At 38.0% G+C, this 144,179-nt stretch overlaps 5 protein-coding genes across 6 annotated transcripts in view; 3 read left to right on the top strand and 2 right to left on the bottom strand.

The window, feature by feature from the left end:
* Window positions 1-47,238, bottom strand: part of prkg1l (protein kinase cGMP-dependent 1, like) — a gene marked incomplete at both ends in the record, with an annotated part of 70,341 nt that extends 23,103 nt beyond the window's left edge. The window contains 10 exons of the mRNA XM_079828281.1: window positions 4,416-4,484; window positions 4,612-4,677; window positions 12,055-12,149; window positions 12,310-12,387; window positions 12,540-12,603; window positions 14,513-14,618; window positions 27,561-27,674; window positions 33,526-33,692; window positions 33,798-33,915; window positions 47,055-47,238. Coding sequence (XP_079684407.1) covers window positions 4,416-4,484; window positions 4,612-4,677; window positions 12,055-12,149; window positions 12,310-12,387; window positions 12,540-12,603; window positions 14,513-14,618; window positions 27,561-27,674; window positions 33,526-33,692; window positions 33,798-33,915; window positions 47,055-47,238 — 1,061 coding nt within the window. The remainder of the gene's footprint in view (window positions 1-4,415; window positions 4,485-4,611; window positions 4,678-12,054; window positions 12,150-12,309; window positions 12,388-12,539; window positions 12,604-14,512; window positions 14,619-27,560; window positions 27,675-33,525; window positions 33,693-33,797; window positions 33,916-47,054) is intronic.
* A 5,592-nt stretch (window positions 47,239-52,830) lies between these two features.
* Window positions 52,831-58,042, top strand: b2ml (beta-2-microglobulin, like). Its single transcript, XM_079827378.1, has 4 exons — window positions 52,831-53,258; window positions 55,401-55,673; window positions 56,971-56,994; window positions 57,204-58,042. The coding sequence occupies exons 1-3, from the start codon at window positions 53,195-53,197 to the stop codon at window positions 56,982-56,984; spliced, it is 351 nt and encodes a 116-aa protein (XP_079683504.1). The 5' UTR covers window positions 52,831-53,194; the 3' UTR covers window positions 56,985-56,994; window positions 57,204-58,042.
* A 1,812-nt stretch (window positions 58,043-59,854) lies between these two features.
* ubl4a (ubiquitin like 4A) lies at window positions 59,855-71,003 on the top strand. The gene is made up of 4 exons (XM_079827743.1): window positions 59,855-60,021; window positions 64,606-64,711; window positions 64,905-65,116; window positions 68,866-71,003. The coding sequence occupies exons 1-4, from the start codon at window positions 59,974-59,976 to the stop codon at window positions 68,971-68,973; spliced, it is 474 nt and encodes a 157-aa protein (XP_079683869.1). The 5' UTR covers window positions 59,855-59,973; the 3' UTR covers window positions 68,974-71,003.
* Window positions 71,004-72,288: 1,285 nt separating this feature from the next.
* On the bottom strand, window positions 72,289-86,885 carry rab7b (RAB7b, member RAS oncogene family). The gene is made up of 6 exons (XM_079827742.1): window positions 86,699-86,885; window positions 84,318-84,386; window positions 83,858-83,984; window positions 80,317-80,535; window positions 75,019-75,147; window positions 72,289-72,876 (listed from the first exon to the last, which is right to left on the bottom strand). The coding sequence occupies exons 2-6, from the start codon at window positions 84,368-84,370 to the stop codon at window positions 72,790-72,792; spliced, it is 615 nt and encodes a 204-aa protein (XP_079683868.1). The 5' UTR covers window positions 84,371-84,386; window positions 86,699-86,885; the 3' UTR covers window positions 72,289-72,789.
* Window positions 86,886-87,935: 1,050 nt separating this feature from the next.
* On the top strand, window positions 87,936-132,214 carry LOC307133015 (dynamin-1-like protein). Of its 2 annotated transcripts, XM_079827740.1 has the most exons (18): window positions 87,962-88,079; window positions 88,586-88,689; window positions 88,897-89,038; window positions 91,687-91,725; window positions 92,161-92,207; window positions 96,760-96,828; window positions 96,948-97,034; window positions 102,655-102,817; window positions 102,901-103,021; window positions 115,068-115,406; window positions 116,620-116,740; window positions 118,673-118,828; window positions 123,055-123,144; window positions 128,664-128,762; window positions 128,843-128,956; window positions 129,054-129,163; window positions 129,241-129,400; window positions 130,313-132,176. In XM_079827740.1, the coding sequence occupies exons 2-18, from the start codon at window positions 88,588-88,590 to the stop codon at window positions 130,367-130,369; spliced, it is 2,016 nt and encodes a 671-aa protein (XP_079683866.1). In that variant the 5' UTR covers window positions 87,962-88,079; window positions 88,586-88,587; the 3' UTR covers window positions 130,370-132,176. The 2 variants fall into 2 exon arrangements, with proteins under 2 accessions (XP_079683867.1, XP_079683866.1); XM_079827741.1 differs by lacking the exon at window positions 91,687-91,725 and having other exon boundaries at window positions 87,936-88,079; window positions 130,313-132,214.
* Window positions 132,215-144,179: the final 11,965 nt, after the last annotated feature.

Here is a 144,179-nt window from a genome sequence, read left to right as displayed (position 1 = left end):
CTAGTTTTGACATAAATGGTCACTAAATTACAACTAGCCTAGTTTTGACGTAAATGGTCACTAAGTTACAACTAGCCTAGTTTTGACATAAATGGTCACTAAGTTACAACTAGCCTAGTTTTGACGTAAATGGCCACTAAGTTACAACTAGCCTAGTTTAGACGTAAATGGTCACTAAGTTACAACTAGCCTAGTTTTTACATAAATGGTCACTAAATTACAACTAGCCTAGTTTTTACATAAATGGTCACTAAGTTACAACTAGCCTAGTTTTGACGTTAATGGACACTAAAATACAACTAGCCTAGTTTTGACGTAAATGGCCACTAAGTTACAACTAGCCTAGTTTTGACGTAAATGGTCACTAAGTTACAACTAGCCTAGTTTTGACGTAAATGGCCACTATGTTACAGCTAGCCTAGTTTTGACGTAAATGGCCACTAAGTTACAAGTAGCCTAGTTTTGACATAAATGGTCACTCAGTTACAACTAGCCCAGTTGATGTAAATGGTCACTAAGTTACAACTAGCCTAGTTTTGACATAAATGGTCGCTAAGTTACAACTAGCTTAGTTTTGACGTAAATGGTCACTAAGTTACAACTAGCCTAGTTTCGACGTAAATGGTAACTAAGTTACAACTAGCCTAGTTTTGACGTAAATGGTCACTAAGTTACAACTAGCCTAGTTTTGACGTAAATGGCCACTAAGTTACAACTAGCCTAGTTTTGACGTAAATGGTCACTAAGTTACAACTAGCCTAGTTTTTACATAAATGGTCACTAAATTACAACTAGCCTAGTTTTGACGTAAATAGTCACTAAGTTACAACTAGCCTAGTTTTGACGTAAATGGACACTAAGTTACAACTAGCCTAGTTTTAACGTAAATGGCCACTAAGTAACAACTAGCCTAGTTTTGACGTAAATGGTCACTAAGTTACAACTAGCCTAGTTTTGACGTAAATGGCCACTAAGTTACAACTAGCCTAGTTTTGACGTAAATGGTCACTAAGTAACAACTAGCCTAGTTTTGACGTAAATGGCCACTAAGTTACAACTAGCCTAGTTTTGACGTAAATGGCCACGGCCACTAAGTTACAACTAGCCTAGTTTTGACGTAAATGATCACTAAGTTACAACTAGCCTAGTTTAGACGTAAATGGGCACTAAGTTACAACTAGCCTAGTTTTGACGTAAATGGTCACTAAGTTACAACTAGCCTAGTTTTGACGTAAATGGCCACTAAGTTACAACTAGCCTAGTTTTGACGTAAATGGTCACTAAGTAACAACTAGCCTAGTTTTGAATTAAATGGCCACTAAGTTACAACTAGCCTAGTTTTGACGTAAATGGCCACGGCCACTAAGTTACAACTAGCCTAGTTTTGACGTAAATGGTCACTTAGTTACAACTAGCCTAGTTTTGAATTAAATGGCCACTAAGTTACAACTAGCCTAGTTTTGACGTAAATGGCCACGGCCACTTAGTTACAACTAGCCCAGTTTTGACGTAAATGGCCACTAAGTTACAACTAGTCTAGTTTTGAATTAAATGGCCACTAAGTCACAACTAGCCTAGTTTTGACGTAAATGGCCACTAAGTCACAACTAGCCTACACTCTAAAAAAAAAAAGGTTCTATATTGCACCAAAAATGGTTCTTGGCTCGTAATCATAGGGGAACCTTTTTTAGTGCTATATAGCACCAATTTTGGTGCTTCAGTGGTTCTTCAGTGGTTCTTCAGAGGTTCTTCAGCGGTTCTTCAGCGGTTCTTCACCGGTTCTTTGACTAAGGTGTTATATAGCACCTCTGAAGAACCGCTGAAGAACCACTGAAGCACCAAAATTGGTGCTATATAGCACTAAAAAAGGTTCCCCTATGATTACGAGCCTTTTTTTTTAGAGTGTAGTTTTGACGTAAATGGCCACTAAGTTACAACTAGCCTAGTTTTGACGTAAATGGTCACTAAGTTACAACTAGCCAAGTTTTAATGTAAATGGCCACTAAGTTACAACTAGCCTAGTTTTGACGTAAATGGTCACTAAGTTACAACTAGCCTAGTTTTGACGTAAATGGCCACTAAGTTACAACTAGCCTAGTTTTGACGTAAATGGTCACTAAGTAACAACTAGCCTAGTTTTGACGTAAATGGCCACTAAGTTACAACTAGCCTAGTTTTGACGTAAATGGCCACGGCCACTAAGTTACAACTAGCCTAGTTTTGACGTAAATGATCACTAAGTTACAACTAGCCTAGTTTAGACGTAAATGGGCACTAAGTTACAACTAGCCTAGTTTTGACGTAAATGGTCACTAAGTTACAACTAGCCTAGTTTTGACGTAAATGGCCACTAAGTTACAACTAGCCTAGTTTTGACGTAAATGGTCACTAAGTAACAACTAGCCTAGTTTTGAATTAAATGGCCACTAAGTTACAACTAGCCTAGTTTTGACGTAAATGGCCACGGCCACTAAGTTACAACTAGCCTAGTTTTGACGTAAATGGTCACTTAGTTACAACTAGCCTAGTTTTGACGTAAATGGTCACTTAGTTACAACTAGCCTAGTTTTGAATTAAATGGCCACTAAGTTACAACTAGCCTAGTTTTGACGTAAATGGCCACGGCCACTTAGTTACAACTAGCCCAGTTTTGACGTAAATGGCCACTAAGTTACAAGTAGTCTAGTTTTGAATTAAATGGCCACTAAGTCACAACTAGCCTAGTTTTGACGTAAATGGCCACTAAGTCACAACTAGCCTACACTCTAAAAAAAAAAAGGTTCTATATTGCACCAAAAATGGTTCTTGGCTCGTAATCATAGGGGAACCTTTTTTAGTGCTATATAGCACCAATTTTGGTGCTTCAGTGGTTCTTCAGTGGTTCTTCAGAGGTTCTTCAGCGGTTCTTCACCGGTTCTTTGACTAAGGTGTTATATAGCACCTCTGAAGAACCGCTGAAGAACCACTGAAGCACCAAAATTGGTGCTATATAGCACTAAAAAAGGTTCCCCTATGATTACGAGCCTTTTTTTTTAGAGTGTAGTTTTGACGTAAATGGCCACTAAGTTACAACTTATGCACTACAAAATATGTTTGTGTTGCACCATTAAACTTAGTTGAAGCCTAAATCTACGTATAAACTAAATATTTACGGAAGCCTCCGATCACGAGTAACAATAACAGATAGAATAGCAAGCAGACTGAACTGCATCAATAATATGCTCTTGTTTTACATTACAGACTTCAATTCTTTACACGTATATGATAATGCAGACATATAGGCCTACATGCGCTATGCGCTTACATTTTAATAGAGAAAACATGTGAATAGATTAACATTATATGTTCCAAAACAGCGCACCGCTTTGTGCATCTGTCCCATAGGTCCGTGTTGTGCATGTCAAATAAAATCAGTCATAATCAATAAATGCAATTTCTTATTTTTTTGTTTCAGTATTTATTTATTGATCCTTAATTTAGTTTAAAATAGCCTAGTTTACGAATGTTATTAATATATAAAAGCACTTCTGTTATTTATGATTAAGTATCGTAATAGGAACTTATTTTTCGATCATTAGTTACGTGAGGCAGAAGTAGTTAAAAATAAAGAATAAACTGAAATTCACGGCATTTCAACAACTTACTATGATAAAATGATTTCCCCTTTGCTGGCATCCTGGTGCACATCAGCTGTCCATCATGTTGAAATAGTAAGGTTTAAACAGTCTGGTTTTAAATTATTTTATGGATGTCAATGCTACTGCCGCTCTAGCGCTCCCCTGATTGCCTGTCAAAATGGCGGAGTTTAGGCTACGTGACGTCAACCTCCGGAGCTCTATATAATGGTAGTGAATGGCGACCAGTGTTGTCATGGTATCCAGGATAAGCACACACACGTGCCATTTTGACAAATCAGGCTCAATAGAAACAAACGCGACTCTCGTCTTTTCTATAAGGTATATGATAAGAAATTATACAATAATACTAAGAATGAGGTAAACCTCCTGAATGTTGTGTACCGGTTGTCATGACAACATTGCGTGAGCAGCTGCTGATGGCTCGCACGCACTCACAGGAACGTGCTCAGTATTTTGACTGAAGGTTTCTTTCTCGCAAAACCTTGTAGTATGCCTCCTGAACACTTTTACATGGGGCGCATCTCACTGTATCATTGCCTGATTTCTCAAAATGGTGCGTGTGTGTGCTTATCCTAGGTACCATGATAACACTGGTCGCCATTCACTGCCATTATATGGAGGAGCGCGTGCAGGACGTTTTTTAAAAAGATTTCTGCTTTTGAGGTCGAAAAAGATAGAAGGACATGGAGCACTGGAACAACAGCAGGGTGAGTAAAAGATGGCTTTATTTTCATTTCAGGAAGAACTGTCCCTTTAAGTCATATCGACAGGACTTACTTCGATCTGGCCTTGTTGCTAGGATTGTTTCTGGCATCGTCCAATCCTCCAGTTACTTTTTGGAAAAACCTATATAGATGGTGGAATACAGCCAAGGTCAGCTTTACAGCATATGTTTGAATTAGTTATGTTTATTCGCCCACTGTGCTGTTTCCATAGCATGAATGTCGGTTTATGTCTCACGGCTTACACTTACTCTTTATCTATGACCAGACATGTCACATCGCCTGCGGCAAGAACACTCATCGACCTCATGTCGTCTCTAAAGAGCAAAGGAACAGGTCTGAGATGTTAATGTTACATGATACCTTCTGACTTGAATTTTAATGTTAAGTGAAGCTACAAAACATTCAACATGCACATGCTTGCTTTTCACTTTAGTTAAAACAAAGCTACACAACCTACAATACATTAAATAAGTGTTCTAAAATAATACATGCTACTTTTTTGTTAATACAGGTGGTTGTTGTGAATTTGTCAGGACTACATAAACATTTGACAACAAACATATCATACTTCTTGTGTACAGTTTTTCTCAGTCACTTTAGTACATTTCTTCACTCATCCCTAAGATTTGCAATTTGTACAAACAGCACCACAAAATGGATTACATGCAAAAGCCTGTAACTTGCTCAAATCCTTAGTTCATCTCTCAAAAGTAAGTATTTATGTTAATGAACACATCAGTGCCATCAGAATAACAAGCCAATTTAAAATTTTCTAGTGACTGGTTGGCCAAATTGAATTTCTGTGAATTGACACAATTAAATTCAAATTGGCCAACTAAAAAATTTAGATTTTAAATTGGAGACCTGCAATTTTTTACAGTGTACGTAAATGTACAGTACGTGTTGATGTAGTTTTGTGTTTGTGTTACATTTATATCTCTATAAAATATATCTACTGTATAATGTCAAATGCAAGTGGACTACTGTAATATAGCATTACAGTAAGTATACAGTATTACAGTGTATAGTGAACATTATCTGATTACATACCTGATCTGTCTACAAACGTTTGAATGATTGAGGAGTCGGACACGGTTGTTCTCCCAACATTCAGCTGTACCTTTCGACCAACCTCAGTCATAAGGTCATGATTGAGATCATGCTCCACAATAGTGGCCCTTATGTCATCAGAAACATGTCTACAATATTGGCCTCTTCTACCTCTTCCTCTGTTTTACCTCTTCCACCACACATCCTTACTCCTCTTTTTATTCCTGGCTGTTGACCCTGTTTGTGTCCTTGTTGTTCTTCAGTTGTCAGAATTTGTAACACTGTGTTGTGCTCTGTCTATAAATGCTTGCCAAATGAAGCTTCACGAGTTTGTGTGCCCATATAATCTTAGTGAAAGTGGTAAACAGATTTGGCTTGCTGTCTGCTATAGAGGGGCTCGGAGAGGATATTCTACCCGAGCTCCGATTGCCCCCCTATAACAGGCAAAATTGTACAAAAGGAGGAGCAGGGGAGGAGGAAGGATGCTGCAGGAACTAAAAATGGGAAGAGGTAAGCTGCTGGTTTTATACCTTGGTATTAATTGGAAGATTAGATGGGCGTACTCCTCCCGAAATTACGTTTAATAACTTCATGAGATGACATCTGAGCTATTTTAGAGAACTGGTTGATCTGTGGAAGATCTAGTCCTTTACATTTCCCTTAGTGAAATTCAAAATTCGCCTCTTTAATTCATCAATTCAGGACACATTTACAAAAAAAGGTATAATAGAAATGTATAGAAAATATGCTTGACAGTTTATGACAACTAGTTCCACCATTTTGCATTGAATGACTTATGCAAGGAACTAATGCAGAGATGTTTTGAAGGGTAAAGGCCTGTTCACACCGGGACGATTTTCGCACGCGTTTATCGCCGACGTTTAACGCCTCGGGACTAAACAATGGGCGCCAATATGAGTGTTCACACCGACGCGCAAAACGCCAGGCGTAAAAGCGTCATTTTTAAAAAAACGCCTCGGGTTCGTTTTTTTATTTTGACGCGGCGCGTAAAAAACTGTCCAACCAATGAGATCGGCGCTTTTGTTCACGTGCCTGGAGCTGCTGAAGTGACAGTAAAACACGACTTGGTGGCGCTCAAGCACAAAACGGTCTTGCCGAGCACACATTGATACGACGAAGAAGTAGTAAGTAGACAAAGAAGAAGATGAACTGCTAATGCTGCTTGCCAGTTAGCAAAAAGTTTGTGAATGGTTTTGTCCATATACATAATATGTCTATGGTTTTAGCAAGCACGTAAATACTGGCTGCGTCCCAATTCGCCTACTTATACTACGTCCTAAAAGTATGTACTCTTTTTGTGAAGAAAAAGTACATACTTTTGAGTGTGTAGCAGAAGAGTATGCAAGCTTTGGGACATACTACTTCGTCATCTTTAACGGACTCTGTTACGTGCGTCCCGTCACCGCTTAAACTGTCAATCATCGTCACAGTTCAAATCCCCCACTTTACATTTAATTTCCTACCGTATCGGAGAGAAATGTAGTCGCTCGTTGATCTACCTTTCGTGGGTCTTTAGACTCCTCTCATGTGTTTGCAAAGTTAATGGCCAAACGTATCATTACAAAAGTTCTCAATGCTGCTGAAGGAGAAATATAATGTGGATAATATTGAATAAATATCTTTTCGTCAAGTTAAATACTGATAATTGCTCACTCAAACCACTTTATCTAATCCTCTCCACTTAACCGTCAGACTCGCGTAACTGTCATGTTTGTAGTTTTTTAAACACTTTTTATCCGCGTTTGTAGTTCTAATCGAATCCTCGTCCATCTCGCAATGGGTTGTGGGCAATATCAGCCGTTAGAGTGCGCATCGATCTGCACTTCGGATTCTGACCGGAAATAGTAAACCATCCGGGAATCTTTGGAATACTCTTTTCAACATACTAAGATTTGGGACATACTAATTCTTTTTTCGAATACTATTTAGTACGGATAGTATGCGAATTGGGACGCAGCAACTGTCTCTCTTCTCCTTCTGTGTGACAAGCGAGTGTCAGAGGCTTAAAGTGCCGCAGCACCACCTTGTGTACCGGGAGCGCATCGACTGAATGTGCACGTTCACTCGGCGCAGCGCCAGTGAAAATCGCTTGGGTGTGAACACTCAAGACGCGCCGAAAAACGGCACGAAAAACGCTGGCGATAAGCGCGCGCGATATTCGTCCCGGTGTGTACAGGCCTTAAGACTATTCAACTGGGAACCATATAATATATTTTGATGAACACGACCTCAGCAATTCATAGTTTTCACGTGACGTCACACGCTTATAGGAACGCCCACCTGGAAGGCAAAACAAGGCTTTCCTCCATTGCCCGCCAGTCATTTTTACCAGGTTTGTAGTCAGTATTAAAGGATTAGTTTACTTCAAATTCAAAATTTTCTGATATTTTACTCACCCCCATCTCATCCAAGATTTTCATGTCTTTCTTTCTTCAGTCGAAAAGAAATTAAGTTTTTTGAGGAAAACATTCCAGGATTTTTCTGCACACCAGAGCCATAGAAAAAGAGAGTTGCGACACTCTTTGATCTCGCGGAGCTCTCAATAGTTCCAAACAACTCAGCGCTGTTAATCTGTTTGAATAGGATTAAGCAGGATAGACCGCAGTTTCACTATAATTGCAGCAAGTTCTGGTAAATATTAACACAATATGTGCATCGACTTCGACTAGGCTTTACAGTAGCCAAATAGGAGAATACAATAGGAGAGATAAAAAAGAGATAATGTAAATTTTCTTTTTTGAGTGATCTGGTTATTTTATTTGGTTTCATGTGAGTGCATGATTTTACAGCGTTGAGTGATGTAGCCTATCACGGGCATTTCTGTTGAAAATAATGACCAGTCATTTGTTTAATTTACCAGGAATGAGAATCCATATCGATTAAAACAAGGTTTATGTAGCCTCAAAACGCTGACTGAATTTTAGTGCAAGTTTACGTTTTACTCAAATCTTCTCATTATCTACAAATCCAAAGTTTAGTCAGAAGTTTTTGTTTTTCATGAGACTTTGTGATTTTCCCTATAATTAGCCTATATATTGTACACTTCAGTACAAATAAAGTAAAAAAAAAAAAAATATATATATATATATTAATGTTATAATAGTGATTTGATGATCTATAAAAATTCATTAAAACAAATGAGAAAAAATGGCTAATGAGCCAATAAGTGTTCCTCTACTGCCATCTACCGGTTATAGTCGTAATTTATTTTATAATTTAAATGTTGTTAATGTCCAAATGTTATTTTATGATACTCACATAAGCATACACAACAGGTGAATATAAATTAAGGATTCTAGCATATACAGAATTTAACCCAAGAAAGAAGTTTTAAATAGTATTTAAAAAAAACAGGGAAATTCAACTCTTTTTATCCAGGCGTTATTCATGTTCATTATTCAAAGGCATTATAAGTTATTCCTTGAATTGGCTACTTCATAGAAACGCTTTCGACAGAAAGGTCTCAGGGAGACTGAAAACTGTTGAAATATGACAGATAGCATCTGGATATAGTAGCTGTTGCAGTGCTGCTCACATTATCAAACTGCAGTTAGAGTCTAACGATCTATTATAACAAATAAACATTAACAATTACGCGCTTCATAAAATACCACTTCTATTAATATTCCTGAGAGGTCAAATAATGCCATAAAATCTCAAAATATGCAGTAATTTCATCAATTTGCCAGCGAGTGTGCTTGAGATACACTGAAATTAATGGGGTTCAATGCTGGAACTATTGGTTGTTTGGAACTATTGGTCGCTCCATGACACGCTTTACTTCTGCATTCCTCAGTTCCTATGGAAGTCTATGGGATTGTCGTAACTCTGTTTTTCAACGGCTCTGCCCCACACCATTGACTTCCATGGCAACCAAAATGTTGAAGGTCCAAATCAATAAAAAAAAAAAAAAGGTAAAACAACGATGTCGGACGATATTAAAGTTGAAGATGGAGTGTTTATTGGGAAAAGGGCATTTGTATTAGTCCACACACGTTCGCTTGGGGCGGTACTTCCGCCTACGTCTAGTGTGACGTTTTCGACGTGATTGCGCAATCATTGGCGAGCCGCAGAGCAGCGCAAGATGATTAAAGATGATTTGCGCAATTTAGGTTAAAAAGTATATTATTATATATTTTTTTAATTAAACGACAGATCGTTTCGCTAGATAAGACCCTGTTCCTCGTCTGGGATCGCACAGAGCCTCTGAAGCCCTTCGAAACTGCATTGATTTGGACCTTCAACATTTTGGTTGCCATGGAAGTCAGTGGTGTAGAGAAAAATCCTGGAATGTTTTCCTCAAAAACGTAATTTCTTTTCGACTGAAGAAAGAAAGACATGAACATCTTGGATGAGAGGAGAGTAAAATATCAGGACATTTTTATTTTGAAGTGAACTAATCCTTTAATGCAGTAAGACAGTGAAATTAAAAGACCAAATTCAATATATACCTTATTGATGATGCATACTTTGTACAGGAAAGCAGATGAACACAGATTAATAGTTTCTCGTTAAGCGTTTTTTCCCCCCATCGAAACCCATTATAAACAAAACATGCGTTGCATTCACATTCTTGGCTCATCTACTCGCCTCTAGTATGCATCATCAAAAAGGTGTAAACTGAATTTGATCTTTTAATATCACTGTTTAAGTACATTACGGCACTTTAAGGGTGGATTGCACAAATAAGGATTCTTTAGCCTGGCAACGGTTCACCCTCCGTCTGCTGCTTGATCAGCTCTATAATTATAAAGGTTTTACTGCGTAATTAATCTGTTTAAAATTAAATGGTGCAACAACTCGATTTAAAATGAAACCCATATCAACAAATCCTAGATTAGTGATAAACTTTACTTGATTGAAACTTTATTGATGCTACCCACCCTAGTGTTTTTCACGTTAAATGTTTAGGAACGTCCCGTTGCTTTTAGTGATTGAAATACTGCAGCAGGGGGGTATTCCAGAAAGCAGGTTATGTGACATATCTGGGTATGTTTAAGAGTAAGTAACCAGCAGCCATATCACCCTGTAGCCAGAGACTGGTTTCCCACTGAAGCTAAGCAGGGCTGAGCCTGGTTAGTACCTGGATGGGAGACCAAATTGGGAAAACTAGGTAGCTGCTGGTAGAGGTGTTAGTGAGGCCAACAGGGGGTGCTCACCCTGTGGTCTGTGTGGGTCCTAACGCCGCAGTATAGTGATGGGGACACTATACTGTAACAAGCACCGTCCTTCGGATGAGACGTTAAACCGAGGTCCTGACTCTCTGTGGTCATTAAAAATCCCAGGATGTCCTTCGATAAAGAGTAGGGGTGTAACCCCGGCATCCTGGCCAAAAAAAATGTGCCCATTGGCCCCTGTCCATCATGGCCTCCTAATCATCCCCATATATTTATACAATTGGTATCATCCCTCAGTCTCCTCTCCACCAATCAGCTGGTGTGTGGTGGGCGTACTGGCGCAATATGGCTGCCGTTGCATCATCCAGGTGGATGCTGCACATTGGTGGTGGTTGAGGATATTACCCTCTTCTATGTAAAAGCGCTTTGAGTGAGTGCCTAGAAAAGCGCTATATAAATGTAATTAATTATTTATTACTTATTATTATTATTATTATTATTATTATTATTATTATTATTATTATTATTATTATTATTATTATTATTAAGTAAGTGGATAACCTCAACTTTCAGTTCCAAAAACGGAGGTAACTTTCAGGGTATGTAAGTAGCCATAGTAACTCACTCTCTGCTCCAGAGCAGGTTATGTTCCAGGGTTAGTTTGCTTAAGAGGTATTCAGATGTGTTATATAATTAACATAGTTAGATTAATATAACTACATTTGTTATATAGTTACAGTAGTATAACATACAATATTATAAATTCATTCTAAAGCACTAACAAGGTAATGTTTAAATGTTAATTAAATTCAAATATTTTTATTATTTATGTAATTGTCATCTAACACATGGATCTGCAGTCAATTAATTAGCATTAAACAAACAATATAATCCTAATTCTCAGTGAATAAAGATTACTTATTAAACAAAAAGATTGAAAAATTATTGCACAACCACCAAATAGGTGGCGATGTGCAGTAAGTAGGTTATGTAAATCGCCATTAAACAAAAGAAGAAGAGTAAGTAGAATGGCACGCTTTTTCTTAGCGTCTGTTTCCATGGTGAATCATGGATTCGTCGCTCTGTTGAGAATGTCTTGAGTGTTAACCGGGAACATACTCTGAGTTGTCTGAACTTACTCCCGGACTCGTTTTTGGAACCAGCATAGCTTGAGTAAGCAAGGTTTGGGTAAATCAACCGAGAGTTCAAGGTATATGTGACAGCAAGTTAACCTTGCTTTCTGGAATACCCCCCAGGTGCTGTGCATGGATCATAAGTGCCCGAAACATGCATCTTGTTGACATAATTTTGTTTTAAGACAGGCTTTGAAATTTGACAGGCTTGTGCTGCAGTTCAATGAAGTTCTATGGCGGGTTTGCCCTCAAAGGCTCCGCGACAGTCACATGATTGAAAACTATGAATTGATATTGTAGGAAACAGCAGTCAGAATGGGTACTGCAATGTAAAGAGTGATGCCCCCTGCTGGTGAGGGTTGAATCTTACCCTTGTAGAGCTCTGTCTCCAAAACAATCCCCTCTGGTGAGGGCACACACCATCATACTCTCCTCATTAGATGATTGTTTCTCTAATACTTTCACCTAAGAACAAAAGCATGAATATTGTTATATGCTATTGCATTACATTCATCTCTATATTTATAATATAACATATTTTTGACAACGGATTCCCATGTAGACATTCTAGTTTCATGTCACTTGTATCACTCCTCTATCATTCATGGATGGATGGATGTCTCACCTGGCCTTGACTCAAAATGAAGAGTTTATCTCCTGGACTCCCATTTTGAAGTATATAATCACCATCACTGAAGTGAGACTAAGAAAAAGATGTATGTGGATATAGACAAAAATAAAAGCCATGTTAAAAAAATGACAGATACTGAAAATATACTTGGAACTATTGGAACTTTGAGTTCAAGGTTTAGTCATCAGAAGTGGAATATGATAGTGATGTTCTTTCATACACACCTCCTCCAGTGCATCAGACACTTTGATGAGAACATCGTCCGCTAACACACTTAGTAGTGGGACACTAGGAGAGACAAATGAGTGTTAGGAAACCGCATGGACTGAGAAGCCAGCGGACTCTGAACATATCAAACTACAGCTGAGACTATATCAGTATAATCATATTGGGAAAAACTGAGAGAAGTGTCCATTTGGCATGGAAATTACATTTTGAGCCGCCTTACTAAATAAATGCTTTTCAGTCAACTAACAAAGTGGAGATATGCCAAAAACATACTTAATACACATAAAAGCAAAAGCAAAAATAAATGCAGATCAGTCACTTACTATTCATAAGACGAACGGGATACATAGTTTGTAATGCAAAAGGGCTTTCATCATCATTACATTTGACTAAGTAAATAGAATAAAAACTAATTCAACCTAAATGTTGCTTTTATTAAAATGAACATCACGTTTTCGCTGTTTTATGCCGTTTTGAAAAATGCCTTCAACCCTACTGTACTTTGACATTTTCCCTGAAAGATTATTTGATCCTTCTGACATATTGAAGGTTGTGACACTTCTCTGCGCAGAAGGTTCACACACACAACTCTGTTTTGGGGCAAAATATCATAGTGATCAAATATTGTTCTTGGCACAAAGCACAAGAATAATAACTGCAAATAATGTGGTGTTTTGACAGTTTTTTAGCCATGTTTCGACAACCCACAAACAATAAAGCCAAAAACATATTGAATGTAACAGGGTTCATGAAAGTCATTAGTTATTAATATACACCGATCAGGCAAAACATTATGACCGGTGAAGTGAATAACACTGATTATCTCTTCATCACGGCACCTTTTAGTGGGTGGGATATATTAGGCAGCAAGTGAACATTTTGTCCTCATAGTTGATGTGTTAGAAGCACGAAAAATGGGCAAGTGTAAGGATTTGAACGAGTTTGACAAGGGCCAAATTGTGATGGCTAGATGGGTCAGAAAATCTTCAAAACTCCAGCTCTTGTGGGGTGTTCCCGGTTTGTAGTGGTCAGTATCTATCAAAAGTGGTCCAAGGAAGGAACAGTGGTGAACACAGGGTCACGGGCGGCCAAGGCTCTGGCCTGTGTGGTCCGATCAAACAGACGAGCTACTGTAGCTTAAATTGCTCAAGAAAATAATGCTGGTTCTGATAGAAAGGTGTCAGAATACACAGTGCATCGCAGTGTGTTTCGTATGGGGCGGCATAGCCGCAGACCAGTCAGGGTGCTCATGCTGACCCCTGTCCACCACCGAAAGCGCCAACAGTGGGCACATGAGCATCAGAACTGAACCACGGAGCAATGGAAGAAGGTGGTCTTGTCTGATGAGTCACGTTTCCTTTACAGCGCAAAATGGTGATTTTACTATAAGGGGACCCCGCGGTGTATGTAGATAGAAATGGCTCATTCTACAGTAATACAAACATAACGGTTCATTATGTAAGGTCTTTATACACCACTGAAAACATAGTTATGTATATTATATTGAATTTCTGTCAAGAGATCCTCATAAATTCTACACACCGCACCTTTAGATCCAAACAGCAACTTTTTTTGGCCTGGCAGTGTATTATGCATCAAAATTTTCTGTGATGGAGTGAAAGTATGTGGTGCTTTGGGATTATAAATAGTAAATAGCAACTGGATCTTTGCAAGGATATGACCAAATATTTAGGATTAACGGTGAGTACAAGAATCAGCCTATGAAAACCTCCCTGTGGATCACTGAATATTGTGGGAACACATCCCCTCTTTTTTGGTCCCCCCCATGTGAATGACCCTAATTCAACAGTAAACTTTTTCACCTAAAATAGGAAAAAAAATGAGGCATAAATATACATACATAAAACTATATTTCCTTATAAAAGTCTACTCAATAAGACAAAAGTGTAACATCATGTAATCATGTTAATCATGTAACCTATATGAAAATGTGTATCGTGGCATTAACCTGCGCAGGAACTGCAGAGACTGAGTGATAGAGATGAGGCTGCTTCTCTGCATGACCCTCTGAAACACTTGACCCTCCATCACCCACAGCCTGCTGTTCACAAGAGCTGCAGAGAAAAAACACAGAGAAAACACAGATTCACACTGAATCTCAAGCATTCTGTGAACTGATGGGTCTTTGTTTTGGTGAAGGACGGGGATCAAAGGAGAGAGTGAGGCAGTTTGCCTTCGGTGGATAGACATTTAAAGATAGAAAAAAAAATTGATATGGATGGTATGAACTGTATTAGAAAAACAAGTTTGAGATCCTGGCATAAAGACCACACCAGCATGGATTGGTGCTGATCAAGCCATTCTGTTGTGTTGTGTTTTCATGTTGGCTGCAACCTGGTCTCATTGGTAAAACGTATCTGTGGCAACATTTTTGCAAAACACAAAATGCGTAGTCTACCAGTACGTACATACAGTATATTGCCAAAAGTTTTGGGTCGCCTGCCTTTACATCCACATGAACTTTAATGACATCCCATTTTTAATCTGTAGGGTTTAATATGGAGTTGGCCCACCCTTTGCAGCTATAACAGCTTCAACTCTTCTGTGAAGGCTTTCCACAAGGTCTAGGAGTGTGTTTATGGGAATTTTTGACCATTCTTCTAGAAGCGCATTCGTGAGGTCAGGCACTGATGTTGGACGAGAAGGCCTGGCTCGCAGTCTCCGCTCTAATTCATCCTAAAGGTGTTCTATCGGGTTGAAGTCAGGACTCTGTGCAGGCCAGTCAATTCCTCCACACTAAACTTGTGTCTTTATGGACCTTGCTTTATGCACTGGTGCGCAGTCATGTTGGAACAGGAAGGGGCCATCCCCAAACTGTTTCCACAAAATGTATTGGTATCCTGAAGCATTAAGAGTTCCTTTCACTGGAACTAAGGGGCCAAGCCTAATCCCTGAAAAACAACCCCCACACCATAATCCCCCCTCCACCAAACTTTACACTTGGCACAAAGCAGTCAGACAAGTACCGTTCTCCTGGCAACCGCCAAACCCAGACTCGTCCATCGGATTGCCATACAGAGAAGCGTGATTCATCACTCATCTCCACTGCTCTAGAGTCCAGTGGCGGCGTGCTTTACACCACTGCATCCCACGCTTTGCATTGCACTGGGTGATGTAAGGCTTGGATGCAGCTCCTGAGAGTGACCCATTCTTTCACAAATGTTTGTAGAAGCGTCTGCATTCCTAGGTGCTTGATTGTATACACTTGTGGCCATGTGTGCCATAAATTAAACTGATTTTTTTTATTTAAATGTTATTATTTTTGAGTATATACAGAATAATGGGTTAGTGTGCATTTTATTTGCTGTTTGTAAACTTTAGATATAACACCATTATAATGGCCTAACCTAGTCAAAAAAATTGTCTTTCAAAATAAATATACTAAAATGTATTTGAAATACATTTATTGTGTGCTAAATATACTACAAATACATTTACATATTTATGTACTTAATATAAATATCCTGCAATTGTACTTTTTATATTCTAAATTGGTACTTAAAGTCTGCCAAATTGGAAACAACAAATTTTGTTATAAAGTATTTATATTTAGAAATAGTGGTAAGGTCCAACTAAATATATACTTAAGTATATTTGATTGTGCTAAAGTGGAAATATTGCAAGCATACTTTAGGTACACTTTAAATATCTTGCATTTAAAGACAGAGATCATTCTATCCTTACTAATAGTGATATTAAAACACATTTTAGGCTTAATATTAAGAAATGTGCATTAAAGAAGTACTCCAGATAATGTTTAATTATAATATTTATATCAGGAAGTCTCAAGCGATATGTCAGTAAATATGTTAATATGTAAACTCAGATATCAGTATCAGCCACTGGAAAAACATATCTGTCAAAACACTAAAGCAAGGTTAGCAGTAACACGTTTACAAGTGAGAAAGTTTATAAATAAAGCGCAAGTGAATTTAATAAACCTTGAAAAATGAGACCTACCAAGTTCCAAAATAAAAAAGAGGAAACAGCTGAAAATAGAGCCCCCCCATTCACTATCTATCACTTCCTGTTCCTGAAACCCTCATGAATTAGTAATGGCACAGATTAATTGACTTTGCCATCATTATGAAGAGAAATACTGCAATCTGTCTCCTCCGCTCTCCCCTGGTACCTCTGTCTACCTCTCTTTTATCCCTGTTCTTTCCTCTGTGGGATCTCTGTGGAATAGCTGAGAGTTTGAGAATAATCATTGAACCCAAAAACATTATGAACACAGATATAACAGAGACACTGTAATGCAATTTTTGGGTCCATTTAAATTTCAGAAACCATCACAGAGTGACATTCTTTTAACAGCTTCTCTGTAAAAGCAGCAATCTCTATTATATTTTACATTACTAGCCATTTTTATGATTGACTTCTATTTGACCCCAAATATTAGAATCCAAATTATTATTATAATAGCAGTGGAGTTATAATTTATGGATTTTATCACCTTTCAGTGAAGTGCATGACTCATGTGTTGTAAAACACCTTTCCGCTGGGTCTTAATTCAATTTTACAGGTAATAGGGAAATAATATGTTAACTCTTTAACTGTCAGTGTTTTTTAGAAAAAGTTGCCAGCCACCGCCAGAATTTTTGATAATTTTCACAGTATTATCGCCCCGGAATATTTTGTATGAATATCTGAGCATGCAATATATCAAAAGAATGACCAAAGCCTCTGCTTTTAAACAAAAAAGCTGTGTTTATCTTTTACTTAGACTTGTAAAGGAGATCAGATTAGAAAGAAAAGAGACAGAGAGAAGAAAAAAAGAGGAGAAATGTAAAAAGAAAGCAATTTCAGGCTGTCACCAAACACAAGACCTGAACAAAGCTGAAGAAAAGAGTTGAGGAAAGCTTGAACAGTGTCTTGAAATAAATGGGGTGAGAGGGTAGAAAAAAGCCAGAAAATTCAGAAAGAGAGATTGAGAGTGGGAAAATAAAAGCAATGCGGGATTGGAAAAGGATATTGACTGAAAGATGAAAACGACACACAATCAAGGCTGACGTTCTCTGTCAAAGAAGGGTAAAAAAAATAATTATCTGACTTGATTGGATCCTCCATTCACCTTCAATACATCTTTTTAGCCCATTCTCTTTCTTTCAGACTTTATTCATTTTCTCTATTTTATGTCTTGTTATTGCTGTATTAAAATTAATAGGTCAAGCTGATGCCCCTGTGGCTCAGAATGGGCTCAAGAGAGTATGTGAAATAAGAGAGAGAAGAGGTGTTGAGAGAGTCATAAATCAAAGCATGCCATAGGGGATACACCTCAAAGAATGAACATTAATTCATTTACCTGACAAAGACATATTCTTCAAGGTTGGAGAAAGACACATAGAGATCACATATTTTCTTTACAGAAAGCCATAAATTCAACATGCAATCAACTTGTTTGCATGTAAATGTAAAGTACATGTTTCTTATAATTGAGACTTTATTTCTCTTAATTGTGACTTTATATCCCACAATGTGACTTCATATCTCACAATGTTCCTTTATTTCTCGTAATAAAAAATTTCAACTACATTTCACAACTGCAACCTTAAATCTCACAATTATGACTTTGTCTTGCAACATCCCTTTATATCTTTCAATTGTGACTTTGTGTTCCGCAATGTGACTTTATATCCCACAATGTGACTTAATATCCCACAATGTGACTTAGTATCCCGCAATATCACTTGATATCCGACAATGTGACTTAATATCCCACAATGTGACTTAGTATCCAGCAATATGACTTGATATTCCACAATGACTTTATATCTTGCAATGTGACTTTATATCCTGCAATGTAACTTTATATCACACATATATCCCACAATGTGACTTTATATCCCACAATGCGACTTTATATCCCACAATGTGCCTTAATATCCAGCAATGTGACTTTATATCCCACAATGTGACTTTATATCCCGCATATATCCTGCAATATGACTTGATATCCCGCAATATGACTTTATATCCCGCAATGTGACTTTATATCCCACAATGTGACTTTATATCCCACAATGTGCCTTAATATCCCGCAATGTGACTTTATATCCCACAATGTGACTTTATATCCCACAATACGACTTTATATCCCACAATGTGCCTTAATATCCCGCAATGTGACTTTATATCCCGCAATGTGACTTTATATCCCACAATGTGACTTTATATCCCACAATGTGCCTTAATATCCCGCAATGTGACTTTATATCCAGCAATGTGACTTTATGCAATGTGACTTTATATCCCACAATGTGACTTTATATCCCGCATATATCCTACAATATGACTTGATATCCCGCAATATGACTTTATATCTCGCAATGTGACTTTATATCCCGCAATGTGACTTTATATCCCGCAATGTGACTTTATATCCCGCAATGTGACTTTATATCTCGCCCGCAATGTGACTTTATATCCCGCAATGTGACTTTATATCTCGCAATGTGACTTTATATCCCGCAATGTGACTTTATATCCCGCAATGTGACTTTATGTCTGGCAATGTGACTTTATATCCCGCAATGTGACTTTATATTCAGCAATGTGACTTTATGTCTCGCAATGTGACTTTATGTCTCGCAATGTGACTTTATATCCCACAATGTGACTTTATATCCCACAATGTGACTTTATATCCCGCAATGTGACTTTATGTCTCGCAATGTGACTTTATATCCCACAATGTGACTTTATATCCCGCAATGTGACTTTATGTCTCGCAATGTGACTTTATATCCCACAATGTGACTTTATATCCCGCAATGTGACTTTATGTCTCGCAATGTGACTTTATATCCCACAATGTGACTTTATATCCCGCAATGTGACTTTATATCCCACAATGTGACTTTATATCCCGCAATGTGACTTTATGTCTCGCAATGTGACTTTATATCACACAATGCGACTTTATATCCCGCAATGTGACTTTATATCCCACAATGTGCCTTAATATCCCGCAATGTGACTTTATATCCCACAATGTGACTTTATATCCCGCAATGTGACTTTATATCCCACAATGTGACTTTATATCCCGCAATGTGACTTTATGTCTCGCAATGTGACTTTATATCCCACAATGTGACTTTATATCCCGCAATGTGACTTTATATCCCACAATGTGACTTAATATCCCGCAATGTGACTTTATGTCTCGCAATGTGACTTTATATCCCACAATGTGACTTTATATCCAGCAATTTGACATATCCCACAATTTGACTTTATATCCAGCAATGTGACTTTATATCTCGCAATGTGACTTTATATCCCGCAATGTGATTTGATATCCAGCAATGTGACTTTATATCCCGCAATGTGACTTTATATCCCGCAATGTGACTTTATATCCCGCAATGTGACTTTATATCTCACAATGTGACTTTATATCCCACAATGTGACTTTATATCCCGCAATGTGACTTTATATCTCGCAATGTGACTTTATATCCCACAATGTGACTTTATATCCCGCAATGTGACTTTATATCCCGCAATGTGACTTTATATCTCGCAATGTGACTTTATATCCCGCAATGTGATTTGATATCCAGCAATGTGACTTTATATCCCGCAATGTGACTTTATATCCCACAATGTGACTTTATATCCAGCAATGTGACTTTATATCCCGCAATGTGACTTTATATCTCGCAATGTGACTTTATATCCCGCAAATATCCCGCAATATGACTTTATATCCCGCAATGTGACTTTATATCCTGCAAATATCCTGCAATGTGACTTTATATCTCGCAATGTGACTTTGTATCCCGCATATATCTGGGGGCGGCAGTGGCTCAGTGGTTTGTGTAGGTTGTCTACAAACTGGAAGGTTGGTGGTTCGATCCCTGGTTCCACCTGACCAAATGTAGAGGTATCCATGAGCAAGACACCTAACCCCAGCTGCTCCCGACAAGCTGGATGGTACCTTGCCTGGTGAACACCATCGTCGGTGTAAGAATGGGTGAATGTGAGGCAATATGTAAAGCGCTTTGGATGGCTATGGGTCTGTTGAAAGCGCTATATAAATGCAGTCCATTTACCATATATCCCGCAATATGACTTGATATCCAGCAATATGACTTTACATCCCGCAATGAGACTTTATATTCCGCAATGAGACTTTATATCCCAAAATGGGACTTTATATCCCACAATGTAACTTTATGTCCAACAATGTGACTTTATATCTCACAGTGTGTATTTATTTCACATAATTAACTCTCACCATTGCAATTTTGTCTTGCAATTTCTCACAATTGTGACTGGTTTGCAATGTACCATATTATAGCCTGGTTTCAACTGCGAGAGGCGTTACACTTTCTGCGTAAGTTGAATACGGAAGGCGGTCCGCCGGAAGCTAGATATTTTACTTTATAAAGTTTTAAATATGGATATTTTTCTTGCACAAACCCATCGATTCGCTTCAGAAGGCCTTTATTAAACCCCCGGAGCCGTGTGTATTAATTTTATAATGGATGGATGCACTTTTTTGGGCTTCAAATTTTGGGCTGCCATTCACTGCCATTATAAAGCTCAGAAAAGCAAGGATATTTTTTATATAACTCCGATTTTGTTCGTTTAAAAGAATAATGTCATATACACCTAGAATCCCGCAGATTGTGGGTGAGTAAATCATGGGATCATTTTCATTTTTTGAGTAAAGTAAACTATCCCTTCCGGTCTTCGGGGTCTTTTCTGACCCCAAAGGACATTTGCTCAAATTAAAAAATGTTTTCCCTTTGTCCATATGGCATGAGACTTTGTACGGTTGTCAACACTCTCTAGATCTACAAATAAAAAAAATAATTGGATTGATATCTGTTTTTAAGTTAGTGTGACAGAAAGCGTCAAACTCAGGGTCAGAGACCCCACTTAGAAAATGGACAAAATTCATCCTCAAAAACAGAAACAACACAGAACACGCATACAGAAATGAAGTGGCACACTTCAAACAATGCATAAAACATCCACAATGCAAAATGATCATGCTCACACACACAGGAATACATTTGTTATTGCTTGTTATTGCTGTTCAGTTCATTTCATTTTGATGTTCATGTTGTGTCTTTTTTAATCAATATGTAATATAACTGTTCATTTCTGTTAATTTTTGTTCTGTTACAGTTAGTAACTGAAGTGTAGATTACATTTGTAGAATTATAAGAAAATCAGATGTTTGAAATAAATGATAAACTCTAAAGACTCCAACTTTTCTCTTGTTCAGGTTTGATTCTAATCATAATGTAACATAATTGAAAAAAATATTTTTTCATTATACAAAAATGCTAAACTTTGTCAAAATGAATTCATTTTAATTGTTATAATTGTGATTTTAAATTTAAAACATATTAAAAATACTCCAAAAACTGCACAGATGTTGAGTAAAAACCTTAATAAACAGAGTAAAATGACATTTGATCTAAAAAAACAATTGTTTTGTTACAAAATTACATTTTGTTGCCTGGGGTCTGTGGAGACCCCAAAGACCCTGAGTGTAATTCCCAAACGAAGACCGTACAAGGGTTAAGGCAGGATTAGGCCTTTGATCAATTAGGACATTTAACTTCCTTTTATAAATATGCTTAAAAATTATTACTGGTGTGCATCTTGAGACAAAACAATGGCACTGACATAATTTAAGATATGTCAAGTTTCTTTCCATTAAAACAGCTCAAAAATGCATTTTAGTCTGGGACTTGCTTAAGCCTTCTGTGAAACAAGGGATTTATTTCACAATTGCAAAATTATTTCTAGCAATTGTGCCTTTATATCTCGCAATTAAGTCATTATATCTCACAGTTTGACTTTATCTCTCATAATTTTAACTTTATTTCACAACTGTGTTTTTACATTGTACTGTATGTACTCTGTGTGGCTTCATATTATCTCACAAGTGCGACTTTGTGTTTTACAATGTGTCTTTATTTCTTACAATTACCTTTTTAAATGTAATTCTAAGGTGGAAACGAGATTCATAGGATACAGCTGTATTTTGTATTAAAATTAAGAGGTAATATTTCCCGCCTTTGAAAGACAAAAATTCCACCTTTTTGGTGTATAGTGTTGATTGAACTAAACTGATAACAGATGTCTCTAAAACCTCAAAAGACATCTAGTGTTATAAGACTAGAAGGACTAACATAAAAGAAAAAACGGTCCCACTTTATATTAGGTGGCCGTAACTATGTACTTACATCAATATATAATTACAATGTACTTATTGTGTTCATATTGTATTGACACTTTTGCTGATATTGAGGTGGGATACGGGTAAAGTTAGGGACATGTGTGTTGGTATGGGTAAGTTTAAGGGTAGGGCTAAGTGTAAGGGAAGTGTCAACTGTGTAATTATAAATGTAACTACAGAAATTAATTACAGATATAATTACATGCAGGTATTTTTTAAAATTGTAAGTACAATGTAAGAACATGTATGTACACATTAAGTGCATTGTATCAAATGATTAATTAAAATGTTAGTACATAGTAGTTAAGGCCACCTAATATAAAGTGGGTCCGAAAAAACTAAACTAACACACAAAGATATTTAAAAATCACAACCATATGGGTTTTGCAGATCTGTCCATTCAATATGCAGTATGTTTTGTGGACTCTAGTGTGGTGTGTGTTGTAGGCTGAGAATTTATATGATTTTTCCTTTGATGTCAAATTCCACTGATCTCAGTGTACAGCTTCAGACGGCTGATGATGGGAATACTATGATTACCCAGACACACTCAAAGCATCCCAAGTGGGATTAAACTGGGGGGAAAAAATGACACGTGTAGTACTACACTCATTTTGTGAACATCTTTAAATCAAATCGAATCACCTTTATTTCTATAGCGCTTTTCACAACACCGATTGCTTCAAAGCATGCAGCTTTACAGTGATGATAATGAATTTTGCTTTAGATGAAAAGCTAAAGTGAGTTTTTGATTGATTAATTTCTGTTGTAACTGATTTCAAAATGTAAAAAAAAACATATTGCACAAAATGAAAACAATAATGTAAATTGTATTATTATAAGTATGAATCAAAAAATTAAAAGCACATTTAAAAAAAATAAGCATGATTTCATCTCTTAAATGTCTTAGTGTGTGTTTTGGTCATAATTTTGACTTTTTTAAAATCTAATTTCAGCTTTTTATCTCATAATTAGGACTTTTAATCATAATTAAAAATTTGAATTTTTATCTCACAATTCCATCTCACAGTGACTTAGCGTGTCATATTTTTGACTTTTTATCTAATAATGAGGACATTTAAAGTCATATTTTCAACATTTTATCTCTTAATTATGACTTTATGATAATTGAAATGAGCTGATCAGTAATATAGTTGAATATTTAGTGTCCTCAACTGAGCAAGCCAAATCCTTTACATGAGATCTTTACTATTTCTACTGCTTTTCCTAACAATATGAATAAATGGAGAGAAAATTGAGACTTTTTTTTTTTAATCCGATTGAAACGGCTTCTTGAACAAGAACAAATGTAGGGCAGGGCTTGATTTTGTTCATGGGGAATTGATTGGATGGTTGTGGTTTGCTATTGGTCGATCTCAAGTGACAGATTATTATTCCTTCACAAATTAATCTATAATTATGATAGACTACACAACTTTATAATACAGTATTATTTGCAAAGTTATTTTTAAATCATTATTATTATTATCCCTGGTTCATTGGGGTACTCTTGCAAGAAAGCAGCAGTGGCTGGGACATACTTTAAAGGGTTAGTTCACCCAAAAATGAAAATTCTTTCATTAATTACTTACCCTCATGTCGTTGGACACCCGTCAGACCTCCGTTCGTCTTCGGAACACAAATGAAGTTATTTTAGTTGAAATCTGATGGCTCTGAAAGGCCTCCATTGGCACAATGCACGGTTCACTCTCAAGACCCTTAAAAGGTACTAAAGACGTCGTTACAAAGTCCATCTCACTACAGTGGTTCTACAATAACTTTATGGAGTGACGAGAATAGTTTTTGTGCGCAAAAAAACCCTAAATAACCCCTAATATGACATTAAAAAATCATGAAGCTTCAAAGCGTTATGAATCAGTGAGTCGATTCAGCAGTTTGGATCGCCAAATTTCAGCAGTTTGACGGTTTGACACGCAATCCGAATCATGATTCGACTCACTGATTCATAACGCTTCGAAGCTTCATGATGCCGTGTTTTGAAATCGTCATCACTATAGTCGTTATTTAGGGGTTTTTTGCGCACAAAAACTATTCTCATCACTCCATAAAGTTATTGTAGAACCACTGTAGTGAGATGGACTTTGTAATGACGTCTTTAGTACCTTTTAAGGGTCTTGAGAGTGAACCGTGCATTGTGCCAATGGCTAATCAACTAAATCAACTAAAATATCTTCATTTGTGTTCCGAAGATGAACGGAGGACTTACGGGTGTCGAACGACATGAGGGTAAGTAATTAATGACAGAATTTTCATTTTTGGGTGAACTAACCCTTTAAGCATCACCTCCGCTTAAAAAGATGCAGTCTAATCCTGTTTACATGAAATAAGACTGTTCCCAAGCAGGTTTGAGCTTACGGGCCTGTTGCTATGACAGCAACTCCGGGATGAGCTTCGAATAACCTAACAATCCTGGATCATGTCAAATCATCAACAATGAAATCCTGCTAATTGAGTAATCCACAAAGAACAGACCCCATGTCATTGCAAGAGGGAGGGGAAGTCATTTTGATTAAAGATTACAAGGGCGCATTAATTAAAGGAAATAATGATAATGAAATCATTTAAATAAATATTGCAATATTCCATAAAAAAAGGGGAAAAAAGTATCAATTTTGATTTCATGGTGACTAAAGAGTTAACTGCCTCATTTATTTAAAGGGGTGGTTGATTATGATGAACTTTAATTTGTGTGTAATGTTGCTGTTTGAGCATAAACAACATCTGCAAAGTTACAACGCTCAAAGCAAAGGAGATATTTTCTTTTACAGAAATCGCTTTTTAAGGACTACAGCAGTAGTCTTCCCTATTTTTTTTTTCAGGAAAGCCACATTGATATGACAAAATCAATAGGAGCCACTTTTACCGCAAAGTATCAAAAGTTACATCCAGTCATAAATAGCATGTCTGATTATCAGTCTGTCATCCCTGAACATACAATATGCTATGCAAAAAATACAAAAGGTAGATAGATAGTGGGTAGGCATAATATATTTTTAACGTAAACTTTCTTTTAGTGCTGTTTTAAACTAGATTATTCACACATTTTTCTGTTTAAAACACATTTTTAATATATTTTATAATGTAATAATTTCACAGTAAATCACATCAAACTTCAATAGTAGTTAGTGCTGCTATGACTTTAAGATCTGCCGCTGCCGAACTTGACATCTGTCACACGCGTCCCATTTCCTCACAACTCTTTGTTCATTTAAGACGTTATTGAACTTATTTAAAACTCTTCTTCTGGGGATACTCGACAAAACGGACATTTAGGCATAATTCTGTGTTTTATAGTTTGTTCAAGAGCGAAAGAGAACTGGATTCTCTGTGGTCATGATGCTGGCACATAACCCACACCACTCAACCTAGTTGACAATGCGTATCATATGAACGTAAAAAGTCATTTTGGCTTATAAATTGCACAATAAATACAAATTGTGTTATAGATGCGCATTTCATGAGAACCTGTGTTGATCTATAAGAACACATTCGCCGTTAAAAGCTGGAAAACAGCCAAAAATGACAACTCCGCAGTGAGTCATAGGCGTAAGGCCAAAGCAAGTTTTAATATCCTTTCTAGTCTGTATTTCCATTTTTTATAGGAATTATTTGTAATAGAGCAGACACTTTGAGTTTTTAATGGGTTTTAACGGGAACATGCAAAAAAGGCCATGTTGAGAAGAGGAAGAGTTAGTCGAGCACATTTGAGAGTCTGCTCAAGCTGCATCCGTCTTTTCACATTTATTGCAATACAGTACGAACACATATGCAATAGCATGTCATTAAGCAAGATGACAACATAAGTATAACCGTAATTACACTAAACTATACCTGTTCTATCTTCATGCAGCAGATATTCTCTGTATTTCTCAACAGTTCCCACACAAGCGATTTATAGATTATCATAACAGAATATGCTAATCAATGACTTGAAGATAAGTCCACATCAGCTACATAAATTCATCAACTAACCATTCAGAAACGTCCTGTCTCATTCTACATGTTGTCACTTCTTCTTGAGTCTCTCCATCATTGTCTGACTCTGGCTTGAACATAAAAGGCGGAACATTTTCTGACATTTTCTTTGCATGTCTGCTTGAGGTAACCAGAGCTGCTAACCAAGCGGTAACCTCCCTCAGTTTCTCTTGAAGCCAATATGGAAGTGACTTAAACTGCAATTCATCGACCGGCCACTAGAGACAGAAAAACTGCTCTTCAGAATCCTATTGGTGACGTCACGGACACTACGTCCATATTTTTTTTACAGTCTATGCTGCTAACACAAGCTCTTGAAGCTCCGCCCTCTTCCTGAAAGGGGGCCGGGAGCAGCAGCTCATTTGCATTTAAAGGGGGACACACAAAAACGGCACGTTTTTGCTCACCCTCAAAAAGTGATAATTTTAACATGCTATAAAAAAATGATCTGTGGGGTATTTTGAACTAAAACGTCACACACACACACTGGGGACATCAGAGACTTATTTTACATCATTATAGGACCCCTTTAAAGAATTTTCAGAGAAACACTCTATAACAAAAAAGTACTCTATTAAGCCCTCTGAGCTATAATAATAAGCGCATTTTGGTTTGTTCCTCCTTTGCTGACTGCAAGTGTGTGTGTGTGTGTGTGTGTGTGTGTGTGTGTGTGTGTGTGTGTGTGTGTGTGTGTGTGTGTGTGTGTGTGTGTGTGTGTGTGTGTGTGTGTGTGTGTGTGTGTGTGTGCGTGTGTGTGTGTGTGTCCGTGCGTGCGTGTGACACACGTCAATACCTGTGACAGTAGTGGAGCAGGTGTGGTTATGAATGAGGGACAGTTCTTCAAACATCATCCCCGGCTCAATGATGTGCAGCCTCTGGCCAGCCCTAGATGCCTCCAGTTTTCCCTCTGTTAACAAACACACACACACACACACACGTCATCTACATCCCTCAAGGTTGCCGGGAGTGACAGGTGTTGAGCGGCAGTATGCCTGTCACATAGACAGATGATCTGAATCTGACCCATCACAGATTAGGCACGGAGATGCTCAGAACCCAAACAATACAGCACATCAGGACAAATATTGCCCTCCTTCTTAACAAATCACGGCTGGGGATTAGCACAGCTCACGGACAGGTATTGATGAACACTTTAATGGTTGGTAATAGATCTCTCTCCTGCTCTCTTTTTTTTTTTAACTTGCAACCTGGGTATTTAGACACGCACTGACATTTGAAAACTCATCCCACCTCACATCACCAGCAGGAATGTTTTCTCTCGCTCTATCTTCCCAGAAGCAGGTCAGTCTCACACCTCTCTTGCTACCTGCCTGGTCCTGCAAACGCTATGGGAGGTGCATACTAATTATTGTGCCTCAGAGAAAGGAACAGAATGAATGACTGTCTGAAATCCACTTGAAATGTTAGTCAAGGTGACTTGCACCAATGACATAATTTATTATTTTGACCATTTTTTGACCTTAACAATTAAACAGGATGTTTTTGATACTGTATCTTTAAGAATTATATGTGACTCTTTGCTGCTTGTTCTTGATTTCAATCGGAATAAAGCACAACCCGGCAAGCAATTTTGCGTTTAAAAGACATTTAATAGCTGTCCAAACACAGCCTTGACGTCCAGGCTAAAACAAGGCAAAATTTGGGCTGTCAATGACAATGTAACAGACGTCTAACCATAGCCCAAGAATAGACTAGTCATCTAGAATATGAACATGTCAAAGAAATGAAACCAAACACATTGTAATCACTGTTGACTTTGCTTACATGATGGATTATCATACATCTGTCAAGTTATTTTGGACAAAAAAAACGACATGTAACCAAAACTTAAGGTCATTTTGGCTAGAAGTGGGTTACTCATAGCCAGACTATATCGGGTCTATAGTTAACCAAGACGGTGAAATGAAGGCTATTGCTTGCTGGGAAGTCTTTTTTTAAATGAAGTTGGACTAACAGATATGTATAATTAGAATGTAGCTTGCCTTCATCCAGCATGTTAGCCTAGAAATCTAGATGCACCCTAGCGGCAGCAAATGTAATTTGCAGCCAGGGTCGTCTAGCAACTCTCCGTTGGCTTGCGAGCATGAAAAACCAAACTCTAGTCAGGCCAATCACATATAGAGTAGAGAGTTGGTGGGCGGGCTTAACATAATGACGGCAGAGTTGCGACGTTTCCGTGTGAATTTCCTGCTACTTCCCTGCTAACAAAGAATGGCACTGAAGTCATTCTTAAAAAAGGAAGATGTGTTCGGAGTTTTGCCATATCTCCGCTGGTGGGAAAACGCATGGGACTCAGCCACAACCCACTTGTGATTGTTATTTCACCACTGATAGTGCTCTGGTTGGTTGTAGCGTTATCCTATTGCGTGCAGAGGGAATTTGAAAAAAAAAACGTATATCCTGCCCCTGTAATTGAGCCCTGCCAATGGTGTGTTCCCAGACCCCCATCAAGATGTTGGGTCTGGAAATTCACCATTGACAGGGCTCAATCCGAGGGGCGGGATAAACGGTTGTCTTTCAAATTCCCTCTGCACGCAATTGGATAGCACCATGAGCGCCACAACCAACCAGAGCAAAGAAGAAGGTGAAGCCAAGCTAACGTTAGTTGATAGACTTTCGCCGTATCCAGTAGGCAAAACTTCGAACATATCTTCTTTTCTTAAGAATGACTTCAGTGCCGTTCTTTGTTCTTTTCTCTAAGAAAAGCTTAAAAGATTAGTTCACCCAAAAATGAAAATTCTGTCATTAATTACTTACCCTCATGTCGTTCGACACCCGTCAGACCTCCGTTCATCTTCGGAACACAAATGAAGATATTTTAGTTGAAATCTGATGGCTCTGAAAGGCCTCCATTGGCACAATGCACGGTACACTCTCAAGACCCTTAAAAGGTACTAAAGACGTCGTTACAAAGTCCATCTCACTACAGTGGTTCTACAATAACTTTATGGAGTGACAAGAATAGTTTTTGTGCGCAAAAAAACCCTAAATAACGACTTATATAGTGATGATGATTTCAAAACACTGCATCATGAAGCTTCGAAGCGTTATGAATCAGTGAGTCGATTCAGCAGTTTGGATCGCCAAATTTCAGCAGTTTGGCGGTTTGACACGCGATCCGAATCATGATTCGACTCACTGATTCATAACGCTTCGAAGCTTCATGATGCTGTGTTTTGAAATCGTCATCACTATATAAGTCATTATTTAGGGGTTTTTTTGAGTACAAAAACTATTCTTGTCACTCCATAAAGGTATTGTAGAACCACTGTAGTGAGATGGACTTTGTAATGGCGTCTTTAGTACCTTTTAAGGGTCTTGAGAGTGTACCGTGCATTGTGCCAATGGAGGCCTTTCAGAGCCATCAGATTTCAACTAAAATATCTTCATTTGAGTTCTGAAGATGAACGGAGGTCTTACGGGTGTCGAACGACATGAGGGTAAGTAATTAATGACAGAATTTTCATTTTTGGGTGAACTAACCCTTTAACTCCAAGTCTTCCAGAGTCGCGGCCAAAGCCGATTCAAAAGGCCGCTGTTCGTCAGCTTCTTTGTTTACGAGTAGCACGCAGAACCTCCGCAACTCTGCCGTGACGTGCCGTCATTATGTTAAGCCTGCCCACCGACTCTACACACGCTCGCTGTGATTGGCCTGACCAGAATTTGGTTTATCCAGCTCTCAGGTCTACCGAGAGTTGCTAGACTACACTCGCTGCAAAATAAATGTTCTGTTATATGTTATAATTATATGTTAAATAACTTATTACCTTGCAAATACATGTCAGCTAACTGTCATTAGAGTATTAGTTGACTGTAGTAGACTGTAGACTGTTAGTTTAGGGTTCGAGTTAGTAGAGTGAGTTGACATGTAGTTGCAAAGTTAAAATAGCAACTAGATTATATTTACACTGAGTGAAAATAAAATATTATATTAAAGGGTAAATTTAGTGATTTAACTTTAGGCTTTGTATCAGTAGAAACCCGGTAGTATATTCAAATTATGGTACTTTCCCACCTCATATCCCCCTGAGACGAGAGAATTATGCATTTTATTTCTGGAAAAAATCCTCAGATGACGCAAATATCGTCATTTTGCGTCATTGAAGGATTTTTGGGCCAGAGGGTAAAGACTACAGCCACTAGATGGAGCTGTTCTGCATGTTATCAACCCGCCCATAGGGGAGAGATCTCACGCACAGAATGTAAGACACAGACGGCCGCACGGACATTCATAACGGGGAGATGCAGAGCAAAGTGAGTGTTTCAACTTTTTAATGAATTCTTCCAGGGCGATGCAGAGCAAAGTGGGTGTTTCAATGAATTCCTGTGATAGTTTAGCTTCCATATGCGATCAGAAAATGTACCAGACTGGCGCTTAACGTTACCTCAGCTCTACTCCGCTCTTCGTGATGAATGAAATTTGACACTGCTGCGTCTGTGCCGTGACTTTTGTTCGGCTCACTCACACTTTATTGAAAATACACGTTCAGTTTTTAATTGTAGTGTTTATTCTCTAACTGAACGAAATTATTGTATTACTATGAAGATCAAAACTATGGTGTACGGAGTGGCCTCGTAGGGCAGCGAAGCAAGTGCATTCTGGGAGTTGTTGTCTTTCATCCACATGAGACAAAAATACCTTTTCTGTCTTTTCTCAGTCTAGAAGGCACCAAATTCAAAAATAATTTCACATTTCTACTACATAAATGACCCAGTTTAAATACAAAGCTTAATGCTAAATCACTGAAGTAACCCTTTAATGATAATTTCTATTTACACTAAGTCCAAATAGCAATAGATGCTATTTACACTTGGTGTAAATAGCAAATAGATTATATTTACACTGAGTGAAAATAACATATTTTCTTAGCGATAGATGATATTTACAATAAGCACATATAGCTGTAGGCTATTTACACCAAGTGTAAATAGCAACTAGATTATATTTACATTGAGTGAAAATAAAATATTATCTTAATGATCATTTCTATTTACTATAAGTGCAAATAGCGATAGATGCCATTTACTCTAAGTCCAAATAGCAATAGATGCTATTAACACCAAGTGTAAATAGCAACTAGATTATATTTACACTAAGTAAAAAAATAACATATTTTCTTAGCGATAGATGATATTTACATTAAGCACAAATAGCTGTAGCTGCTATTTACTAAGTGAAATAGCATACTAAGTGAAAATAGTGATATATTCTATTTACACCATATAAAAGTAGCAGATCTTTGCAATATGTGTAAATAGTAATAACATGCAATTTATACTTTATTTTTACAGATACATACTATTTGCACCTCAGCACTGTTGTACATTAACAGGATGCAATAATAACATAGAGTGTAAATGATTATATTTATTAAAATGATTAAATGGATGCCGCCTTAATGGGACAATGAAACCTACCCCTAACCCTACACAATAAATGCTTTTATTATTATTAAACATTTCATTAGGCACTTTATTTCCACTTTTAAAAACAAATTCTTAATTTTTATTGAAAGTAAATGCCTTTCCGATGTGATATGTGATGGGAAAAGGGATAAGAGTGAACTCTGCAAAAGGCGGATTCGAACCCAGGTCGATCGCGTCAAAACTAAGATCATAAAGCCTTACACTTTACTGATTGCACCACTGAAGTGTTTGCATTTTTCTTAATCTTGTTTGGTCCAACCAGGCATTTTTAGGCGGAGCTAGTGCGAATAGCACTTGCCAACAAGTTAAGCTATTTACACTTGGTGTGAGTAGACACTCCGTAATAAAAATGTGGACATCTTCATCCTATTTAAAAGTTTTTGAACCTTTTTAACAGTTGAGTTTGAGTTTGGATCTCAAAGTCATAGTCACTGCTGGAAAGGGTTCAAATATGCAAAAGATGCTGGAAAACTGAAGAATTTGCAGGACCTGGAGGATTTTTCTGAAGAACATTGGGCAGTTTAACTGATCAGGACAAACAAGAGAATCAAGAACAACCATCACCAAACAAAAAAACAGCCGTGGATCATCAGGGAACGATACACAGCATTGAGAATTAATGGTTCATAAACTTTTGAACAGGGTCATTTTTATAAATTCAGCTATTTTTTGTCTTGTGGACTATATGTATACATCTTTTATGTCAAATGTCTTATTCAGGACAGTACTGAATAAAAAATAACACACATTTTCACAGATTCTGCAAAGGGTCTGTACACTTTTGAGCAAGACTATGTAGTTGAAAAATTTGAGTTAAATAATAGGTGAATAGCACAGATGTAGAAGCACCCAACCCTGGTTGTAAGCCTAAACGTGACATAAACTGTAAACTTGTCCCTCAAATCTGATTGGTTGATTGGAATGTTGTTCCAGGATCAACAAAGACGTTGATCCAGGAACATGTTGTACTGAAATCACGTTCATCGTAAGTAAAGTCGCTTAGGTAAGAGAGCTGAAGGGTTACTAGGAGCTGAAAGAAAAAGACAAACAGTACCATAACTTAAGCACATCTCACTGCAATCCATAAAGAAATAACTTATTCAGATACGCCTGGAGGCATGACTGGACCTCGGCTAATAATGAGTGACATTTGAGCATAGGTTATAAGATAACCATGTAAGCACTGGGATCTCTGAATGTTCAGACATGCTCACAAATCAACATGCAGTACGAGTCCAAAGAAAACTCGTACCCTTCTGAGAGGGATTATGAGGTGAGAACAATTCTTTCATTCTCACACTCTTCCTCACCTTCAACGATGTATGCCTGGGTTCCATTATCCCCTTCTTGGAAAACACACACACCCTGTTTGAGCGTGATGGGATAGGCAGAATCCACCAAACACAGCATCTGATCCCTGTCTAGATATTTCACGCACTCATTTTTTGCTAGAGCCGATTCTATCAGCCGCTTTGACCTGAAAGAAATAGAAAGATATGTAGACGAAGAGTCACACTGGGGAAATGTAGCCAGTAGCAGTAGGAGACATGAGAGTGAGTTGAAATTTTCGGAGGGTTCTTACTCTTGACTCTTGCTATAGCTGATTGGCAGGTTTTGTAAGACTAGTTTTGGCTCCACGGTTACTGGCTCTGTTACCACAGCTTTTCTCCTCACTCTCAGGGAAGAAGCACGTTGTTGACCTAAATGCAAATGAAAAGAGAGCAAAGATGAATAATAAGATGTTTTCATAAGATAAAAAAAAGACTGGGTCATCACATCTGAACTCTGCGTGGTTTGTTGAAGTATAATGCATATAAAAATGTTTGCTTTTTCATATACTATTATGGCTGCACTAATGTATTCTTGTGCCCTTGACTTCATGTCTATTGGGATTCTGTGGTTTGGAGTTTCTCAAAATGTAGACTCGTACTTAATTTAAAACTCAATTAAAGGGGACATATCATGAAAATTTGACTTTTTCCCGTGTTTAAGTGCTATAATTGGGTCCCCGGTGCATCTACCAACCCAGATAACGTGAAAAAGGACAACCCAGTAACTTTGTTTTGGTAAGCCTTTCTCTGCAAGCATGTGAAAAAACAAGCCGCTCAGATTTCTCTGATGTAGGAAGAGGATCTTATAATATTACCGCCCCTTAATCTGCACGTTTCCACCAATCGGCAACCTCCCGCAGTTTCTCTTGAAGCCAATACGGAAGTGACTTAAACTGCAATTCATCGACTGGCCACTAGGGAATCACTAGAATCTCATTGAGCCCCATGTTAAAATACCCAACTTTACAGCAGAAAAACACATGTTTACAGCCTGGTACAAATTGTGGGTTTGGTCTATACGATTAATTTTGCCCTTCATGACAACTGTGAGGGGGGTGCATTATTTTATAACTAATTTGTTTGCATTATATAAAGCTTTAAAGTCCTGCATAATTAAGGGCGTGGCCACTTTGAGTGACAGGTGGATAGCCATTTATCTGCTGTCTGTTAGTCACACGTCACCTCAGCTCCTCCCACGTCCCGCCTCTTTGCCCATTTTCCATTATCCGGGAGTGACGCGCAATGACGCGCTGTCAAGATGGCAACGGCCAGCTCGTCCCTACTTTGCGCTTCAAAACGGCTCTTCAGAATCCTATGGGTGACGTCACGGACACTACGTCCATATTTTTTTTACAGTCTATGGCTTCCACCCACGTTGCCGCCATTTTGTTTTCGCAAGCGACAATGGTGAACAAGACCCTTGTGTGTATTTGAAAGTTTAAACACAACAAAAAATGTGCAAGAGACGTTACTCACGAGACTTGACGTCTGACAGTCACAGCGTGTGCTTCAGATAAGTGTGCTCAGAAAACGATCAATTAGAAACTAATATAGCTTTAAAACGTGCGGAAATAATAAACTTTAATGATGAAAGAAGAATGTGAGAGATAATAATCAAAACCAAGCAGATGTCTTCCTTAGCTATAGGACCATTTTTGGGGATTTCCGCCTGGATTTGACCAACCCAAATTGAAACATTTCGCATACCCACATACAGTGGTCTAGATACACAATTTTGGTGTCATTTTACAGGAAACCCTTTGAAGTTACATAAAACACTGCTAAAAGTGATAAATATGTAAGTATATGTTGTCTGTAATACCCCCCACACACACCCAAAAAAAAAAAGTACATTCACTTTTGAAAGTGTACAACTCTGGCACCCTGCAAACAGTTTTGGCTTTTTCCACTGGATGCAGAAAATACCAGAAAAAACTTATTTTGTCTGTATCATGTTGTATGCAATATTTATTCAAATGGATCTGAAGGGAGGAATATTACCTTTTTTTAAATGTAATTTCCACCTACCCAAATCTCTCCAATACAAGTCTCCCCATGTACAGAGGTATAAAGTCAATATCCCAGTGTCACAAATTTTTTTTTTCCAGTGTTTGCTGAAATATGCTGGAAACAGCCAAAACTGCCTGCAGGGTGATATAGCACACTGGGCCTGAGATATACAGTTTCAAAAATGAATTTATAAAAAAAAATCAAAAATTTCAAAAAGCGTTTTTTGGGTGGGTTTATTACAGCTCAGACAACATATACTTTTTTGGGTTTATTAAAGCTCAGATAACATACACTTAAAGGGTTAGTTCACCCAAAAATGAAAATTCTGTCATTAATTACTCACCCTCATGATGGACACCCGTAAGACCTCCGTTCATATTCGGAACACAAATGAAGATATTTTAGTTGAAAGCTGATGGCTGAGAAAGGCTTCAGATAGGCCTCCATTGGCATTCAGTACATTGACACTTCCAAGATCCATGAAAGGCACTTAAAACGTCGTTACAAAGTCTATCTCACCACAGTGGCTCTACAATAATTTTACGATGCGACGACAATAGTTTTTGTGTGCGCAAAAAAAAATCAAAATAACACCTTTATCCAACTTGTTCTCGACTTCCGTGTGTGCCTCCACGACGCATGCGCGAGAAAATTACGCAGATCCGGCGTTCGGACATATGACCCAGAAGCGATTTGTTTACGAGCAGAGGAAGATGCGCGTGTCTAAGCTGCTGGATTCTACATTGATCGTGCTTTAGGTCTCGGCGTAGTGCTCAAAATGGGACTAAAGTGTGCATTTCATGGATTCCCGAACGCCGGCGCTACGTCATATTCTCGCGCATGCGTCGTGGAGGCACACACGGAAGTCGAGAACAAGTTGGATAAAGGTGTTATTTTGATTTTTTTTTGCGCACACAAAAACTATTGTCGTCGCATCGTAAAATTATTGTAGAGCCACTGTGGTGAGATGGACTTTGTAACAACGTTTTAAGTGCCTTTCATGGATCTTGGAAGTGTCAATGTACTGAATGCCAATGGAGGCCTATCTGAAGCCTTTCTCAGCCATCAGCTTTCAACTAAAATATCTTCATTTGTGTTCCGAATATGAACGGAGGTCTTACGGGTGTCCAACGACATGAGGGTGAGTAATTAATGACAGAATTTTCATTTTTGGGTGAACTAACCCTTTAAATGTTTATCAATTTAGCAGTGTTTTATGTAACTTCAAATGGTTTCCTGTAAAAAGACACCAAAATTGTGTATTTAGACCACTGTATGTGGGTACGAGAAGCTTTTCAATTTGGGTAGGCCAAATCCAGGCGGAAATGGTCCCAGAGTAATTTAGTGTAAATAAGTTACTTTGTGTAAAACAAATGCTAAAGTGATGCATATCTCCAAAGTAGACTTCTAAGCTTTCAAATGGTACCACATATGAGGTCAGAGCTCCTCCACAGAAATTTTAAAGTATATACTTAAACCTCATAAACATCACAAAAACATTAACATAAACCTCAAATGACTATTGATTTATGTGTGTGGAAAGTGTTTGTACTCTCAGAGGAGAAAGATGGCCATATGACCGACAACTTATCCACAGTAATGTTCATACCTATTACTAGGGAAACTAAAACTAGGAAAGTCGACCAAGGACCGACCATTATCGCTATGTAGCCTATCAAAAAACAGCCACTGGGAGTGTGGAGGGGCGACAATGTTGAGCTGCTAGAGTTTGCAAAGTTTATCCATGTATACGCAAATACGAAGTGATCCAGCAACCACCAACGCAAATGAAAACAGAGGCCCCTGATGCATTTTCATTGATCTGATAGCAAGTGGACATAGCTAGGTACACAGGGCCTTAAACATTTTGAGCTTGTCCACTTTTGACCCCTTCCAGAGATATTTGAAAACACATTCAACCGGATTGCTTTTGTAGTGTGTTTAACAAAAGGCCACCTACGCTTCGCCTACTGACCTAATACATAATCATTGTGGGACGTGTTGAAAGAAAGCGCCCCAAAACATTATGCAATTCAAACTTTGCTGCAGTGCAGCAGCAAAACACATGGATCACAAACGAAACTGCAGCTGCTTTCTTCATCCTTTTCATTCGCTTCCTTTCCGATCACACGTAATCCGCATAACATGGGTTCGTTCAGTCAGTAGTATTTGTACGATGAACCCTTGCTCCATAGAACGCTATGTAGAGTGACAAAATAAGAGAGGGGTGTCTTGAAGGAATTGAAACAGAAGTGTTCCCAGAAGACATGCATATTCACACTGACAGTGATTTTCAGTGATAATTTTGAAAGCAGATGATGATATCCAGCTACAGAGACTTCTGTGGAAGAGACTGACTGACAGATCTGTGCAAATGAGCAGTAAGTGATAAGTCACTCAATGTCAGCAACAACAAAAAAAATTAGAACCCAGTGTTTTTCTTTTCTTTTTCTAAATATCTTCTTTTATGTTCCACAGAAGAAAGTAAGTTGTGGATTTTCATATGCTAGGAGAGTGAAGTGATAAAAAATGCCATAAAGTAAGTTTATGGCATTTTTGATTAAAGATTATGACAGCAAAAAATTCCTAATGAAATAATTTGAAAATATATCGCTAAGCTTTTTTGCAGGTAAGTGTGTTCACGACCGGTTTTCATGGGCCATAAATCTAGATTGTGAATAAAGTGAATAAATCTAGATTTACATTCAAAGAGACAATATAGTCTATGCATGAACTGAAGTTTTATTCTTATCCACAACGAAGCAATGTAAAAAATGATGGAGTGCTAAACTCTTGTGTAATGTATGTTTCATTCATACTGGAAGCCAGAGGGCGCTCTCTCCCAGACTCCAAAACGGACTCGTAGAAGTAATAACTTATGACTTTCCAGGAAATCTCTTACATGGTGTGCGTCTCAATCAGCTCCCTAGATCAGTAGTCAGTAGGGTTTGGTACCAAACTCGGTACTTTTAAGGGCACCGACCGAATTAGGTCTGTACCACCGAGTACCGATTCACATTAAATCAATCATCTGGTGATATAGACTAATGTCTATGAATATTAAACCGCAAAAAGACTATTTAAATACGAATCCTGCGTGTCACTGTGCGAATGAATGCCGTATACACGCGGTTTACCTCACACACACACTCCCTCAGAATCGCTCGTGGCGGCCGCATGTTTCCATCTCTGCCGTCTCATATGAGGACATGAACGGACGAACGTCATCTCCAGAGCCACTGAGTCACTTTATGAACATTTTACCATTTCATTTGAGAAAAAACTACCGTCATGTCATAAACACACAGAAACTCAAAGGTCTTCACGACAACCCGTCAAAATAAAAGTTTGGCTAACTTGACAAATACATTACTGTTGTACAGTAGAATTTAGATACGTCTCAATATAATACTAATACTAACACCAATGTAATAATAATAAATTATCACATCTTTATTTTTTAACTAATAAATTACAAATTTTCTTCATGTTTTAATTTTCACCATTTAAAGTTAAAGGTAGGGTAGGTAAGAATGATCTAAAACACTTTTGTCCAAATTTGTTTAAACTTTCTTTATATGTCAATACATAATTAAAATTTAAGTACTCTGAAAAAGAGAGTATAAAAATCGAGTGACTCTAGACTTTTTAATCTGCAATAAACACCGCTCATTATTTTCGTTCGGGCCGAAACAAGTGATTGGCTTGGGTGACTGTCACTCTCTCTCGCTACCATGGCTACCACCGCTTTTGCTACAGGATCTGCCCACATGCGCGCGCCCCAGTGTTGCCAAGTCGGGCTACTTCAATACAGTCCGCGGGTTGAAGCGACCCCAATTATGTGATATTTTGCCCCGGGATTTGCGAATTTTAGCAGGCAGCCCTACCAAAAAGACACATATATTACCCCCCACATTTTTACCGGAGAAACACGATTGGGCTTGTTTTGGGCTAGTTTTGAGTAGCAATTGGGCGGATTTTGTTGTGAAAACCTGGCAACCCTGGCGCACCCGTTTGATTTGAGGAGTTCAAGAGGCTGTATTTCTGCTGGACAGGTTATCTTTCATTTTGATTATACATTTTTTTGGTTTATGTTTTCATGAAGCATGTCTCACTAGCACACGTAGCTGCCTAATATACGTTAGCTAACATAACATTACTTAGCATAAAGTTACAATGTTATACGTTTAGCGAACCATTAGTAGAGACGATAAATACTCAATATGCTTAGCTCAAGTTGATCGCTGTCGTGTTGAATTTCGCAAAATGTAACTTTAGATAACAAAATGCATGTGTAAAAGCTAGTACACCGCATCCAGGAACTTTTTTTTAGAACTAAGTCAGCTTTAGCTACTACCCTCAGTCCAAACTCTTTTACCATGTTCATCGGGAACTTTACCTGCACGTTTATTTCGGCCCTTGGTTTGTTTTTATATTCTCTACCTTACTGATGTTTTTATCTTGTATCTGTGTGTGTCATAGACACTGTGTTGTGTGTGTATTTTAAACTTTACCAGTATCGTTATTCTAGCTTGATAGTGAGTACTAAAAGACATCTTATTTGTTTATATTCATAATGATAAAGTTAGATTTTTTATTACATGTGATTCTGACATGATGTCACTACATGCACTCCGCTCCTTCTTCTCCGCTCGTCTCAGGTAAATAATGCGTCTTCCAGCTGATCGCGGTCGGCGTAGCGCGTTCATGTGTTTTGGGGGCGTGGCTTTGGAAAGAGCCCAGAAGGGAGAAGGTGGAGTGAATGGAAATAATGAGCTGTCTTTAAAACAGTCGTGAGAGGTCTACAGACACTCAATTTTTATACTTTCTTTTTCAGAGTACTTACATTTTAATCATGTATTGATATATAAAAAAAGTTTAAACAAATTTGGAAAAAAAGTTTTTTAACCAAATCTTACCTACCCTACCTTTAAGTTGTGCAGCACTTTGTTTGACAAAAAAAGTTTAATTAAATTAAAAGATAAATTAAATGAATGTCTTTTGTCTTCATTTGATTACCAGAAAATACACAACACATAAATTGTTGGAAATAGTTTCATAAAAATTAAATTAAAAAGAAAAAAATATATAATATGGTTGTTTTTATGAATTAAATTAAGTACCCAGTAGCCTACTATTTACAAGTAAATACAGCATCAATTTACAGTATACAAACATCACAGACAATGGCAGACAGAGACCAGGGCAGCTCTGGCATAATGTCAATAACACTTCTATAAACGACTTACAGGTTCTTTATAGTTATTGATGTAAACATCCCTATGATGTAAACATGTGGACTAGGCCTACCGGTACCGAATTTAAAATGTGAACGGTACCCAACCCTAGTAGTCAGGGCACTGATCAGGGAGTCGGCCATTTTAAGGGCTGTCTCAATCGCAGAATCCTTCCAGTGCACTGAAACGTTCGCTCTCTAAAAGTCCCACAATGCACCTCAAAACCCAGGATACATCGATGCTCACAATGCTCCCTTAACGGAAGTTCTGAAGCACGAAACTTAAATCATGTAAGCCAACTCACTACACGTAACGACCGACAATGACATGCGATTTATGTTTTTAAAAATAGAAACCATTATTTTATTATATTTCAGGATAAATATGCATCATTAGGCAGGTAATGAACACAATCTAGCTAAAATGTATCATTTATTTACGGCTGAAATGTTGCATGTATCAAGCAAAGTATTTATCATAATGTACTTTAAATAACATTACCAGTAATGTCAGAAAGATATCAGCTTTGCTGTTGTTCATAAATACCAGTAATGATATTGATGGAATGAGGATGGAAATAGACACGCCACCGGAAATAGAGTCATCAGTGTCCCAATGTGTAGTGAGCCAGCGTCCTTTACCGTCCTTTCCTAGTGCCCGAATTCGTTTACAAGATATACTGATTCACGAGCTCTGGAGCTAGGGAACTGAATGAGATAGCAGGTAGCAGACCAGGGCTGAATCCGAAATTGCCCTCTAAACCCTCAATCACTGTTCCCTACATTAGTTCACTAATACAGTTCACTTGAAGGAGTGAATGAAAACGAGTGAGTGAATTCGGACAGCTGTTGAGTGTACATTGTGTACACGTATTTAATCATTACTGAAGTGCATTGTGGGATAGAATCCATGATGACTCAGTGAAAAAGTCTTTGTAGTGCATAAACCAATCATACAATTGTCATAGGAAGAAATGCTATAGAACACAAATGATTGTATGGTGGTTAATGTTCAGCAGTGTATTTGATTTAATTAACAGCGAGAGATAGGGAAAAATAAAACCTGTCAGTTAGACATACAGGTCTGAAAAAACTAGAATTACACTTGAAATTTCTGTCCCCATTTCTGCAGACGAAACCCAATAAACGCTGTCATGTTATCTTGCATTCTGAGGCGGATACCTGGTGTTTTGGGAGTGCAATCGTGTGAGACGCTTCTGGGACTGGGAGGTAATTATACCCAACCACTTTGATGACAGACTTTGGCTCAGGAATTTCAGAATGACAAAAACAACATTTCTATCAGGACCACTATACTCAAAGATTGATTGACAGTTACCATATCATTTGGATTGGCGGTATGGTTCTGTTCAGGCCAGCCTGAGAGCAGGGAGAGCAGCGAGAGCATCAATAACCCCCTTTAGGGTGAACAGAACAGAACAAACAATGCAGATATCATTATTGTCAATATTAAAGTACAACATAATTCGGGAATTTAGTCTGATTCAAGGGGAATCAGAATACCAAATCCTGACTGGATGAGAGGATGAGCTGGGAATGGAGGAGGGTAAATGAGCTCTGGAGAAACGTGATAGCTGCTGATTAGGGTTGTGATATCATCGTCCATCGTGATGGCTGACCGACATCATGATGGAGCGCCACCATCGTGATGCCACGTCCCCATTGCGGGTCTGTTGTGAGTGCGACACACACTAATCCTCTTCTATAGTTAAAGGGTTAGTTCACCCAAAAATGAAAATTCTGTCATTAATTACTTACCCTCATGTCGTTCGACACCCGTAAGACCTCAGTTCGTCTTCGGAACACAAATGAAGATATTTTAGTTGAAATCTGATGGCTCTGAAAGGCCTCCATTGGCACAATGCACGGTTCACTCTCAAGACCCTTAAAAGGTACTAAAGACGTCGTTACAAAGTCCATCTCACTACAGTGGTTCTACAATAACTTTATGAATCGGCGAGAATAGTTTTTGTGCGCAAAAAAACCCTAAATAACGACTTATATAGTGATGACGATTTCAAAACACGGCCTCATGAAGCTTCGAAGCGTTATGAATCAGTGAGCCAAATCAGCAGTTTGGATCGCCAAATTTCAGCAGTTTGGCGGTTTGACACGCGATCCGAATCATGATTCGACTCACTGATTCATAACGCTTCGAAGCTTCATGAGGCCGTGTTTTGAAATCGTCATCACTATATAAGTGTCGAACGACATGAGGGTAAGTAATTAATGACAGAATTTTCATTTTTGGGTGAACTAACCCTTTAAACTAAAAACTCAACAGGGATTGATCTTTAAATTAAATTGAGAATGTAACTAATGCATATATCTGCTATTTTAAATATTGTAATCTATGCCAGATATATATAGCCTACATTTTGAAATAATTTGAGGATGAAACATCCATAAGCATGCGTGTTTATTTTAGCACTTCCGTCAGTGAAACAACACACTACAGCCTATAAAACATTTAAACGATTATCAGTAAATAATGGTAACCTAAAGAATATAAGACAATTAAATATTAGTTCGAAATATATTTGATTCATACTACTTCCCCGCAAAGATGCGTTATAAACCGCTCTGCGCGAGATGAAACGAGCTGGAAAGACACCTTTTCGAATATCCTCGTCTTCATGTTTTCTCCTGATGTTGCAAAGCAACACTTGTTGTAAAAGTTCTGAAGAGCGGATTTTATCTTCCACAGGGTCAAGACATTTAGGCAATGTTTGATATTCAAATAAACCAAACTTGATGCGCCTTACCAAGTTTATTAACAAGAACAAACAAAATTTTAAGTAAAAAGGTATTCGTCCTACAGTGTTTTTTACACTTTACCACAGTAAAGGATGTGAATAGTTATAATAGACTTAATTATAAGCAAACGAAAGGAAGAAACGTTTATAATCCCCTGCGAAAATGGGTGCGACGTGAGTGAAGATTTGGGAAAAGAAACGAGATGTCCATGTCCATTGGGATAAAATGGACTAGGCCTATTGTTAAAATTCACGGAAAATCGGGTGACCAGATCGCAAAACAGAATGAAAAAGTGCTATCTGACCATTATTTCCTTTCTAGGCTAAACAAACTTTGCTTCACTCCTGTGGTAATATTCACGTGAAACAGCATTCACACACAAAACACTGGGTTAGTAAAATAACAAAATTATATTTTTAAAGTAGAAAATAGCATTTATGTAAAGAGATATATTAAAATAAAAAGAGCTCAACTCTTACGTGGAAGGAACCTATTTTCCCCCCTCACGTGCAACCTAGCGGATGAGTCATTATTTGGGTTAGTAAAAAATAACAAAATGATAGTTTTAAGTAGAAAATAGTATTTATGTAAAGACATATAGTAAATTATCTACCTATCTACCGCTTTTGATTCATTTGAATTTTTTTCAATTGAAGGGATAGTTCACCCAAAAATGAACATTTTATGTTTATCTGCTTACCCCCAGGGCATCCAAGATATAGGTGACTTTGTTTCTTCAGTAGAACACAAATTAAGATTTTTAACTCCAACCGTTGCAGTCTGTCAGTCGTATAATGCATGTAACAAAATCTATGGGAGTAAAAAGAAACATGCACAGACAAATCCAAATTAAACCCTGCGGTTTGTGATGACACAAAACGATCAGTTTGTGCGAGAAACCGAATAGTATTTATATTATTTTTACGCCAGATCGTGTACAGACCTCACCCACCGGAAGTGAGAGCGTGCTCAAGGCTGTTGGGCATAGTGGTGTATTAGAGGTAAAAAAATTATATAAATACTGTTTGGTTTCTCGCACAAACCGATCGTTTTGTGTCTTAATGGTGCGTTCACACCGGACGCGAAAGGTTGCCCTCGCCGGCTTTGACGAGCGCTGAGCGCCCCTGTCCGCTGGAGCTCACAACTCCGAAAACGCCAGATAAAATGTTCAAATAGGCACTCTTTATATAAATAAACCACATATTTGAGCTTTAAACAACTACATTATCGACTGAAAAAGTCTTAAAACTACTTTTGTCACACATTAACAGTAGATTTTAACAAAAAAAAGACGTGTAAACACAGTCCATGTCAGCCATTTCTCAACGAGACGAGCCGCTGGCAGAAGCCCCGCCCATGACGCGAATTTGCGTCTGTTGTGCATTGAATGCCACGTGCGATTCGCGCAAATTTCACGCGCGATTGAAGCGAGTAAACTCAAATTGTTCAAGCGTCCACCTTCTTGCGATTAGCGCAAATTATTTGCGCAAATCGCGTCTGGTGTGAACGCCACATTAATGTGTCGTCACGAGCCACAGGGTTTAATTTGGATTTGTCTGTGCATGTTTCTTTTTACTCTCATAGATGCATGTTACCATTCACATGCATTATACGACTGCAACGGTTGGAGTTAAAAATCTTCATTTGTGTTCTCCTGAAGAAACAAAGGTGCCCTGGGTGTAAGCAGATAAACATCAAATTTAAATTTTTGGGTGAACTATCCCTTTAAGAAAAAAATCTCTCAACTAATGCTGTAAACATACATGGAGCCCTGTCAGCTGGTATTATTATTAAAGGTTAAAATTAACTAAAATTAGTATAGCCTAATGCTTTTATATAATAATAACGTTATAATATTTTCCAATGATATGAGTTCAAATAAATATGTATAGTAGGGCTGTCAAAAGATTAATCGCGATTAATCGCATCCAAAATAAAAGTTTGTATTTACATAATATATATATTTATATATAAATACACACACATTCATGTATATATTTAAGAAATATTTGCATGTATATACTGTATATACATTTATATAATCTATAATATATATAAATATAAATGTTTTATTTATAAAAATAATATTTTTTTCTTAAATATATACATGCTTGTGTGTGTATTTATATAGAGATAATAATTAACAGAGTACACACACATATATTATGTAAACACAAACTTTTATTTTGGATGCGATTAATCGCGATTCATCTTTTGACAGCCCTAATGTATAGTGCATATATTTATAAAAAATACTCCTCTATAGATCATTTTTCTAGCTAACTAACATTCTATGGTCCATTGGTTCACCCAAAAATGAAGAAGATATTTTATAGAATGTTGGTAATCAAACAGTTGCTGATCCCCATTGACTATAGAAGTCAATTGGGACCAGAAACCCATATTTTTAAAAATATGTTATTTTGTGTTCAACACAACAAAGAAACTAATACAGGTTTACAACAATTTGAGGGTGAGTAAATGCTGACAGAACTTTCATTTTTGGATGAACTATCCCTTTAAATGGCTTTCCTGAGGTAACAAGCTGTATCATTGACCTCTTTCCATGGTTGAAACACAGATCGAGCGATTACATGAGGCGTGATACATTTCTTTAAGTTGTACTATATCTTTCAACATACCTTCTGATGGTAATTTGTTTTTATTTACTAGTAATAACTAGTAGTAAAGAGGAAGAGATGATCAGTTCACATGCAGCTTGAACTGAGGCACTACAGCGATCTCTCACGTCACATTTAAGAGCGCCAAAACGGTTTTTATTATTGTTTGAATATAGAAATAACATTGACAGTATTTGAAAGCTAAGACTATGTTTTTCATATAAAAATAGCATGCTCTGTCTTGTATGCTGGTGTCAGTGTCCGCTTTGCCTGAGTTAGCCTTGTTTTAAAACAAAAAATTATATTTTTTCCTAACATTTACGTGACCCTGGACCACAAAACAAGTCATAAATAGCACGTGTATATTTGTGGCAATAGCCAACAATACATTGTCAAAATTATAGATTTTTCATCATTAGGAAATTAATTAAAGATCATGTTCCATGAAGATATTTAGTAGGCCTACATTTCCTAACGTATTATTAGTTGTAATATGCATTGCTAAGGACTTCATTTGGACAACTTTGATGGCGATTTTCTCAATATTTAGATTTTTTTGCACCCTAAGTCAGATTTCAGATTTTCAAATAGTTGTCTCAGCCAATTTTTTTCCTATCCTAACAAACCATACATCAATGAAAAGCTTATTTATTCAGCTTTCAGGTGATGTATAAATCTCAATTTCAAAGAATTGACCATTATGACTGGTTTTGTGGTCCAGGGTTAGGCCTACATACATATAATTTTATTTTTTATGTATTTGTTGTTGTTTTTTTCCTCAGCATTCTAGTCAAAATGTATTTCTGACGTACAGCCAAAGTCGTATAGCTTAAGACATTTAAAAAATAAAACTGTTTCCGTACCAGCACTGGCTGCAGAGATGCCTGGAGCGGAGAGGCGCAGGCGGTCGAGCTCCCCCTGCAGGCGGCGTATCAGATCATCTTTAGCGTCCAGCTCCAGCTCCAGCTCGTCGATAAGAGCATCTCTTTGCCGTAACTCCTCAATCTTCAACTGAAGTGCGAACTGAAGATCTCTGAGAGTGCCCATGAGCTCTGCATAAGGGGACATAGAGAGGGACTGTGGAGTGAAATAGCCTAACTGGATATTTCAAATAAATTAATGGCAGACAAAACTGAAGTTGCTTTGCAATTATTGAAGTCTCTAAAGCTCGGCGACTGTATAGCCTAATATTAAATTGCAAGCAGCGCTGCATAATAAGCCAGAAGAAGCCACAACAAAACCAAATTTAGCATATTTTTCATTTGTTTAAATATATTGCATTAGACATTACCTGAATAATACGATCGAGGAGCATGAGAATTACAAACACGGCGAAGGCGATTTTCCCTCTGGAATTACAGAGCTGGTCAAATTTTGGAACAGGCTTCTGAAAAAATCCAGAGTGTGAATGTTTGAATCATGTCTTCACAGCACGCGCGGTGATCTCTCTCTCTGTGTGTGTGTGTGTGTGTGTGTGTGTGCGTGTGCGTGTGTGTGTGTGTGTGTGTGTGTGTGAGAGAGAGAGAGAGAGGGGAGGTGATGATGTAGGAGGGCTCATTCTAATAACTAGCATTTACGGAGAATCAAAAACTATGACCACAGTGTTTAGGCTAGACGAGTTGCATAAATCGATTGCTTTCAACCTTTCATTAAAGTCCCCATGAAATCAAAATTTAAGTTTTTTTGTGTGAATGTTAGCCTTACTATTACCTATAAGCTAGTGTGCTCCAAAACAATGACAAAATTCACATTTAGAAGATATACGAATTCAAAACAAACAGTCTTCCGCCAATATGGATCAGTGATTTTGATGACATCACTCTGCACTTCAGCTTCTCATCGGATTTTCTGTCCAATCAAATGCTCCCTAGAATCTGAAGCCCCTCCCCTATACACTATAAATAGATGTTGAAGCTGAGAAATAGGTCACTTGTTTCACACATTTACAATTTTCAACATGGTGAATGGCACATAGTGCGCTATATAGGGGATAGGGAACGATTCAGAGTAAATATGCTTTCCATTGTGGCGAATTAAGTCTGGTTTCATGTTAGTGTCAGTGAACCACAGCTCCGGTCCAGAGACACGAGAGCACAGAGCGGATCATGTGAACGAGTCCAGAGGCACGATAGGATTGTTCGACTTGATACAGCGATGCGCAGACCGATCGGCGACTGACTTGAAGCACTGCATGCCGGTTAGCAATTTTGTCCGACTTGAGACAGCGCCGACGCCACGTGACTTTGCGAGTGATTCGAGAGCAGTCGGCTAATACAGCTGGTGCAGATTCTCTAGAGTGGCTGCACCAGACTGCACAGACTCTGATGACGACACAGCTGTTCCACAATTGGCCGGATTCACTGCATGACAGCGATCATGTGTGTCTCGTGTTTATTCTAAAACCTTCTGTTCCACTAATGCTCACAACTCAGAGATGTATGCGTTCAATAATCTCTACAGCGTCCCTGGGAAAGCCAAACAAAGGTGATTTGACTCCTGGATGAAAATAACAGCGTCTCGATGACATGGCGATAAACACACTCAACGCAACAGTTCCTTTTCTCCACGCGACACGTCCGCTTCTCCACGTGGGACAGCAACAAGACCGCGCCCCCTTTTTCGCGTTTCTTTGTGGGCGGAGGTTAGTCTGTTCTACTGCTCTACTGACGTAATTAAAGAAGGAAGTACCAGGATGTAGTCCAAGCCGGCCGTTCGCTGTAGGCTTTGAAAGGGAACTTCTGTTAAATAAAATATCTCGCTTGGCATTGAACTTTGAGCTTTATAATTTTACAGGTATTATTTATGCTCCAACAGCAACATTACACACTAACTAAAGTTTGAACAATGAAATTGCGAAGAAGGGGACCTTTAAGCAGTGCATGCAGTATTTAATGAAAATGTCTCTGAAACATCTGTGTATTTGACAAATATTGCATTTATTTCACTTCAGCTGAATCAGCACAGAGCGGATCATGTGATCGAGTCAGTCCAGAGACAGGACAACACAGAGCGGATCATGTGATCGAGTCAGTCCAGAGACACGACAGCACAGAGCGGATCATGTGATCGAGTCAGTCCAGAGACAGGACAACACAGAGCGGATCATGTGATCGAGTCAGTCCAGAGACACGACAGCACAGAGCGGATCATGTGATCGAGACAGTCCAGAGACAGGACAACACAGAGCGGATCATGTGATCGAGTCAGTCCAGAGACACGACAGCACAGAGCGGATCATGTGATCGAGTCAGTCCAGAGACACGACAGCACAGAGCGGATCATGTGATCGAGTCAGTCCAGAGACAGGACAACACAGAGTGGATCATGTGATCGAGTCAGTCCAGAGACACGACAGCACAGAGCGGATCATGTGATCGAGTCAGTCCAGAGACAGGACAACACAGAGCGGATCATGTGATCGAGTCGGTCCAGAGACACGACAGCACAGAGCGGATCATGTGATCGAGTCAGTCCAGAGACAGGACAACACAGAGCGGATCATGTGATCGAGTCGGTCCAGAGACACGACAGCACAGAGCGGATCATGTGATCGAGTCAGTCCAGAGACAGGACAACACAGAGCGGATCATGTGATCGAGTCAGTCCAGAGACACAACAACACAGAGCGGATCATGTGATCGAGTCAGTCCAGAGACACGACAGCACAGAGCGGATCATGTGATCGAGTCAGTCCAGAGACAGGACAACACAGAGCGGATCATGTGATCGAGTCAGTCCAGAGACACGACAGCACAGAGCGGATCATGTGATCGAGTCAGTCCAGAGACAGGACAACACAGAGCGGATCATGTGATCGAGTCGGTCCAGAGACACGACAGCACAGAGCGGATCATGTGATCGAGACAGTCCAGAGACAGGACAACACAGAGCGGATCATGTGATCGAGTCAGTCCAGAGACAGGACAACACAGAGCGGATCATGTGATCGAGTCGGTCCAGAGACACGACAGCACAGAGCGGATCATGTGATCGAGACAGTCCAGAGACAGGACAACACAGAGCGGATCATGTGATCGAGTCAGTCCAGAGACACGACAGCACAGAGCGGATCATGTGATCGAGTCAGTCCAGAGACACGACAGCACAGAGCGGATCGTGTGATCGAGTCAGTCCAGAGACAGGACAACACAGAGCGGATCATGTGATCGAGTCAGTCCAGAGACACGACAGCACAGAGCGGATCATGTGATCGAGTCAGTCCAGAGACACGACAGCACAGAGCGGATCATGTGATCGAGTCAGTCCAGAGACAGGACAACACAGAGCGGATCATGTGATCGAGTCAGTCCAGAGACACGACAGCACAGAGCGGATCATGTGATCGAGTCAGTCCAGAGACAGGACAACACAGAGCGGATCATGTGATCGAGTCAGTCCAGAGACAGGACAACACAGAGCGGATCATGTGATCGAGTCAGTCCAGAGACAGGACAACACAGAGCGGATCATGTGATCGAGTCAGTCCAGAGACACGACAGCACAGAGCGGATCATGTGATCGAGTCAGTCCAGAGACAGGACAACACAGAGCGGATCATGTGATCGAGTCAGTCCAGAGACAGGACAACACAGAGCGGATCATGTGATCGAGTCAGTCCAGAGACACGACAGCACAGAGCGGATCATGTGATCGAGTCAGTCCAGAGACAGGACAACACAGAGCGGATCATGTGATCGAGTCGGTCCAGAGACACGACAGCACAGAGCAGATCATGTGATCGAGACAGTCCAGAGACACGACAGCACAGAGCGGATCATGTGATCGAGACAGTCCAGAGACAGGACAACACAGAGCGGATCATGTGATCGAGTCAGTCCAGAGACAGGACAACACAGAGCGGATCATGTGATCGAGTCAGTCCAGAGACACGACAGCACAGAGCGGATCATGTGATCGAGACAGTCCAGAGACAGGACAACACAGAGCGGATCATGTGATCGAGTCAGTCCAGAGACACGACAGCACAGAGCGGATCATGTGATCGAGTCAGTCCAGAGACACGACAGCACAGAGCGGATCGTGTGATCGAGTCAGTCCAGAGACACGACAGCACAGAGCGGATCATGTGATCGAGTCAGTCCAGAGACACGACAGCACAGAGCGGATCATGTGATCGAGACAGTCCAGAGACACGACAGCACAGAGCGGATCATGTGATCGAGTCAGTCCAGAGACAGGACAACACAGAGCGGATCATGTGATCGTGTCAGTCCAGAGACACGCTAGAACAGAGCGGATCATGTGATCGAGACAGTCCAGAGACAGGACAACACAGAGCGGATCATGTGATCGAGTTGATCCAGAGACAGGACAACACAGAGCGGATCATGTGATCGAGTCGGCCCAGAGACACGACAGCACAGAGCGAATCATGTGATCGAGTCGGCCCAGAGTCACGACAGCACAGAGCGGATCATGTGATCGAGTCGGCCCAGAGTCACGACAGCACAGAGCAGATCATGTGATCGAGTCAGTCCACAGTCACGACAGCACAGAGTGAATCATGTGACCGAGTTGGTCCAGAGACAGGACAACACAGAGCGGATCATGTGATCGAGTCGGCCCAGAGTCACGACAGCACAGAGCAGATCATGTGATCGAGTCAGTCCACAGTCACGACAGCACAGAGTGAATCATGTGACCGAGTTGGTCCAGAGACACGCTAGAACAGAGCGGATCATGTAATCGAGTCGGCGCAGACCACAAAACGTATCGGATTCATTTAAATTCTGCAAGTTGTTCCAAACCTGTATGAATTTCTTTCTTCTGCTGAACACAAAAGAAAATATTTCAACGAATGTTCTCAAAGTCCCTTTAAGACAAGTAATTTCACTCAGCGGCCATCTTTGAAACACCTCTCTATCTCTTTGAATGGGGAAACATCAAATTCTTCAAAACTGTTCACCAATCTTACGATTAAATTTCTTATATAATAAAAAATCACCAATGAAATTTGACAACAATTGTCTCATAAATTTGGTTACTAAATGCTTGAATCATGACAAAAACTGAAGTTTTCAGCCTGGACAAAGCTAATGCGCATGCGCAGTCCTAAACGAGTGTCTCAGAACACTGCTTGTTCCTATAGCAACCAGAGCGGCAGCTGCCGTGACGCTGACTTTACTAATCAACGATTGGCTCTTTTATTTAGAAGGCGGGGCTTATTCACCATATTGGATTCATAAGTAATCGGAGTGCACCGTCTTCCTATATATAGGAAGTCTTGGATGTTCCATAGTAGGAAAATATAAATAGGCCTACTATGTTGGTCAATAGCTGTCATTTGATTACCAACATTCTTTAAAATATCGTCTTTTGTGTTCAACAGGAAACTCATATACTCAAGTAATAATAACTTTAATTTTTGGTTGAACTATCACTTTAAGGCATAAAGACATGACAGAGTTGTTTTAATAAATTAATAATAATGATCAAATGTAAAATATATCAAATGCAAGTTCTGATCTAGGCCTTGCTCACATGTTTTATTATTGAGTTGTCAAGTTGTTACGTGTTGAAATAATCAGTTAGAGTCTTATTCTGATTTGTGTGTGTGTGTGTGTGTGTGTGTGTGTGTGTGTGTGTGTGTGTGTGTGTGTGTGTGGACATGTTTTTTCTATCCCGGTAGGGACAACCTGAATGCACACAGACTCATGGGGACTCATGTCACTGTGGGGACCTACATTTGTTTGTGTGAGTGTTTGTGTTTTAACAAACGGATGGGTGTACCTTATTTCATTGTGACTTTAATCCTAGTCATCTCAACCATCAGAGCGCCATTATCACCCAGCAACAGAAAAAGAGAATCTATGATTTGTTAGAAATAGATGAGGGCGTGGTGACCCGTATGTTTTTTCCTCTTCCGTCTTGCTGCGTTGCGTTTTATATTCAGGCAGAGAGCAGGAGGTAAGACGCGAACTCGACGGAGATCATCATTTTAAAAGGATTAATCGAAATCTGAGACATTATTGTTGTGAAAACCATGTGGTTTAAACTCGCTGTCGTGGCTCTGGTGTTTCTGAGCGCCAGTTGTTCTGCCAAACAAAGTAAGTATACATCATCTGTTTTCTGACGAAGGTGTTCTGCCAATCTCATGCTGTTATTAATATTTTCTGTTCCCATGCTTTTTTTACGCAATATTTATCAAATGCGTTAAAATCGTTCAGTAGTTTCAAGAATCATTATGTTTTTCTTCTTCAATAGTATATGGCGTACTTTCAGCTAACGCGGTGAATACTGAGGTTAAACTCCTTTAAAATGGTTAAAACACCAAACATATTCATGTAACCTTAAATATCATGCGAAAATCTGTCAAATATGTTATTCAGACAAGTCTAAGACATGTTTGTTTGTCTGAAATCGCCAGAACATTTTACTTTCACTTTCACTTATGGGGGGAAATCCATGTGAATTACCCTATAACTGGTTTTACTGGATATTAATGTTTGGTAGTTATCAAGTTTCTTTAAAATGACTCATGATAACATGTTATTTAATCTAGATATTTTTCTTTTAAAATGTTTCTTTCTTGTGTCATAATAACGCAAAACTATACTACACTGTAAAGACCTTTGCACACCGAGTCCGAAATTTTCGCTCAGTGTGCAAAGGCCTTAAACCTGAATAAGTTGCCTCAAATGGTTTTAAGTTAAGAAATGTAAAGTTTAAGTAAGCAGAACGTGCAGATTTTATTTTGTAGTCATACATTTTAATTGCTCTGAACTTGAAATATTTGAGTAAGGTAATTCATACATTTAACTTAAAAATATCATGTAATCTCACATTTGAATTAGTGGAAACTTGACTAGCTTTAACTAGCTAATCCGGTAAATGCCACCTTGCTAATATTGGTAACACAATGCTTTGGTAGCATTAGCATAGCACTTGCTGAATGAGGACAGCAATATAATACGTTTACACATAACTGTTCTCAAACTGAGCTCATGCTCCACTCGTCATTATGTTGGTAACCCCCTAAAAAACCAACATAACAGAAACTCTTCTAAACTAGCATAACAAAACATTAAACTCTACTAAATCTTGCACAAAAAAACACAATATAACCCTTACATTTGGCATTTGCTGTCCCTTTTGAGTGTCAGGGCAAAGCTTACTGGGAAATAGAAATCCCAGCCCAGTTTCGGGTAAATTTAAGTTATTATAAATTAAAAGAAACAAGTTCATGAAACTTAAAACAATGAAACAATTCAGATTGTAACATAAAATGTGTCCGTTTTGAGAACGCAAAAGAGAAAGAAAGTTCTAAATACTCATAAAAGTTGATTTGTTTGAACTCATTTGTTTAATTTAAGTTGGTTCTACTCAAACCAATTCATTATTTTGAGCGTTAGGGTTTACGTGTAGGATACATCATGCATGCATACGTATATACGGTAAATTAAAAATAAAACACATTTCCAAAGGCGGTACTGCACTGTATAACCCCCAATTTCCACCGGCTACGTTACGGCTCCGTCACGGCGGCGGAGTCAATAGGTTTCCATTAAAGTCAATGAGTGTATTTCCACTGAATGCGTTACAGCTGCGTTCCGACTCCGGCGATCCGCAGCCCTCCGCGCAGCCCTCCGCATCAAATACGCAGAGCTTCTATTTTTGCCGGATGCCGGAGCGCTCCGCAGCACTACAGGGCAGAGTACGCAGGACAGGAAGTCGAGTGACAAAACAGAACAGCCAGAAACAAAATAAAAGATCCGTTTAATTTTCAAAATAAAATACACTGCGCTCATATTTCCCTACACTACACCTTGAAAACGTCATAATGGGCGGAGACAGGCTTGTTTTAACCCCGTTGACACGATGGATGAAGAAATGCTGATTATTGAGGTACAGAATCAACCCATCATCTATGACCCCTCACATCCTTTTTATAAGGACAACATTAAAAAGGATGGAAAACTGTTCCTGGTTTGGTAGTTCTGTTTATAGAAACTACATATCGCGCGATCACACCAGAATTTGCGAGATTACATGGGGCCTCGTGACGTCAGCTGTCAGTCATGACCGCAGCCATTCCGCAACAAATCCGGACCTGGTGGGTATTGACGGACGACGGAACACGGAGCTGTCACACAGCGGAACCGTTCCGCAGCCGTAACGCAGCCGGTGGAAATTGGGGGTAAGTGTAAACAGTATCAAAATAACAATGTTTCCTTTTGTGTTGTCTCTAGCTGACCCAAAAGTGCAAGTGTATAGCCGCAACCCTGGAGAGTACGGGAAAGCAAACGTGCTGATCTGCTATGTGAGCGGCTTTCACCCCCCTGACATCACCATTGAGCTCCTCAAGAATGGGATGGAGATCCCGGAAAGCAAACAAACTGACCTGGCCTTCGAGCAGGGCTGGCAGTTCCACCTGACAAAATTTGTTGAGTTTAAGCCCCAGCCTGGAGAGGAGTACACCTGCCGTGTCCGCCACATGAGTAACGAGAAGCTCTACTCGTGGGGTGAGAACAAATCTGAAGTTTTAACTTAATTAATCTATCTATTCATCTATTCATCTATCCATCCATCCATCCATCCATCCATCCATCCATCCACCCACCCTTCCACCCATCCATATCCATCCATCCATCCACTCCATATCTTCCTATCCATCCATCCATCCACCCACACACCCATCCATCAATATCCATCCATCCATCCATCCATCCATCCATCCATCATCTATCTATCTATCTATCTATCTATCTATCTATCTATCTATCTATCTATCTATCTATCTATCTATCTATCTATCTATCTATCTATCTATCTATCTGTCTGTCTATCTGTCTGTCTGTCTGTCTGTCTGTCTGTCTGTCTATCTATCTATCTATCTATCTATCTATCTATCTATCTATCTATCTATCTATCTATCTATCTATCTATCTATCCATCATGCACCCACCCACCCATCCACCCATCCATATCAATCCATACAATCTCATCTATCCATCCACCCACCCATCCATATCTACCTATCTATCTATCTATCTATCTATCTATCTATCTATCTATCTATCTATCTATCTATCTATCTATCTATCTATCTATCTATCTATCTATCTATCTATCTATCTATCTATCTATCTATCTATCTATCTATCTATATATCTATCTATCTATCTATCTATCTATCTATCTATCTATCTATCTATCTATCTATCTATCTATCTATCTATCTATCTATCTATCTATCTATCTATCTATCTATCTATCTATCTATCTATCTATCTATCTATCTATCTATCTATCTACCTATCCATCATGCACCCACCCACCCATCCACCCATCCATATTATCTATCTATCTATCTATCTATCTATCTATCTATCTATCTATCTATCTATCTATCTATCTATCTATCTATCTATCTATCTATCTATCTATCTATCTATCTATCTATCTATCTATCTATCTATCTATCTATCTATCTATCTATCTGTCTGTCTGTCTGTCTGTCTGTCTGTCTGTCTGTCTGTCTGTCTGTCTGTCTGTCTGTCTGTCTGTCTGTCTGTCTGTCTGTCTGTCTGTCTGTCTGTCTGTCTGTCTGTCTGTCTGTCTGTCTGTCTGTCTGTCTGTCTGTCTGTCTGTCTGTCTGTCTGTGTCTGTCTGTCTGTCTGTCTGTCTCTTAAATTTTGAAGGTTTAATGCTCCCAATGGCCAATAATTCACTGCACAAAAATAAATTGTGATTATTAATTAAATTCAATTTTAAAAAAGGCCAATAAATGAAATTAATGTTTGCTTTTCTCTCTTGTAGAGCCTGACATGTGAACATACAACAGTAAGTTCTGATAATATTAATAGTTTTGGGGGGGGGGGGGGGGACTTGTTGTTTTTTGTAATTTGCATAAAGCATCCTGTGTGTAATTTAGCATATCCTGAAAAAATTGGTTTGGTTAATGTATTTCAGTTACTGTCGTTTAAAACGTATTGTTAGCAGAATCATTTATCAGGAACTGTATGTTTTTTTTTTTGTTTTTTTTTTCACAGATTCCTGAAAACAGCAGTTCACCACCACTCCCATTTTCTACAAAATTTAAACTAGAGCTTTTGCAACGCCTTAGAATTCATCACGTAATTTCGGGGTATCCAGTCCTGCTCCAGGAGGGCCATTCATAGCTCCAGTCTCACACCTGAAGGCCTTGATTAGATGGAGTAGAATTCCCATCCAGGAGCAGGATTGGACACCTCTAATGTAATTTCTCAGCTTCATTGTCTAGGACAGGGGTGTCTGGTCCTGTTCTTGGAAGGTCAGCTTCCTGCAGAGTTTAACTCCAACACTAAATAAACACACCGGAACCAGGATTGGACGCCCCTGCTGAAGGAAATGCTGCCTGTGCTAAATAGATTAGATGGCAATTTGTTATCCTATCTATTTTAATTTCTTTTGAAGTTTGACAATTTTCTCTGATTAACATGTTTAGTGGGGGGACTGATGTCACATTTTTATGCTTGTATTACACTGTATATCATTTACAGCATTTTCCTAAAAACTTGGGTTTGGTATTTCTTGCTTAAATTTAGTCTTCGCAACATGAGCACTTTTACAACTAAATTCCTTTTTTTTTTTTTGTAATGTAATTAATTTGAAGATTCAGGAGAAGTGACTTCTCAATTGTAGTGCAGTCACTGACTGTAGCTTACAGCAGGCAATTTTTTTTGTAATTTACCATAAATAAAAGAGGTTAATTGTAAAATATGTGAAAAAAAGATTAAAAATCTGAAAAAGCCTTAGAAATGGAAAATAACTTTCTGTCCATGATGTATAACATTTGACTGTATAATTAAAACATGTTATTCAAATCAATAAAATAATTTTTCCTCCTTAAGTATGTGTGTTTATGTAACAAAACTTTAAAAAAGAAATGGGATACCTTGTATCTGTATATTAACTAACTTTAAACCAATCCCTGTTAATTATTAATATTACTCAGTACTTGCATGATAAATAATTAATGATAACTAATAAAAACACCTTTTTGTGTCCTTGTTACTACTGTAGTAACTATAAATCATGCATAATTGTATTATGCATCCTGTAACTCAACCTAAACTGATCCCTAACCCTAGTGAGTACGATAGGTTAATTATTAATATTACTCAGAACATAAATGTATAATTACACTGTAATAAAAACACAATAAAGTGTAACCCACTTTTTTGTGTCCTTGTTACACGTTACTTCTGTAGTAACTATAAATCATGCATAATTACCTGCAACTCACCCTAAACCAATCCCTATAGTAAGTACATGTAGTTAATTATTAATATTACTCAGAACTTAAATGTATAATTACACTTAAACAATGACACCTTAAAATAAAGTGTGACCCACTTTTTTGTGTCCTTGTTTGACATATTACTAGTAGTTACTGTAGTAACTATTATGCATAATTACCTGCAGCTAATCCTAAACCAATCCCTAACCCTATAGTAAGTACATGAAGTTAATTATTAATATTACTCAGAACTTAAATGTATAATTACATGTAACAATGACACCTTAAAATAAAGTGTGACCCACTTTTTTGTGTCCTTGTTAGACATATTACTAGTAGTTACTGTAGTAACTAGTATGCATAATTACCTGCAGCTAATCCTAAACCAATCCCTAACCCTATAAGTAAGTACATGTAATGAATTATTAATATTACTCAGGACATAAATGTATCATTACACTGTAATAAAGACACCTTAAAATAAAGTGTAACATACTTTTTTGTGTCCTTGTTACACGTTACTACTGTAGTAACTATAAATCATGCATAATTACCTGCAACTCCACCTAAACCAATACCTAACCCTATAGTAAGAAAAATAAGTTAATTATTAATATTACTCGGGACTTAAATGTATAATTACACTGTAACAAAGACACCTTAAAATAAAGTGTAACCTTCTTTTTGTGTCCTTGTTACACGTTACTACTGTAGTAACTAATGATGCATAATTACCTAAAACTCACCCTAAACCAATCCCTAATCCTATAGTGAGTACATGTAGTTAATTAGAGTTCATATTACTGAGTTAATATTGCTCAGTACTTAAATGTATGATTACACTGTAACAAAGACACCTTAAAATAAAGTGTAACCTACTTTTTGTGTCCCACGTTACTACTGTAGTAACTATAAATGATGCATAATTACCTAAAACTCACCTTAAACCAATCCCTAATCCTATAGTGAGTAAATGTAGTTAATTATAGTTAATATTACTGAGTTAATATCACTCAGTACTCAAATATATGATTACACTGGAACACAGACACATTAAAATAAAGCGTAACCTTGTCATGTTCTGGATCTGAGTTTAAGTTTATGGTCTAGCACAAGACTACAATCTATTTTCAATATATTTTTGCATGGTTTCTTTTCATGACCCCACACAGAAGGTCTCCTGTCCACTTTGGTGTACCTCATATGCAACTTATGAGAGACTTTTATGTATTGTTGTATGACTTTTTATGTTTCATTTTATGTATTTTAGGAAATGGCATACATTACATGTTCATTTTTATTGAACATTTTAAGTGTTAGTTGTATTAGTAAATCTATATTATTTATATAATACTAATTTTTCCTGTTTGTCAAGTCATTAAATAGCACGTTCTTGAACTGGGTGAGGCGCACTCACCGCGCATGCGCAGTTGCGGTGTCATCGACATCATGTCCGTGGGAGACGTCGGCTGCTAGTTCACGAATGTCCAGTGAGATAATTATCTATTCTTTATTTTGTATTTAATTTTATAAATGTAAAGATGATTATTACAGTAAAGCCTCTTCAAGGAAAAGAGTGTAATGTTCAGGTAAGCTTCAACGAGTCGTCTGGTGTTTTGAAGTAGTAATGTGGCTGTGTTAGCTGTGTTAGCATAGCACAGTGCTGCAGCTTTCTATTCATCTTCTCCTCGGTTTCACAGACAAGGCTTAAGCTTGTCCCAGACTAAAATGCATGTTTGAGCTGTTTAACTGGAAGCAACTTGAACTATCATATCTTAAAATATATCAGTGCTATTGTTTTGTCTAAAGATGCACATCAGTAATGTTTTTTTTCTGAGGCATGTTTATAAAAGCTACTTACATGCCCTTATTGAACTAAGGCCTAATCCTGGTTTAATCTAAACCCTGTCTGTGAAACCGGGGCTTTATGTTGTACATGTAATGCTAACATGTGCTACCCAGTAACCTATATATAATGATGTAAACACGTATTTCTGCTGTAGCTCATTAGATATAATTTACTCTGTCTCCAAACCTATTGAGCTGCCTACCTAGATGGCAGTTTGGAGTTCATGATGTTGAGCTAGTCTGTGATTCACTGAAATAATGTCTAGGTAGAAAGAGAGTTTCCAGTCACAGTCAGTGGCTTAGATCAGGCAAACGTGAGTTAAAGGGATAGTTCACCCAAAAATGAAAATTACCCCATGATTTTCTCACCCTCAACCCATCTTAGGTGTATATGACATTCTTCCTTCAGACGAATACAATCAGAGTTATATCAAAGGCGCAGTGTGTAGTATTTATGATATATTGACAGAAATGCAATATAATATACATAACTATGTTTTCAGTGGTGTATAGATCTTCCATAATGAACCGTTATGTTTTTATTACCTTAGAATGAGCCATTTCTATCTACATACACGCCATTTTGTGCCACCATGTTTCTACAGTAGCCCTAAATGGACAAACTGCTCTACAGAGTGCTACCTACTACCTGCTATCTCAGATGACATTTTTGTCCTGTGTTAGGCACTGTAGCTTCGAAAGCGATGGGTGAGGGTTGGTGCAATTCACAACCTCACCACTAGATGCTGCTAAAATTCACACACTGCACCTTTAAAAAATATCCTGTCTCTTCCAAGCTTTATAATGGCAGCCCAAAATTTGAAGCCCAAAAAAGTGTGTCCATCCATTATAAAAGTAATCCACATGGCTCCGGTGGGTTAATAAAGGCCTTCTGAAGCAAATTGATGGGAAAAATATGCATATTTAACACGTTATAAAGTAAAATATCTAGCTTCCGGCAGACTGCCTTCCGTATTCAACTTGCGAAGAAAGCTTAACGATGATGAGGACGTCAGACGTAGTGTAAGCGTTTTGAACTGCGAGAGGCGTTACAATTTCTTCGTAAGTTGAATATGGAATATTTTTCTTACACAAACCCATCTATTCACTTCAGAAGGCCTTTATTAACTCCCCGGAGCCGTGTGGAGTATGTTTATAATGGATGGATGCACTTTCTTGGGCCTCAAATTTTGGGCTGCCATTCACTGACATTATAAAAGCATCAGGATATTTTTTTAAAAATATAACTCAGATTGTGTTTGTCTGAAAGAAGAATGTCATATTCACCTCGGATGACTTGAGGGTGAGTAAATTATGGGATAATTTTTTATTTTTGGGTGAACTATCCCTTTAACAGGGCTTTACGTTAACTTTTTTTGCACAAAGCACTGGTGCTACAGAGGTTGAACGTTTGGTAGCACACTCAGCCCACAGAATTGTAGCACATGTATTAAACGTCTGTTACCATGTCTGAAAAGTGCAAAAAGTGCTATACAATACAACTATTTAAGAATAAAAATAATAATAACAATTATTATTATTATTATTATATTTTACAGAAAACTGAAATCATTAGAAAGGTCTATGGTTTTATAATAAAATATAAAATTATGATAAAAAAATGTGTGACTGTAATGTCTTAATTTTGGTCTTATTTTATCTTTTGTGTTCACTGGGAAAGAAAAAAAGTACTGTACACGTCTATTATAAAATAATATAAGTTCTGCCTCATTCTGTGATGTGAAGCTTGTCAGATTACAAAATTAAGTTATTTCAAACACTCGATTTAATGTTCTCTTTTGTTGGACAACAGGTTTGTAAACGCTTCTCATTACAAGTTTGGAAATAGGTTGTTGCTTTTTCTAATCCACATTATCGCGTTCGACACATGCGCGGTAAAAAAAATGTCTATGCTCTACCAGACATTGGAGGGCAGCACTGAGTCCTGTCATCGACGGGACATTCACTGGGCATGATCGGAGAAGAACTGTAGTGCATCCACCATTGCAACATAGTTTGGAAGAAACACTGAAGAATCAAAAATTCTCTCTTTTTTGTTCAAGCGTGTTGTTTTTAAACCAGTCTTTGCACACTCTTCTTCGACGGCTGAACACTGTGCTCAATACTGTGTGTATTGCCACCTAGTGGACTCTTCTGTACTGCTGGCGCATGCGCTGTTGCGCGCAAAATTTGGTCTCGAAATTTGGGCTGCGCGCGGACGGGGTGTGCGGCCGGCCACGAGCCTTCCGAATGACGAAAATTGCGTCATGCTGACGGTGCACGAACGCGGACGGCCGAAGTATACCCGGGCCTTTAAGGGGGCTTTAACACTGGGCACGTTTGCTGTGGTAATGTCCAAACGCGATTGTTCCCGGCGCCCCCCGCAGCGCTGGTCTGGTTTCACACTCAACTTGATTCTATCGAACCCTGGTGCACTTGTTCATCTTACGTCATCAAAAATGTGCACGGCGGATGATAGAAAACACACTGCCGTAAATATATTGTGTTTTTATTAATTTGGTGCTATTATGCGCAGCTGAGTAAACGACTCTTGGGTTTACTGTATGTGCGTCGCATGAAGTTCATTTGTTTTCACGCGTATGCGCGAATACACTCGTATCCAAGGTAAATCATCAACACCATCATCCCTTACATGTGTTTTATTGAACTAAATATTCAATATGCTAAAACGCATATGCAGGTTACGTTTCTTCCTGAACAAGTGCGCACCCAAGTCCGTGTTGCTTTCACATTCATGTGAATCGTGGCACAGTTCGAGTGCCACCTCCTTCAGATCGGGTACCCCGATGCGCACTGAGCCCGCGATTAACAGCTTTTACATTAGAAATGTTTCATGCTAACCATGCCCCTTTTCGAACTAAAATGCCAATGACTCCATCTCACAGTGCATGCAGGGATAGAGCAGCATTTATTGCGAATCGATCGCCCTGAACGGTGCTGCGCATCATCTATACATATATTGAAGCGATTTTCATAATTTCACAAAGACAAATCTCGATTTTGGTTTAATTTCAGTCAATCATGCAGCCCCAGATTAACCTCACACGAGCACAAAACAAATTCTCCCTTCACTCAAACGAGCTCTGTCTCACATGCTAAACTGTATCGCACGCGTGCTACTGGGGTAAATATATTCATCGCACAGACCGTTTTTTTTTTGTAGCACGTGTGACATATATGTATATTTTTAATTTATTGAATAAAGATGAGGGCGACTTAGAAATTAGGGCTGGGTAAAAAAATATTGATTTCTCAATTTTAATAGATTCTCATTTTTTGGAACCGACATCATTTCTTAAATCCCAAGCATCGTTTAGTCTTCCTGTTTTCAGTTGATGAATGAAAGGAACATTGTTGTGCACCTCCCATCCAATAAATTGCAATAATCTTTGTGCTTTGTTACTATCGATATGAAACAAGTCTCAGATTTCAAATTACGTCCATTTTATTACCATTTTGGCGCTGTGGTGCGAGATCGCTCTGGCGCAGCTCAGCTCGAGAGAAGCGGCAGCTAGGAGCAAACATGAACTGATCTTCTCTTCTGCCTTAATACCAGTTACAGTGTGAAATAAACATGAATGAGCATCTGAAAGTGTTAAAAGATACAGGACAACTTACCGAAATCTGTATCATGTCACATGGAATCGCTCAATCATTGTTTCAACCGCGGAAAGACGTCAGTAAAACATGTTAAAAGTCATGTAACATCACATTTACCTCAGAAAACCCATATCCAGTGTCCATAAACTTGTTAATCAGCTAGAAAAATTTGCTCTAGAGAGGAGCATTTTGCTAAATATATGCACCATATTACATATTCATTATAATTTTTAATGTTCTTCAATATTTAATGCATGTTTGAATAAATCAGGCAAGTTTTTATGACAGCCACCATTTAAATGTTTATATTTCATATAACTTTATTATTATAAAAAGTGTAATTTTAAGTGTTTTTACACAAATCAGTTAATTTTTATCTTCAATATTATAGTAGGCTACAACTGACTCCCATAGTTTACAGCATTTGTTTTCTTTGAGAAAATTTGCCATGTATTGTACATGAGATATCCAAAATAATTGATATTGAATAAAAAATAAATCGAATCGAAATTGAATCAAATTGTGAAATTTGTGTCAATACCCAGCCCCACTAGAAATAACCTTGGTATAACCCCAGTTAGAATGACACACAGAAAGCAATCGATGCAAATAATGCAAATACAGGTCATGTAAATATTTAAATGATCGGTGTCGGTTGTTTTATACAATGCTTTTGTCAGTAGCTGTGTTCTTTTGATGCACAGGTGACAGAAAATGAAAAGGTGTCGACGGTAAAAGAGTTGGTATCAGAGCGTTTAAACATCCCTCCAAGTCAGCAGAGACTGTTGTATAAAGGAAAAGCGCTCGCAGGTAAAAGGTTTTTCTCATATGTTGATCATTAAACAATACATACATTCATAATTTAAGCTAACACTAACATGTAGTTTGATTTGTTCCTGCAGTGTTTTTTTTCCTTCAGATTTTGATGTAGCATTCCAGTCATTGCCAGTTTGCATGCGGTGTGTTGTGTATGTCATCGTGACGGTTGTTTTGCTGTTTACAGATGAACACAGGTTGAGTGATTACTCCATCGGACCGGAGGCCAAGCTGAATCTAGTCGTGCGTCCGGCGGGAGAGAGGAGCGGCGGCGCGGGGGGAACCAGCAGCTGTTATAATGATAAAGCAGGCAGCGGCGTATGGCAGTTATTGTCAACTGTCCTGGCCAAACATTTCAGCCCAGCCGATGCAGCAAAAGTGCAGGAGCAACTTATTAAGGTACGTTCAAGACAAAAATAAATTCTATTGCAATATTTTCTACCTATACAGTGTAATTCTAGCCCTCTATTTATCTTTCTTTTTCTTTTTATTACCGTTTGTTGTCATTTGAATGTCATTTGTGGTGTAGTTTAGGTTTTTTTTTGTTAACTTTTTGATCCCAAGGACCTTAAAGAGGAGATCTTATGCTCTTTTTCAGTCTTGATTTAGTTTTTGAGCTCTACTAGAATAGGTTTTCATTGTTGAATGTTGAAAATAACCTAATTTTTGCTCATATTTGACATTGTTGCAGCACCTTTCTTTTCTTAGTCTGTCAGTAACGCTCTGGGGTGCGTTTCCCGTACAACAACTTAACTCTCTGCTCGCCAGTATGGCACCAAGACTGGTAATACCACTTGTTTTACCACATTAAGCCTTGTTTATACTTTCGTCTGGCTCTGCCTCATCCATTTGGGGACGTGTTTATACTCGGCGTGCTCGCCGTTGTACTGGCCGACGGAGTAATTGTTCTATAAACCATCAGGAAACAGTCGTGACAAGTAATGTACACATGTGACACGTTACCAAAACCAGACTACGAAAGAATAGTGTAAAACCCAGTATTACTTGTGACATTAGAACAGAATATATGGATGGGAGAACATGTATACAACTAAATTAACGATCTCTTAAACATTTTCTCATTTCTCTAAACATTTTTATTAAACTTGGTCTTTATTTTCATTAAAAGGGCTTATTTCTTCTATTGTTGGCTCATTTTGTAAATATAAGCAACTGATTTAGATGCGCAAACTGGGTGCCGGTGTGATGAGACGTCATGCTCGGCCAGATTCGCCTCGAACTCATGCATTTTCGGTTGTGGAAGTGCGCGGAAAGTTCACCGCCAAGGGAAATGGGGAGGGGTACGACTCAATCAGCTCCCTAGTTTAGTAGTCAGGGCACTGATCAGGGAGTCAGCCCATTAACTTAAGTCCTTATCAGTGCCCTGACTACTGAACTAGGGAGCTGATTGAGACACACGCGGGGTCTCGCGCTCTCAATGCGCACGACCGCCCGCTCCGCGTTGACGTCATTTTTGTTACGTGCACCATCACGCTCGTGCGGACGCCGAGTATAAACTGCTGCTTCACTTAACGGAAATAGGAAGTGTGATAAAGGCCTATAAGAGAGAATTAACTATGCTTTTCCTTTTTTTACTATACAAATGTGTCATGATAAATGTATAACTGTATAAAACTGATCTGAGATCAGGTAAAAACCATATAGACACTGGTTCATGGGTTCACTGAGATCAGCGCCACCTCATTGAGATTTCGAAATGTTTCTGTTTAAGTCGAGTCACCTTTATTTATATAGTGTTTGATACAATACAGATGGTTTCAAAGCAGCTTTACAGTGATAAACAGGAAAATAATGATTTAATGACGCAAACAGAGTTCAACTCTGCTGTAAATCAGTTCTAAAAAGCCAATAGTTAGCAGTCATTATTCAGCTGAAATCGGTTCAGTGTTGATTCATTTAGTTTCAATAACTGTGTAAAGTTCATCAATTGTGAAATGAGTTCAATTCAGCTGTAAAGCAGTTCAGCAGAAAACAGTGATGTCATCATCCAGCTCAGCTCAGTTCTCATAAAGCAGCGTCAGCACAGTCGGATCAATAATATTGCTGGATATTAAGTGACCCCAACCAAGCAAGTCAGAGGTGACAGTGGCAAGGAACCCAAACTCCATAAGGTGACAGAATGGAAAACCTTGGGAGAAACCAGGCTCTGTCGGGGGTAGTTCTCCTCTGGCCAATGAAGAAACATTATGATTCAGGCAGCATATGTCAATCACGTGACTTTGGCAGTTTGATATGCGCTCCGAACCATTGGTTCAAAAATGAAATTGGTTTTCATAACAAGCTTCATGAAGCAGTTTTAAAACAAACTCATTAGTGAACAAAATGCATGTTTATACACTTGTAGGTAAAAGCTGAATCAACACAATCTTAGCTAGCAAGTTGGGATCCAGAAACGACAGATCGTCTTTCAGAAGAAGCATTGTACTCTCCTAAAAACTGTCCTTCGTAAAATGTGCAGCACACAGAGAAACCTTGTCATTGGTACTGTTCAGGAAGAGTGTTCAAAATAAATTAAGTTAGTCTTAACCAGTCCGTGTCTCCTTTATTTCGCTAATGCCTTGGGTGGGAATTATTTAAATGAGGAATATTGTGACGTGATCCCTGTAGAATACTCAAGATTACAATGGAGGCATTTCAGAGAGTTCAGAAACAGACACTGATGTAGAGAATAACTCCTGCTTTGGGACTTTCCAAACCTTTTTCATGCTCGAACAGCAACAGTACACACTAAAGAGAGGTGAAAAAGTAAAAAAGCATAATAGGGATCCTTAAATCCAGTTGTACTATATGAGGGGGAAAAAACTAATGTTTGCATAGCTAAAACATGGCTTTTTTTATATTATACTAATGCCAAATAAAACAATACAAATATCTGGAAAAATGTACACTTTTTATTATGTTGCTAGTGTCTCTATTAGAGTCATTTTATATGATTTATAGAGAATATTGTAGTGAGCAAGATAAAGGTGACACATTTGCTTTAATATCTTTTATTTCATTTTGGAATTAACAACGCTGGGTTGTCAGGTTTTCACAACAAAACTAGCCCAAAACAATCGCGTCCCCCCACTCTCTTGTGCGCAGCATCCTCCACAGCAGCAGAAGCTCCTCCAGGTCCTAGTGCCCGCCCGGTAGAATGTTATATGTAGAGGGGGGCGCTGTTGTTACCGTAATAAAATGAAAAGTAGAATACACAGAAATAATTTGAAGTTACTTCTTTTTCTGAATAAATCAAGCAGTAATGATGTCAAATCACAAGCATGACACTTGTAAATTAAACACTTTTATATACAGTTTATTAATCTGTAATAACATTTTATGAAATAGATGGATGATGAAAAATAATCCAAGGAGCTCTAAAATAATTGTACATTTTTTATTTGAAGCTAAAGACAGCATCAACTGATGCCATGCCACCCCCACTTCATGTGCACAGACATTAAATCCAATTATTTAGGTTACAACTACATCTGACTTTCTTATTGTGATTTTTAGAGAGAATATTCTCTTTTTATAAAAATAACTTTATAAACATTTATCTTTAACAAGTATCCTTTTCGTAAGGAGACCTCAGAAATCTGAAACCAGAATAAATAAATAAAAAAGTTTTTGCTCAAAATGGTGGTTTCCAAACAAAGGGGAAAAAAGAAACCCATATCGGTATTGGCATCGGCCAAAATGAGTTGAAAAATATCGGCATATTTGCAAAAATTCAATATCGTGCATCCCAAGTATTATTTACTAATAATGATAATCATCATAAATAATAAACTCATTGAATTTAATTAACGTTTTTTTTAAATGGTTAAAAAAACTAACATTTTGCCGTGGTACCGAAATTGGTACAGAGTGCCATAAAAGTTTTATGGTATTGGTACCGGCTACTGAAATTTTGGTATCGTGACATCCCTAGCAGAGGGTGGGGGGTCAAATGTGTTTTCCACTATCTCTGGAAGTGGCCGAAAGTGTGTTTACACCTGTATTTAGCGTCATCCACTTGTGATCCGAACGACCAAAACGCGCCTTAATACCAGGTGTAAACCGGGACATATGAGTGTTTGATTTGGTTAGGAATTTACTGATCCCTGGTTAATTTTTGTTTCTCTTTTTTTGGTTTTGGTTCCCAGGATTATGAGCGCTCCCTCAGGCAGCTCAGTCTGGATGACATTGAGCGTCTGGCCAGCCGCCTGCTCCATCCCGAGACAGAGGCCATGGATACCTCATATATGGACTAAAACACACTAGACTGATGGAACAACTCCAGCTCCATTGAACTCCCTCTACCACACACATGGTTTGAAAAGTCCAGGCCAGGGAGTAGGATGTACTTCATGTGGACTTTTAGGGAGGGAAAAAAAGTCAGACGTCCCCCTCACATCAGACTGGGCTCTGATGTTCAAGAGGCCACGATGCTTACCATTGCTTTCCCATCAGAGGAAACCGGTGGGGCTTTTAGTGCAACTTTGTAAATACTGTGTGCAAATGGTCAAAACGATGATAATAAAAAGTGTTCTTGATCAGCTTGATCAGTCTTGTTTAAAAAAAAAAGAAAAAAAGAAAATTGAGTGGAATTGACAACAGCTTGCTTGTAAATGCATCTTTATTTTGCTTTTTTGGTTTTGAAGTCATTCTAACATTTGGCCAAAATAAAACATGATGCCTACTTTATTCTTTATGCATTTTGGCATATCAAATGGAGGAGCTCTTGGGTTGAGTATGGATATATTAATGAACACAAGCCTAACATGTAAATGTCCAAAGGCAAATCAAAACAGAGTTAAGCATGACATAAACATCATTACTGTGCTACTTAAAACATGACCTCTTCATAAACACTGGAGAAATGATTTGTTTACAACAGCTCTACATGTAAACCATCCTAGCTGGCATGGTTGGTAACATTCTTACGAAATCTGTTTCAGAAACAGAAAGTGGCTATAAAACACTGTCAGAATACTTAATCCAACTAAGACTACAATGTACTCTGATGTGTTGAAGTGAACCTAACAAATACCTTTAGGATATTTCGGATTTAAGTTAATACATCCTTATTCACTTTTAATTCATGACATATTACATAGTTGGGCTGGGGAGATGAGAGAAGAAATCTTGAGAGAAATTTGCGTTGATTTCAAGCAAACAGCAATTGTTGCCAAGTAGATTTTAAGGGCATGTTTACACGACAACGAAGTACTAAAAGCTGAAAAGTTTTTCCTTCGCATTTTCCGCATACAGACGACCCAATTGTCAAAATGATCCCCGTTCACACGGATCCACGGAAATGACAAAAAACGCTGTATTCTGCTGCCAGGCCAGTGGATGCCAATGTCACTTACTACACACCTATCGGGCCCTATTTTATTGATCTAAGCGCATGTCACGGATGCACTTAGGGCGTGTCCGAATCATAGACCGTAAAAAAATATGGATGACACGACTTCATTCTCTTCCGCTGAAGAAAAGTGAAGCCTCTGGTGGTCTGAATATGGCGCTGACATCTTGCACAGATTTGGGGCCGAGTCTGCGCAGTAGAGAGCAGGAAGTAGAGCCGCGATATCAAAAGCCGCCCACACTCTCGTAGATGCAGAACAATTCATTATATCGGTGTGAAATAAACAGTTATGGAAATGTAGAAATTAAAGCTAAAGCTCCAATCTCCTCCTGAAAAACCAGAAAAAAGTCTGTTGGTGCCTCAGTGACAACTTCACTCAGAGAAGCTGTCAATCTCAGCTGTCATGAAGTCACACCCCCCGTTTTTATAGCATCAAATAACTAACTAAAACTAAACGTATTTAAAAACCGAACACTTGAAATGAAATCAGCGTGATAAAAACTGCCTAAAATGATAAAAAACAAATTTGGGAAAACATTTTTTGAAGTGTAATTTAATTGTTTAGTTTTTCTCGTGTCCATTAGAATACACGGAGGGGCGGGGTTATTATGACCTACACTGGGACCAACCATCTGGGGGCAATCGAGGCGCGAAGGCTTCAGTTTTTAACAACGGGAAAGCGTGCCAGTCGCATGGTCCAAAAGGTTTGTACCTATGCCATGTTCCAGGCAACCCAAAACCCGTGTTTTTTCAAATCTTCTACCCGTGAAAGTGCACTGGAGCGGCAGTCTAACCCGTGGCTTCCCACCCGTGAACTCGTACAAGATCGATGTACTCCCAATTACGCACTCTTGATGTCACATAGCCCGCGAAACAACAATGCCAGCACCTACGGATGCAGTGTCTATGAAAGTCGTACACAGTGAAATATACAAATAAAGTAAAATAAAAGCAGCTTCTCTTGCCTTATGTGCCGTTTTTTTCTCCTCCGTTTCCCTCAAAGGCAAGGAGTAAACACCTTTGACGATAAAAATGATAGTAAATGAGCATAAGCCCCGTACGGTCCGCCATGCTTTGTTTACATCTAGCTACCACAATTCCTTGCGCCCACAGTTTGGCGTGACTTTGCCTGGTACGCTACAAAGTCGTGAGTCGTGGTTTGAAGTCGTACCTTACCGGCTCAAAAACCTGCCTGGAACGCAGCACTAGTCTCTTAACGAGTCATGGGTGTGTTTTGCGTAATGCGTAATGTGCAAAAAAACAATCAGTCTCATCATCTCCCATTCCCTTTAAAAGCCAGTTGCGCTCGCACCATAGAGGATTCACTATTAACATGGAGGAAATTGTGGAAAGACTTCCCGCTTCTCCAGAGAGGAAACGGATCTCGTCCAATGAAGCCAGATTGCTCGTCATTAGTGCAGATAGGTCGGCTAATTCTGATACATGGAATGACTATCCATTGTGACATGTAGGCATTTTTATATTTATGTACACAATAATAATCTTTTACATTTTAATCCTTTCAATGCAGTCGTTTTCAGTTCCTCAAAATAGCAACCCGCCAACAATGCGCCTGAACACACCTTGTTTTCAGATAGGCGCGAGTGCATTTGCTATTTAAACAATATGGCGTTGGACGTGAAAATGACAACTGCGTCAGGCTGAAACTAGCAAAAAACACTTGAGTGGCGCCCTGGCGTCGTATGCATGATAGGGCCCATAGACTGAACACGTAATATGCATGGACATGACGTCAGCGGTTCACAAATTCTGAGACGACATTGGTATAATTTTTTTCAAAAAATTTTGTTTTCAAAAGTTTGCGCGACGTGTAAGTGAACGGACAAAACGCATTAAAAGTTTTCTGGTTTTAGTTGAAAATGGTGTCGCGTAAACGTGCACATGTTTGAAGTAAAAAGTAAAATACAGTAAAAATCTGGTTAAAAATCATCATTTTCCACACCGTTTCCCTATATGGACACTAGGAAATATATTAAATCATTTTGATTTATGTGCACAGTAATAAAAAAATGATTCCCTACTGTTCGTATAATTTTACGAAAACATTTCAAATGATGTGAAATTCATATTTTTGAGGGATGGTGCAAACAAACAAACAAGGATTTTGAACTGATTCAAAGAAAATCGAATTATGATTAGTTATGGCTAAAAAAATCACAACAAATGTTGGTTAATTTTATACTGAAGACAAAATGTATACATTTTTATAACTATTTAATATATTTCCCAGCCCTATTACATATGTGCGCATTTTTAACAAATGTTCGTTCAGCATAGGAGTGAAACAACAAGAACTCAAAGTTACAAAATATAAAGGCACAATGAACTAGCAAACAAAAGGATCATTTTGGAGTAAAGAAAAGCTTGCGATCGAGTTGCAGAGACAGCAGGAGTAGTGACAAGGAAAATTCTTCGACAGCTGTAGTGATAGTAGGACTTGTAATAAATGCAATGTCAGAGGATATGCAACACATTGGTCTTCCTGTTCCTTGATAGTTCATCATACCACATGTGACTTGGAGTTCAGCAAGTAAATGGATGTTCAGCTTTCACATGTGGCATTTGACACCCCGGAGGTTTCAAAGGAGGGAAAGGGGAGGATGGGCGCTAGAATTACAGGCCTGGATCTTATCCATCTCTCCCTCTCTTCCTTTCCCATGTTGGCTCGTTCTCTTCCCTCCCCAGTTTTGTCTTTCCTTCAGCAGCTGCAGCCATCGCTGGTAGACGCAGCTCCGTCGTCTCTGAGTTTGATCTGGTCAGGGAAATCATACGTGTCCACTGTCTCCTGTAAGTTAAGATTCATTTCAGTTTAAGTGTTTATGTAACAGCAAAGCCCAGCCAGTTAAACAGAACATTCTGTGATCATTTACTCTCCCCATGACATCAAAACTTGTGTGACTTTCTTTCTTTCGTGAAAAACAAAAAAGGACAAATTTTGCAGAATGTTCATGCTGCACTTTTCCATAAAATAAACACATAAAACAGCCTGAATGTTACAAGCTCCAAAAAAGTGTTCCGCAGCACGTTTGAGCTTCAGCAAGAACCAATGAGGTTCATTCTAGAGTTACGCATCACGTTTGAGCTTCGGCAAGAACCAATGAGGTTCATTCTAGTGTTACGCAGCACGTTTGAGCTTCCGCAAGAACCAATGAGGTTCATTCTAGTGTTACGCATCACGTTTGAGCTTCCGCAAGAACCAGTGAGGTTCATTCTAGAGTTACGCAGCACGTTTGAGCTTCCGCAAGAACCAATGAAGTTCATTCTAATGTCACACATCAAGTTTGAACTTCCGCAAGGACCAATGAGGTTCATTCTCGTGTTACGCAGCACGTTTGAGCTTCTACAAGAACCAATGAGGTTCATTCTCATGTTACGCATTATGTTTGAGCTTCCGCAAGGACCAATGAGGTTCATTCTCGAGTTACGCATCACGTTTGAGCTTCAGCAAGAACCAATGAGGTTCATTCTAGAGTTACGCATCACGTTTGAGCTTCCGCAAGAACCAATGAGGTTCATTCTAGAGTTACGCATCACGTTTGAGCTTCCGCAAGAACCAATGAGGTTCATTCTAGAGTTACGCATCACGTTTGAGCTTCAGCAAGAACCAATGAGGTTAATTATAGTGTTTCGCATCACATTTGAGCTTTAGCTAGAACCAATGAGGTTCATTCTAGTGTTACGCATCACGTTTGAGCTTCCGCAAGAACCAGTGAGGTTCATTCTAGAGTTACGCATCACGTTTGAGCTTCAGCAAGAACCAATGAGGTTAATTATAGTGTTACGCATCACGTTTGAGCTTCAGCTAGAACCAATGAGGTTCATTTTCGTGTTACGCATCACGTTTGAGCTTCTGCAAGAACCAATGAGGTTCATTCTCGAGTTACGCATCACGTTTAAGCTTCTGCAAGAACCAATGAGGTTCATTTTTGTGTTACGCATCACGTTTGAGCTTCGGCAAGAACCAATGAGGTTAATTTTCGTGTTACGCATCACGTTTGAGCTTCGGCAAGAACCAATGAGGTTCATTCTCGTGTTACGCATCACGTTTGAGCTTCTGCAAGAACCAATCAGGTTCATTTTCGTGTTACGCATCACGTTTGAGCTTCAGCAAGAACCAATGAGGTTCATTCTCGTGTTACGCATCATGTTTGAGCTTCAGCAAGAACCAATGAGGTTCATTCTGATGTTGGTTGAGCTGGATCAGGAAGTGTCTGCAGAGGTAACTTGATCCTAAATAATGAATAGAATAATGGTAATAAAATAAATTATGAACATGATAAATACGGGTGTAACGGATTGTAGTTGATCCATGATCCGTATGGCCCAAGGGTTTGGAACGCATATGATTCGCGGATTAATTACAAAGTTATAGAGTGAAAGTTTATCATTTGCATGCGTTTTAGCGATTTTAAAGCATTCAAGTGCAAGAAGACACAAACCGGAAATCACACGCGAACACAGAGTTCAGTTCTCTTTCTTTGTGTGCATCCTTTTGTGCTCGAACAGACACCAACACATAAAATTATGTCAAAATGTGAGTATCATGGTAACACGGTCACTTATGTCTTAAGTGAACATAAACAATTATGTTAAAATCATTATATTGGGCATGTGCATTAGGTCTTAAAGTGACAGCAGCCCAATAAACCTTTGGAATACAGCATATGAGTTGTAGAAACTACTTGGTGCTTTTTGTTCTGAAAAGAGCAGCGTGAACATTCTGCTAAACTTCTGATTTTGTGTTCTACAAAAGAAAGTCTTAAAGGTTTTGAAACAACATGATGGTGAGTAAAGTGTGACAATACCCAATGTTTATATTTTTGGGTGAATCTCTCAAACAAGGTGAAAGATAAATGACTGATTATTGGCTTTTTTCATCTTATATCAAACAGGATCTAAAGGATCTTATATCAAACAGAATCTCTACCTGTTTAAGGGCATTGCGAGCAATGGTTTGGAAGGCCTGCTCCACGTTAATGGCTTCTTTGGCGCTGGTCTCGAAATAAGGGATGTTGTTCTTACTCTGACACCATGCTTGTGCTCGCTTTGTTGTCACCTGTTCAAAATACAAAGGATTTTGGGATGAAATTATGAATTCAATCTGAAAAACTGGCAATCAAAAAATGGCTCATAATTATTTTATTACATCAATATTCTCTTGATAGAAAAACTTCTAGTTCTGGTAAATTGGCTGATATTTGCCTATTCAGGGTTTCTGCAGGATTTATGAAGTTAAATGTGAGACTTTTTAAAGACCTTTTTAAGACCAAGTTAAGAAAATTTAAGAAATATGTTCTCTAAATGTAATGTCAAGGGAGAAATAAGAGTTGTATTGACAAATTAAAATGCAACTCACACCAGATATACATTACTTTTCGAGGCATTTTACAAAAAAGTAGCTTGTATCGCTAGAATATGGAATTAACTTTTACTGTACATTTTGATCACACTGTAAAAAAGTGATGTTCTTCCTCAGTATTTTTGTCTTTTTCAGTGCAATTGTCTAAAGATGCTTAAATCAAGATACATTTACTTGAGATGCAAAATGACATAAAATATGATTTCTGAGAAAGAAAAAAAAAATTAAGTGGGTGTATGATTAAACCAAAAACAAATATCTGCTAATGAGAAAAATCTGACTTAATTCAAATGGAAGTTTTCATAACTTATTGAAAGATATTTGTTCTTGTTTTAAGCATAAACTCAGTTTGGTTCAGTTTTTGGACTCAAATTTGCATCCTAAGTAAAATGTATCTTGATTTAAAGATGTGTAGATATTGGTATTGGAAAACAGGACAAAAATACTGCAACATTTAAAGGAACACACCACAATTTTTGAAAATAGGCAGATTTTCCAACTCCTCTAGAGTTAAACCGTTGAGTTTTACCGTTTTCGAATCCATTCAGCCGATCTCCGGGTCTGGCGGTAGCACTTTTAGCATAGCTTAGCATAGATCATTGAATCTGATTAGACCGTTAGCATCTCACTCAAAAATGACCAAAGAGTTTCAATATTTTTCCTCTTAAAAACTTATCTCTTCTGTAGTTACATCATGTACTAAGAACGACGGAAAATGAAAAGATGCGATTTTATAGACCGATATGACTAGGAACTATACTCTCATTCCTGCGTAATAATCAAGGAACTTTGAACGCAATGATATTACACAGCTCCTGAAAATAGGCTAACTTCCGTCAACATAACCAACGGTACAACCTGCTTGCACAGGGAGTGTGCTGGGGACTATTTTCAGGCGCTGCGTAATATCATTACGCCTGCTGCACACATGGTTCCTAGCCATATCAGCCTAGAAAATCGCAACTTTTCATTTTCCGTCAGTCTTAGTACACAATGTAACTACAGAAGAGTCAAGTTTTAAATAGGAAAAATATTGAAACTCTTTGGTCATTTTTGAGCGAGATGCTAACGGTCTAATCAGATTCAATGACCTATGCTAAGCTATGCTAAAAGTGCTACCGCCAGAAAACTCAACTGTTTAACTCTAGGGGAGTTAGAAAATGAGCCCATTTTCAAAAATAGCGGTATGTTCCTTTAATGTCATGAATTTAAGAATTTCTGCTCTGATTTAAGACCCTTTTAAGACCCATAGAAACCTTGCTATTTTTGAGATTATTGGTCAATAGGGACCCTTTTACATATAGTACCATTTCATTTTTGTTTAAAGGAAGCAAGGATTCAATTGATTTAAAGTGACAGTAAAGACATTTATAATATTTCAAAAATTCTGTTTTACATGAATGCTGTCTTTTAACTTTCTATTCATCAAAGAATCATGAAAAAAATGTATCACGGATTCCACAAAAAAATTAAGTGTTTTCAGAAATGTTTCTTGAGCATCAAATCGGCACATTAGAATGATCTCTGAATGATCATGTGACACTGAAGTCTGGAGTAATGATGCTGAAAATTCAGCTTTGATCACAGGAAAAAATGCTGGAGCGTCAAGCAACAGCATTATGCCAGATGGCGCAATGCGCACAGGTCAAGTATTTTGCAAACAAAGTTCAAACAATTTCAGTGTTGCCCTCATTTGCAGCTGACCTTTCTAAGCACAGCCGATGATTACAGCACAATCTGCATGACACAAAGATCAAAACAAGATGGCACGACAGAACACCAAAGGCAGATCCTGACATTCAGAGAAAATAAATGTGCTTTCTGAGATGCATCAAAGCAAACGGCAGGAATTCTGATTTAAGCTCAAAAACGGGTCCCTATTTTCATTGCTTACGCATCCAGTCTGCTTGCTACCAAGCGACCTTGTCCAATCATTCCGCCATGACACTACCTGCAACGCTTTACATGTGGAGGTCAAAGCGGCGTTGAAACCCCAACGTAAAGGACTTCAATCTTGTCTGATACATTTTCTATTTTTATCTTTTAAATATTGTCAGCTATTTATTGGGTATTTTAACTTAAAAAATCTTACCCAGCCCAAACTTTTGAGCAGTGGTGTACATAAAATTGCTTATGTTGTTGGAGTCTCTTCTGCTCACCAAGGCTGTATTTATTTGATCATAAATACAGTAAAAATAGGAATATTGTGAATTATTATTTCAATATAAAATAACTGTTTTCTATTTGAATATACATGTTATAATATGATTTATTCCTGTGATCAAAGCTGAATTTTCAGCATCATTACTCCAGTCTTCAGTGTCCCATGATCATTCAGAAATCATTCTAATATGATGATTTGCTGCTCAAGAAACATTTATTATTAATATGAATGTTGAAAATAGTTAATATTTATGTGGAAACCATGATACATTTGTTTTAGGATTCTTTAAAGGGGCTATATGCAACTTTTCCCCCAAAATAAACGTAACAATAGCCTTTTTATTTTACCATTTATGACTCAAACATCTCCTGATGAGCATACTGACACCTTGTCCGCTCACAGTGGGTGCACCTATAAGCCTGTATCCTATTTTTCCTATTTTCTGGCGGGTCGTCTTTTCCCGCGCTGTCTGCGGATGTGACGTCACCACCGCTGCGAGAGCGAGCAGAAAATGAGAGCAGTTCTGTTTTTTTGGCCACAGGTGTCAGTCGCGAGTTTAAATTTCAGAAAAACGCATATAGCCCCTTTAAAGAATAAAGTTTGAAAGAACAGCAGTCTTTTACTGTCACTTTTGATCAATTTAATGCATCCTTGCTGAATTATAGTATTATTATTATTATTTTAAAAAAATCTTTATAATGGGAGTGAATGGTAACTTAGATTTTGAAGCCCCAAAATGTTCATCAATCTGTCATAAAAGAAATCCATACAGGGGGTTAAAGGCCTTCTGAAGAAAAGTAATGTGTTTTTGTTAGAAAAATATCCATATTTATAACTTTATAAAGTGTAATCACTGGTTTCCGGTAACGGCCGTACACAAGTCTAGTTCCAGCGGAAGAGTGACCTCTGACCGAGAAGTCTTAAAGGCCCACTGAAGTGCCTTGAAACGCGCAGCATTATTCAATGTATTGACGTAATTTCCCCTGAAACGGCTCAAGCTGTTAGCAGCTCCTCCCCTTTTTTGAAACAGCCAATAGCGTTTCGTTAATACCACAGTTTGACTACAGCCTTTCTGTTTGGTAAAGCCAGAGTTTCCTCCTAATCTCTAACCGTTTATCATCATAATCTCCTCCATAACGCTTTGAAAAACAGCATTCTGTGCAGAATTTAAATGGTATTTCCGATATTTTTTGTTGTATGCGCCGACTCGCGCATATGATCCGCCCTGCGCTCTCGTGTCTCTAGTCAACGGCTCTGCTCTAGAATATGTGTGTGTGCGGTACGGCAGTGCATGTGAAAGTAACGTGAAACCAGACTTCATTCGCCTCAACTGAAAGCATATTTACACTGTCTGAATCGTTTCCTATCGCTTGTATAGAGCACTATATGCCATTCACCATGTAGGAAATAGTAAATGTGTGAACAGCTGACCGATTTCAGCCTTCTATTTATAGTGTAGGGGGCGGGCGCTTCAGATTCTAGAGAGCATTTGATTGGACAAAAGATGTGATAAGAAGATGAAGTCTGCGATGATGTCATCAATATCTGTGATCCATTTTAACGGAGGTGAGAGACGTTTTGAATGCTTAGATCTCCAAAATGTGAATTTTGTCATTGTTTTGGAACACACCAGCTTATTCATAACCTTAAGGCTAACATAGACATACTAAAAGCTAAAAAAAACATAAATTTCGATTTCAGGGGGCCTTTAAATGAGAATTTTTAAAGAGAAATGTGGGAGGAGCTTGAGTTTGTTGCCCAGCCCTATTTGTTTGAACCAAGCCTGCAGCACTCCTGTCAGAAACTGAAGCTTCCGCGCCTCGATCGCTCCCCGGTGGTCGGTCCCAGTATAGCTCCTAAACCCCACCCCTCCATGAATTAGAATGGATGCGAGACACACTAAACAATTCAATTACACTTCAAATAATTGTTTCCTAAAGATTGTCATTTTAGGCGGTTTTTATTACGATGATTTCATTTCAAGTGTTCGTTTTTTGAATAAGTTTAGTTTTAGTTCGTTATTTGATGCTATAAAAACGGGGGGTGTGACGTCATGATTGACAGCTGAGATTGACGGCTTCTCTGAGTGAAGTTGTCACTGAGGCACTAACATACTTTTTTCTGGATTTTCTGGATCAGCGGAAGTCAATGAAGTCGAGTCGTCCATATTTTTTTTACGGTCTATGATTTGAACTGAGCGAGGCGTCTACTCTCACCTGAGCTTAAGCTATGAACTAGAACTAGTTCCGCCGGAACTCGACTCGCGTACGGTTGTTACCGGAAGCAAGTGACTATAGTTCATAAATGTATAAATATGGATATTTGACTTACAAAAAAGTATGGATTTGCTTCAGAAGGCCTTTATTAACCCCCTGGAGCCGTATGGAGTACTTTTATGATGGATGGATGCACTTTTATGAGCTTACCATTCACTCCCATTATAAAGCTTGGAAGAGCCAGGATATTTTTTTAATATAACTCTGATTGTGTTTGGCTGAAAGAAGAAAGTCATATACACCTAGGATGGTTTGAGTAAATTAAGGGATAACTTTGATTTTTGGGTGAACTAACCCTTTAAATCCATATCTCGACCATTGAAAAACCCATTGCTCAAGTACTCGTTCTACTCATTTTCAACTCTTTTAAACCGAGACATTTATAGCTATCCTAGCATTGCCGCTCCATTTGGTCTGCACACTGACCTGTCGGTTCTCCAGGTCGATTTTGTTTCCCAGCACAACGAAGGGGAAGTTCTCTGGGTCACGTGGACTGGCCTGAATGAGAAACTCATCCCTCCAGCTGTCCATGGTCTTAAATGTAGTGGGTGCCGTGACATCATAGACCAGCACGCAACAGTCCGCCCCTCTGTAGAAAGCCACGCCCAGAGACTGAAACCGCTCCTGACCTGCTGTGTCCCAAATCTGAAGGAAGAAAATCAAATGAGTTATGGTAAATAACACTAAATAATACTTCGATTTCTTTAAAGACTAATATGGGGTTCAGAAATGTTTTCATTAGTAACTGCTCAGACATAACTACAATGTCTTATTGTTGTAATAATTAGTATTTATTAACAAATTATTTTACAGTAATAACTTCACAAGCCGTGCTTGTTTGGGCATGAGGAATCTACATCACATGACTGGTCATACAGGTTAGAAAAACAAGTAAACACAACATGAAACTGTGCCTACAGGGAAATACCAGGGGATTACCAGACATGTCACTAAATGTGACTTTTTTATCTCACATGACCGGCATATTGGATCAGAAAAAAACGGTTGCATCAGAATGAGTGTACAACTTTGAGATGATATCCTGCCGATAAGCTATGAGTAATTAAAGAGATTTCACATTTTTTCAGATGACTGTTATTGCCTACCATGCAGAGCCTTTAACCACATCACATGATCAGACATGATTACTGCCATGAGGCATTGTACACAAAACAATGGTTGTTAAGGAAATGACATCATCATCCTCAGAGCACGCTGGCCTTTTATTCTTTCTGAGCAGCTTCCAAACAATTAATATAATAGCTAAAAATACTGCTATTATAGGCATACATGGGTGAATCTGATGTGAATTTTCAATAAATATTAAGAAAGTATGGTAACACTTTAGGGTCCAATTCTCACTATGATGAACTAGTTGCGTATTAGCATGCATATTACTGATATTTGCTGTTTATTAGTACTTATAAAGCACATATTAATGCCTTATTCTGCATGACCATATTCTACATCCCTTAATCCTACCCAATACCTAAATTTAACAACTTCCTTAATATTAATAAGCAGTAATTAGGATTTTATTGAGGCAAAAGTCGTAGTTAACAGTGAGTATTGGACGGTAAAAAGTATTTATTGAAAAATTATATTTGGCATCTAAATTTCCATAAGTAATGTAACCTTTGGCTTGTACATTTATCTTTCCTTTTGTCACACCTGTTCTAGGTTTTATGTTCATGTTTTCATGCGTTTTATTTTGAAATTTGACATTGTCATGTTTCCTGTTATTATGTCATGTGATTCCCTGTTTCCCTCATGTGATCTGGTCATGTTCTTTGGTTCTTTTCATTGGTTTGTTTGGTCAGGTGATTCTCAGTTCTGTCTTGCCATTGGTTTATCATCTTGATTACTGTCAGGTGTATCTTGTTAGTCTTTGCGTATTTATAGCCATCTTGTCTAGATTTGTTTGTGTCAACATGCTGTCAGTGAGTCTCTTGTTTGTCAAGTCAATAGTTATGTGAGAAACATAGTGATGGGTACACTAGCTATGCTTCCATCCAAAGTTGCAAATGTAACTTATGCGCAAAATTGCACTATCGCATAAAACATTTGCGAATAAAGCACCGTTTCCATCCAGTGAGTCGAAGAGAACATAATCATCACTAAAAAATCACTAAAAAACATAGGAGAAGCCACCATATATAATCATTTTCATATATAATAAATTATGTGCGTCTCAGATAAACTCATGTGTCTCAATAAACTTTCAGAGGCAGATGCTGCTGTTTGGGAACGCAGTCGTGTACATCGCGAAAGTCACATGACTTTTTTTATGCGCATCGAGGAATTTATTAGTTAAATGCATTTCCATCGTAGTTTATGAGCATGTTTTCGTATCGGATAGAAAGTTCACCCGACTCAAACGAGTACATTTTTTTAGATTTTTAGAATTTATGCGCATCTTGGCGTTTCCATTCAGATAGCAAATGTGCCGTATTGAGTCCAAGCTTTGAAACAATCCGCAACCCGTCTCCACGGTGACCCCTGCTGGTCAGAACAGTGTAAATGCAACAAAAACCCAGGCCAAACCTAATGGGCCAAACATGCATAGAAATACCCTTTTACAAATCTATTGCAAATGTTTTATTGATAGTAAAATCTTTCAAATGCAATTAACAAATCATCTACTAAAATTACTTTTTAAATGTCTATATGTTATTTTATAAATTGTCAGGGCTTGTTTTGTTTGTTGCATGGATGGCTCATGATTCATGGGTTCACAGGTGAACCATTGACATTTCGAAGTGTTTCGAAACGCTTCGAAACATTGATGAAGTAACGAAGCCTCGTTTACTGAAATCACTGGACTTTGGCAGTTTGATACACGCTCCGAATCAACCGATTCGAAACAGAAGATTCGTAAAGCTTTGAAGCTTCATGAAGCAGTGTTTTGAAATTGCCATCACTAGAGAAACAAAGCTTTTCCAAACTTTGAATCAATTGAACCAATTGCAAAATGATTCACTGTTTCGAAGCGCTTGAAATGTCTTTTATAGTATGTGATGTTTTATTAAATTGTAGGGCTTGTTTTGTTCGTTTTATGAAGAGCTTGGATATTCAAACCAATTAGAGACTTTTAACTACAACTCTTCCTTTTTATTATACAAATGTGTCATTAAATGTGTCAAATTGATAAAATTGATCCGAGATTAGGTAAAAAAAACAAACATATATAGACACTGGTTCATGGGTTCACAGAGATCATCTCCCCTTAGTGGTGAACCACTGAAATATCGAAACATTTCGCAACAGTTGTGATGTAACAGTTTGATACGAAACAAATGACTGGCAAAGGTTTCGAAGCTTCATGAAAGCATTTTTTTTTTATATGTTCTATATGGGATAATAAACTGCACTTGTGTTCAAGCTACTTTTTTTCTCTAATTTTTCATATTGCAAGAAAACCATGTGTATTAAGCACTATATAAATTAAATTAAAAAAAATATATATAATAATACAAAAAGTATGACATTTCTTTGAGAGATTCACCCATGTAGGAGTTACACTTCCATGCAAAAGTTTAATGTTTTTAATGTTCTTTTCTGCTCACCAAGGCTGCATTTATTAGACAAAAAATACAGTAAAACAGTAATAATGTTTAAAACAACTGTTAACAAATTAAAATAACTCTTTTCTATTTTCATAGGTTTTAAAATTGTCATTTTTCCTGTGATCAAAGCTGGTTTTTCAGCATAATTACTCCAGTCTTCAGTCACATGATCTTTCAGAATCAGAAACCATACATACATAATATTTTTGTGGAAAATTTTCATTTTTTAGGATTCTTTGTTGAACAGAAAGTTTGATCTTTTAACATTATAAAATGGTCACTTTTGACCAATTTAATGCATCCCTGCTGAAAAGAAGTATTAATTTCTTTAAAAAAATAAATAAAATTGTACTGTCCCCAAATGGAAAATGTATTCTTATGAAATAGACATGGATGCAAACCTGCATGGTGACCAGTCTGTCGTCCACCATCACCTCCTTGGTCAGGAAGTCAGCTCCGATAGTGGCCTTATACTGATTACTGAACTTATTATTCACATACTGGTTCATCAAAGAGGTCTTCCCGACTCTGACAAAGACAAACGGGACAAAAGGATTCAATAGGCAATGCTTCAGAAACATGCACAGCTGAAAACATCATCTTTGAGCTGCAGTGTTTAAAGTTTGCGGAGATAGTGTGATTGGCCATCAGGCCTGAGCACATTCCAAATGACGATAGAAAGTCAGGGGAATTCCTTGAGTGATGTCAATAGGCAATAATGTTTGTACAGCTACCTTAAATATAGCCCTATGTTACTGAGGACAAAGTGTCACAACTGATAAGAGCATTTGAGCTCCATGAAGCCTGATTATGACAATCTAAACCTCACTGATACCGCAAGGATGTTGCACAAACACTTACCCAGAATCCCCTAGGATGATCACTTTGAGCAGCACCTTCTTACGAGAAGACATGATGTGTAGATGAACGCTACGAAGCAGAGAAGGATATTAGACAGTAGCAGAAGATACTTTATTTTCCACAGAAAAAAGGTAAACCTACACTGTAAAAAGTTAAATGGCACGTTTGTTATTTGAAGCCACTATTTAAATGTATTTGATATTTGGATTGAAATGAACACTAATGAATATGTAATATGTCAAGTTTACATTTAAATAGGAGTGTAATGATACCCCCATGTCACGATTCGATACATATCACGATACGATATTATTGCGATACCAAATGGTTAACAAAAAATGTAGCCTACTGTTGATTAAAATGCTAAATTTGGTGTTACATTGGGGGCGGGAATGAATAGGCTTGGACTTGGTGTTGGTAACCCAATGCAATGGTGACACTAGAATAAAAATATTCATGATTCTGAAGCTGAAAATACAGAATTATTTTAGAAGAATACGCTTGCACTCTGTCACTGACTAGATATATTTAAAATAATGTAGGCCACTTTTTACTGGCAACATAAGACATTTGGCATGATCAAGACCCACAAATATTCCCCCATTACATTATTATACATTATATTCAACATTATATTTAGTAGTTTAATGTAGTACTGACACTAAAAATCTCACAAGGTAATTTTTATTTTGGGTGAACTATACACAATAGCAGATTGTCACTATCCACGATACATATCGTTGCATTTTTGTATTGCAATATATTGTGTGACATGCCCCTACATTTAAATATTTATAATTTCATTACTATACTCAATTAATTAGACTAATATATGAATTGTCATGAGGTCACTAATGTATTGAATTCATTCACAAAGTCAGATGTTTATAATTTAAACAGCTGTTGTCCCAAAATACAGGCCTGTGACTGTTTGACACGTTGACACGTAAAATTATATAGATTTATATCACAGAGGCTGCCAGAACTAATGGATAAAATCAACAATGACGGACCCATTCGATAATGACAATAAATGTCATTATTGAATGGCTGTGTTTTTATATTGATTTGCAATGTTCACATTTGACATATTTTCATAGCATTATTTGCCCAATATTTAATGGGAAATTAATGTAACAAATAATAAGATTAATTCCAAATCAGTTCAAATGCAGTGGCGGCTGGTGCTAAACATTTTTTGGGGGACGCCAAAAAACCGAATTAGTAACGCAGGACTGAATATACTCATTTTTAAATAACCCTTTAACAAGTGATATAATAATGTATCATTACTGCTTAGCTAAAACATGGAAAATTCAGCATTTAAAGCTTGCCATAGGGTAGGGCTGGGTGATATATGGCCAAAAATATTTTTTTTTAATAATTTTTGGGCTAAATGGCGGCGTACAAATATCCTAGATTTGACGCATTTAAAATAAATAAATAAATAAATATATTTCATGTCTTGTAATTGAAAAATTCATTATTAAATTAGTTGCATGGATGGGTTGTTCAGACTAGTGCTCTTTACTCATGCAAAACACGTACATGTAACATGTAAATACACACACAATGTGCCTGTGTGTGAATATCTACAGCAATATCTATCTAATTATCCTTTATTTATATATTTACATACACAATCTCTGTATATCTCAGTATTTTCTACAATTTTCTATTTGAATAAAAAAAAATTGTAGGCCTATTTAATTTAAATGTTATTTCATATCCTGCCCAACAACGTTCATATTGAAGGCTATGAAAACAAACATAGTGAATGTAACGTGTATGCTAGATATAATAGGCCTATTATGTGCAAAAAAGGGGTAAAATCACAGTACATTCTAAGATTGTAAAGCAGAAGTTAAAGTCACTAAACTAATAATGAAAATAAATAAAAACAAAAGCACAGACTAATTGTTAGGCCTTTGACTACCCTACAATAGTCACTTTACAGTTAAAAGTTGCAGCACTAGTATCAAGATTTGCTATACACGAAGGTAAAAAAGAGCAGTGATCAAACTGTACACCTTCAGTATTCAGTGGCAGAAGTACAAAGAATGAAAGCACGTGATTCATTGAGTCACGTGACGTCACTGCTGCGAAAACATGGCAGTTACATTGTAACAAATGCATTACAGAAACGAAAATCACACGGCCTTATAAACCACAAAGTATTTGTTCTGCGTGACCTACAGTAGTTTGTCTGACGAGGACATGATGATACAGAAAATACTAACCAGTCAGAACGATAAGCCTATATATTTAATCCATTATGAAATTAATAAGTGTAAAAAAACAAACAAAACGTATCTAATATTCTATGCACCGATCACCTTGACAGATATTGAGAGGAAAAACAAACTGTCAAGACTGTTTACCTTCCTCGCGTTTACCGTCGCGGCTGTCTTGATATTCGCTGCGCGTCCGAATCTTCCCGAAAAGCGATCTGACACAAAAATCACCCAGTGTTTTTAATGATCCAGAAGCACATCAGCTGTTGTCGAGCATTATGTGTTTCTTCCTAGCAGAACAGGACATGACTGTAGAGTCACAAGGGACTGACGCAAAATATTGATGTTCGAATCGGGTTTCAATCGGTTCAATTTAGTGATTCAATCGAGCCGATTCGCAAGGAATTTACTTATGTGAGAAAACTACGAGGTAGGCGACACGTTAAACAACACAACAAACAATGAATGTAATCGTTTGTTTTTACTACAAAATATAACGTGGAGACTTCCGAGAACACTTTTGAGCAATATGCCTCAAATGAATCAGTGACTTAGTTAAATGAACCGTCTGAACGAACCGATTCGCTAAAATGAATCGGACTTCCCATTACTATCTCAGCTGGAAAAGCCCTCCCTCATTTTCGAAAATGACTCCAAGATGGCAGGAGGAGGAGGAAATGAATTAAATCACTTTATAACAGCTTAGTTTATACAGCATTAAACGTTATATTGATCTGTTCTCGCTCTTTAAATAAACGTACAACAAATCTAAACATAGCTAAATAATGTGCTACATCTCTATTCGCTGGGATCCCAAGTAGTTATGGACATACAGACAGACACTTGAATTAAAGAATTAAGCTAGTAATCTTAACATAATTATACAACTTTCTATGCAGTTAAAATATATCTGGATGTGGATGTGCATTTTTGACAAGTTCAATCGGGAAAAAAAGCAGGACAGGGAGAGGCTCATCCCGTGATCCTCATCCCTCCCTCTGTCATGTGATTTGCACATTTTGATAATTTGTGTCTAATTTCTGACTCATTCACACTTCCTCAATGCCTCACCTAGCCTACTTCCTTAACTGGCTTGTAATATGATTTTACACAAATATCCTAGATTTGACGTATGTCAAACCTTTTTATTTTTCTAAATACATTTATTTATTTATTTTATGTCTTGTAATTGAATGCCACTGTGATATTGAAGGCCACGGATGAAATTGTAGGGGTCCTGATGTTGGGAAGGGGCGTGGAGACACGTCCGTGGCATATTTTGATTGATAGGTGTTTCATCCAATGAGCTGAACACATACGCTAACGTCACCAATGCGTATTAGCCAATCGAATTTCTTGTAACTGACGCCAGCCCATCTTTGACAGCCTACGGTAAGGGCGCAGAAAAGCGAAACCTCAAAACATGTCGGTCTTCCTCTGACTGTACGTTGTATTCCCCATATTTCCAGCATGAGAGTGAGCGTTAAAACGCTGTGATTGTGTAATTTTGTAAAAGGGTCGACACACGGTAAGGATATTATTTATCGAACCGGTTGTGCTAGTGTTTGTTATCGTTTCTCCAATCATGTAACCTTGTTCTGCTGTCAGCATCACACCCTGCAAGGCTCATGTCTGTCGGGAAATATTCAGCATAACTGAAAATTAATTATACCGGCAAATTAATTATTAAATTAGTTGCATGGATTGGTTGTGCAGACTAGTGCTCTTTATGCATGTAAAACACGGACGTGTAACATGTAAATACACCCACAATGTGTCTGTGTGAATATCTACAGCAATATCTCCCTGATTGTCCTTTATTTATATATTTACATATACACACACATATAAAATATATTTGCGTGTGTGTGTGATATGTGTGTATAGATTGTTAGTGAGTAATGTGTGTGTGTGTGTGTGTATATGTGTGTGTGTGTGTGTCTTTTGCTTTTGCATCTCTATTGATTAAGCCACAGTATGTTGTTCATGTATAACAATTTTACACTCAGTCCATCTATTTTCTTTCTCTTGCAGAGATGGAAACTCTTATTCCCATCATTAACAGACTGCAGGAGGTTTTCCTCACAGTTGGAGCCGAGATCATCCAGCTTCCTCAGATCACAGTCGTGGGATCACAGGTGACCGAGTCATTAATCTAACAGTGAATAGTTTGAATTTGAGTCTTTATGCAGTGCATTGAAATGGAAACCTTCACTAGTACGTAAGGTATGATCTCTGTTATGTGATGGCACATGATAGAAGTAGGACACCATGTAAACACAGTGGCAGTATTTCCCTATGAAGTCAAGTATGTGTTCTGTTTGTCTCTTCAAATAAATCTACAGAGCAGTGGAAAGAGTTCAGTATTGGAGAGTTTGGTTGGACGAGACTTCCTGCCCCGAGGTTCAGGAATAGTGACACGGCGCCCTCTAGTGTTACAGCTGGTGAATGTGCCATCGCTGGAAGAGAGGCGCAAACAAGACAATGGTAACCACTTACAAATGTATCTCTTTAAAGGTTTTGTCAGAGCTGTATTCTGTTGACTGAAGAACACCGAGATTGTGTCTCAAGCATAGTGATCTACTGACCTACACATCATTTTTGGAAATCATAGGCACGTTTTTATGACATAGCGAGAAAGTTTTGAATATATTGAAAAGAAAAAAAACATGTCCATGTTTATAGTTTTTCCACATGAGAACATGTCTAGCACATATATGTTAGCTTTGCATGCGTTTATATAGAAGTAAGTCAAATATATTTTCAATGTTCTTAAAGGGAAAACATTTTTAAGAAATGTTCTGCGTTCAGTACAATACACTTTATGAGAATAAATGCTAAAATGCACACTATTTCACCAATATAATTAAAAATGGACCTATTAATATATACTAACATCACCGTTCAAACTCTGTAAGTCTGTAGTTTTATAATGCATTTTTTAAAAATACAGTAAAAAAAACACAAGATTATTTTCAACATCATTACTCCAGTCTTCAGTGTCATATGATCCTTCAGAAATCATTCTAATAGGGTGATTGCTTCCCAATAAACATTTGTTATTAATAACAATGTTGAAAATAGTTGTGCTGCTTAATAATTTTGTTGAAACAGTGATACATTTTTTCAGGATTCTTTCATGAATAAAAAGTTCAAAAGAACAGCATTTATTTGAAATAGAAATCTTTGTGATATTATAAATGGCTTAACTTTGATCAATTTAAAGGGATAGTTCACCCAAAAATTAAAATTAGCCCATGATTTAATCACCCTCAAGCCATCCTTGGTGTATATGACATCTTTCAGACAAATACAATCGGAGTTATATAAAAAAATGTCCTGGCTCTTCCAAGCTTTATAATGGCAGTGAATGGCAGCCCAAAATTTAAATCCCAAAAAAGTGCATCCATCCATTCATCATAAACCTCCTCCACTTGGCTCCAGGATGGTTAATAAAGGCCTTCTGAAGCGAATCGATGGGTTTGTGTAAGAAAAATATCCATATTTAAAACTTTATAAAGTAAAATATCTAGCTTCTTCCAGACCGCCATCCGTATTCAACTCGCACAGAAAGTGTAACTCCTCTCGCAGTTCAAACTGCTTGCGCTACGTCTGATATCATCGTCGCACCAGTTACGCTTTTTCCGTAAGTTGAATATGGAAGCCGGTCTGGCGGAACACGTCGTAGGATTATATGTTTATTCAGAGCATTTTGGTTTGTAAACGAGGCACAGTGTAATGGACAGTCGCAAATAAACTTTTGTTGAAGCAGCCGACTGATCTTACAGCAGCTGCATCACAAACCATTAGTAAATAGTTAATGCTTTGTGTGTAAATGACATGTTTTATATGGATAATGTTTTCAAAACACTAACTCACTAGCAATATCAAGTGGGTGTTGATACTGTTTACTATGCAGTGCCAGTGACGTTAGCCAATCATAACAGTGGCCGTTTACTGACAAGCCCTAAAGGAGCCGCCCCTTTAAAACAGCTTATTTTAGACAGAAGGTCAGAATGAAGGTTGAAAATAATCGTTTTTCCACACACACATATATACACACTGAACAACATTATAAACGCAACACTCTTGTTTTTGCCCCCATTTTCCATGAGCTGAACTCAAAGATCAAAGACTTTTTCTATGTACTCAAAGGGCCTATTTCTCTCAAATATTGTTCACAAATCTGTTTCAATCTGTGTTAGTGAGCACTTCTCCTTTGCCAAGATAATCCATCCACCTCACAGGTGGGGCATAGCAAGATGTGATTAGACAGCATGATTATTGCACAGGTGTGCCTTAGGCTGGCCACAATAAAAGGCCACTCTAAGGCCCCGTCCACATGGAGACGCGTTTAGCTGTATACGGAAAACGTTTCATCCACACAGATCCGGCGTTTTGGGAGCATGAAACCTATCTTTTTTTTAAACCGGGTCCCAGAGTGGATAAATCTGAAACTGACACCCTTGCGTTTTCGTGTGTACAGCCAATCCATATATTTTGTGAAACGGTGATGTCATCACACCACGTCCCGCATGGGTAAAGACTAGAAGGGATACAACTACGGGCACTGGGCTTGCGCACATCAATATTGCGTCATTTAATTACTGTATTTGCATTATTGTAATGGTAGGTTTAGGGTTGGGGTAGGTGTAGGCGTTAATAAAACACAATCTGGTAAGTAGCAAATTTATTTGTTATTTTAATGTGAGATTTTGCCTCACTTCATACCATTGCTGTATCCCTTCTAGACACAACTCTTCTTCTCCGTTTTTAGTGTATTTCTGTGGCAGAATTACAGCGCCACATACTGGTCTGGCATGTATACTACATCGTTTTGAGTCGGTTTCAGTGCTCTTGTGTGTACGCAGATATTTCTTGAAACAAGGAGAAAAAAAGATTGGATAGGGAAAGCTCTGGCTTAGTGTGGACAGTCAATATCTGGTGCGACCACCATTTGCCTTATAAGTGAACCTCAAGGAACATATTCAAATAATAATAACTCCATATCATGACCTCTTTAACGTCTGCTCACTGATGTATTCTGATCTTTCTGTGAATTTGTTCCGAATACAATGCTTACAGTAACGTTTCTTCCTAACACTCTCTCTGCTGTCCTCTCTTCGCTTTCTCAGGAATTGGAGCTAAACAAAACTCTCAAAACACCTATCCAGGTCTCTGTTTTTCAACGCATGTTCGTCTGCATGATCTGTCCAAATCACTCTCCTGGTGTGGTTCCCATCCCGCAGCACTTGCTCTGTCTTCTGTTTTGTTAATGTCATTCTTCATAACCTAGATTGTTTTCCCATCTGTTGTGCTTTCATTTGTAAGTAAAACAACTGCTACTGTTTCCACTTTGAGACTAGAGCAAATGCATGTTTGGGCTCCAATCTCTCAGTTGTGTACTAATGTATCCGGCCACTGTAACATTTCTGGTTGAATATCGATTTCACAATTTGTTCAGGTCAGCTCACTTTGCAGTGAAAGCCTGTAAAATGCTTTTATTCTGTTGAGGTTTTTTATGGGAAGAGGGTTTCTGCCGATTCAGTGTCATTAATATTGATTTGTGTTGTCTTGTGCTCATGCTATTCTCTCTCTGTCTTCTAAAGGTATCAAAGCAGAGGAATGGGGAACCTTCCTTCACTGCAAAAACCAGGTAATTTAAAAACTTTACACTAAAGCCCTATTCGGACAGGCCCTATTCGGTTTTCATGGAGGAGGACAGTAGAACGGTTTCACAGGCGTACTTTGTGATTTTAATCTGCCATGTCTGTGTTTTTCTCACACAACCTCAGTAAACATTCCGGGGCAAATGAGCTACTGTTTTTCTGCAAACTCAACGGTCCTCTGAGAAATCTTATCCTGTTCGATTGCAAATGTCTGTCATTCGAATATGAATGTCTGTGCCAATTAGGGTTGCCACCTTTAGTGTGGCCAAATAAGGGACACCCATTCATTTATTTCTAAAGAACTCTTTAGAGCCTATTTGGTGCACTTTAAAGGGATAGTGCACCCAAAATGAAAATTCCGTCATAATTTACTCGCCCTCATGATGTCTAAACCTGTATGAGTTTCTTTGTTCTGCTGAACACAAAAGAAGATATTTCGAAGAAAGTTTGTAACCAGGCTGCTTTGGGGGCACCATTGACTTCCATAGTAATCTTCCTGTGTGTTCAACATAACAAAGAAATGTATAAATGTTTGGAACAACTTGAGGGTGAGTAAATGATGACAGAATTTTCATTTTTGGGTGAACTTTAAGCAGCCATTCTGAACCAGTAATCACTTTTTTGAATTTCAAAATTTTATTTTTTATTTTTATTAATTTACTTAAATTATGACTATATTATCATGTAATTATTTGTCCCATTTTTATCTAAATATTTTTTAAATGTCATAAACTTTAAATGACAGGATTATTTATTATGTATGATTAATATAACCTAGCTAAATTATAAATTAATAATAACATTTATTAGGCTATAATCTATTAATTACCCTGTCAAAAAAAATTATAATTCTGTCTGCCAAGCTCTGATAATGTATGGAATATTATATGATATATTATCCATTAAAAAAACTATAGGCCTATACCTTTAGAAGCAGGGAGGTGTGTGTCACATAGACCGGTCTGTCACCGCTGCTGCTTTAAGACAGTCAGTCTGAGACACTGAAATGCTTCTCATAAAGTGTGCAGTTGGCCTGAAGTTCATCATAAGTTACTGGACAGACCCATTGATACCTTTTTGATAATCAGTTCTATATCTGGAGATCTTGCGTTCAAACGGTGGATGCGACGCGAGCTCGACATGTTTATAAAAAAACGTGCAAGTTTACAGGCACACTGCACAGCGCATGTTCTCGAGACTCTACCGCTATGGCAACAAAGCCGCTAAAACGCAATCACGCACAAATGAGCTTCTCTACTACTTATTGTGAAATTGATTTCTTTATATTTGCAATCAGTATTCTCCACACTGCAAAATCTGTATGTTAATTGAACTATGTGTGGACCTATGTAAAATATGGGACAATTTGCATCCCGTATTGGTTTGATACGGGACGCGTCATTTTGCTTGTAAATACGGGACGATTCTGTATTTTACGGGACGGGTGGCAACCCTAGTGCCAATATTGTATTATACAAAATTTTCTCCTGAGATACCGTTTGTGCACTAATTAGGGGCCAAGCACCGAAGGTGCGAAGGCACCTATTGAAACCGTTCCCGTTCCTATTATTATTATTATTCATCTTCTTCTTCTTCTTCCGCCACGAAGTCTATGGCAGCCCATAGAACCGTATGGTAAAAAGTTATGAAATTTGGCACACTAATAGAGGACAGTCTGAAATGTCACCATAGCAAATTTTGAGTCTCTAACTCAATCCCTCTAGCGCCACCATCAGTCCAAAATTAGACTCATGTTTATGCTAATAACTTTTGAACCATAAGGGCTAGAAACGAAATTCTTTTTCCCTCTGATTCCTTGGCTCAAGACAATTCGATTGCACCCTATGACGTCATTTTCCGTCATAATCTTTCACATGCTTTCATTTCATTTCAATATGTATATTATCCGACCAAGAAATAAAATGATGACATTAATCAAAGTTGCCAAATCGCAGAAACTGCAAATAATGCCAATATCAGTGTCAGGTAGGGGTGTAACGGTACACAAAACCGATGTTTCGATATGTACCTCGGTTTTGAAGTCACGATTCGGTACGTGTTTGGTACAGCAGTTTTACAAAATTGCTTTTTATTTATTTTTATTAAACAGTGGTTTACTGAAAAAATTTATCTGTCCTTAAATTAATTAAATTATAACTAAAAGTTTCTTAAAGATATTGCTGTAAAATATATAGGGAGCCCTTTCTTGCACATATTAAAGGTGAACAACAGATCCCAAACTATTAGCCTAAATTCAGTTGCTATTTATTTTTTAGATATAATAATTAACACTAAAATAACACATTGTATGTAAACATCACATAAACCAGCATTAACTTCTACATCTAATTATACAATTATGTTTTTTCTCCAGTTCGTTGTTGAAATATAATCATTTATACACAGTGGCTGTCATTTTCATGACAGATTTATTTAAACATACATTAAATAAAACATACACAAACAGGTTAAGTAGAATATCATTAATATATATAGGCTAATAGACCCTTTTCAGACTGTGATCATGCAACGTTTTTTGTATTTAAATTTTTTTTTTTAAATATATGTACATTAATAACACTAATACTTTGTATTCTATTACTTTTGCATCAAATTACAAAAAACAAGTTACCGCTGCTGTGAGGGTGTTTCTAATACAGCGTCTATGGAGTGATGGTAAAAATGAACTTATTTCTCTCTTTTGACTGCGGTTATCAATCTCACTCAATTTTTTCCCTCTTTTTGAAAGTTGTGAAATCACTATTGTGGTATTTTTCTTATGCTGTTTGAGCTAATGGGCACACAAAAAAATATTTAATGTATTCTCTCATTCACAGCTATAATATTTAACCCAACTATGACGACTTCCGCTCTGAGAAACGCGGAAATGTGAAAAGGGTCTATATAGTGCATATATTTAGCGAAAGAGTTATTTCTCTAGTGAACTAACAGCTGTGGACACTGAATGACTTGCTTGAGGTAAATGTAATGCTACATGATATTGTTCTCAAGCTGTTTTATTGACGTCTTTGTTTTATTGACGACACTGATTGAGCGATTACACGACATATGATATGTTTCAGTAAGTTGTAATGTATCCTCAACATACCTTAAGATATGAATCCATATTTATTCTTTAGGAAGAGAGGATCACGTTCACACACGCGTCGCCCCGCCACTTGAACTGATGCACCTACTGTGATCAGTCACGTCACATTAAAGAGCGTCAAAACGGCATTTATTAAATGGACAGAATACTTAATATGATCGTGTTAACTTGGATTAAAACAAGCCTGCTGTTAACTGTATAAGATTGCATTCGGTGCACACGTGCACTGTACCGTAAGCCCTGTACTGAAATGGTTCGGTACGAATACGTGTACCGTTACACCTCTAGTGTCAAGTAAGATACTTATTTAGATTTCTCTGCTCACTTATGTTGGTTTATTATAAATAGACGGACGGAAACACAGAATCCAGTCATAAAAATGAAATTTACTGTATAACGCGGAATTTCACAGAATTTGTCAAATTTTTGATGAGTAAATAAAAAGCAGGTCCGTGAATGCATGAACTTCATCTCCAGAGCTGCTTTGAGAGTCATTTCATGAGCATTTTACCATTTAATTACAGAAAAACTATCTTCATATCATAAACACATAGAAACTCAACCCGTCAAAATAAAAGTTTGGTTTAACTTGGTTTGACAGAAATACAATGATATTAAAATGATAGAAAATACAGTATATTACTGTTGTACAGTGGAATTTAGCTACGTCTCAATGTGATAATAATTTAACTCTAGTAATAATAATAATACATTTGGACAAAATAATATAACTTTAACTAAGATAATAAACTTAAATTTTAAGGGAATAATAATTTTTTTTCCATGTTTTAATTTTTACAGTAAAGCTCTTTTGCAGTACATTGTTTTGACAAAAAGTTTGTTTAATTTCACATGATTAAAAGATAAATTAATGTTTTATGCCTTCATTTGATTGCCAGAAAAATTAAAATACAAACACAGAATTTCTGAAATGAATTAAAAATAAAATAAATTGTTGTTTTTATGAATTCAATTAATTAGACATCCGTTTTAATTATTACAATTTAATTAAACCGTTAAAATGGAATGAACTTGAGAAAAAAACCCCTACAGAATTTGGTATATACGTATTTCATAGGGTCCTAAATAAGTAATTTTTGTTAAACTTTTAATAAATCACGTGAAGTTCATTTAAATAGGGTTTTAATAAAGAATTAAAGTTATATAATAAGTAAGACCTGTATATCATGCATGATGCACGCAAACACAGCAGGTGACCTACTGTAACGCCCACGTCTAGAAAACACACTCCCATCTCTGTAATAAACACGGAGATGTTAGTTCCAGTATGTGAAATCACAGATATCGGTTTGAAAACTAGTCCCGTCCGAATAGGGCTTAAGTTTAAAAAATAGGGTCATTCAGAACACTTTCAAACCAAGCTTATCATCATGTCGACTCTATAAAGATGCTGTTTTTTCTTTGCTCAGATTTTCACTGATTTCAATGACATCCGGAAAGAGATTGAGGAGGAAACCGCTCGCAGTACCAATAATAAGGTGCAGTGGAAGCAGGGCACTTCTCAGTGTTTCACACAGTTTGACACACACACTTGTTGTACCATTTGAAGGCCCTGATTTTAATGATCTAATTTCGTAGTTCTCTTTTTCCCCCTTAGGGCATCAGTCCAGAGCCCATTTACCTGAAGATCTATTCCCCAAACGTACTCAGTCTGACGTTGGTTGACTTGCCTGGCATCACTAAGGTAACCACAATGACTGTACATGTTATTTTCACATGTAATGCAAACAAACTAATTTGCTTTTAGATAAAAATAGTCATTATATTCTGTTTTATCTCTTGAAATCCAATAATGTAAATCAAACATGTTATTTCAGTACAATTAATTATTTTAAACTAAGCCCAAGAAACTAAAATTCTTACAGTAACTGACACCATACACCCCCGGTTTCACAGATAGGGTTTAAGTATAGTCCCAGACTAAAATGTGTGTTTAAGCTGTTTTAAATGAAAGCAACTTTCAGGTGCAGTGTGTAGGATTTATAAGGATCTATTGACAGAAATGCAATATAATATACATAACTATGTTTTCAGTGGTGTATAGAACCGTTATGTTTTTATTACTTTTTGAATGAGCCATTTCTATCTACATACATCGCGGGTCCCCTTACAGTGAAGTCGCCATTTTGCGGTGTCATGTTTCTAGAGTTGCCCTAAACGGACAAACTGCTCTACAGAGCGCTAGTCACTCTCTGCTCCCTCCGACGACAGCATTTTTGTCCTGTGTCGGCCACTGTAGCTTCTCTATGTGCTTCGAAAGGGAGGGGTGAGCGGCGGGCGGTTGCAATTCGCAACCTCACCACTAGATTATACTCAATTTTACAAACTGCACCTTTTTTAAATATGTCAGTGCCATTGTTTTGTTTCAAGTTGCACACCAGTAATGTTTTTTCTAAGGTACTTTTATAAACGCTACTTAAATGTCCTAATTGAACTAAGGGGCTTAATCTAAGCCCTGTCTGTGAAACCAGGCCATAGTGTCAGGCTTAATATTCACACTTTTGACTAGCAGCATATAGGGCTGCTTGATTATGGAAAAAATCATAATCACGATTATTTTGGTCAATATTGAAATCACGATTATGTAACACGATTATTTCACATGACTTTGGGAATGTGTTGTATTTATTAAAAATACACCTTTCAACAATTCAATTGAAATTGTAACATTTGTTGTACTTTTTGAACTATTAAAATAAATAATATAACATATATTCGAATCAAAGTATAAAAGTATTCATGTAAAAATGATAACCACAAATAAATAAGATCAACAATATGGTTCGGCTATGCTTTTCAGGTACGTCTAACATTAGTTTTCAGGTACAGAAATGTATCAAATGTAAAATAACATTGCATATTTGAGTGCATAAATTAAAGATTAATCCTATTAAACTTACAAAAGCTATTCAATCAAGAGCGGTGAGTGATGCCCTTGTCTTTTGTTGTTTGACATTAAACAGACAGCAGTAAAGGCTACTGCCCCTTTAAGACCTCGCGTCTTCTTTATCGACTGTATAAAGTTCACTTAAGGCATATACAGACTATGTCTGCTAAGATACTCATCAAGATGGACGTTGACATACGTTTTGTGTGTGTTTGTCCGTTTAAGAGCAAGACTTGAAAGAGAACTCAATATTTGCGCGCTGAGAGACGTGTGCGCGCTCTCGGATGAACGCACAGAGACACATTTTCTCACAGCGCGCGCGGCTTCTCATTCTAAACCTAAACCCTAAAGCACTAAACCCGGGTGAGGACGGTGAAAACGACTGGTCATATTCGAAAATATGGCAGCACTCGCAATCTTGCATGCATTGAACAAAGTTTACAAAGAGAGAATTATTTGAAAAATATGAAGGAAAAAAAGGACGTTTACACGGCTCCCCTGCTCTCGTCAGTTTTTGTTTCTTTATTAGATTGTCATAGGTCACTCTGTTTAATTTTCAAGTGGTTAAACAAATTTGTGGTGTTCCCTTGCGTTGCAGCCACTACCATGTAGCAAATCTTAGCATGTTTCTGCTCGTCGTCTGATTCCTCGAAGCCAAACTGTTCCCAGACAACGGAGTTGGTTTTGCCTTTTTTGCTCACCAAACGCTGCTGTAACTGCCCTCCTTCTGCCATCTTTACTCGCGCCGAGTTTTTAAATTCCAGCGGATATGCACACGAGACTCATGAACTGAGAGAGATTTGTGGGTTCGGGAGGGGCAGATGTGCGCGTGCGCGTTTCATTCAGAACGCATGGCAAAATAATCGTTTTTTCTCGATTGTACTATTTTGGTGATCGTTGGGAGGCAAAATCGAAATCGAAATCGAAATTCGATTAATTGCACAGCCCTAGCAGCATATAGTCTGGTCCACATTCTGGTCAAGAACCGACTCTTAGACAAAAACATCAAATTATGTTTAGGGGCAAATAATACTGCAATAGTCCCTCCAGTTTTTTGCGACTTGGCGATTGCCGAATACAATGCAAAAATCAACGAAATGTCGCTTTTTTTGCAATCCTGCATAATTCGTAATTTCGCCTCAAAATAATCCGAAAAATTAAAAGGTCTCACAAGAAAAATCAACTGAATTATCCCTAGTTAAATTACAGTTGCAATGCATAATTTTCATGAGGATACAGATGCTGTGCATGTGATGTCTGTGAGAATCAGCGAAAGCTTTCTCACCTGCTCTTTCACATAAGGACCAGGTGAAGTGATTAAGAAACATGGATGGATGACAAAATAAAAAGTATGATATGCTCGATAGTAATAAAAAGATCTATCAAAAGCGCAGTATGCTGTGAAAGAGAACTCAATTCCGTAATCTAGAGTAGCGTTAGTTCTGGCAGGTCACTTAGTCAAGCTCGCATCAGCTGACTGTCAGATGATCCACATCTACCTATAGGAATATGATGCATATCACCAGATTCCTATTTATATAGTTCCGTATTATCAGCAGCTTTATCGCGTTGCTCAGGAGTGAATTACCCTCCTCCATCCCCAGCTCCTCCTCTTGTCCAGTCAGGACTGAGCTTTCTGATATTCCTCTTGAACCAGACTCATTTCTTCAATTATGTTGTACATTTAATTATTGTCATTAAGAACATTAATAATATCGCTATATTATTATTATTATTATTATTATTATTATTATTATTATTTGTTACATTTTTATATAGCGCTTTTCTAGGCACTCAAAGCACTTTACATATAGAAGGGGGGGAATCTCCTCAACCACCACCAATGTGCAGCATCCACCTGGATGATGCGATGGCAGGCATATTGCGCCAGAACGCCCACCACACACCAGCTGATTGGTGGAGAGGAGACAGACAATACTTTGGTTCTGTTCTGTTTACCCTAAGGGGGGGTTGATGCTGTTCTCCCTGCTCTTATCCATGCTAGGCTACATGGATGCGCAGGGAGTTCTTGCCCAGAACAGAACCATACCGCCAATCCAAACTGTAAGCTAACTATCATCTTTTACGATAGTGATCCTGACAGAACTTGGCATACGGACCGATGTCATACTGGATTTCTGTGTGCTCGAGTACCAAATTGTGTTCCTTTCAGGGCTTATTGCACTTGAACGGTCAATTACACACATAGCTAATTATGTTAAAATGTCCTTCTTGGCAGTAATGTCTTAAGTAAACAAACAGTTTTATGGGGACCTATGAGTATTTGGGACCTTGTCAGTATTGGATGTCTTAAAGTGACAGTAACCTAATATACCCGCTGCTGCCTTTGTCGTTAAAGGATTAGTTCACTTTCAAATAAACTTTTGCTTATAATTTACTCACCCCCTTGTCATCCAAGATATCCATGTCTTTCTGTCTTCAGTCGAAAAGAAATGAAGATTTTTGATGAAAAGATTTCAGGAAATTTCTCCATATAATGGAAGTCAATAGACCCCAAACGGTTCAAGGTCCAAATGAGAAGTTCAGTTCAGCTTCAAAAGGGCTTTAAACCACATCAAACGGTACCAGATGATCAATAAAGGTCTTATCTAGCGAAACGATCGGCAAAGACGTTTGAATATGTGGATATGGTCCTCCTTCCGCTCATTTGTAAACACTGACTCGGTACTTCCGCCTGCGTCTAGCGTGACCTTTTCAACGTAATTGCGTTTTACGTGACGTCACGAGCGCGCATCGCTGAACAGAGCAAGGAGAACATTTGTGCTTATAAAACTTAAACTTTATTTATTTAAAAAATAAATGACCGATCGTTTCGCTAGATAAGACCCTTATTGATCGTCTGGTACCGTTTGATGTGGTTTAACCCTTTACCTGTCACCCCCCTTTTTGAGCATTTCGTGAAAATGCACTACCCAAACTTAAATGGTTGTAATTCATGAACCCTTTGGACAAAAGACTTATGGTTGGTCTCTTTTAAAAGAAGACACTTGGCAGATTATTGCTGAAGTAGAGTAAAAATTATAGAATTAAATTATATAAAAGTTATTGAAATTTAAGTTTATTGTTATAAAAATATAATAAAATAAATATTATTACCGAAAAAATATATAAATTAATGTAGGTTTCAGCCTAAAAAAGACAGAAAGTCAAAGCCAAATTTAACCAAGTTGTGTTCAAAATTTTAGGTCAAAAACTCAAAAAATGAGTTTTCTGTAAGACTTTTAGCTGCATAACCTCCAAAAATCCACTAGGGGTTACACACCATATTGGTGATTCCTAAAGATTGATCTGGCAGATATTCTCTATATATAATATTATTTTCTGAATATCTGAATATCAATGCAGTTTCAAAGGGTTTTGAAGTGCTTCAAATGGTACTGCGCAGTCCCACCTGAGGAATAGGGTCTTATCTAGCAAAACGATTGGTCATTTTACCTTTTCAACGTAATGCCTGGCTCGTTGCAGACCAGCACAAGACGATCAATTGTGGTTAAAAAGTCTACACATTTAAAAAAAATTTTTTTTAAATGACCGATCGTTTCGCTAGATAAGACCCTATTCCTCAGCTGGGATCATGCAGTACCATTTGAAGCACTTCAAAGCCCTTTGAAACTGCATTGATGTGGACGTTCAACATTTTGGTTGCAATTGAAGTCCATTGAGTGGAGAAAAATCCTGGAATGTTTTCCTTAAAAAATTTACTTTCTTTTCCACTGAAGAAACAAAGACATGGACATCTTGGATGGCATTGGGGTGAGTAAATTATCAGGGAATTTTCATTTTGAGGTGAACTAATCCTTTAAATAAAAATATATTTTTTTTACAAATGAGAACTTTGCACACATTAGAAAACAAGGCTCTTATTTCTTCAGAGAAGGTCAAAGGCAAAAGAAGAACGCTGTTGTGTTTACAACTGTGACAATGAGAGCTACCAGTATCAACTAAACGCTGGATTTTCAAAAGTATGTGAAGTTCGCAGCTCCATTGTTGCAGTAAACTTGCACAATGCTCTTTAATGAATAATTTATAGATGCACGCTGTCTGGACCCTAAACATGATGCAGAACAAAATGAACTGTGATTGGTTGCGTTACATGTCAGTCAAACGTCCTCTTGGGCGGTTCTTGATCAATGAAAGCTGTGATTAGAGTCCAGACCTTCTGCCGTCAGTCTGAAGGTCCGGCTACGCGAGACTAATGAAAAACTTGAACCCATTGCGAAAGCTTGCTTGGGGAAATCATTCGCCCTCTCTCAGAATTCCCAATCGCATGGATTCCTATTGAAATTTTCCAGTCAACTGTAAATGTGTCCGCACTTTTAAAGATAAAATAAATTAAATCCATTCTTTCATTAACCCACTCAATCTCTGTCATATGGTATGATTGTTCTTTGAGTAGGTCCCAGTTGGTGACCAGCCTGAAGATATTGAGACTCAAGTCCAAGAGATGATTCTGTCCTACATCTCCAACCCCAACTCCCTCATCCTGTGTGTATCTCCTGCAAACTCTGACCTCGCAACATCTGATGCTCTTAAACTGGCACGAGAGGTGGACCCAGATGGTGAGCGACATGCAGAGAAGTCATTATTACACCACTGAAGGGCACTGTGGGAAGGGAATGTATTCATTGGCTGTTGCGCTCAGGTCACAGGACGCTGCTGGTCGTGAGTAAGCTGGATTTGATGGACGCGGGGACAGATGCTCTGGAGGTGCTGCTGGGCCGCGTCATACCAGTCAGACTGGGCATCATTGGTGTGGTTAACAGGTCAGTTACTTTAAACATTTGTTGAAAATGCAGAAAATTATTTATATTTTTTCCCCAATGCAGATTTGAATGAGATTAGAAATGTAAACGGATCCAATCCTGATTTTAAATTTACATTTTAAATGCAATTTTAGATACAAATTTCAACCTCCAAAGCAACAGACTTATATTTAAGTGGATATTTCACCTTAAAATGAAAATTAAGTCATCATTTACTAGCCCTGGTGTTGTTCTAATGCAGTATGCCAACACTTTTTAAATAATTTGCATCCAACCATACAACAGTGAACAGCGACCAGCATTAAAAAGGCCACAGAATGGTTCGGTGAGACGTGTCATTATATTCCAAGTGATCTGGGGGTATACGAAAGAAACAAACTGAAATTGAATGTATTATTTAACAAAAATCCTGACCTTGGCCATTGCTCTTCTGTTCACGGCTGAGCGTCTATGAGACAAAAAAGCACACAAGTTGTGAGAAATCAAGACTAAGAAAATCGTGACATGAAATGCAATCCATGTACTTACTTCTCTGAGGTGAATTCATCAGTTGTGTTTGTCGTGACAAGAATTTATCGTGTTCACAACTGTCAACTGCCATTCTGACTGTCATCAGACAGTACACAGTACACAGATACTTTTTTTTTTTTTTTTGTTAAGCTTGATTTCTCACAACTTGTGTGCTTTTTCTGAGTGAGACAGACGGCAAAGATCAGGATATTCGTTACCTAATACATACAATTTTGGTTTGTTTTTCACCTAACCCCCAGAACGCTTGGAATATACAACACGTGTTGCATAGGATCATTCTGTGATACTTTTGCATCTTTTTTAAAGCTTGATGCTGGTCGCTATTCACTGCCATTATATGGACGAGCGTGAGCGAGACATTTAAAAAAATATATATATTTCACCATGTGGTACAAAAAAATAGAACATCACCAGGGTGAGTAAATGATATCTTAATTTTCATTTTAGGGTGAACTATCCCTTTAATTCATTATTCACTCATAATCTTCCTTTATAATCTTTGATTTTTTTAATCTTTGGAAGCTAAAAGTCAATGTTCATTTAATTTATATTGCAAACAAAATGCAGTAAAAATAACTGTGAATGTGAAGTTATTTGGCCTCAGTGTGACATGACAAGGGATGTACATTTTGAGCAGATTTTCATATTCATAACAATCAGTTGTCATTCAAATGAACATTTTTGAAAAAAAATTATTGCAATATTATTGCAAAATGAATGTGGAGAACTCCAAATATCACATACTTGTTGCCTACTTTTAACTTCTAATTTAAATATGCTCAAGAAATGTGAGTATTGGGTTTTTCAGTCCACTGTATTTTAATTAATTTAAGCCATTTAAGATGAATTTGATTTGCAATTCATATTATTACTGCTAATAGTTATGTGTAGGGATGCTCATTTTGGGTAATTTTCCCGACCGACAACCGCCGCTCATTATCCAGCGTATATTTTTTTTCCACAAATATTAACAAATAAAAATGGCAGGCCTACCGCAATCCACACCTTGTATGGTTTTTATTATATTTAAAGTAACATGTCTACTTGATGTGGGGTTAGTCTGGAGCGCAGCTTGTTGACAGTTAGACCCACGGCAGAAAACACCCTCTCAGATGGCACTGATTCCCCGGGAATACAGAGATAACGCCTCGCTAGAGTGGCCAGCCTCGGAAAGTGCCTTTCATTTTCTTTCCACCAGTCAGGAGCTTGTACTACTGCTGTATTTTAATACCGTGTAGCATATATTGCAAGTAACTTTGTCGCCCTTTCTGTCGAAATTGTCCCATACAGTAGGCCTACTTCTTTTCCATTACTTTTACTTGTAGGCACGTGTGGTTGTACGTGTCGACGCGCCTCATGAGTTAACAAATATAGCATATTTTTCTTAACTGATAGTATTAATAGGTCAAAATTCTTACTTTCGGTTAACGATTAAATGGTCAATATGAGCATCCCTAGTAATGTGCATATAAGATGCAGATACAGTGACACTAACATTGAAAAGTTTGCGGTCTGTAAGTTTTTTTTTATGTTTTTGAGAGAAATCTCTTATGCTTAATATTGTGAAATATTACTCCGGTCTTCAGTGTCACGTGATCCTTCAGAAATCATTCTAATATGCTGATTTGCTTCTGAATAAACATTTTGGTTGCACTTTATTTTACAGTACGTGTACTTTGTTTACTCACCCAAGAAAGTACTGGTAATATAAGGTAACAACATGGGTTACGGTTAGGGATAGGTTCAGGGTTAGTACCTAGCAGTGTAAAGGCGAAAGCTGTAAACCTAGGGGAAACACTGCCAAGATATTACCCAGTTATTGTAATTACTATAATAAGTATATAATATGTACATGGAGAACAGGAATGCAAAATAAAGTGCTACCAACATTTCTTATTGTTATCAATGATGAAAACGGTTGTCCTGCTTAATATTTTTGTGAAAATCATGATACATTTTTTCAGGATTCTTTGATGAACAAAAAGTTCAAAAGAACAGCATTTATTAGAAATACTATAGACAATGTAAATGTCTTTACTGTCACTTTTGGTCAATTTAATGTCTTTGCTGAATAAAAGTATGCATTTCTTAAAAATAAAAAAACTTACTGACCCCAAACTTTAGAAAAAATAAATAAAAATGTACTTGTACATTTTAACTGTGCCCTCACAAATTTCAACTCAGTGGCACAAAACAAAAATCATGGATCCCTGTAGCTCTTTAAGGCAAAAAAGTGGTCATTTCACCTTGAAATTGCACAAATTTGGACCTGCAGCAATGTATTTCACACATTTAGCAAAAATGCAGAGTCTGTTTTTTCTCATGAGACTGGGGAGATCATTACGAAACTCGTTTACATAGGCTGTTTTTGCTGCTGTGCCTTTAGGACTTCATGTTTAAGCATAAGGGTTAGAGAGAGGGTGAAAAAATGACCATGTAGAAGAACTTTACGACATGCACATGACACCCTGAATGACATTTAAGTGGGCTTCAGGGAAAAAATAAAGTGCTACAGAAGTGTAGCACAAGGCCCTTTCGACTTCTTTTACTGCAGTAGAAACTTAATCAACCATGTGAAAAAGCATTGCAACATTTTAACAGTGTAATTCCGAGTTCCTCTATCATACCCCTAAGGAGCAGTGACTGTAACATTCCCTACGCTGTTATCCTCTCCTCTCCTGCCCCTGCGCAAGCACCCAAGGGTACCACGTCTACCCGCTATCAGCTAACAGAGCCGTGTTGGAGATAAATCACTGGTTTATTCAGCTTTGGCTTTAGCATGTCCTTTGGGGCCTGTGCGAATACAGGGAGACAATTTAGTTGGAGAGAAGAACCACAGTGACACTTCTCATTTCTCGACTCTCGTTAACTTAATCAGAAATAGCTGCAGGCCAACGTCTCTTCAATATTAACCTACGCTCTCTTTGAGGATTCAACAACGAGCAGTCAAACAGGAAAGCACTTGAAGATTTCCTGGGAGAGCATTTATGGGAAGCAAGCACTGGCATCAAATAAAAGACATGTTCAGTGCAATATATTGGTCAGTCATTTTTATGGTTTATCATATCAGTAGTGCTTGCTAAGGCTAATAACTCTTACTATTGCTCATGCTTAAGAGGTCAGAGATTCAAACTAATCCTTAACCTTAAGGGCCCTATTTTAGCGATCTAAGTGCATGGTCTGAAGGGCATGGCGCAGGTGCACTTAGGGCGTGTCCGAATAAAAAAAAAAATAATAGTTTAATGACGGAAAAAACGGCCGGCATGCCAGGCGCATGGTGCAAAAGGGTTGTACCTAGTCTCTTAAAGAGTCATGGGTGTGTTTTGGGCGGAACGTGCAACGTTTTGTTGGTCAATGTCACAGTCTATTTTAGTTGCCTCAAAATAGCAACGCGCCAAGAATGCGCCTGAACACACCTCGTTTTCAGACTAGCACGCCCATGGGCACACAAATGGGCGCAAATGCATTTGCTATTTAAACAACACGGCGCTGAACGTGAAAATGATAACTGCGTCAGGCTGAAACTATTAAAAAACACTTGCATCGCACCTAGCGCCGGGTGTATGATAGGGCCCGAAATTACGTAAATTACATTTACGCATGCATCTAGTCTAATGCCTACAGACCTGAATGACTCCTCAAATCATGTTATTGAAGAGAATTCTGACTTATAATTTTTTAACCAGTGCATGGATGATATAAAAGGAAGAACCTGAGCCATAACAAAAATACTATAAAGACTTGTATCCAAATACCCTAAACCTGCCCTAGCAACCATCTACAATGCCACAGAAGTGTTGCAATAGCTTTTGCAGAGGAAAGAACCATTTAAGTTTTCTCTATAAAATGTTGCTTTCATTCCTAGTTATCATGTGCACAGTTCTTTGGACTTTGTTGACAGAAGCAACCAAATGTAGAAGCTTCTTTTTATTCCAATTGTGGGCAGTATACTAACAATTTTGAATTTTTCAATTTCAATTTTTCCCATATCCTGTAAGAATGCACTGCAGATTGATTTTGAAATTCTCTTTGACCATAATAAAAGAGCGGAAGACACTTTCATTTGTCAAAGAACAATTCATGCCTAATAACTTGCGCCATCTTTTTTTTTTAAAAAACACTACCATTCAAAACTTTTGGGTTCAGTAAGTTTTTTTTTTTTTTGTGGTTTTGAAATAAATGAATACTTTTATCCAGCAAGGGCACATTAAATTGATCAAAAGTGACAGTAAATACATTTATAATGTTACAAAAGATTTAAAATAAGTTTATTGATAATAATGTTTCTTGAGCAGTGAATCTTCACTTGCCTCGCGATTCGGTTCGATTACTATTCAGAGGGTAACGATTCGTTTATAAAATGTTTCTTGGTGCACCACAATGCATCTTTTTCACTAATTCTTTATTTTATAATAATTACTATATTACTAATAACGATATAGTTATTTTTTATCACTGCATAGTCTTTAGTATATTAATTACAAAACTACAAAAGTTCTTCAAAACAAGAAAAGAAAAGAGGGAATCACTCACTGTTCTTGACTGATTAACACTAACTGTGCGTTCACACCACCGCCGGCGAGAGCGTAAAAATTCGCCAGCAACGCTGTAGAAAGATTTGTGGACGCTCTGGCGTAGGTCGAATGCTTGGTCTTTTTCAACTGTATTTAAAGGGGCCGCAAAGCAAAAAATCATTTTGATCGGTATTTGTGCAGACTGACTGCAAGTAAGGTATAAGTTAACCTCATGAAATCTTTTAAATGAGAGAGTAAGAAAAAGGATCGATGGAAAGAACTTAACAGTTATAGTTACATGTTTGCTAACTAAATAAACCAATTTAAAGCCATTTGTGTTGTGTGGCTTTTGTGTTCATGGTTAAGTGCTAGTCTAATTTCAATAGTTCAAAGTTTATAGGAGACGTTTACTAGCCTTGGTCTTTAATTAAAATAAATTTGTGTGCAGCCTACATTACAAATCGTTGTTGTTTTGAGCAAATAAATTGCATTCCTGCTGAAAAACATGCGTTCTAGAGCGAAAATGTTGCCTATAAACAGTGTTGCGTGCCTTCTTATCAAACCCGCCACAGCAATGATCAACCATTTTGCTTGAGAACTCATGTGGTCGGAACCAGAGTTTACAGGACTGCGATCTCTAGAATCCTATCAAGTGGAGCACTTCTACATTCCGATTGGCTGCCATCGAACCGCGTCATAGCTCCTTACCATAAAGTTGACCTGGGCTGCTTTCACTCCTGACAAAATGTTGCAAAACGTTTTTTAAACGGAAACGTTGCTGCGTTGAACATCCTGTTCTGATGACGCAAGAGTTGCAACTATGGCAGCTGAGAAGGCCATTCTTTGTGTTTTCGGAGCCTGATGAAATCGATATAAATACGTGTTTAATACTGCAAAATATGCTTGATGCAATCACTGCCCTTGCCGTCCAGAATAAAAGAGAACATCCCCATCCAATTTAATTAACTTTTTTTTTATCTCCTGGTAATCAATTCAAATTTAAATCAGTTTATTTCTAGTTGTTACTTTTTTAATACCTTGTATTTTCTTTCTCATTTGTATGTAAAGCACTTAATTACCATTGTGTATGAAATTTGGTATGTAAATAAACTTTCCTTGCAATGAAGCTAAAAATATAAACAACTACATCATCATGTTGATATGCTATATTTTTACTATAAAACTCTTACAACAATCATGTCTTCTAATAACTTCAATTGTTGCGTATACCGAGCTGCAGCGAACATATTTGTAATCGACTTTACTTGGACCCATTGTGTGAACTGTCTCTTTAATACTGAGTGGTTTATATACATGTTGCTGCTGGTTGGGCTGACATATTTGACACACCCACCAAACAAGAGAAAGCGTATCTCAAACCCCGTTGCACACCGTTTCCAAGAAACATGCCCCTTGAACGTGCCCCTGATTTCAACTCTCCTCAATGCCCAAATCGCCCAAAACTCACCGTGCCGCTGCTCGCCGCTGGCTCCCATTGAAAATGAATGACTTCCGGCCACTTTGACGCTTTCGCCACCGGCGCTGTGAACGCACAGTAATTACACAGACAGCAGCAGGTTATTATATTAAGACCTAATGCACGGATCTAATATAACAGGGTTTCCGCGGGTTCCTTCCACAATTTAAGGCCTTAAAAATTTCTTAAATTAGATCAGAAAGTCTTAAAGGGTTAGTTCACCCAAAAATGAAAATTATGTCATTAATTACTCACCCTCATGTTGTTCGACACCCATAAGACCTCCATTCATCTTCGGAACACAAATGAAGATATTTTTGTTGAAAGCTGATGGCTGAGAAAGGCTTCAGATAGGCCTCCATTGGCATTCAGTACATTTACACTCCCAAGACCCATAAAAGGCACTTAAAACGTCGTTCCAAAGTCCATCTCACCACAGTGACTCTACAATAATTTTACGATGCGACGACAATAGTTTTTGTGCGCAAAAAAAAAAAATCGAAATAACGACTTTATTCAACCTCTTCTTGTCTTCCGTGTATGCCTCCACGACGCATGCGCGAGAATATGACGTAGCGCCGGGGTTCGGGAAATGCATGAAATGCACACTTTAACCCCATTTTGAGAACTACGCCGAGACCTAAAGCACGATCAATGTAGAATTCAACAGCTTAGACACGCGCGTCTTCCTCTGCTTGTAAACAAATCGCTTCTGGGTCATGTGTCCGAACGCCGGATCTGCGTAATATTCTCGCGCATGCGTCTTGGAGGCACACACGGAAGACAAGAACAAGTTGGATAAAGGTGTTATTTTGATTTTTTTTTTCGCACAAAAACTATTGTCGTCGCATCGTAAAATTATTGTAGAGTCACTGTGGTGAGATGGACTTTGTAACGACGTTTTAAGTGCCTTTTATGGGTCTTGGGAGTGTAAATGTACTGAATGCCAATGGAGGCCTATCTGAAGCCTTTCTCAGCCATCAGCTCTCAACAAAAATATCTTAATTTGTGTTCCGAATATGAACGGAGGTCTTACGGGTGTCGAACGACATGAGGGTGAGTAATTAATGACAGAATTTTCATTTTTGGGTGAACTAACCCTTTAAGTTCAATATCATGGCATTAAATTAGGGCCCTATGATTTCTGCGATGCAGAATCCATTCATAAATTTGAATTTACTGTATAATGCGGAATGTCACAGAATTTGTCAAATTTTGGATGAATAAGTCTAAAGTAGGTCAGAACACTTAAAGGGATTGTTCATCCAAAAAATTTAACTCTGTCATCATTTGCTCACCCTAATATCATTCCAAACCCGCAAGACTTTCATTTATCATATAAAGCGATTGAGTCTCTTAAGAAAATTGGGGGAAAAATGCTTGTTTTAAGTGTCAAAGTGGTAGTTGCTTTAAAAAAAAAAAAAAAATTAAAAATTAAAAATCTTTTTGCAAAAATTGCTAAATTAAATTGCATGCACTGCAAAAAATGGTGTTCTTTCCCAGGATTTTTTTTCCCAAGTACAAATTCAAAACATCCTTAAATCAAGATACATTTCATGACATGCCAAATAAAGAAATTAAGTCTTGTTTTCTGAGAAATTAAACAAAATTAAGTGAGTTTATGCTTAAAACAAATTTCTGTCATTGGGTATGAAAATTACTTACAATTGAATTAAGTAGATTTTTAGGAACCCAGTGGTAGATATTTGTTCATGTTTTAATCATAAAATCACTTTCACAAGATTTCTTATCTCAAACTTTAAGCTATTTTTTGTAAAAATTAATTAAAAAGTTATGGAGATCTGTTGGAAATTTTATTTTCAAACTTTGAAGTGTCACTAATACAACTCATTGTGTGCTTAGACATTAACATTTTAGTCCGGTGGCATTGTGAAAATACCGTTACCGAGGTGATAAAAGCACCAAATTTTGCATGGTTTGCATCGTTTCCTTAGGGTCTATGGTGTAATTTTGGCCTAGGAGCCCTCAGAAAAAAACTTTGTAACATGTCATATTAGTAGTATATCACTATCAATGAAATATTAAATATCTCTCTTCCTCAGAGCTTCCCTTAGCATATTTCTCATGCCCTCCGTATTCCTTCCATCAAATTGTTCTTGTGCATCTGGAAAGCATTGAAGCAAATGATTTTTCAATCTGGTTTTGTTAACTTGCTTCCTGACACCCAGTTCCTGAAGTCGATTTACAAACAAAGAGTGGAGCTCAGATAGCATAAAGAGAAGGACTCCAGAATCAACACATTTTTCAACGTAGTCCTGAAGATTTTTTTCTTTTATGTTTTCTGGACATTGGTGAGCGATTTCTCAGCTTTACAAGGCATGGTAAATGGTATGTTGCCTCAATTGCAATTAAATTTCCTCCAATTATCCTTGTCATATGCCTTGTGTCCTTAAGTTCAGTGATCATGGTTCGGATATTCCTGTCAGTATCAAATGTTGATACTTCATGGAGAGCTCCTTGATCTGTGCCACCCTCACAGAAGAAGCACTTTCGAACATCCAGTCGTTGGCGTTTCATTGGCTTTCCCCCTCCAGATTCAACAGCATTCCGCACGTTCTTCTTTGTCGCTTTCATAAGCTTTGAATTGTTAAACTTTAGGTGGCAAGATTTGTGCCAAGAAGCAGAATGTGAAGTAAAATTGCTAGCAGTTTCATCATTCCCAAAATAGAGTTTAGTTGGAAGATTGTCAATCTCCCTGAATTGCTCGACATTAGCAAGAAATGATCTATAGGCATCAGATTTATCACCACTTGTCCCAGGTGTCTGCAAGGGACATTTCAGGGGTTCAGAGGTGTCTTTCTGGCAAATAATACATAGAGCCCAGTTCAGCTCCATGTTGAAGTTTCAGAAACTAATGTTATGTAAGCATAAAAGAACGAACGAATCAAGACATTCGGACCTGCAACACGTCTACAATAGGAACCCAAAATAACTGAAAGTACATCTATGTACTGTCACACACAAATAATGTGATGTGATGCAGCCTAACATAAAACTAATGACCAAACTATGAACTAAGTAGATAGCTATGTGAATGACCTTGAATGGAAAAATAAAAGAGAAAATCAAGATCTCTTAACATTTAAGCATTTTTGCTGCCTTTTTTTATTAATTCCGCCTACAGGGCTTTTTGAGGGTTTTTTTTTTAGGTATAAGGTGTCTTGGCACTCTATTTTACACTTATAATTTGGAAGATCTACTGACCTGAGCACAAATTAACAAAAGGAAGCTTATTCAGTGGTCTTAAAAGGCCATTACCCAGGAAGTTTTACTTGAGAGGAAAAATATGAATATGAATATGAATGAATGATTATAGTTTTTTAAGGGATTTGCAGTGTTGCCACAGTTACTTTTAAAAAGTAATCTGATTGATTACTGATTACTCCTTTAAAAAGTAACCGTTATAGAAATGATAACCGTTTTTTGCCAACACTCACTTTATTGGAAGTGCATTTTTAACAGTAACGTCAACAATGTATCTCCTGACATTTTAAATTGAAATTAAAAAATATTTCCTGAAAAAACATGTTTTAATAAAAAATGTAATAAAGACTCAAGACTCACTCAATATAAATACTCTCCCCGAGACGCAAGAAGAAAGCAAAAATATAAATTTTTACTAAGAAAAATGACTAAAATAGTAACTCACAGTGACTTTGATAAATTACTTTAATCTGATTACTGGTTTGGAAAAGTAACGCGTTAGATTACGCGTTACTGGAAAAAAGTAGTCAGATTAGAGTTACTAAGTAACGCGTTACTGGCATCACTGGTGGTTTGGCACTAAATTTCAATATTTCAGCTGGGCTCCTAGGCTGAAATCATTCAGGAGGTCCTAAAGAAGCTTCATGTAAAATTTGGTGCTTTTAACACCTCTGTAACGGTATTATTTAATATATGCACTACCCAACTGGACTATTTAGAGAACATATTGACGTGTTATGTTCCTTTCAGTTCATTCCTTACATTTTCTTTAATTGGACTTAAAAAGGTCTTGCATTTACCTTCATAAAACCTGCTGAAGATTTGTATAATGTTACACATAATTTTTAGTAAAGACCAAAACTTCAGATGCAAGTGCTTTGCTCCAGGAGGACATGCACAGCTATTTTATTAATATATAATAAGAGTGGCTTACTTTATTTACAATAAAACAGTATTAATATGCACAATAGGCCTATTTAATTACATTATTAAAATAAAAGATTATTCTGTTTTTATGCATCGATGCAATATCGTTCACATTAGCATCACAATACATGGCAAAAACAGTTATATTTCAGCTCTAAAATAAATGCAGCCTTGGTGAGCAAAAGAGACTTCTTTCAAAAACTGTACAAAAACAAATTCAGCTGCTGTGCAGTCAATAATTTCTTTTAGGTTCCTCCTAAAGAAACTGGCTGCATAATGTTTAATGATCTCGAACAATTCCAAAAAGCTGTAGAGATAACCAAGTAAATAGAAGTCATTTTTATGTTTTCACCCTACCACTGAATCACACATAGAGGATTGTGGAAAGTTATAAACAGCAGTTAAACATACAGTACCTGTAAAAAGTTTGAAAACAATCAAATGTTTCTTGTCAAGAGACAAGTCTCTTCTGCTGACCAAGGCTGCATTTATTTAATCAAAAATACAGTAAAAACAGCAATATTGTGAAATATTGCTACAAATTAAAATAACTGTTTTCTATTTGAATTCAAAGCTGAATTTTTCAGCATCATTACTCCAGTCTTCAGTGTCACATGATCCTTCAGAAGTCATGCTGATTTGCTGCTCAAGAAGCATTTATTATTATCATCAATGCTAAAACAACAGTTGTGCTGCTTAATATTTTTGTGACACTTTTTTCAGGATTCTTTGATGAATACAGTTCAATGAACAGCACTTATTTGTATTTAATAAATGTATTTATTACATTTATCAAATAGAAATATTTTGTATTATTATAAATGCCTTCACTGTCACTTTGGATCAATTTAATGCATCCTTGATGAATAAAAGTATTATTTTCTCTCTCTTTCTTTAATATTACCATAAATGTTTGAATGGTATCACTTTTTCCGCAAAAATCAAGCAGTTTTCAACATTGATAATAATCAGAAAGCAGCAAATCAGCATATTAGAATGATTTCTGAAAGATCATGTGACACTGAAGACTGGAGTAATGATGCTGAAAATTCAGCTTTGTCGTCACAGGAATAAAGTACATTTTAAATGTATTAAAATAGGAATTTTTTTTTTTTTTTTACAATATCACAGTTTTACTGTATTTTTGATTAAATAAATGCAGAAGAGACTTCTTTCAAAAATACAAAAAAGTGTAATGTTTCCAAACTTTTGACAGGCAGTGTATATACTGCCCTAAAACTTGCAGGATGAAAGCATCTCGTTAGACAGCGAGTTCAGATGTGCCTGGGTGCCTTCCTACTCCTGTTTGAAATTTTGCAGTCTTTGATCCACCATTCAATCCTATCATTTTTTTTTTTTTTTACTTCACCAGGAGCCAGCATGACTTGAACACCCAAAAGAGTCTCACTGACTCCAGCAAAGATGAGCAGGCGTTTTTGCAGCGCCATTACCCGTCATTAGCCTCCCGCTGTGGCTCTCGCTACCTGGCTCGCACCCTGAGCCGACTGCTCATGCATCACATCAGGGACTGTCTCCCGGAGCTCAAGACGCGAGTCACGGTGCTCAACTCCCAGTACCAGACCCGACTCAACAGCTACGGGCAGCCTGTGGAAGACCACAGCGCCACCTTGCTGCAGATCGTCACCAAGTTCGCCACCGACTACTGCAGCACCATCGAAGGCACTGCCAGGCACATCCAGACCTCTGAATTGTGAGTACACGAAGCAGCACATAATTTAGGATGTTTTCTGTAAAACAAGTTAATTTAAAGTCACCATGAAATCAAAATTGACCATACATTTTTTTTTTACAGAATGTTAAAGTGTTTATTATAAATTTCTTAAGAGCTGTCACGATTCCTCTATTAAATTTGATTGCTTGATTTAAAGGGTTAGTTCACCCAAAAATGAAAATTCTGTCATTAATTACTCACCCTCATGTCGTTCGACACCCTTAAGACCTCCGTTCATATTCGGAACACAAATGAAGATATTTTTGTTGAAAGCTGATGACTCCCAAGACCCATAAAAGGCACTTAAAACGTCGTTACAAAGTCCATCTCACCACAGTGGCTCTACAATAATTTTACGATGCGACGACAATAGTTTTTGTGCACAAAAAAAAATCAAAATAACCATTTTATCCAACTTGTTCTTGTCTTCCCTGTGTGCCTCCACGACGCATGCGCGAGAATATGACGTAGCGCCAGGGTTCGGGAATCCATGAAATGCACACTTTAGCCCGATTTTGAGAACTACGCCGAGACCTAAAGCATGATCAATGTAGAATTCAACAGCTTAGACACGCGCGTCTTCCTCTGCTTGTCAACAAATCGCTTCCGGGTCATGTGTCCGAACGCCGGATCTGCGTCATATTCTCGCGCATGCGTCGGGGAGGGCTTTCAATTAGAAAGCTCCTGGCATTTTTGAGGAAAAAAAAACATCATCAGACAGTCAGAAAATGGGTCATAATTGTAATCTTTCGAGCCACTTACTACAACTTGCCATCTTGCACCATCCTATCGAGTTTGACGTATTGTTATTACCAAGGCTACATTCCTGCTGAATCTTTTTTTCGGTGACTTCAGCAGCGTCTCAGTCTGTCATTTTCCCACTAAAACTCATGACAGATATCAAGCACACCATGTTTACTTTGTGTGCTTGGCTGAATTTGACAGGCAGATAATCCTCAAGTCTGCCCAACTCCTTATTTACACCCTGTTCACTGCTGGATGAAATGCTGTTCATCTCTCATATCTAGCTAAGTCCACACCAGCCATCGATTAATTAAGTGCCTCGTATTGACGTTTTCTGTCTGTGTGAATGTGTGAACGTTCCAACTTGCCTTTGATGCCCTAAAGTGCTGCATGATTTTTAATTTTCATGGATTGACTGACTGACTGTGTGAGCATTTGTTTATTGTAGATGTGGAGGAGCTCGTATCTGTTATATATTCCACGAGACATTTGGAAGAACCCTGCAGTCCATTGACCCACTTGGAGGACTCACCGAGCTAGATATTCTCACAGCTATTCGAAATGCTACGGTATAATATTTACATGTTTATGCATGCGTGTGTGTGTATACAGATAAGCATATACAGTACTCTGCTCACTTTCTAAAAAGTAAAGTGTGTAATTTCTACGCCATAAGCATCACCAAACCGAATTGCCCAAATAATGATAATTATTTTTCAAACGGACACAATGTTATAGGTCAAAGCATCAGATTCATGTCCTCGACATGAAGAGTTTTAGAAACTGCAAATAAATTCTGGTTCAGATAGCTTTTGTGTGAGTTCCAAGCCTCCAAATGTTAAATAAATCTTAAAAATGAATAACATATTTTCTTAATAAATAATGTCATTACAATTTAATTGAAAAGTCATTGAAAAATCTATTGTGTATATACACTTATGTTTAAAAATGTTGGGTTTTTGAAAGAAGTATTTTATGCTAGGCTGCATTAATTTAATCAAGAATACATTAAAACGGTATTATTGTTACATATTATTGCAATTTAAAATAAATGTTTACTATTTAAATGTATTGTAAATTGTAATTTATTCTTGTGATCAAAGCGGAATTTTCAGCATCATTACTTCAGTGATCACATGATCCTTCAGAAATAATTCTAATATGCTGATTTGCTGCTTAAAGCGTGGTTCATAGAGCTCTCAGTAGTTCCAAACAACTCCGTGCTGTCAATCTGTTTGAATAGGACAGATTGAGACAGCAGTTTCATTATATTTGCAGCAATTTCTGGTATTGTTTTATTTGGGTCATGTGAGTGCATGATTTTACAGCGTATTGTAGCCAACCACCGGCATTTCTGTTCAAAATCATGACCAATCATATGTTTTATACAGTCTCAAAACGCTGAATGAATTTTACGTTTTACTTTATCTACAAATCTTCTCATCATTCATAACAAACAAAGCACAGACACGATTTAAATTGAAGTTTAGTCAGATGTTTTTGTTTTTCATTAGACTTTGTGATGTTCCCTACAATAAGCCTATATATTTAACACTTCAGTACAAATAAAGTAACAAAAATAGATATTTTAATGTTATAATAGTGATTTGATCATCTATAAAAAATGTATTCAAAAGAAGAGAAAAACATGGCTAATGAGCCAATAAGTGTTCCTCTTCTGCCATCTACTGGTTATAGTGGTGATTTATTTTATCATTTTAACGTTAACGTCCTAGTTAACGTCCTAATGTTATTTTATGATACTCACATAAGCATACACAACAGGTGGATATAAATGAATGATGCTAGCATATACAGAATTTAAGTTTTAAATAGTGTTTTAAAAAAACAGAGCAACCAGTTTAAATAAACTCTTTAAATCCAGGTGCTAGATACGTTATTCCTTGAATGGGCTGACTTCATAGGAACTCATTCGACAGAAAGATCTCAGAGAGACTAAAAACTCTTAAAATATGACTGATAGCATCTGGATATAGTAGCTGTTGCAGTGCTGCTCTGTTATCTAACTGCAGTGAGAGTCTAAGGATCTACAATCTATATCTAACAATATAACAATAAACATTAACTTTAATGCGCTTCATAAAATACCACTTCTATCAATATTCCTGAGAGGTCAACTAATGCAATAAAATCTCAAAATATGCAGTAATTTCATCAATTTGCCAGCGAGTGTGCTTGAGATACACTGAAATGAATGGGATTCAATGCTGGAACTATTGGTTGTTTGGAACTATTGGTCGCTCCATGACACGTTTTACTTCCGCATTCCTCAGTTCCTATGGAAGTCTATGGGAGTGTCGTAACTCTGTTTTTCAACGGCTCTGATTAGAATGATTTCTGAAGGATCATGTGACACTGAAGACTGGAGTAATGATGCTGGAAATTCAGCTTTGCGTTACAGGAATTACATCTTAAAATATGTTATTTTAAACTAAAATAATGTATGAATTGAATGTATTTGGTTGTTGTGATGGATGTAGGGTCCTCGGCCAGCGCTGTTTGTTCCTGAGGTCAGTTTTGAGCTGCTGGTGAAGAAACAGATCAAGAGACTGGAGGAGCCCAGCATGCGCTGTGTGGAGCTCGTACACGAGGAACTTCAGAGAATCATCCAGCACTGCTCTGCCTACAGCACACAGGTGCTTCACTGCATTTTAATATTTGATGCAGAACATGCAGAAAAAAACAGGAAATGGAATATTAGGTTGTGTAGCCAGTCTAAAATCCATCCATCCGTCATTGTACAATGATTAATCCTTTCAAAATTGTTTTCAAGCCATCTAGGGAAACTTCCTGTATGTTTTTCATATGACCGAAAAACTGAATATCGCAACGTAGTTTTTTTCCAATATTGCTCAGGGGTGCGTTCCCAACTGTGATCGCAAATTCCATCGTTACCAACATAGTTCAACGATTTGCCATTTCCTGAAAACATAGTTCCAACGAACATGTCGAGCTGTTGTTAGAATCATAGTTTCTTGTTAAAATGACATGTGAACTTAAAGGTGAACTATGTAGGATTTTTGCAGTAAAATATCCAGAAACCACTAGGCCAGTGTTATATATTTTGTTCAGTTGAGTACTTAGAATATCCCAAATGTTTCCAACTATTTGTAAATCGTGAGAAATTGCTATTTTAACCAAGGAACCGGGACGTGTGAGCTATGCGTGTGAGGGAGTCGCCTGTCGATTGCGTCATATCTGCGTCACCCTCGGTTTCCGGTTTTATTCAGTGAAACACTTTACTCTCACTGCAGTGTGAACAAATGTCATAGCAGCCGCCGAGCGAACGTCATAACTTCCTTTTCGACACACTCAGATATATCTAATACGATAAACAGAATTGCGTTACCTCATACTCATGACTGGAAAAGAGGAAGTGGCGCCGGCAACCGTGTCATAATAAAAGTCCTGCCGGCGACTATGCCATAATAACAGTCCCGCTCTTCAATCGCTCCTGCGGCCTTGCTCAGCTCCACAACACTCGGTCCTGCTCTGCTTCAGACTACAGTAATGTTAATAATCGCATCCATGAACATGATTTCTGCCCGAGTCCTATCCTGACTGTTTTCCACTGGCTGTGAGGTGAAGACCACATGTCCCAAGATTCTGCGCTCAAACGAGGCGTCATCAAACTACGCCTTTGTTTTGAACAGGCGACCTCTAGTGGACGGAAAAGTTACATAGTGTAGCTTTAAATAGATCATGTTATCGGGCACAATAAGCAACCTAACATTCAGTACATTCTACCTTTCATCCCATTTAAATACATTTTAATCTATATTATAACGATCAGCACATATTTGAGGAATACGCATGCGCATAGATGCGTAAGGGAACTCCGGAGTATGATGTAAGAGGGAACCTGGATAAATCAAACATCAAATAAAGCAAAATGACAGGAACAAAAACAGCGTAGTAGTCCTCAGTTCATTACAGCAGCATGTCAGAAAAATGACGTTACGTTGAGAAAGCTGCTGACTGAATAAACCACATCATGCATAAGGGATTTATACACTGCATGTCAATACTGCAAGTTAACATGATAAAAAAAGTAAATGAAGTATAATATTAAATACATTAACTGCAATCTCTAATTAATTAATTAGCAGAAGTTATTACTCCACCACCTGCACGTGTCATCATTAAAGGGTTAGTTCACCCAAAAATGTAAATTCTGTCATTAATTACTTACCCTCATGTCGTTCGACACCCGTAAGCCCTCCGTTCGTCTTCGGAACACAAATGAAGATATTTTGAAGATATAGATAGTTTTTGTGCGCAAAAAACCCTAAATAACGACTTATATAGTGATGACGATTTCAAAACACGGCCTCATGAAGCTTCGAAGCTTCACTGATTTATAATGCTTCGAAGCTTCATGAGGCCGTGTTTTGAAATCGTCATCACTATATAAGTCGTTATTTAGGAGTTTTTTGCGGACAAAAACTATTCTCGCCGATTCATAAAGTAATTGTAGAACCACTGTAGTGAGATGGACTTTGTAACGACGTCTTTAGTACCTTTTGAGGGTCTTGAGAGTGAACCGTGCATTGTGCCAATGGAGGCCTTTCAGAGCCATCAGATTTCAACTAAAATATCTTCATTTGTGTTCCGAAGACGAACGGAGGTCTTACGGGTGTCGAACAACATGAGGGTAAGTAATTAATGACAGAATTTTCATTTTTGGGTGAACTAACCCTTTAACGAACAAACGAAACAAGCATACAGCCATCTTTAGAATTTTGTCTTTGATCTTCCTTTTTCGCGGTAGCTCTGTATATTTCTATGGCATCGCTGTGGAAGAGTAATTACCTGGTGAAGTGGATTTACAAGCGGTTCATTCATAAATCTGTAAGATCTTACCTTTCATGCTGTGGAAATACAAACTGGGAGACAGAATACAACGACCGCAGCTCTGAAAGGGGCGGAGCTACATAAGGTCTATAGGCTATTATTGAACTAAAGTGGTTCAAATGACGGATGTGTGACCGTTTTCGGGAAACAGACGTGATTAGCTAGTTAGTTTCTACAATGATGCATAGTTCTATGGTGGTTAAAGTGCCCCTATTATGCTATTTTAAAGGCTCCTAATTTAGTTTTGGAGGTCTCCTACAACAGGTTTACATGCATCAAAGGTCAAAAAACTGTTTAATTTTCTCATAACATACATTGCACATCACCACATTTTTCAATGATTCTCAAATGACTCGTCGGATGAATCAGTCTCTCTAAATCCCTCCTTTCGGTGAGCCTGCTGTGCTCTGATTGGCCAGACGGCCCAATCTGTTGTGATTGGTCAACCACTTACAGTCCGTGTTTCGGACGCTAAAAGCTCATTACCATAAATTTCAGCTCCGGAGGCGTCCTAAGCTCAGTGATTGTAAACACTGTAAAGACAGTAACTTTAGCCGCGTTTCCATTACCCTTCAAATTGCGCAAATTTAAATTGCGAATTGAAAATACGCCCAAACCCGTAAATTTCGCAAAAACTCCCATATATCGCAAAAAAAATGTTACGCTCATGAGGTGGCTTTTTAAGGCAATTCGAAAAGGACATTTCCGCAAAACTGCAATGGAAACAGGTTTTTTTTTTTGCATCTACAGGTCACCTGGTACGGTGACGCATTGCTGCCACATAGGGCCTACACCCCCCCCCCCCCCCCCCACACACTCAAGTATGTCATAAAAACGAGATCTTATGTCGTTAAAACGACATATATTTTATCCTAATAAGGACAGTGGTGTAACTTTAACCTAGTAATGACGGACCCCAGTGCAGCCACAAATATCATAACTATCTAAAGGCCTACTGAAATTAAGACATATATTCAAGAAATGTATTAAAAACAGAAAGACGCTATAGTTTCAGCCTTACTCAAAGGCCGAGGAAACAGGCCAGTTACGCAGATCAATCCATTCCCAACGATCTTGGTTTGCTTCTTATTTATTAAATATACAGGCAAATAGTTGATTAAACATTGATCAAAATTAAATACAATTTATAAAAAATTTAATAAATTTTAAAGAAAGACATTCTAGAAAACAAAATTCAATGAAGTGCTCAAAATCATGTCTGACCCCACTCCATGTCCCCAGACATATGCACATCTGATTATATAGCCTTACTCATGCTGCTCACTTTTCATGAGAATTTTCTTTTCATGAGACATAAAATACATAAATCTCTCGCCTCAGGGGGATATGAGGGGGAGGGGGGGGGCACGATCACTCGAATATACTACCAGGTTTTTACTTATACAAAGCTTAATGCTAATCGCTGAAGTAACCTTTTAAGTAGTGAGTTACATTGTTGTATGGAAAATGCACCCCAGCCTAGTTAGATGATAATGTGGTTGTGCTGTGATGATTTTTGAGTGATGCATTCTGTGTTCTGAGTGACCTATGGAGGAAGCGTTGCGACGAGAATGTTGAAATGTCTGCATAGTACGTCAAACTCTTATTTCAAACAAGCAAGACATTTCTGTTTCCCCTGACAAGCCCTTATAGTTCAGAATTTCTACAAAATGAAATGTGAAGAGGAGAGTGAAAGCTTTTTACAGGCACCACAGATTGACACACAGGCTCAGAACAGCCAGCATTAGGATTCTCTCCTCATTCTGCTCTTATCTTCTCTGTCCTGCTGCCTTCACTGTGTACATTTGTTTTACATTAAACATTCTTTTCGCTTTCCTCTATTATATACATCCATTTTATGTCATAGCGTGTGCTGGAGGGAACAGATTTGATTCTCATAATATTTGGGAGAATATTATGCTTTACTCTTTCACACAGAGAATGTAAAAATGTTTTAATAATTGGCAGCTAACCTACTGTATGTATGTGTGTTTGTTTATGTCTGAAGGAGCTTTTGCGGTTTCCCAAACTACATGATTCAATAGTGGAGGTGGTTACCAGCTTACTCAGGAAACGTCTGCCCATTACCAATGAGATGGTAGGAACATATGCCTGCGGCTGCACCCACACTAACTTATACTTGCCTCCAGGACTTGTGTTACAGTAACCGAATCACGATTAAGGCATGTACTTGGACATGATGATTTTTTTGATAAAACCGCAGAAACATCAAAAAATTATTAAAGAGCAAAATATATACATTTTAAAATAAAATAAAATTAAAAAAAATTGCTTCAATAATAATGTACCAAATGTATTTCATGCAGTGTTTATGTTACCACTAACAGTTTTATTATGTATTTATTGATAGTCAACTTCTTTTCAGAATATTAGTCAACAGATCCTTGGTAAACCTCACAAGTGTCAAGATGAGCAAGTCTGTTAGACTGCATTTACAATGCAATACCTAATGCACAGATCCATAATTAGATACTTATCTGATTTATTTTTTGTCCCCCACATTACAAATAGTATTAACCGACTGTGTTTACATCACATTCAATCAGTAAAACATATTTCTCTTTTTCTTTTTTTTTTACTAGGGATGTACAATATATCGGTACTGTACCATACTGATATACTCCGATCAGGCATAACATTATAACATGTCTCTTCATCACGGCACCTGTTAGTGGGTGGGATATACAGTGAGGAAAATAAGTATTTGAACACCCTGCTATTTTGCAAGTTCTCCCACTTATAAATCATGGAGGGGTCTGAAATTGTCATCGTAGGTGCATGTCCACTGTGAGAGACATAATCTAAAAAAAAAATCCAGAAATCACAATGTATGATGTATTTTTTTTAAACTATTTATTTGTATGATCAGCTAGAATTCTGACCCTCAAAGACCTGTTAGTCTGCCTTTAAAATGTCCACCTCCACTCCATTTATTATCCTAAATTAGATGCACCTGTTTGAGGTCGTTAGCTGCATAAATACACCTGTCCACCCCATACAATCAGTAAGAATCCAACTACTAACATGGCCAAGACCAAAGAGCTGTCCAAAAGACACTAGAGACAAAATTGTACTCCTCCACAAGGCTGGAAAGGGCTACGGGGAAATTGCCAAGCAGCTTGGTGAAAAAAGGTCCACTGTTGGAGCAATCATTAGAAAATGGAAGAAGCTAAACATGACTGTCAATCTCCCTCGTACTGGGGCTCCATGCAAGATCTCACCTCGTGGGGTCTCAATGATCCTAAGAAAGGTGAGAAATCAGCCCAGAACTACACGGGAGGAGCTGGTCAATGACCTGAAAAGAGCTGGGACCACCGTTTCCAAGGTTACTGTTGGTAATACACTAAGACACATGGTTTGAAATCATGCATGGCACGGAAGGTTCCCCTGCTTAAACCAGCACATGTCCAGGCCCGTCTTAAGTTTGCCAATGACCATTTGGATGATCCAGAGGAGTCATGGGAGAAAGTCATGTGGTCAGATGAGACCAAAATATAACTTTTTGGTCATAATTCCACTAAACGTGTTTGGAGGAAGAAGAATGATGAGTACCATCCCAAGAACACCATCCCTACTATGAAGCATGGGGGTGGTAGCATCATGCTTTAGGGGTGTTTTTCTGCACATGGGACAGGGCGACTGCACTGTATTAAGGAGAGGATGACCAGGGCCATGTATTGCGAGATTTTGGGGAACAACCTCCTTCCCTCAGTTAGAGCATTGAAGATGGGTCGAGGCTGGGTCTTCCAACATGACAATGACCCGAAGCACACAGCCAGGATAACCAAGGAGTGGCTCTGTAAGAAGCATATCAAGGTTCTGGCGTGGCCTAGCCAGTCTCCAGACCTAAACCCAATAGAGAATCTTTGGAGGGAGCTCAAACTCTGTGTTTCTCAGCGACAGGCCAGAAACCTGACTGATCTAGAGAAGATCTGTGTGGAGGAGTGGGCCAAAATCCCTCCTGCAGTGTGTGCAAACCTGGTGAAAAACTACAGGAAACGTTTGACCTCTGTAATTGCAAACAAAGGCTACTGTACCAAATATTAACATTGATTTTCTCAGGTGTTCAAATACTTATTTGCAGCTGTATCATACAAATAAATAGTTAAAAAAATCATACATTGTGATTTCTGGATTTTTTTTTATAGATTATGTCTCTCACAGTAGACATGCACCTACGATGACAATTTCAGACCCCTCCATGATTTCTAAGTGGGAGAACTTGCAAAATAGCAGGGTGTTCAAATACTTATTTTCCTCACTGTATTAGGCAGCAAGTTAACATTTTGTCAGAGTTGATGTGTTAGAAGAAGGAAAACTGCGCAAGCATAAGGATTTGAGCGAGTTTGACAAGGGCCAAATTGTGATGGCTAGACAACTGGGTCAGAGCATCTCCAAAACTGCAGCTCTTGTGGGGCGTTCCCGGTCTGCAGTGGTCAGTATCTATCAAAAGTGGTCCAAGGAAGGAACAGTAGTGAACCGGTGACAGGGTAAAAGCCAAGGCTTATTGATGCATGTGGGGAGCAAAGGCTGGCCCGTGTGTTCTGATCAAACAGACGAGCTACTGTAGCTCAAATTGCTCAAGAACTTAATGCTAGTTCTGATAGAAAGGTGTCAGAATACACAGTGCATCACAGTTTGTAGCATATGGGGCTGCATAGCTGCAGACCAGTCAGGGTGCCCATGCTGACCCCTGTCCACCGCTGAAAACGGCAACAGTGGGCACGTGAGCATCAGAACTGGACCACGGAGCAATGGAAGAAGGTGGTTATACATAAGTCTGAATCACTTTTTCTCTTATATCACGTGGATGGCCGGGTGTGCGGGCATCGCTTACCTGGGGAACACATGGCACCAGGATTCCCTATGAGAAGAAGGCAAGCCGGCGGAGGCAGTGTGATGCTTTGGTCAATGTTCTGCTGGGAAACCTTGGGTCCTGACATCCATGTGTATGTTACTTTGACACTGCCACCTACCTAAGCATTGTTGCAGACCATGTACACCCTTTCATGGAAACGGTATTCCCTAATGGTTCAGGAATGGTTTGAAGAGCACAAGTTTGAGGTGTTGACTTGGCCTCCAAATTCCCCAGATCTCAATCCAATCGAGCATCTGTGGGATGTGCTGAACAAACAAGTCCGATCCATGGAGGCCCCACCTCGCAACTTACAGGACTTAAAGGATCTGCTGCTAACATCTTGGTGCCAGATACCACAGCACACCTTCAGGGGTCTAGTCGAGTCCATGCCTCAATGGGTCAGGGCTGTTTTGGCAGCAAGAGGGGAAACCAACACAATATTAGGTCATAATGTAATGCCTGATCGGTGTGTGTGTATATATATATATATATATATACAGGGAGTGCAGAATTATTAGGCACATTGATTTTCTGATCATATTTTTTTTCCAGGCACATTTGACCAATTCCAAACCACAGTAATCCTAATAACTACTATTGATTTAGTATTTAATAATGTATAAGTGATATATAATTGTTCATGAAGGCTGGAAATGAAAATCACCTTATATTCAGGTGTGCAGAATTATTAGGCATGTTTTCTTTTACAGATAAATTGAGCCAAAAAAGAGATTTAACTCAGACTGAAAAGTCAAAAAGTATTAAATGCCCATGAGAAGGATGCAATACTAATGCAATACTAGACATTGCAGTTAAGGCGTGACCATTGGACAGTGAAATGCTCGTTGGGTCAGCAGGGTCAGACAAAAACATGTGGTGAAGAAAAGACACCTATTAACTGCAAAAGAATTAAGAATTAAGGTGAAGAATTAAGGGTGAAACCATCAGGAACCCTTTAGTCTCCAGCGCCACCATTTTCCAGAGCTGCAACCTACCTGGAGTCTCCAGAAGTGCAAGGTGTCAGGATCTCAGAGACTTCAGTTAGGTAAAGAATCCTAAAAAATGACCCCCACTAAATAAGAATCATAAGCTGAAGTGTTGTAAAATACATGAAGCCTGCTTTTTTATAGGCTTTATAGGTTTTATAGGTTGAGAGTGACTCTTGAAGGACCAGCACCACATCCTCTAGTACCACTGTTTGAAGAATTCATCTTCCAGAATCTGGCAGTACGTTTTGGGAGTTCATTTTAGTCCATCCTGAAGTCCGTTTTGCAGAGATGGACTAAAAATGAACTCCCAAAATGTACTGCCAGATTCTGGAAGATGAATTCTTCAAACAGTGGTACTAGAGGATGTGGTGCTGGTCCTTCAAGAGTCATTCTCAACCTATCTGTCCATAAAGCCTATAAAAAAACCTTCTTCATGTATTTTACAACACTTCAGCTTGTGATTCTTATCTAGTGGGGGTCATTTTTTAGGATTCTTTACCTAACTGAAGTCTCTGAGATCCTGACACCTTGCACTTCTGGAGACTCCAGGTAGGTTGCAGCTCTGGAAAATGGTGGCGCTGGAGACTAAAGGGTTCCTGATGGTTTCACCCTTAATTCTTCACCTTCATTCTTAATTCTTTTGCAGTTAACAGGTGTCTTTTCTTCACCACCTGTTTTTGTCTGACCCTGCTGACCCAACGAGCATTTCACTGTCCAATGGTCACGCCTTAACTGCAATGTCTAGTATTGCATTAGTATTGCATCCTTCTCATGGGCATTTAATACTTTTTGACTTTTCAATCTGAGTTAAATCTCTTTTTTGGCTCAATTTATCTGTAAAAGAAAACATGCCTAATAATTCTGCACACCTGAATATAAGGTGATTTTCATTTCCAGCCTTCATGAACAATTATATATCACTTATACATTATTAAATACTAAATCAATAGTAGTTATTAGGATTACTGTGGTTTGGAATTGGTCAAATGTGCCTGGAAAAAAAATATGATCAGAAAATCAACGTGCCTAATAATTCTGCACTCCCTGTATATATATATATATATATGTATATATATGTATATATGTATATATGTATATATGTATATATGTATATATATATATGTATATATGTATATGTATATATATGTGTGTGTGTGTGTGTGTGTGTGTTTGTGTGTGTGTGTGTGTGTGTGTGTGTGTGTGTGTGTGTGTGTGTGTGTGTGTGTGTGTGTGTGTGTGTGTGTGTGTGTGTGTGTGTGTGTGTGTGTGTGTGTGTGTGTGTGTGTGTGTGTGTGTGTGTGTGTGTGTGTGTGTGTGTGTGTGTGTGTGTGTGTGTGTGTGTGTGTGTGTGTGTCCATTAGTATTGAATAAATGTAAGCAATAATGTACTTGAGGCAATGCTGTATTTTTAATACATTCACGACTAAATGGTGTTGTCAGACAAACGTTAAGTAAAATTATATACTTTTACTAAATAATAATTTTTAAAAAAAGTATTGCAATTATTTAAGCCTCTTTGGGGCTTCTCCACACTGTAACGCCCACGGATGTGAAAATGACAGTGAAGGTGGACTCATTACAATGTTTCACATTGTCCACAAGATTTACACTGTTAGCACCAATGAAACCAACGTTTGGCATTGGTACTGGTGACCAAAGATTTGGCTATGACAGCCCGTCCATGAATTTTGGCTATTTCTGAAAATGTGTCATCCTGTTAACTCATGGAATGTGCTTGCTTCTTCTCAGGTTCATAATCTGGTTGCAATCGAGTTAGCCTATATAAACACCAAACATCCTGATTTCACAGACGCTGCCCAAGTGTCTGCATCAGTCAACAGCCAGCAGGTACTAAAACTCTCTCTCTCCGTCTCTCTCTCTCCAAATCCAAACAGGATCATTCTTTGTTTTATCTGTCTCTTTTACAGGCGGAGACTGGCGATGCAGGTAAGCGATGGAAGAATGAGAAGATGCCGTCGGAGGAGAAAGGCCCCGTGCCTGCGTTTGGAAGCCCCATCAAAGCCGTCAACCTGTTGGACACGGTATGTCTTTGCTGTCTCAAAAGTACAGAAGCCAACTGGACCTGCACATTTGACGAAAGCCAGAAAAGACCAACAATTTTGGGTCATTTTTCCGTAGGCCGTGCCAGTATCCCGCAAACTAAGCACTCGAGAGCAGAGGGACTGTGAGGTCATCCAACGGCTCATCATTTGCTACTTCCTGATCGTGCGCAAGAGCATCCAGGACAGGTCAGCACCTGTTTGTGTGGGAGCCAAACAACCAGGAGCTACTTTGCATCTGATACTTTTTTTTCCGTTTTCTACAGTGTGCCAAAGACGGTGATGCATTTCCTGGTGAATTTTGTGAAAGAGCATTTGCAGAGTGAGCTGGTCGGTCAGCTTTACAAACAGCCTCTGCTACATGAACTGCTCATCGAGTCTCAGGATACCGCTCAGCAGCGCACAGAGGTTGCACACATGCTGGAGGTACGTTTTGTGTGCCTGTGAAACACATATAAGCCTCATAAAGCAGATATGTTCGTTTTGACCCATAAGAGATATAAAATAATACATATTTTAGTACAATTTTTTTGTTTTTGAGCAGTTACGAGTATAAATACAAAGGAATTTAGTTAAATCTATTGATTTCAGTTAATACTGGTCATTCTGAGATTATGTCTCCTTGTATAATTGGACATTTCAAAGAATTTCTAATTTTTTTATTAATAAAAATGGTATAAATTTAATAATAACATGGTAATAACAAGGTAACATTCAAAACGTTTAAATGTTTGCACTTTCTCTCATTAATAAGTTATTAATCAGATGCAATATGGTTATAGTCTGAAGTTCCCTTGCATCTGAAAGGGGGGTTTGCGTTGGAGCCCTACGTTTTCATCAACTTACAGGTTATAAAGTTTACTGTAGCTATGTGGGTGTTGAGTTTTTTCTGTCCTTTGGCCAAATTCTCATGTTGTAAAAGATTAAATGTTACATAAGACCGTGTACTGACTATAACTCTACAACAAACGTTAGACAAAGACACTTCTCCGCTTCTCAAATACATAAAACTTTAGCCTTTATAGACATCTTGTGTCTTGAGTAAATACAACGCTGTACTTATTAAAAAAAACAGTTCTTCAGTTACCATTGCATTTCAAACAAGCAGAGAAGGTTCAAAATGTGTGCTGCACTTCATTCAGGATAGAGACGGGGAGGAGTTATGAGGTTTGACAGACTGTTTGAGGTTTACTCAGAAGCTCTTTTTAATACTTTTCATTGGTTAAATATGATCAAAACCCACAGACAGGCGTAAAGGGTGACCAATTGTAATGATTTTTGAAAAATATGGAGTATTTGTGTTACCAATACTGCTCTTTCTGACTCCTTCTCTTTTAGGCCCTCAAGAAAGCCAGTAACATTATCTCAGAGATCCGGGAGACTCATCTTTGGTAGCCAAACGTTATCTTGAACATTCTGTCCAGGAAAGTGTTTACATGTTTGTGCGTGCGGTATGTGTGAGTGTATGACATATGTCAAATATCTGAAGAAATTCAACGCCTCTGCCAGCATGAACATTCAACAAAATATGTACAGTTTTCCAAATGCTCTTTATTTCTACTGTATATGCACTGATTCCATAACTGTGTGCTTGACAGAGGTCGAAAGTGAATGTGTACTTGTACAACTATCTTTGTGAGGAGATAGTGGACCATCGGAGTGAGGACGAAGAGAGTAATTCAGGACATTTTGGCCAGTCCTCATTTTCTGAGACCCCTTTAAAGGCCTGTTTGAGGGTCAAGACTTGGTTTTAGGGATAAGGTTATAATTAGGTTTAGGGTAAGGATACAGGGTAGACACTTAGTTGTGATGGGTAAGGTTAGGATAAGGAGCTAGAGATTGCATTGTGTCAATGAATGTCCTCTCAAAGATAGATAATACAAGAATGTGTGTGTGTGTGTGTGTATGTGTGTGTGTGTGTGTACTCTGTAGCTCAGATATAGTGAACATATCAAGTAAAACATCATTTCATAAAGGTTTTTCAACATTGACAATTGCTCTTTCATTTAAAGTTATAAGAATCGAGTAATGTCTCAAATGGTTCTAAGAACATCCCAAGACCAGTCTTACACCAAATCAAGCTCTCATAAACTCACATGACTGATAACAGGAATAGTTTACCAATGAAGAAACGATTCAGATTTTTGTTTTTTCATAATTTACTCACCATGTCATTCAAAAGCCGTATGACGTTCTATTGTATCTGCTATAGAACATGGGAGGTGTTTTGAACATTTACATTCAGTGAAGACATTTAGTGCATTCAAGCTCCAAAATAGACTAAAAGCATCATAAATGCACCATAAATCATCATAAAAATAGTCCATCCGACACATGCAATAGTTTTGTGTGAGGAACAGACTGAAATTTAAGTAATTATTCACTGAATGTTGATGTGGAAAGACATGACGTTATGGAAGCTTGTTTACGCCACAGAATAAAACATTTTAAAAGATAATTGCAACTTTTTATCTCACAACTGTGAGTTTACATCTCGAAATTTACTTTTTTTCTCGGAATTTTGAGATATAAATTCGGAATTCTGAGAAAAAAGTCAGAATTTTGAGATGTAAGCTCGCAATTGCAAGAAAAAAGTCAGAATTGCAAGAAACAAGTCAGAATTGCGAGATAAAAACACTCAATTGTAAGAAAAAAGTCAGAATTGCGAGATAAAAACACTCAATTGTGAGAAAAAAAGTCAGAATTGCGAGAAAAAAAGTCAGAATAGCCAGATGTAAACTCTTAATTGCAAGAAAAAGTCAGAATTGCAATATAAACACTCAATTTCAAGGAAAAAGTCAGAATTGCAAGATGTAAACTCTTAATTGTAAGAAAAAAGTAAGAATTACGAGATATAAACTCTCAGTTGCAAGAAAAAAGTTAGAATTACAAGGTATAAATTCGGAATTCTGAAAAAATGAGATGTAAACTCGCAATTGCAAGAAAAAAGTCTGAATTGCAAGATAAAAACACTCAATTGCAAGAAAAAAGTCAGAATTGCGAGATGTAAACTCAATTGCAAGAAAAAAGTCAGAATTGCGAGATAAAAACACGATAAAAACACCCAATTGCAAGAAAAAAGTTAAAATTGGGGGATATAAACTCAATTGCAAGAAAAAAGTCAGAATTGCGAGATGTAAACTCAATTGCAAGAAAAAAGTCAGAATTGCGAGATAAAAACACGATAAAAACACTCAATTGCAAAAAAAAGTAAAATTTGCAAAATATAAACTCAATTGCAAGAAAAAAGTCAGAATTGCGAGATGTAAACTCGCAATTGAAAGAAAAAAGTCAGAATTGCGAGATGTAAACTCGCAATTGCAAGGGAAAAAAAGTCAGAATTGCGCGATATAAACTCAATTGCAAGAAAAAAGTCAGAATTGCGAGGTGTAAACTCGCAATTGCAAGGGAAAAAAAGTCAGAATTGCGCGATATTAAACTCAATTGCAAGAAAAAAGTCAGAATTGCGAGGTGTAAACTCGCAATTGCAAGAAAAAAGTCAGAATTGCCAGATAAAAACACTCAATTGCTAGAAAAACGTCTGAATTGCGAGATAAAAACACTCAATTGCAAGAAAAAAAGTCAGATTTGTGAGAAAAAAGTCAGAATTTGCAAGATGTAAACTTGCAATTGCAAGAAAAAGTCAGAATTGCAATATAAACACTCAATTGCAAGAAAAAAGAATTGCGAGATAAAAACACGATAAAAACACTCAATTGCAAGAAAAAAAGTCAGAATTACGAGATGTAAACTCGCAATTGCAAGAAAAAAGTCAGATTTGCGAGAAAAAAGTCAGAATTTGCAAGATTTAAACTCGCAATTGCAAGGGAAAAAAAGTCAGAATTTCGAGATGCAAAGTCACAATTCGCTTTTTTATTCTGTGGCGGAAACAAGTTTCCATATGAGGGTCAGTAAATAATGCCATTTGTTTGAGTAAACTACTCCATTAATATGCTGTAAATACAATGTAATTTATGTGTTGTCCAGCTTTACAGTAAATCTAGAACCGCCCCTTTATTAGATTCGGTCAAATTCATGCATGTTGGCACGTTTGTACACTACTGTACATAAGAACTTAAGTTAATTTCACAGCCAATATGGGCTAAAAACAAAACAGATATATAATATTTGATGTGAGTGAGATAGATGAAAGAAACTCAATTATCATGTTACATTTTGAATAATGTATCCCGTGAGCGATGTCTAGACATGGTGCAAATAAACGCTAGTGCGGCGTGAACAGCCATAGAACAAAGAGCCATTGTGTTTGGTTGTGCTCTGAAACACTTCAATCCACGCTCGGATGTGCCGGAGACTTGACTGCCATGTAATATTTATGCTTGTATGAATATTTATTGTGAGAGTGAGTACGGCTATGTCAAAGAAGGTCAAATGAGAAAGAACAAAGAAATGAAAACATTCCGTCTGAATGGCTGCTTGAAGCATTTAGTCTCAAATACAAAAAGTGCAAAAGTAAAACCTGTAGATAATTTGTTAGTTGTTGTTATTGGCAGTTAAAACCAATATTAATGTGTGTGGGTGTTTATGTCGAGGCAATGTCACATGATTTTATTGATTGGGACGCAGTGTTAACATTGCGCTCCTCTACCAACCTATCAACCATAAAAAATAGACGTGCCAGAAAGAGCGAGAGAAGCTATAGAACGGGATTTATCAAAAATAATATAAACATATTTATATACATTGTCAAATACCTGATAATGTAATAAGCATGCATTTGTTGACCTCAAACTTTATACCGCTAAATTGTGTTGTGCCCCATATTTTGAGAATATTCCACTGTATGTGTGTGACGCCGTGAGGATGTACTGTACAGATGTAATGCATTTCAAGAGATTTGAGCAAATGACTTAGTAGGCTGCTCGAGCGAAGTAAGATCTGTAGAAAGAGATTTTAATGAGCCCCGTTGCAATCTCAGCACTGATTACATGATGCTGTGTGTTTGCTGAAGCACTGCAATCTGATCCTAAATAGGCTCAAGTATTTGAATCAATCTTATGGAGCCTGTCAATAACATATTCAGGTCAAGAAAGTCTGTCTTTAAGAACATTTCGATTTTGCACTGTAACATTTACTTCACAATTAAGCACATTTTAAAACATTTTAAAACTTGCTTTACGGCAATGAGAATTAGGAATTCTCATTCATAAAGCAATAAAAGAACAAACATCCTATTACTGTAATGCAGGAAAGAAAGTCTAATTCTCATTACCGTAATATCAGAAAAATTATAATGCAAGGGGGAAAATTGTTGTATTGTAAAAAAAATAATAATAATAATAATATTGTAACACAAAATCTCATTCTCATTATCTTCATGCAGGAAAAATATATCTCTCATTACCATAATGCAAGTTTTTTTTTACTAATTACTAATGAATGAAAGAGAAAAAATGTATTCTCATTACAATAAAGTAAGAAAAAAAAGATCATTCTTGTAACTATAATGGAAGACAAAAATCTAATTCTCATTACACTAATGCGCAAAAAACTCATTCTCATTTCTATAATACAAGAAAAAATATTCTTACTCTCTTTACCATTATGTTGGATTTTTTTTTCTTTTGAGATTATTATTATTATTTCAACCCTCTATACACAATAGAATCCCTATTGGCTAGTAAATGTTTGTGTTTACTTGCCAGACTGATATACTATTTTATATATATATTGTAAAATGGCACAGCTAATTTTTGGTTTATTATTGTAAATTACAGGAATATTTTTACTACCGTAACAAAAGGCTAAAAAAAAAACCCACCATAAATTTAAGCCAGTACAACAAATTCTACCCTGATGTATAACTAAAATTTTAATATCATTTCACATTACAGTAATGAGAATTTGGGTGGAAATGTGCTTAATAGTGTAGTATAAAAAATAGGCTTGATTTTCTATTATGCAAAATATAATTTTGTAATTTCCGTCTTGACTTGGTGGTTGAAATATGACCTGGACAGGCTATGAAACACTGTCAATCTCCCTCTAGTCCAAAGTGACGTCTCCCCTACCTGTGTGTTTAGCATTCTTTCATAGTCGTCAAGTGTGCTTAAAGAAAAGTGTGTTTTAATGATACAAAACTCATTCAGCCTTCCTGTCGAGCATGTGTCCGCATCCGTATGTGTGTTTGTGTGAGCGAGAGTAATTGTCCGTGCGGGAGCTCGCTGTGAATCATTTGAAATAACTTGCCATTTTTTGACAAATGCCTTTAAGCGCCTTGCTGCCATTTTATTTTTGTGATACATGTTGATGTGCTGTTCACTGTTCAGAACGACATTAAAATCAAATGAAAACCTCTCCGCTTTCCCCTTATTGACTAGAGCAGATTTTTCAATATTGTGCAGATCTCACATTATTCTTCTTATAGTCACACCGAATAAATGCTTTTTCTTTGCACTTATCTGTGCTGGAGTGAAAAAAGTAGCGAGTAATTTCTTTCTACAGTCACAAATTTTATCAGCTTGCTCTGATTTTTTTTCCCAGCTGAGTGCCCACAGGCAATCAAACGAAATGCAGAGGGAAAAGCGTTACGTGTAGTAAAAACTTGACTTCTTTTAGATAATGCGAAGCAGGAAAACAGTCATATATATCTGCTGGGTTTAATTAGGTCAGACGAACATATTTTTGAATGTATTTTTAAACAGAGCACTGGGCTTTCTGGAAACCCGAGCATAAAGACACTAAAGTTTGCATTAACCGAGCTGTGATGACACGGCTTGCCTTTCAGAGGAAACGGATCATCAAACTGAAGATGCAAATGAGACGCTATTAATTCGCCACTCGAGTATCAAAATCAGGTTAACCTGGAGAAGTTTTCATATAAAACTCATCTGCTGGTGTCAGTCCATGTAAATGTGATGCACCGACACGTCTGGAAAGACATCAGCGATTAATCACATCGTAATTACACACTATCACATTCCAGAGGCTGATATGGAGTAATAGGGGGGAATAGGCATGAAGTAATTGCGACACGAGGCAAATATGTGGGAAAGCTGTTGTGAATTATGATAAGGTGACTGAAGGAGGCTGGTGTCTTTTTTGTGACTGATCTGGGCCAGCCGTTGATGTTCTATTCTGCAAGCATATGCAACAATTCAGACGCATTGCTTATTTATGTTGTACAAATCCAAAAGTTTGAGTTACAGTCTTTAAGTTTGCGCTCCATTTAGAAAAGTACTGTGCCAGACTGATCTCATGAAATGGTGTATGTATGACACGCCAATTCGCTATGCCATTTTGGCGTGCTATCAAGACGCATAATCGCTTTTTAGCGTGTTTATCAACGCCGTTTCATTCTATCCCCCTACACTGCTCCTACCCCTAAACCTACCCATCACACACACAAACACACATACACACACACACACTGCCCCTAAACCTACCCATCACAAGAAACATTCTGCATTTTTACATTTTCAAAAAAGCATAATTTAGTATGTTTATAAATCCATTTACATTCACGCGGAATCACACGGCGTTGACATACACGCGGAATCACACGGCGTACACATACACGCGGATAGCTCAAAATGCGTACAGATAACACGCCATTTTGCTTTAGAAAGTGGCGTGTATGTTTACGCAAAGTCACAATGTCATGTTGACTGTGCTGTTATTTGGATACTGTGATGAATATCATACATTCTTTAAAGGATTAGTTCACTTCAAAATGAAAATTTCCTGATATTTTACTCACCCCCATCTCATCCAAGATGTTCATGTCTTTCTTTCTTCAGTCGAAAAGAAATTAAGTTTTTGAGGAAAACATTCCAGGATTTTTCTCCACACCATTGACTTCCATGTCAACCAAAATGTTGAAGGTCCAAATCAATGCAGGTAAAAAAAGCGCTTTGAAGGGCTTCAGAGGCTCTACGTGATCCCAGCTGAGGAATAGGGTCTTATCTAGCGAAACAGTCGGTCAAAAAAACAACAACAAAAAGATTATTCTTTTTAACCTAAATTGCTCATCTTGCGCTGCTCTGCGGCTCGCCTGTGTTTGCGCAATCGCGTCAAAAAGGTCACACTAGATGTAGATGGAAACTAATACAAACGCACTTTAACAAAAACCACTCCATCTTCAACTTCAAAATAGTCTGACATCGTTGTTTTACCTTTTTTTGCTAAGTGATGTTTTATTAACAAATTTCGTGAGGAGCACATTCAGATAATTAAACCTAATTAAACACGAGTGGAGCACATTAAGCTAATCAATTTAATCAACGATAAGAGGTGTGTATATATATACAGCAGATTTACCTTATTTTGTTGACCGTTTTATTTTAGCATCCCTCCACCACCCCATCTCCTCACTTTGATTTTAATAAACTCTTATTAGACGTCAACACAATCCATAATACAATACAGTCTAGTTCTAGACTATCTCTATCACGGGGGGATACTCCAAATTCAGAGCCTGTAGCCCTCTCCCGGACAGCACGTGGGCAGTCGTGGCCTTATGGTTAGAGAGTCGAACTCGCAACATGAGATTGCGGGTTTGAATCTCATGTCCGGCAGGAATTGTCGGTGGGGGGAGTGAATAACCAGCGCTCTCCTCCACCCTCAATACCACGACTGAGGCGAGACCCTTGAGCAAGGCACCGAACCCCCAACTGCTCCCCGGGCGCCGCAGCAATATGGCTGCCCACTGCTCTGGGTGTGTGTTCACGGTGTGTGTGTGCACTTGGATGGGTTAAATGCAAAGCACAAATTCCAAGTATGGGTCACTTCACTTCACGCCAAATACGCATAATCTTGACTCTATTTAATTGGATGTAAGTGTGAACTTGTGAAAGGGCGTTTGTATTAGTCTTCACATGTGCGCTTTGTAAACATGGGGGCGGTACTTCTCCCTACGTCTACCGTGACCTTTACGACGTGATTGTGCAATCCTTGGCACGTCGCAGAGCAGCGCAAGATGAGCAATTTAGGTTAAAAGGTGTAATCATTATTATTATTTTTTTTTCTTTTTAATGACCGATGGTTTTGCTAGATAAGACCCTATTCCTGCGGAATGTTTTCCTCAAAAAAACTCCCCCCACCGACAATTCCGGCCGGACATGAGATTCGAACCCGCAATCTCATGTTGCAAGTTCGACTCTCTAACCATTAGACCACGACTGCCCCATGACTGCCTGCCCACGTGCTGTCCGGGCGAGGGCTCCAGGCTCGGAATTTTCGCCCGAACCCAGAGTATCCCCCCCGTGATAGAGATATTCTAGAACTAGACTGTATTGTATTATGGATTGTGTTGACGTCTAATAAGAGTTTATCAATATCAAAGTGAGGAGATGGGGTGGTGGAGGGATGCTAAAATAAAATGGTCAACGAAATAAGGTAAATCTGCTGTATATATACACACCTCTTATCGTTGATTAAATTGATTTGCTTAATGTGCTCCACTCGTGTTTGATTAGGTTTAATTATCTGAATGTGCTCCTCACGAAATTTGTTAATAAAACATCACTTAGCAAAAAAAAGGTAAAACAACAATGTCGGACGATTTTGAAGTTGAAGATGGAGTGGTTTTTGTTAAAGGGCGTTTGTATTAGTTTCAATCTACATCTAGTGTGACCTTTTTGACGTGATTGCACAATCACAGGCGAGCCGCAGAGCAGCGCAAGATGAGCAATTTAGGTTAAAAAGAAGGGTTTTTTTATGACCAATGGTTTTGCTAGATAAGACCCTATTCCTCAGCTGGGATCACAAAGCCCTCTGAAGCCCTTTGAAACTGCATTGATCTGGACTTTCAACATTTGGTTGCCATGGAAGTCAATGGTGTGGAGAAGAATCCTGGAATGTTTTCCTCAAAAAAACTTAATTTCTTTTCGACTGAAGAAAGAAAGACATGAACATCTTGGATGAGATGGGGGGGGGGGGGGGGTAAAATATCAGGACATTTTCATTTTGAAGTGAACTAATCCTTTAAAGCGCACTTTTATGGAAAACAAGATTTGCCTCATTCAGAAATCATCATAGTAATGATATCACAACCATGAGCACAATGAAAGGGACAAGTGGACCTTTTCAATTAGACAAATCCTTAAAGGGATAGTTCATGCAAAAATTTTAATTCAGTCATTAATAATTCACATCCATAAGACATCGTTCATCTTTAATAAATCTGAAATCTGAGAGCTTTCTGTCAATCCATTGACAGCTACGTAACTATCACTTTCAAGCCCTAGAAAGGCAGTTAAGACATCAAGTAATCCATGTGACTCCAGTGGTTTAAAGCTACAATATGTAATGTTTCTCTGCTAGAGGTCGCTAACCTATTTATAACAATAACAAAGTCATAGATTGAAGACGCAGTGAATGAGCGCGGAATCATGGAACTTGTCGTCATACCGATGGATCTAGTAATATTTATGGGGAAATAATGTTTCTGGATGAGTGAATGCATACATGTTTTTTAACATGACTGTGGTATGAAGCAGGGCGCGATTACTAAAAAGGAGACAGAAATCAGCGCCACACATTTCATTCTACCGAACTAAACGCAAGTGCTTGATTACTACTCATACAGGACAGTTTATTTGATTAAAATTGTGAGGAAACAAAATGCTGTTTCACTTGGTCTCCACTATCTAAACTGCATTTGAGTGTGTTATAAGTAATAATGTTATTCTGTGTGTTAGTTTGTTGGCTGTATGAGACTAGCAGTAAGATACATCAACATTAGCACATCATACTGAGCTACATAACATTGATTTGTTTTATGTACATAGCCGTAGACCAGTCAGGGTGCTCATGCTGACCCCTGTCCACCACAGAAAGCACCAACAGTGAGCACGTGAGCATCAGAACTGGACCGCAGAGCAATGGAAGAAGGGGGCCTGGTCTGATGAATCACGTTTTCTTTTACTTCATGTGGATGGCCGGGTACGTGTGCGTCGCTTATCTGGGGAACACATGGCACCAGGATGCACTATGGGAAGAAGCCATGCCGGAGAAGGCAGTGTGATGCTTTGGGCAATGTTCTGCTGGGAAACCTTGGGTCCTGCCATCCATGTGGATGTTACTTTGACATGTACTAAGCATTGTTGTAGACCATGTACACCCTTTTCTGGGAACTGTATTCCCTGGTGGCTGTAGCCTTTTTCAGCATCACGTTCCGTGTAAGAGAATCTCTCTGTACTCCAGATATCGAACTACTGAGTGTATCACTCAGACCATTCTACCTTCCTTGGGAGTTCCCACAGCTGTATTTCAGAGTGGTTTGTATACATCCTCGAGCAAATTCAGCTAAAGTATCGGATGTGTTATATCAACTCTCACAAAGGCTCCATAGTCTGTCTCCTGATGCTCCCAAATTTATTTTCGATTTTTATAACTGTAACTGAAAAATTGTTTAACGGGTTAGTTCACCCAAAAATGAAAATTAGCCCATGATTGCTTATTGCAAAATGCTCACGCTACGTCCGACAGCGTAAATGGTGTGCAATGTCGTCAGACGTAGCTTAAGCATTTTGAACTGCGAGAGGCATTGCACTTTTTCCGTGAGTTGAATATGGAAGGCGATTGGCCGGAAGCTAGATAATTTACTTTATTTTTTTACTTTGCTTTTACAACCCCAAATCAGAAAAAGTTGGGACAGTATGGAAAACGCAAATAAATAAAAAAAGAAGGGATTTCTTAATTTACTTTGACTTGTATTTCATTGCAGACAATATGAACACAAAATATTTCATGTTTCGTCTGTTCAACTTCATGTCATTTGTAAATATGCATCCTTTCCTGTCATTCAGACCTGCAACACATTTCAAAAAAGCAGACAGGAGCAATTTAGGGCTAGTAATGAGGTAAAATGGTTAAATAATGATGTGATTTGAAACAGGTGATGTCAACAGGTGATTGTAATTATGATTTGGTACAAAAGCAGCATCCAAGAAAGGTCTAATCCTTTAGGAGCAAAGATGGGCCGAGGATCGCCAGTTTGCCAACAAATATGTGAGAAAATTATTGAAATGTTTAAAAACAATGTTCCTCAAAGAAAGATAGGAAGAGATTTGGATATTTCACATTCAACAGTGCATAACATAATTAAAAGATTCAAGGAATCTGGAGGGATTTCAGTGCATAAGGACAAGGGCGCAAGCCTAAGCTGAACAACCGTGATCTCTGATCCCTCAGGCGGCACTGCATCAAGAATCGTCATTCATCTAGAAGCGATATCACCACATGGGCTCAGGACTACTTTGGCAAACCTTTGTCAAGTACCACAATACGTAGTTCCATCCACAAATGCCAGTTAAAACTGTACTGTGCCAAAAGGAAGCCCTATGTTAACAGTGTCCAGAAGCGCCGTCGACTTCTCTGGGCTCGGAGGCATCTGGGATGGACCATCACACAGTGGAAACATGTACTGTGGTCAGATGAATCAGTATTTGAGGTATTTTTTGGGAGGAATGGACGCCGTGGGCTCTGGACCAAAGAAGAAAAGGATCATCCAGACTGTTACCAGCAACAAGTCAAAAAGCCAGGGTCTGTCATGGTATGGGGTTGTGTCAGTGCCGTTGGCAAAGGTAACTTGCACTTCTGTGAAGGCCCCATTAATGCTGAAAAGTACATAGAGATTTTGGAGCATAATATGCTGCCTTCAAGAAGACATCTTTTCCAGGGCCGTCCATGCATATTTCAACAAGACAATGCAAAACCACATTCTGCACACATTACAAAGTCCTGGCTGCGGAGGAAGAGGGTACGGGTACTTGACTGGCCTGCCTGCAGTCCCGACCTGTCTCCAATAGAGAATGTGTGGCGCATTTTGAAGCGCAAAATGCGACAACGAAGACCCCGTACTGTTGCCCACCTTAAGACTTGTTTGCAGGAAGAATGGGACAAAATTACACCTGAAACACTTCATCACTTGGTGTCTTCAGTCCCTAAACGTCTTTTAAGTGTTGTGAAAAGGAATGGCAACATTACAAAGTGGTAAATGCTTTACTGTCCCAACTTTTTTTGAAATGTGTTGCAGGTCTGAATGACAGGAAAGGATGCATATTTACAAATGACATGAAGTTGACCAGACAAAACATGAAATATTTTTTGTTCTTATTGTCTGCAATGAAATACAAGTCAAAGTAAATTTAGAACTCACTTCTTTTTTTTTTTTGCGTTTTCCATACTGTCCCAACTTTTTCTGATTTGGGGTTGTAGTTAATATGGATATTTTTCTTACACAAACGCATCGATTCGCTTCAGAAGGCCTTTATTAGGCTAATGCATGGGCTAATTTTCATTTTTGGGTGAACTAACTCTTTAAGAACTTATCACCAGTATGAAGACTGTTGCACTAGGAAAAATAAGACATTGGACAAGTGTTATGGCAACATTAATGATGCCATTTCTGCTTCCATTGGGAAGAGCTGATCATAACATCGTAAAATTGTGGCCCAAATATCAAAGACTTCTTGAAAGAGAGAAGCCTCAGGTTAAGACTGTAAGGATTTGGAATGAAGGAAGTATTATGTGCCTTCAGGGATGTTTTGAGTGTACTATGTGGGAAACATTTGATTCCCCAGATCTGGATACTTATACAAATGTGGTCTCAGATTATATAAATTTCTGTGTAGAGTCAGTTTTACCCACAAAAACCTACACTTTATTTCCAAACAATAAGCCATTGGTTTCAAAGAAACTTAAACGACTATTAAATTAGAAGAAAATAGCATATAATAATGTTTTAGCAAAGAGAAATAAAAAGACAAATTAAGGAGGACAAGGCACTATACAAGCGCAAAATTTAAGCTAAAATGTTACAGGGAAACTCTAAACAGGCATGGGAAGGCATCCGGACGATGATTAGTATACCACATAAGAGTAAAGGAAATCATAACACAAATGACAGCTATAGAGGGAAGGAACGAAGACTTTAAATTAGCAAATAGGTTAAACCAGTTCTTTTCACGTTTTGAAGGTACTAGTGAGGATGCGGATAGTAATAATAATGAGAACTTTCTTGACAGAGTAATAATTCTCTCAAAGAGGCTGATGTCAAGAAACTGTTTCAAAGATGTAAAAGATACAAGAGCCCAGGGTCTGGTAACTTCTCTGGACGAGTGTTAAATAACTGCTGAGCAAGTAGCCAACATTTTCACTTTGTTTCAAACATCTTTAGACCATGTAGTACCAACTACAGTATATGGAAAACTTCATCCATTATACCCATTCTAAAAAAAGAAACCAGCAGAGCTTAGTGACTACCGGCCAATTGCATTAACCTATTTGGTGTTTAAAAGCTCCGAAAGGCTTCTTAAAAAGGTGTCAAAAATAACATTTAGTGGATCATTTTCAATTTGCTTATCAGCCAAATAAGGGTGTGGATGATACAATTCTAACATTGTTTACTCACATCTTGAAGGTCCCAAAAATCATGTGAAAATCCAATTTGCTGACTTTTTCAGCTTTCAATATTCTACAAGAAATGTCGAACGGTCATTTGTCATGGCTGTCTTAAAAAATTAAGACGATTTGACAGTTGTCCTAGGAGAAGTTAGCCTGGCTCCGCCCTCCTACGTACTTCCGCTCAATTTTCATTTTCCTTCAGTACTACGTCTGGGACTGCGGTGTATCCTTAGGTTTTCCCCCGAACAATTTTTTACCGGTCCAATCAGCGAACAGAGGGAGTGGCTGAGAGCGATGACGTTGATGTTGTGCGCTAGTTTGAGTTGTAGTTCAGTAATGGCGGCGGTGAAAGATGCGAGTGTGTGGCAGCGCTGACGAATGTCCAGAAGTTAAGTGTGGCGAGGTGGACGAGCGAGCGACACCGGTGTGCGTGATTGAGACACACCGATCTCGAGTCCTCTCATGAGGGAGCACGGAGGCATATAAGGACGAGCGACACCGGTGAGAGAGGACCAGGCCTGGATTTTAAGTTGGGTTTTGTTATGTTTGTGCGCGGCAGTCGTCCGTGAGGGGCTGCCGCTTTTACTTTCATTTTGTGTTTGATTAAAAGTTGTTAAACGTTCGCCGGTTACCGCCTCCTTCTTCCCTGAACAAACGAACTCCCGTTACACGGAGCAAGAACAATCACTGCTGTACTGCTGATGTTGTGGTCCGGGAAAAGTCTTTTCCAGCTCGCTCCGTTCGTGGTGAAGGAGTTGCTGAAGCCGTCCGTCTCCCACCACCCGCGAGAAAAACCCAGGCTGAATTATCGACTTTTGACAAACACCAAGGTCGT

This window comes from Gobio gobio (genome assembly GCF_949357685.1).
Source record: "Gobio gobio genome assembly, chromosome: 10".
Classification (NCBI taxonomy): Eukaryota; Metazoa; Chordata; class Actinopteri; order Cypriniformes; family Gobionidae; genus Gobio; species Gobio gobio.
Note: the sequence above shows the minus strand (reverse complement) of the source record. Positions and strands in the feature narration are given on the sequence as shown.

Coding starts and splice junctions, on each gene's coding strand:
- b2ml (XM_079827378.1), top strand. CDS start 53,195: ATGTGGTTTAAACTCGCTGTCGTGGCTCTGGTGTTTCTGAGCGCCAGT. Junction 53,259..55,400: donor CAGTTGTTCTGCCAAACAAA/GTAAGTATACAT, acceptor TGTTGTCTCTAG/CTGACCCAAAAGTGCAAGTG.
- ubl4a (XM_079827743.1), top strand. CDS start 59,974: ATGATTATTACAGTAAAGCCTCTTCAAGGAAAAGAGTGTAATGTTCAG. Junction 64,712..64,904: donor TAAAGGAAAAGCGCTCGCAG/GTAAAAGGTTTT, acceptor TGCTGTTTACAG/ATGAACACAGGTTGAGTGAT. Junction 65,117..68,865: donor TGCAGGAGCAACTTATTAAG/GTACGTTCAAGA, acceptor TTTGGTTCCCAG/GATTATGAGCGCTCCCTCAG.
- rab7b (XM_079827742.1), bottom strand. CDS start 84,370: ATGTCTTCTCGTAAGAAGGTGCTGCTCAAAGTGATCATCCTAGGGGAT. Junction 75,148..80,316: donor TCGACCTGGAGAACCGACAG/GTCAGTGTGCAG, acceptor TATTTTGAACAG/GTGACAACAAAGCGAGCACA. Junction 72,877..75,018: donor CTCGCAATGCCCTTAAACAG/GTAGAGATTCTG, acceptor CTTAACTTACAG/GAGACAGTGGACACGTATGA.
- LOC307133015 (XM_079827740.1), top strand. CDS start 88,588: ATGGAAACTCTTATTCCCATCATTAACAGACTGCAGGAGGTTTTCCTC. Junction 91,726..92,160: donor CTCTCAAAACACCTATCCAG/GTCTCTGTTTTT, acceptor TGTCTTCTAAAG/GTATCAAAGCAGAGGAATGG. Junction 96,829..96,947: donor CTCGCAGTACCAATAATAAG/GTGCAGTGGAAG, acceptor TTTCCCCCTTAG/GGCATCAGTCCAGAGCCCAT.